We start from the raw sequence: 136,444 nt of genomic DNA, 5'->3' as shown, positions 1-136,444 counted from the left end.
TATGAATCTGCGGTCCGGGCTAAGAGAGCCATTGATGGGGGAGAAAAACATGCTTTGATAGGTTGTCTAGCGTGGGTCCTCCAGATGACTGGCTGGGTGTGGATGGCAGTGGGTCCAGTCGACTGGCACGGTGTGTGTGTGTGGTGGAGGGCAATAGCTGGAATAGCTGCCGTCTGTGTTTGTGCGTGCGTGCGGTAGCGGGGAGTCTGAGAACGTGGCCGCGTCGCAGCCGCAACCTTCAGCGCCCGGCACCGGCCGCCTGGCCCAGCTCAACAGAACAGGCACAGGAAAACCACTGCAGCAGGAATAACAACTCCGAGACGTCGGGGGGGAAATCACACAAGAGGAGAGGGGGGGGGGGAAAGAAGAAAAAAGTCACTATCCGCAAAAATCTAGAATCAACACGGAGAATGTCAATGTTTGTGCGGAGAGGAGAAAAAAAAAAGCCACGTTAAAATATTTATTCAGAGCCTATGAGATCAAACAGCAACATTGATCTGTTCTACCCTCAACCCTTCCTCTGCTCTCTTCCCTCAACCCCCCCCCCGCCCCGTCTCCACAAGTATCGACTTACTGCAGCGGGGCCATCGGCATGACGACTCCCGCCTGGCCAACACCCTGTCACCTCGCTTCAGAGTAGAACCTTGAATGTTGTGGGATGGGGGTTCGTTTGACGGCCTTGGGGCAGAGATGTGGATGGAGCAGAAGTTGGAGCCCTGTTCACATACACTCTCTCTCTCTCTCACACACACACACGCGCACACACACACACACATGTCTATAAAAGGCCCTCTCATCTTACAGTAGGGACAATGTAGGCTCCTGGGAGTGCAGTCAGACCACAGAACGAGCTCCTAATCAAGACGAGGACTAGGCTATGGATCTTAGCCAGACCGTTGCTACATTTCCCCAGCGTCTTCCTGCATTGACCCAACGGGAAATCAGATTAACTCACTCCGGCCCATCAAACATAATTAGTCTATTCCCCAATATTGCTTAATTGCAGACCCTTTTTACTGTAGAGAAATGTCAGAAACCGTCCGGAGTGATAAAATATTTACTAGGAGTATTTAAAAGTTAGGATGCAGCGCTAAATTAGAAGTGGCATCCTGTCTCACAGCAGTAGCCGATGAATGACTGATTCTATAGTAGAATGCTGGGCCTAATAATCCAACAGTCTCAATGTGAATGATCTTACCCTAGTGGCTCAGACACAGCAAGGTTGTTGTGTAAAGCTGCATGAAATATAATTCAATCTTAAAATCTTTAAATAATTGTATGGATTCATGTAACATTAGGTGAATAAGTGTGCAAACGGAATATGACTCTGATATTTTGAGTTCCGAGCCTTGACATTTAGCCTTTATCCTATTTTCATACTAGCACTCGTTTCCCTATGCTTTCTCTTTTGTTGTTGTTGTTCTTAGCTCTATTCTATTTAAATCTTTCAGAAAATTTCTTATGTACCCCATTTTTTTATTATTTGATTTGATTTGATAAGGCAAAATAATATCCTTTCATCGTATTAGAAATATAACACAGTGTTACATGTACTGTAGAATATGGATACAAATGCAAACTTCTTTTACATATTTTGAGAGGGGACTTTAAATGTGCTTTCATTTCAGTCAGTAAATTAATGAATGTTCTTATCAGAGCATGTAGCATCAGGATTGTACAGTGGCTCATTGATTTGATACAGTAAGTGGGGGGGGGGGGGTGGCATCATTGCGGCCCGGTTGGTCAAGCGATGCAGATACGGAAGCAGAGCCTCCTGTGGAGACAGGTCTCAACTGGGTCAGAGAGGAGGATCGATACGAGCAGGAACAGAGAGAGTGATGGGCATCTCGCTGAAGTAAATTACATTAGGAACTCAGGCACTGATTCATGATGGAAGGTGGGGGGGGGGGGGGGCAGCCAGGGGGAGTTGTTTTCTAGAGGTCTTAGCCAGGCGTGTAAAGTACTTGAGTAATTGTACTTCGTTACTGTACTGTTTTTGGGGGATTTGTACTTTACTCGAGTATTATTAGGTTTGTATACTTTGTACTTTTACTGAATTACATTTCAGAGAAAAAAAACATACTTTTTACTGCTTACATTTAAAATGCAGACCTACAAAGTACAAATCTCGCAGGTCCAACCATTTTAATTAGTATATTTGTTTCTCTGGCCGAACTAACGTTAACGTTATTAATCCTGCGGCCGCACTTTATTTTAAAAACAGCCAATCAAATCCCCATGAATGGAAAATGAACTCGCCCATACCCATGCTGATTGGTCCTTGTGCAAGACTAGAAAGCAGGGATCTTTGATTAAACACCTGCTATCAGAAGAATAGACAGATCCGAAAATGTGTTTTTACTTTTACTTTTTAGTACTTAAGTACATTAAAAAGTAGACACTTTTTTACTTTTAGTCAAGTGTGTTTTTAGCCAGATACTCTGACTTTTACTTGAGTACGGTTTTGAGACGGTACCATACTTTCACTTAAGCATAATTTCTGGGTACTTTTTACACCCCTGGTCTTACTGTAGCTGTGGATTCATGGGACCAGAGCTATGCTCATCCATAAATACTATTTAGCTTATCCGTTAACTTTTAGCTCCTTGGGAGTGAAGAATTTGTAAAGCGAGCTTGTTGGTTCCCCCTGTGGTTTAGAACAGTGGTTCCCAAAGTCGGGGTCGCAACCCAAAGGTGGGCCGCGAGCAGCCACGGGTGGGCCGTGAGATGATCTAAAAAAAAATTTCAAATAAATAAAAAAGTCAAATTTTTTATTTTTATTTTTTTGTCAGGCCACTGAACTTAGAAGCAGGCCAGGACAGTGTTTCTAGTTGTATTCTAAAATTATATTCTATTGTATTCTAAAATGTGACTATATGGTTTTATATTAACTTAATAAATAAACAAAAACTAAAAATCGACTTATTTTATTTCAAACTAAATAACAGATTATGCACATAAAACGCTGAAAACAACCGAAGCAACAATAGTATTTTAATGAGGCTATTATTATTATCATTATTATTTTGCAACAAGTTAGCCCTCTCATAAATAGCACATATAAATGAAAAACTAACTTGAACTAACTTAATAGGATTGAAGTGATATTTGGCTTAAAAAATCGGTCGCCTGGCAAAAAAAAGCCTGACGATGTGCATTGGGCCGCGGCTCTCTGACGCCTTATTTTCTGGGTCCTGGCCTGAAAAGTTTGGGAACCCCTGGTTTAGAAGGAGAGTGGGCTGGGCTGAACAAGTATCTCAGGAGAAGAACCATATCATTCTGTTTGACATTTTCAGAGGATTTTTCAAACTTTATTATCTATTATCTATTAGCACATCACCCCCACCCTCATCCACCTCCACTGGCTCCCTATCAAATACTGCATCACCTACAAAACCCTCCTGCTCACTTACAAATCCCTCCATGCTCTGGCACCTCAGTACCTCACTGACCTCCTCCACCCCCTCACTCAGTCACGGTCCCTGCGATCCTCGGACACTGGTCAGCTCTCCATTCCCCGAACCAGACTGCAGACCTTTGGGGACAGAGCTTTCAGCATGGCAGCTCCCACCCTCTGGAACTCCCTCCCTGCAGAACTCCGCAACACCCCAACTCTGGACTCATTAAAAAAAACTCCTCAAAACCCACCTCTTCAACTTGGCCTCTAAATTTCCCACTTTGAATGTTGTGTCTGTCCACCATGTTTGTTATTTTTGTTTGTTTTTCCCCCTATGTAAAGCGAGCTTGGGTCTATATAAAATGCGCTATATAGAATGAAGTTATTATTATTATTAAAGATGGTAAATCAGAGTGTTGTGTTCGTTCATAGTTAAAGATGCTGTAAGTGGTATTTCTTTTGTTAAAATACGTGTTGAATAGCTCTACATTCCAACAGCCATCACTGATATAGAGTGTTTCATCAGTAACATGGGTCTCCCAGTCCCTCCGCTTTGCAGTAAACAGAAATATATTTTCTGGTATCCCTTCCCACTATATCCAATCAGGAGAGAGAACCCTAGATATTTTTTCTTACTTATTTCAAGAAATCTTGCCAAGCCAAATTGGTATATAATTTGACTTGTTTAAAGGAAACATTTGCTTAAAACTAGTTTTTGTTTCTTATTTTTGACAGACCATTTGGATTGATTTTAAAACTGCAAATACACAGGCTGTCCAAAAAAAAACAGACTTATATGGTTCTTCAGTGCAAGGGTTCAATAATCAAATTTATATATGGACTAGTGCAATATCTACAGTAAATTTCAGGAGGCTGCAAAATGTGTTCAAGGCGAAATGTGTCAAAATGCCATTCAAAATTAAGTATTGTGGAGCTGCAGAGATGCCCCATGAACAAAACCCATTCTACTGACTTTGTTTGATCCTCACAGAAATCACACTATGATCATTTTAATACTTCATCATTTCAATGAAAATTTTAATAATGATGCTAAATTATGATCCTCTCTAATATTGTTAATCATATCACAAGTGCGATATCAGTCAAAATATAACCCCCCCCCCCCAAATCAGTCAGCCCTGATACCAAGTATTTACAACATAGTAGTGGGTTCAAATCTGACTTAAGAGCCTTTGTCGTATCAAACACCCTCCCCTCTCACTCTCTCACCACTCTAGTGCCACTCAATTTAAACACAATTAAACCTTTATCAAACTGGTGATCTACGATAGCTGCCCACAGTGACGTGAACGACAGGATTACTGAATATTTCAAACTCACTTCAGCATGATACTGGTCTGTATTTTGTTGCACTGCCAGCAACGACTCAAATCTCAGATGGTGAATTTTTACAAGGATAGAACAGAGAGGAGCGGAGCTACTCGACTAGCGGAGTTCCTCTGTAGACTGTCAACACAGTCTGTTGAATGAGGGCCAATTCAGGAGAGAATCTAGAGCAGTGTGTGTATGTGTGTGTGTGTGTGTGTGTGTGTGTGCGTGCGTGCGCGTGTGTGTGTGTGTGTGTGTGCGTGCGCGTGCGTGTGTGTGTGTGCGCGCGTGTGTGTGTGTGTGTGTGTGTGTGTGTGTGTGTGTGTGTGTGTGTGTGTGTGTGTGTGTGTGTGTGTTTGTGCTCCAGTTCCTTGACCCAAAGCTCCTCCTCCGGCCAGAGCTCATCAAGAAGACTGTCTGCCGTTGACCATCACCTCCTGTTCTCTCCGGTCCATCACCCGGGACAGCTCCGGCCCTGACCGGGTCCCATGACGTGACAGTGGAGATGTAGGTGACCAGTGGGTGGCCCCTGCGAGAGCCGGCTCGGAGGTCAGCCGGTCGCTGTCCCTACGAGGCAGCCCCGCCGAGGGTCACCTGCTGCCCGCTCTCCACCTCGTTATTTATCTCTCTCTGACAGTCCATTCCTCTTCCTGTCAGGGCCCCCTCCTCTCCTTCATCCCCCCGCCCCCCTTCTTCCCCCTTTCCTCCGCTGAGTTTGGCACCGGTCCTCCCGTCCTCGCGCCAGAACTAGCTACCCCTTGGCCAAGGCCTGCTGAGTCGACCTCTTTGCGTCACCCCCCCCCCCCCCCCCCCCCCCCCCCGACCGGGTCATTTGACGTCCAGTGTTGGGGGCCTCCCTAACGATGGGGGCCAGGCCATGTGCTTATAAGTGAGGTCCTGAGTGTGCGGGTTGCTCTGGCCTGGCCGACGGGGCTCCTCTCGGTGGAACACCATAGGGGTAATTACTTCCCCAGGATGGGGTTGGAACTGGACTCCTTGCCCCCTGAAGTCTCTCTGGACCGGCCAGGACGTGGCTCTCCCTTTCATTAGGAGAGCAGCTTACGGGGGCAGAGCCGCACAGTCGGACAAAGTGAAAGGCCTCCTTTGGTCGTGATAAATTGGTTCGCCTCTCAGACCGGCGGTTGGAGAATGACACTCAGAGGACACGGAGGGGATAAGGAAGTCACAAATACAGCGCAGGAGAAGAGCGAATTAAGTTGGAGGTGCGCCGGAGACCAGGCCATGAGAACTCCCATCCGTAGCAACGGAGTGTCTGGCCTCTATTCTGGGCGTATCAGCGAGGGACCACACATCAAGGACAGGGCCCAAAGTGCGAACAAGTGGTGGGCATTAACATCAACGTGGAACACAGTAATGACAGGAAAATAATTGCTATCATCTTCACTGGGTCAGTTAGGTGGAATTCTCCCAAAGCCATTTTCAGGCTTTTGTACCTTCCAATTACCTCCCAGTGCTCGTAGCCAGTTTAAAGTGACATGGTATGGGGGGGGCGGGGGGGAGAGAAAAATATACCAAACCGAGGGAACCGAACGAGTAATTAGCAAGTGGTTTCATGTGAGTGCTCTTTGATTTATAATTCAGCGATAGCGAGCACCCCTGCTACCCAAAGGCTAGTGTTCCTCTGAATTAAGCCCTGCGACTGGGAGAGGCTGGAGCGCAGGGGGGGCCAACTTGGCTCATTTGTGCTCTTTTTGAGGTGGGTTTAAAGAGAGGGGAAGACGTGAGGTCCATAGCTGGGGCCCGGGCGGTGGAGACCCTGCCAGGCATCAGATCATAACATGGCACCGTGTGGGTCAGAAGGCCTCTCTCTCTCTCTCTCTCTCTCTCTCTCTCTCTCTCTCTCTCTCTCTCTCTCTCTCTCTCTCTCTCTCTCTCTCTCTCTCTCTCTCTCTCCCTCCCTCTCATCTGAACTGATTAGATCTTGTGAGATCATGGGGTAGAGTAGTAAGTAATGTAAAAAGATGATGAAGAAGAAGCTGTTTTCCCACCAAAGGGCCTCCCAGTTGCTATGGAGCCTTATCTCAGACGTGTCACGGCAGGGTAAAACACGCAGCTAATAACAGTAATAATGAGTCCGCTCGATTCAGGTGTGCCAGTGAGCCAGCACTGATAATAATAATCAATAATATTTTTTTTGATCCACTTTTTCTCCTTATTTTTCAAAAAAAATTCTCCCATCCCAATTTCGCTGTTTCCAATTCTCCCCTCCCCTGTCTTGAATGTTGCTCGCATATGCCCCCCACAGGTCGGTCGTAGGGAGGATAGAAGCCTTGCACCACGTGTCCCCTCCGGTACACGAGGAGGCAGCCTGTCACATCTTTTCACCTGCCAGCGCGGACTCTCATTGGCGAGGTGTAACGCATGGGAGGCTCACACTACCCCCGCCATTTCCTGTCTCTGCTGTGCAGGCGTCCCCCAACCGACCTGTAGGAGTCGCTGTCCACAACGTCCAGATTACCACCCATCGACTTCCACCCGCCGGCTCTGCCAATTGAGCCAGTATGACGGCCGGCCCAAGCCGGAGGCAACGCCGACAGCGCGGATTTGAACCCGGTGTCTCTTGCGTTGGTGACGAGCGCAATGTCCGCTGCGCCACCCAGCCGCCTAATAATCAATAATATTGTAAATGTGTGCAACATCGTCATACCTTCATTGTCATACAATCAAGCAGACCCACTGCAAAATTAATTAATTACTTAATTCAATTTAAATTAATTTTATTAGAATACTGTATTTACCCTGCAATAACACATCTGTGAAAAGGGTCCATGTGACCCTATAGCCGACCAAGACTAGGAATAACTTTATACAGCGGCCGTTTTTTTGACAAGCATACAGTGACTAAATTGAATCCTATAAGTGCTCTCCAGGCCAAACTTATGTACAAAGGCCACGTTCACCGGGAATCGAGCATCACTTCCACTCTTAACTGCAACTTTGATGAAGGAGTCTTCTCTCTGCGTCAGCAGTGGCCTGGTTCTTTTCCTGCGCTCCGCTCGGCACATGGTGGATTCTCCCCGGGCCTCCCACGGGTCCAATGATCCCCTGATCATCTTATATTCTGACGCCCTTATAAAGCTAATGTGCTGATTTTACGTTTTCAACCTGCCGTGATCCCCCCACAATCCCCGCCGCTCCCTCCGGTTCCGCTTTCACACCCGCGTGAGGATCCGCCGCCGCTTTGATCACGGTCCCCCCCGTTAAAGGTTTAAAACGTCTCAATTCCTGACGATTGTTGCCGCCTCTGTGGTTTACTTTAAGCATCTCCCCATGCCCCCCTGTCCAAATTCACCGCTCCTAAATGAGGAACCTCTCCCCGCTTCCCAGCCCAGCGATGCTTTCAAGTTCCCCCGATTGGGGGCCACGGCCGTAAGCCCTAGATTTTGTCTCCTCCATCTTTGTCAAGCCCATTTGCCAAATACAAAAAAGACCCAATAAGCTAGGTCTTCATTGCTGCTCGCAAAAGTAATCCCCCCCGTTCTCCCTCTCTCAGAAATCAATGCAAAGGTTGAGAGGAGGTGAAACTCCCTCCTTAACTCATCGGGTTGGGAAGTGATAAAGTCTTAGGATGACTTTTTTATCACCGTGGCTGAATGATGAAACTAATTGTCCAGTTTCATGCAACCTCGCATCTCGCCAAGATGTCTTTTCCATCAACACCTACGCTAAACAACAGGCCAGGCTGATTTAAAATTGTGGGACGTTTTTTGGTTGCGGTGATAACAGGCCTAGTCAAAGTTTTTATTTACCAAAGCTTTGGGCGTATACGCTTGCCTCTAAAGGTTTTGTTGTGCGAAATACAATCATAAACACCGAGACCAGTCTCGTCTGCGGTGGTTCAGCTGTGTCTGCGTTACTGAGGGCTGCCGTTAGTGGATGAAAGAGCGGCCTGGTGCCGCGGCCGCCCGAGCCAGCGGTGGACCTGCCAGCCACCTTGGCTAATGTCAGCCTGCCGGAGGCTCCAACCAGTGGGGTGGGATGTTCCACTACAACCCTCTGCCCCGCGCGCTACCTCCATAATTAATATGTTGTTGTATCAAAGTTGAAGCATTTGCCTCCGAAATGTCCCGCGCCCCGCCCCCTTATTAAACACCTGACCTCCAAGCAGCTGAAGGTTGCTCCGCAAACTTGGCTCGCCCCCGAGCGAAAACATCTGCTTCCCTCGCAGGCGCGGGCCTGCCGCGGACCCCACGTCTCAGCTGGCTCCCGCAGCCCAGCGAGAGAGCCCTTCCCTTGTCCTCATGTGCTGACCCCCGCATTTATAACCCCGCCAGCAATCGCCCCCCTCCCCCCCCCCCTCCTCTCCCCTCCGCCACCCGCCCACCCCCAGACCCCTCAAGCCGTATAGGCCCGAGCCTGGTCCTCTCCATCACCTTACCCCTCCCCTGTCCGTGGTCACTCCACTGCTGAGAGGACTGCTCCTGTCTTGTTATCCCCACATCGGAGCCTGTCGAGAGGAAGGGAGGGTTGGTGGGGGTGAAGGAGAGGGGGGAGGCATGGCGGGAGAGGGGGAGGAGGCATCTGTGATGCTCCCACAAAGCGGCGACTGTTGGAACGCTGACAGAAGCATCTGTCATCCCCTGCCTTCACACACTCACCTGCTGTCCGAGGGCCTGACTCTTTCTATCTTCCACTTCTCCTCCCTCCCTCTCCCTCTCCTCCCTCCCTCCTCCCTCCTCCCTTCTCCACCGAGATGGGAAGCTCTCGTACGCCTCCTTTAGAAAGCCGACGTACATGCAAATCTCAATGCCTCTGTGCGTTAACAAACTTACAAGTCCTGTATTTTATGTAATTTCAATGAAAAACGGTTCATCGAAACTACAAACCTAAATACTGAATTTATTTTAAAAGCTGCACTTACTTATTTACTCAAATGAGGACTGTGTAGACTCAACCACTGCGTACAAATGACGTTAAATAAAAGCACAATTTAGTGGTCAAGTCTAAAATGGTCCTCGCTTCACTGGACCCGGCAAAATTCTAGGACTTTCTTATAAAATGTCATTTGTATGCAGTTGAGTCGACATGTCAAAACCAGCCAATGCAGCTTTAACTCTAAAAAGAGCTGAAGAAAACCACCACCACGAGTTTAACGCAACGTGATCAAATGTAGGTAACATCAGCCCAACATCCGTCAAGAGGGACACGAGGTCATGTGTTACACGCAGCCCAAGTCCTTGGTACATAAAGTAGTACTTCATAAACAAACATTGCTATGGTGTTAATGAATATACTGACCTGCCTAGTGACTACTTTATCATTCTCCAATGGCACCCCTGCCCACCCCCCATATCGCTGAAGGGTTGCCAGAAGCAAAGGGAAAGATGCCAATCCATCGGTACGACACACTCACACACACACACACACACACACACACACACACACACACACACACACACACACACACACACACACACACACTCAAGGACAACATCGCTCATTCGACTCCGAGAAGGTGCCCTTCAGAGTATGCTACACAGGTCTATAGTATACAAACCCGGAATCAATGATTACATCAAAAGTTGTTTTATTGAATTGTATTATTATTATTATTATTATTATTATTATTATTATTATTATTATTATTATTATTATTATTATTATTATTATTATTATTATTATTATTATTATTATTATTATTATTAAGATTGAAAGACTGACAGGCTATTTCTTAAGCCGACTCATATTGCGTATATTACCATTCCAGACTGCATTTTATTCCTGGGCCAACTACTGTAATTACCAACCATTAACTATAACTGGCGACCATCTCATGAATCCACACGCAAACACGTTGCATTCCCTTTTTTTTGCGTCTGTCAGTGGGAGTCAAGGGACCAAACCCTACGTTGAACCCACCGGCAAGACGGCTTCTTGATGTATAGGTTGTATACTAGGGATGCTCGATATTGGCTTTTTTACCGATACCGATATACCGATATTGTCCAACTCTTAATTTCCGATACCGATATCAACCGCCGATACCGATATAAGCAGGGTTTCCCCCCCAAAAAACTGAATAATTTCAGGTAATTAACATTACATATCTCTTGTAGTGTAATTAACACAACATTATGCATACTTTGACAATAAATAAAATAATAATTTGTTCTTACTTGCTTGCCTGGGTAAATAAAGGTTAAATAAATGTTGTTTTAAACCGATACCGATATTTTCCGATATCACATTTTTATGCCAATATCGGACGATAATATCGGACATCCTTAGTTGTATATGTTGGTCTGCCACATTAGGCCAAAAACACTGCACCGTGAAACTAGAACGGCTATCTGGACTATTCCCTGTTCTCTCTCTCTCTCTCTCTCTGTCTCTCTCTCTCTCTCTCTCTCTCTCTCTCTCTCTCTCTCTCTCTCTCTCTCTCTCTAGGACATCGGTAAGTGAAGAGGTGATTTTGAATGGCACTGGTCATACATTAAAGAGAGCCGCGCTGCGAGAGAGCGCTGCAGAGACAGGTAAACGGATGAGTGAGGGAGAATAGCAGGACACCGGGGTCCTCCGAGACAGAGTGGGCTGGGAAGTCCTGCCAACACCTCGTCTGCTAGGGTGAAGGGTACACCACACACACACACACACACACACACACACACACACACACACACACTCACACACTGCCATCTCTCCGCGGCTCAGTCCCTGGCCCCCACAAGCCTCGCGTCTGAACAAGAACCCCACTAAGCTGGCCGGGGTCCAACACCAAGGTCTCTCACCTCGCAGGCTGGGCAGGGGTCCTGGTATAGCTCCGGTGAGCTATTCCTGGGCACGGGCTCTCCTCTCCTCTCCTCTCGCCCCCGTCCTGCCCTCGTCTTCTCCCTAATCCCCCACTCTGGGACCCTGTGGCTGACGAGCCTGTCCTTCATATTCATCAGTAGCTCCTGCTATTGTCTTTGGCCCGTGCACACACACACACACACACATACACACACACACACACACACACTCTCTCTCTCTCTCTCTCTCTCTCTATCTCTCCCTCTGTGTGCCCAGAGACAACTTGTGCTTGGTGTGTATGTGCGTGCGTATGTGCACGTGCGGCCACATACATGGAGGTCACCTCTATACTCCTGTACTATAATATAGGCCTAAGGCTACGTTCACACTGCAAGCCTTTGTGCTCAATTATTTTAGATTCTTTTGGTTTGGCTGTTCACATCATATATATATATTATTGAACATTTTTTATTTTACTATTTTTTTTATGTGGCCTATATCAGATTGGCCTATATCAGATTCCAGTGTGCACTGGTCAAGCTCCTGAACTAACCCGCATACGCAAATAAACAATAATGATTTGTAAATATAGAGGACACTGAAGTCACAGTTTATGGCTTAATTTATGTGCAGTGTGGAGGCCAGCTAATTCGTGAGAAAATGATAATGGGGGCGAGGAGGACGTGAAAGAGAGGCATTTCTTCTTTCAAAATGCTTTCAAACACAGACCGGTTAATTGATTGATTGATTGAAAACTTTATTAACAGATTGCAGAATGGGTACAATACAGTATAGCTCAGCTCAATACACACAATTGTTAAGGGGATGCAGACCAGAGAAAGACTTTCGTCTTGTTTACATCAGGGTCCCCCATTTTCAATTCATCAGGACATACAGTATATGACATACATGACATACGGATAGACAGTACTGCTACATCTATACATTTATGACATACCAGATTTGCAAATACAGTACTGTTTGTGATACAAAAAGAGTCAAGAAAAGGGAGTATATACATTTGACGTAGAAACTGTACATTGGAGGAGGTTGGGTGGGGTTGTGTGGGGGGGGTTGGGTACATTGGGATATTGACAACCATACTGGGTAATTTACATTAGAGGTGGTTGGGGGGGGAGAAACACTGTATAAACAAGCAAAACTGTACATTGGGGGGGGGGGGGGGGACACACTGTACAAACAAGCACAATTGTACATTGGAATATTGACAAAACCATACTAGGTAAATTACTGTACATTGGAGGGGGTTGGGTTAGGACATTTACAGGGGCCAGTTTCGAATTGCAGTCTCCCGTAGGTGTCCCTTGAGAGTGGTTTTGAAAGTGGGTAGTGATTTACATTCCTTTACAGTTTTGGGTAGGGCGTTCCACATTGATGTGGCATAATTGCGAAACGTGTTTAGTCCCTTGTTTGAGCCGAATCTGGGTTTAACATGATTTGTGGAGCTCCCTCTAGTGTTGTGATCGTGGTATTCACTGACCTTTGGGAAGTATTTTGACATGTACATGGGTACCTTGGTCGTGTAGTGTATATTGTAGACCAGGCCCATTGCAAGTTGCTGTACTCTGTCGTCTACTCTAAGCCATCCTAGGTTGTCAAAGTGGGCAGGGGTGAGGTGGGTTCTGGGGTTCAGGTCAAGCAGTAGTCTGACCAGTTTGTTTTGAGATGTTTGTAATTTTGTTTTTAGCGCCTTTGAGGTGCTTTGGTACCATGAGGTGCAAGCATAGTCGTAGTACCCTTGAATGAGTGCTCCTGCCAGAGTCTTCAGGGTATTCTTGTTTACCAGAGAGGCGATCCGGTACAAGAATCGAGTTTGTTGGTTGACTTTTTTTATTACATTGGATGCCATTTTGTCACAGGAGAGATTAGCCTCTAGGATGGAACCCAGGTAGGTAATTTCATCTTTCCTTGTGACAATATTGTCACCCACTGTAACTGAGAAGCCGTCGGTCTTGCTGAGTTTGTTATTTGAACCGAAGAGAATGGATAGAGAATAAGATAATAAGATAGGTCCCCTCAGATTTAGCTTGTACAGAAGTGTCACCCCAAATACTTACAAGGTAAACACCTCCCTGTGCCTCCACTGACCACCTCCATCACAGCTGTCTTCCATGTTTGTATTCACAGAGTGACTCCCGAGTCCCGACAGCGCAGAATTGTGATGAATATGAATCTAGAGTGACATAAAAGTCGCATTAATTCGGATATATTCTGAGGTCGCATTTCAAAAGATTCAGACATGTATCTGATTTAGGACCACATATGAAAGTGGCCCAAATCAGAATTGATGTAAACAAGACGAAAGTATTTCTCTGGTCTGCATCCCCTTAACAATTGTGTGTATTGAGCTGTACTGTATTGTACCCATTCTGCAATCTGTTAATAACATTTTCAATCAACCAATCAATCAATCAATCAATCATGTGTGCTGTTCACACTGTTGTGGGGAGAAAAAACAGATCGAGTCACACAAAAAAATCTGATGTGGGCCACTTTTGCCAGCAGTCTGAAAGTAGCCATGTTACTGTTGTTTGAGTGGTCGAAAGCAGTGTCACTCCATTATAGATTGGAAGTAATTTTATGTATGGATCATTTTAGTAAAGTTACAATGTGCTAAGTAAGTACACAGACAAGAAAACATATTTAGAGGCATACCGTATTCAGCGTTCATGTCAGGAAACATAGCAGTAATTTAAGTGGATGGAAGTGAGTGTATGTTAGGTATATGACCACTAGAGGGTGCTAAATATCAACCAAACATAGTTAAAGACCAAGGATGTCTTTGAGAGGTAATCTGTAAAGTCTTTGATCGGAAAGGGTGCAAAGCTTTTCCACTAGATGTCCAACTGTTTTTAAGATACTGTAGCTTTTAACTCATCAGCATAGAAACAATAATACTTTTTTTCAATGAAAGTAAAACATTATATATAGACCATCATCAATAATCACAATGCATTCGTATTTGGGGGGTGTTGCCACACACAGCCAATGAACAATGAGCAAAGAAGACAGTTCTCCTCAAAGTAGGTGTAAAAAGAAACCGTCTTGCCATGCTCAGCGAGAATTATGATCCCTCTAACTAAATTACAAATATACGTTTTAAAAAGAAAATCTGATGAAATCTGAAATATGATTACTACATCTAAACCTGTAGTTCTGTCTGCAACATCAGCACCACCGAGGCGGAACTTCGTTACGTCCATTATCGCACAAGTGGGGTGCTTTCCTCCATAAAGTATCTCTTATTCGGGCATAGTTTCACTAGCGGTCAGTGCTCACTAGTTACTACAAAGACAAATGCATTTGTTTTAGTTATTAATAATAATAATTAATACATAATACCAGTGCGAACGCCAAAAATCTCAAGGAAAAAGTTAAAGGAAAACAGACTCCCCCCTATTTTACCAGTGCTATGGTATAGTCCATTGCTGTCCTGCGCGGGAGTGTGAAGCGTGGGGAGAGAGAGAGAGAGAGAGAGAGAGAGAGAGAGAGAGAGAGAGAGAGAGAGAGAGAGAGAGAGAGAGAGAGAGAGAGAGAGAGAGAGAGAGTACGGAAAGAGAGTGCTCCATTATTTAGGTAAACACATCTTTTTGAACCGCTTATTGATATAAGGTATAATATAGATATAGGTGGTATTATGAGTATACCGTGACCGAGGGTTAATAACTCGAATCATTGCGTTTTAGATAGTATATATATTTTGTATTATTATATTATTTTCATTATTGTAGGTAGCTAACAACGAGCTAGCATCATGTTGTCATCATGTGTGTTGATACCCTGCTCGCGTCATGAATCTTGATACAGTACATTTTCGATTATGCGGCATTTGTCACCACCATTACACTGAATGCATCGGACGAATACCAACTTTGATTCCTAGTTGGGCAGCACGATTGTCAGGTTTGAATGAACTTCACCACTTGTTTAGTAGTGTGGCAGTCAGGGGGAGGGGCTGTACACCCACACTGGCACATGGTTCCAGGAGGACCTCACAGTCAACTCCTACTACTACTACTACTACTACTACTACCACCACTACTACTACTACTACTACTGCTCCTGCTCCTACTCCTACTACTACTACTACTGCCACTATTACTACTCCTGCTCCTACTACTACTCCTGCTCCTACTACTACTACTCCTGCTCCTACTACTACTACTACCACTACTACTACTACTACTACTACTACTACTACTACTCTCAGTAGAAATCATTAACTAATGATGTGACAACTGGCTCCTAGATAGGTACAGTATGCCTGCCTGAAACGTTTAACGTTGTGATCGTGATCAATCCTATTGTTTCTGTTTCTGCAACAGTGTGCCAAAAACCTCAAGATGACTCGGGATTTCAAACCTGGTGAACTGATCTTTGCAAAGATGAAGGGTTATCCCCACTGGCCCGCCAGAGTGAGTGTTGAACACCATATTTATGATTAATTGAAAATGGGGGACCCTGATGTAAACAAGACGAAAGTCTTTCTCTGGTCTGTGTGTATTGAGCCGTACTGTATTGTACCCATTCTGCAATCTGTTAATAAAGTTGAGTTATCAATCAATCAACCAGTTACCGTTAGCCCACCACGACCGGTTCTAATCAACTCTTGTGCACCCTACCCGAGTATTTGTATTTATTTCACAGAAAAGAAAATATTATTTCTTATATATCTATTTTTTCAATGAATGAGACTAATGTGGGACTTGCACCCCCTGCATTAGGGTGTTAGAATGGGTTTCAGTTGACTTTCAGCTTTTTAGCTTGACTAAGTATATATTTGTATTTTTTTGCCATTAACAGTTATTGTTTGCTTTTACAGTTTTCAACAGCCCATCCCTGCCCCAGAAATACACCCTATATTTACATATTTTACATTACAGTTACATTTAGTAATTTAGCAAAAAAGTAGGTTTTTCTCCGCTTTTGGAAAGGGTTAAGTGGTAAATGGATGCAACTATTTATCCATTTACCACTTAACCCTTTCCAAAAGCGGAGAAAAAAACTTGGATTTACTGTATGGTATAAACCAGGTCTAAATTAATTGGTTTTGACAATGCTACAGGATGTAAAATGTACCCCACCACCTCTCTATCTCTCTCCCTCCCTCTCTCTGTCTCCACCAGATTGATGAAGTGCCTGATGGTGCTGTGAAGCCATCTAACATCAAGCTCCCCATCTTCTTCTTTGGTACCCATGAAACGTAGGTATCTGCTAACAGCAGTCACACGACCTTGAATAGAGACCCATACAGTAAAGCTCTAATGCCACCTACAGTCCAGGAGGCCACTTACACTGCTGATACGGATTTGGACATGAAGACTTGTCTACTTGTCCACATGTCCGAGACAAGTAAACAGTATTGTTGGACAACCCTAATGAAGATATTCACCTTATAAGCCCCTCCCACTTCTTCTCTCTGTTTCTTGTAGCTGAACTTGGTGACAAGGATGCTAGCTGAAGTGGATATTTCCCACACCGTATAGTTAATGTATTTATAAGCACAATACAGTTCAGCTCATTATCCTTATAACAAAGATATTTGTAGAGAAATAGAACAAGGGGTTTAGAGTTTGTAATTCAGGCTGACATACTTTTGAATGCTAATACCATAAAATGTCAATTAACACATTGCCCGCCGGGGGTATTGCCCATCTCATGCCCCTCTCTGCCAGCGCTGTAAGCCTATGGAGATGTTTACCTTCTTTGCAGGGCTATAACTTTTAAAATTGTATTGCTATATTGACATTACTATGGCCCATTCAACATCGATTATCTATCGTTCAGGATGTGGGAACGTTATACTTTTTCATTCATACATTGTTGTGTTAATACCTTCTAGAATATAAGTATGTTTTTAATCTTTTCTGCTGTAATTCCAAAAACGTTAGTTATAGGCCCAAACACATTATATAGATTATCGATTGCCGTTTCCCCCCCCCATACACGCTACACCAAAAAACTCAAATGTATATGATCGGTATACATTATGCCTCATCATGCGCGGAGGAAAAGGGGGGGGGGGGGGGGGGGGGGGGGCGTTATAATTCCCCGATCATCAGTAACTGCTTTATGTAGGTTGGGTGGATATATTGATCAGATGGTTTGCAAACAAGGAAATGCACGTTATATTCCTCTTACCGTGGGCCAATGAGACTGGCGGTGAAAGATCTCAATTATACGACGCCGATCGCCTAGGTCCATTTCCGGTTTGTATGGCGCAATAAACGCAGAAATCATATCGATTATTAAGTTTAGAAAGCGATCCATTATGTACATAGTGTCTGTCGGGAGTCCCGTAACGAGATGTGACTGCCGGATGGTTTTCATCGATGCACTGATGGCACATCCTGTCTGCGAGTGTAACTCGCCCGACCATCCACCAGGCGGCGGTATTGAGCGGTCGTTGCAGTCACATCTAAGGTCCAGCTGCAGGACCGGGGGTGGGTATATGAATTATGAATGCCATGGCGAAAAAATGTAATATTTGATCTCAAAAACGCTGGCAGACAACGCATGGCGGTTAACACATCCACCGCCGTTCACGTTGTACAGCGTTATTGCCCGCCATGCGTTGTCTGCCAAACCACGCTGTACAGCGATATTGAGATCATATTTCATTTTTTCGCCATGGCATTCATAATTCATATATACACCTCCGGCGCTGCAGCTGGACCCTACGGCTCAATACAACGACGGCTCAATACTGCCGCCTGGTGGATGGTCGGGCGAGTTACACTGGTAAACAGGATATGGCTGCTGTGCGTCGATTAAATTCATCCGGCCGTCGGATATTGTCGCAAGGCTCCCGACAGACACTATGTACATAATGGATCGCTTTATAAACGTAATAATCGATATGATTTCGGCGTTTATTGCGACATACAAACTAGGGGTGCACGATATTGATTTTTTGACACCGATAACGATAACTTTATGCTCCTCAAGGCCGATACCGATAACCGATATTTATTGTATTATAATATTTTTTTTAAATGTATATATATATATATATATTTTTTTTTATCAAATTTCACAATGCAATACAATAATAATAATACATAAAAAGATTTCCCAGGACAATAACTTAACACCAACTTAAATGTATATTCCTGTAGTTTTGACCTAACCAGACAACAGAAACAAAAGCCAAGACAACAGTTGACTGATAAAGTGACCATATTTATTTTTCCAAATGAAAATTCACAATCCGTCAACAACTTATAATACATCCAACCTAAGACGCTCAAAACTTTTTTTTCTTCTTTTTTCAAAGCTGTCCGCCTTGAAAAAAAGGCTTTGAGTGGACACATAGCCTAACAAGTCACCTGCAACATCACCACCGCCACGACGGTGTTAAAAGCCCACGACGACGGCGCGAGCACGCTTGTACCTATTGACGAGTCGTTTGCTAAATTAAAGAAGTTTGACAGAAATGACCCAAGGGCTCAAGCCGCTAGCTTTTAAGCAGTCCTTGGTGGTGCAAATTAACCTGGCTACTACGGAGCAATAAGTGACTGCGTATTCAACCAAGGGTTGCATCACAGCCATGAACGGGGCTAGATTTGCAGCAGCTTTGCTTAGCTCCTCGCGCGTCGTCGCAGGCTTTTAATTTGTGAAAAAAGGCTGTGAAAGGAGAGGAACAAGAAAAAGAGAGAGAGCTGAGAGGGGTAGAGAAAGAGTGAGCACTGGATGCGCAGAGAGGAGGACAAGAGAACAGGGAGAGTTGCACACTGCAGCAGCAGCGCCCACTGATGCTGAAAATAAGAATCAGTATGAGGATATTGAAATGCTAATATATAGAACAAGTTCCACCCTGAGAGCGCACAGAGATTCAAAGCGCATTAGAAATCTAGGCTAACGTTACACTCGCAGAGAAAGAGCAACAGAGATAATGGTTTTCAATTTCAGATTCAGAGCCTCTTGTTCAAGTATAGCTGTATTTACATTCATTCATTCATTCAACCTTTGTTTACATTCTCTGAGCTTATTGAGGGTGGAGCCTCATTTTCAATAATGCAGAGATAACGGAGTGAGAAATGAGAAATGAAAAATAACAAAAACAAGATAAATCAGGCAATAAGACACAAACATTAAAAAAAAATCACAATAACACACCATCGCAGCGGTGGTGATGCCGCAGGTGACCTGCTAGGTTGGATGTATCACAAGCCGCTGCCCTTTTCCCTCCTCGTGGAACTTCTGCATTGCATTTATTACAAATAGCAGCGAACTGCTGATATCGGCCCGATAATTATCGTGCATCCCTAATACAAACCGGAAATGGACCTAGGCGATCGACGTCCTATACCTGGGATCTTTCACCGCCAGTCTCATTGACGCACGGTAAAAGGACACTGACGCTATTTTCAGCCCAATTGTTTATTCATTTCACTGCAAACCGATCTGATCAATATATCACCCATACTACATAAAGCATTTACTGACTATCACGGAATTATAAACGACCCCCCCCCCCCCCCCCCTTTCATCCACGCATGATGACGCATAACGTATAGGATCATATACAGTTGAATTTTTTAATATAGCGTGTCTAGGGAATAAACGGCAATTGATAATCTATATATGCGTTTATGCCTATAACTCACGTTCTATGAATTACTGCAGAAAACGATAAAAACATACTTATATTCTAGAAGGTATTTTTGTATGAATCTATGAATGAAAAAGTATAACGTTCCTACATCCTGAACGATAGATAATCGATGTTGAATGGGCCATAGTAATGTCAATTTAGCAATACAATTTAAAAAGTTATAGCCCTGCAAAGAAGGGGAACATAGGCTTAGAGTGGTGGCTATATTGATGGATATAACCAGTGGCAGGGAATGTGTTAAAGGTGCTGTCAGTGGTATTTTTTATTACCCCCCCCCCCCCCAAAATTCGTACTGTCTTTTTACTAATATGTACTTTACTGCTATGCTACTATACTTGTCTTATACTACTACCTATCATGCGGATATGTCTATAGTCTATACTACTATGGACTCAGACTGTAACACTCAAGTTCGATACTATTTGACGAACAATGCCACTGACCCTTAGCTACTCTCTTGCCGACTTGTTGTTCACAATTTGTAAGTCGCTTTGGATAAAAATGAATGTATATGTAGAAGTAATGTAAAAAAGAGTAGGACTATGCAGAGCAACTTTGGGGTAAACATGGGGATAGAGTTTGTCATCTTTATACACTGCCGTGTGACCTCTTTGTCGTTTTTACTCAGCCACTTGTACACAACATGGGTAGCACAACACAACACACTACACCACAACACACTACACCACAACACACACTACAACACAACACACTACAAAACAACACAACTAGCAACACACTAGCTCTCATGCTCACAGGCAGACAGACTTGTTATTTCTGGCAGAGGAGATAATGGAAGTGAAATGGAAGCTGCTATCTCTGTATGGAGGGCGGTACATTATGGTTATGCAAGATTAACACACTGATGTTTTTAGAGCAAAGCAGAAAAATGGATTTTCTTGTCCTTTTAGACTTTTTACGAGCGGAAGCAGATACCAAGCCTGCTGTTTGTGATGCAATAGCTAGCTGCACTGCTATGTAAAACAAGTAACAAAATAACAGTATTCTACCCTTGGTGGGTGTGTGTATAGCTTAAGCAAAATATGTTTATGCCGGGCTTTCCCCAAGATTTTCCAACACAATTGGTGCTGAGTCACAACTTCGGGAGGCGCAAAAAAAAAGTGCAACAAAGAAAGCCATTTTCTGTAATTTCCCACAACTTAATTACAGCAACTTATATATACACTGCAAGTGTATAGTATCAGGAAAAGTCATGGAATGTAATATTAGATGACGGAACATGGAACATTCTTTTAATTCTAATTAATAATATTTTGATGCTGTTGAAACTTGAATAATTTAAATAATTTATTATCATCACCTATCCAGTTCGTTTTTATGGTGTAACATTTGGCTACTAGAGAGAGAGAGAGAGAGGTTGCCTCTATATCTCTGTTGGACATTGTCTGAAATAAATTATATGAAGAAATGAATACTGTCCCTATTAGTGTTGTCAAAAATATCGGAAAATCGATACATATCGATTCTGAATATTTAAAACGGTTTCAATACTCATTTCCCGAAATATCGATATTTAATTATTTATAAAAAAAATTGTATAAGGAAGTTGCATTGTTCATTTCAATACCTCTAATAGTACAGTAGTCCACACACACACATTCAGTTAAGTCGGAATATGACTGTAATACAAACAGTTCAGTTTGTCAGGTACATGCAACACAGATTACAGTGTTGACATCTGTCTGCTTGAGAAAATACCATGTTCTGCAATAAAAATGATTGAAGTGAGATGAACAGTTATTTTTAAATGTGTGATCTAAAGATAAACAAAGGGTTTTAAAAGTGTTATATTGATCTTCTCTTATAGTACCAGAGAGAAGCTGAGGAGAATCAACCAGCAACAAAAGCAAAATTTATTAAAAAAAAAAAAGTATTATTATAATTTTTTTTACATTTTAAGATTGAACCTTTTTCCCTGTGGTATCGAAAATGGTATCGAATATCGATACTTTTCAAGGTATTGTATCGAAGTTCGAAATTCCAGTATCGTGACAACACTAGTCCCTATGCAGTCTGTATTAGTGTTGCCCAACTATATAGTAAGATGACTTTCTGAAGAATGAAGTCAATTACAGACACAACACATGAGTGGAATACCGTGTAGTTATTCATATTTTTTGGTATTAAATGACAATAACTTTGACTGGATTAGTGGATTGTGATGCCAGAGGTTATTTATGAGTTCAAGTTAAGATGTAAACAGGCATTGAAGTACTCTTTGTTTTCTTAACAGTGCATTCCTCGGTCCAAAAGACATCTTCCCATACCTGCCTAACAAAGAGAAGTATGCCAAGCAGAACAAGAGGAAGGGCTTTAATGAAGGACTGTGGGAGATTGAGAACAACCCAAAGGTCGAGCTAACGGCGCCCAAGGTAGGTACTACATCCCCCTCTCTTTCCTCAAGCTAGCCCTAGCCCAGCACTAGAAGTTAGGCCTAGCCCAGCACTAGAAGTTAGGCCTAGCCCAGCACTAGAAGCCCAGGCCTAGCCCAGCACTAGAAGTTAGGCCTAGTCCAGCACTAGAAGCCCAGGCCTAGCCCAGCACTAGAAGCCCAGACCTAGCCCAGCACTAGAAGCCCAGACCTAGCCCTGCACTAGAAGTTAGCCCTAGGCCTAGCCCAGCACAAGAAGTTAGCCTTAGGCCTAGCCCAGCACAATAAGTTAGCCCAGCCAACATCTCTGTGAGAATGGGGGCTTTACTGGGAAATGGAAGAGCTCATAGATCTTCAGTTTTCAAAGACATAGGGATTTCTTGTTTTGTGGCTCGACCAACAACAAGTGATAACCAGTTTGTTGTCCCTGGTCAACACTTTGTATCCTAGTGAGTCCTGCAGCGCTGGGTCACATCAGTACAGGTATACTGTCCTATGATTTACTGAGCTTTCTGACACTCATTATGTTGTCCTTTTTGGTAGACCCCACCCTGCTGGTATTCCAAGTAGATGCAAACAAATGCTGAGAATTATTTGTAAATACTATTTTACAAGACTATAAAAGAATGACTAGTACATATATTGAAATTACCAACTTATAAGCACTACAAAGAAATTGGTTTGTCTGAGAAAATATTGAATTATATTCAAGCTGAAAAACTCCCCATAACACTTTCTGTTCTCGTTTAAACATTTTCCCAAATGCAAAATGTTAAATAATGTAGAAATATCCATGTCCACATGTATCACAGACAGTTCAAATAGATCTGCAGCATGCACACCCTGTATATTAGCTGCTCCAAACATGTTTTCTAATAGATTAAATTGATGGATTGTTGTTTTAATGCAGTGGTCACCAACCTTTTTAAGCCCAAGATCACTTTTTTTTTGGTGAAGGCAAGATCTACGGTACCTATTGAAGCGTTGAGAGAAAAAGACAGCCAAGATTGTACTTTAAACTAAATTACTTTTATTTGCCTGTATTCTAATTACATGCAATGCTTTGGTCCAACATTAAAACGTCAAAGTAGAACTGTAATGTGTACTTTCTCAGTCAGTGCTAAGTGCAGTCATCTTATGCAGCATCACTTTTCACATCAAAACAAAAGTAGAACTGTAATGTGGACTTTCTCATATTATTAACATTGACAAACATATTTACAATTAGCATTTTATAAAGTAGAACTGTAATGTGGACTTTCTCAGTCAGTGCTAAGTGCAGTCAGTGCTAAGTGCAGCATCACCTTTCACATCAAAACAAAAGTAGAACTGTAATGTGGACTTTCTCATATTATTAACATTGACAAACATATTTACAATTAGCATTTTATGAAAGTAGAACTGTAATGTGGACTTTCTCTGTCGGTGCTAAGTGCAGTCAGTGCTAAGTGCAGCATCACGTTTCACATCAAAACAAAAGTAGAACTGTAATGTGGACTCTCAGGGAAAGATAAAAGAAATAAAAAATTATTATTATTAAAAAAATAAAAAATCAGGGAAAGATCTACAGGGAAAGTCTCAAAGATTGACCAGTCGATCGCGATCGACGGGTTGGTGACCACTGTTTTAATGTATTAACTCACTCCTATCACTAATATGATAAGATATTCCTTTATTGATCCCCTTGGGGAAATTCAGGCATCATAGCAGCATGGGGGAGGGGGGAGGGGAGGTACAGGTAGTAGAAGACATACAGGTCACAGAATAGTACAGTGGAGAAATACAAATAAAAATAGAATAAAAGGCAGTGTAAACAATATAAAGTATAATACCTCTTGCGATCATCTACGGTTGTCATAAGTGCTTCATACTAGGGCTGAAGGGCCAGTGGTTTATGTCTTTGTTGCCCAGTGTAGTTTTGTCGTGTTTGTTTTGAAGCCAGTCGCCCCGGGGTCCATGGCTGAGAAGGATTCGGACAGCAGTCCAGAGGGTGGAGAGGACGCCCAAGACGAGAGGATAAAGAAAGTAAGTCAAAGCTGCGTAAACCATTCTCCTCTCAGACAGTCACATGGGACTATATTGACCAGCCGTGAATCTGACTGGCTTCCAAAAACAAGATGCTACTGCTCTGTACACGCTGTCAGCTTGTGTCTCTTCCTTTGCCATCTTTGTCTTGTGTGCCTGGTGTCTTTGTTTCTCTATGGATATGCATGTCAGTGCATACAATAGTAAAATAATAATAATAATAATAAGTAATAAGTTAATAACAGTAAGAATGTATGTCTGTCCTTGTCTGCTGCTTCTAAACAATAAAGGTTGTTAACAGGTATTTTAAGGTTCTTCAAAGGAGTCTTTAACCATTTCCTCTCTGCAAGACTCCTTTAACCCCCCACACCCTGGGTCCTATGCTATTTGTTGGGTGCATTCAGGTTCCAGGAAGTAACTCTGGACAAGAGAATGATGATGAGGAGGAGGAGGAGGAAGGGTCTATGGAGGTCCCTGAACAGGGCCCCCAGAGCCAGGATGTACGTACTTTGCATGATGGGATATCTTAGGAGACATAGTTGGTCCCACCCCCACCCCCTCATCCCCCTACCTTGGGAAGCATGCATCACTCAGTGGTTTGTGTTGGGTTCCATCTCGCTGGAAGCAGGGATCCCAGGGTTATGTTGTTGGTGCTTGATGTTATCTTGTTGTGTTGTACCTTGGTCTGGATGTTCTGTGCTTATGGTACTGGTGTTGTTACTAGTCTACAACAAATGGTTATAGGATTATTTTGTTTCGGTATGTTTATATATTTTGCATGAAGGAGAATCTGAAAGCAGTTCAGTCTGGATGTTTTTGCATGAATGAGAAAGCTGTTCAGTCTATATGTTGTTGAGCATGAATGAGAAGGCAGTTCAGTCTATATGTTGAGCATGAATGAGAAGGCAGTTCAGTCTATATGTTGAGCATGAATGAGAAGGCAGTTCAGTCTATATGTTGAGCATGAATGAGAAAGCAGTTCAGTCTGTTTTGCATGAATGAGAAAGCAGTTCAGTCTAATATGTTGTGCATGAAGGAGAAAGCAGTTCAGTCTATATGTTTTGCATGAAGGAGAAAGCAGTTCAGTCTATATGTTTTGCATGAAGGAGAAAGCAGTTCAGTCCATATGTTTTGCATGAATGAGAAAGCAATTCAGTCTATATGCTGTGCATGAATGAGAAAGCAGTTCAGTCTGTTTTGTAGGGGTGTGGACATTTCTCGATTCTAAGATGCATCGCGATGCGGACGTGGACGATTCTGCATCGATGCAGTGACGGAACATAATCGATTATTAAAAATTTTACTCTTGCTAGCTTTTATGTTCTTTTACAATGTAGCACATTGGGATTTGCTCCACAACTATAAAGCGCCCTACAAATCAAATATATTATTATTATTATTATTATTATTATTATTATTATTATTATTGTATTATTAAAGCTAGTGCTCTGGTCATGCATCCACTCAACTCATAGAAAATACAGCATCAGGCTATTCTAAAAGTATTGATACTAATACTGATACTAATAAGAGTATTGAACCGTTTTTTTTTTTTTTTATTATTATCTTTTTCCCCCTCCTTTTTCCGATTTTTCTCCCATCCCACTGTTAGTCGTTATGCCAATTCCCAACCCCCTTCCTGGTTGTTGCGCACTTTCCCCTACTGTTGGTCCAAGAGGCCGGAGACTGTCGCATGCTTTCCTCCGACGCATGTGCAGCCAGCCGGCAGCCAGCCTGGCTGTGCAGATTCTCACCGGGAGAGTGTAACGTGTGGAAGGTCGCACTACCTCTCTCCAGATCCTACCCTTGCTGAGCAGGCGCCCCGACCGAACTGTAGGGGTTGCTGTCCACAACGCCCAGGACCCACCCACGGCTCCCCTCCCCCTAACTCAGCCAAACGAGTTAGTATAGCGATCAGCCCGAGCCAAGGCGATGCTGACTCTCCGGGAGTCGAGACCGCAGCCTCTTGCATTGGTGACGAGCACAATCTCCGTTACGCCACCTGACCGCTATTGAACCGTTTTTAACAGCTGGGTATCGAGATAACCTTTCTAGTATCTGTATCATGCAACACTAGTAAAGTCATTTATTTTGACATTCTGATTTAAGAACTTTCTAAATAAAATAAAATGTATCTGACTGCTTGTATTAATTGATGAAAAAAGTAGCCATGTGCAGTAATATAGATTATAAAATTGAGGATGTAATATATTATTGAGCTGCATCGAAATGCATCGTAGAATCGAATCGTGGACAGCTGAATCGTAATCGAATCGTGAGGCCAGTGAAGATTCACAGCTCTACTGTTTTGCAGTTCAGTCCATATGTCGCCGGCCCATTATAATTTAATAGCAATAAATAATAGTTGGCGAGAAAGAGCCACCACCTTCAATTCGCTCCAACCCACAGGAAAAGGCAGTATAGCCGCACTGGTCCGTGCTTGGTGAGCGAGGCCTTCACATGGTGATGTGCAAAGTTCTGTCAATCTAGTTGCTATAGAGTGGCCCAACTATCGGGAGCATAAAGTTAATTTCATACCGTTCCATTTTGCCAGGCAGAGACTTCAGTTCAACAACATGTGTACTTTATAACTGTGCCTTCCTCTCATTACGGTCACACTGTCTCATAGGGGTGGAATCACCAGAGGCTCCACGATACCATATTACTAGATACTGGAGTCACGCTATTGTGATATATTGCGATTTGTTACCTTTTCTCAACTATACTATAATAGTATATACGTCCAAATCATGTTGTTTATCGAGTTATTGGCAACCGATCGCTATCCATTGTGTCGAGCTCGAGTCCCGGGAGCTATAGCGAGTGGTCGGACCGAATATGGATGAGCACCAGTTCCTGCTGCTCATTTCCTGTTTGGGCGATCCGCCGATCGGCCACCAGATGGCGCTCTTGAACCGTTGGAGAGTTGAGAGGAGATCAACAGGGGATCTCAAGACTCCGCCGGTGAAATATGATTGCCATCACAGATTTTTGAAATATTGATCTCAATGACGTGTTACGGCGTCATTGGCAGATTACGCATGGCGGAGATTGACGTGTTAACTCGTCCTTGGCGATTAAAGGGTTAACAGTGCTTTTCTACTGCTGACTGTATCAAACGCACTACCTGAAACACTGCAAGTCCAACTTAACTATAACGGCATATGCTATGAGTTTACTACACTTGCAATCGGTTCATGTTTTATTTTTTATTTTGCATGATTTTCTCTGTGCTCTGGAGAAAGGTACCGGTAAGTATTTTTTTTTTACATCCCTGTCTTTCCTTCTCATGTTTGAACTTAGATAATGTTTTGTAGGCAAAACTGGATGTGTATTCTCTTTTCCAGGCTGCTGGATGTTAATAAAGGGATGGTTCTGGTTTCTGGAACCCTAGCCCCGTTTCTTTCTTACCAACGATACGGTCGATCGGTCGAATCCTTTCTCAGCCTCAACCCATGCTGTTATTCACTAGCTCTGGATAGTTGGCCACAAACCAATTCAAAGTCAGTGTGGGTCAAGCTGACCGAAGCTCACCGAAATCGACTTTGTGTGCACTGTTGAGTTTCAGTGAGCTTCAAGTCAGCTTGTACAGACAGGAACTCGACCCCATTGACTTTGCATTGGTTTGTGGCTAATCACCCAGAGCTAGTATGAGGAACAGTGTGGCTTGTGCTGAGAAAGAACAGATCAACAACATCTTTGATGAGACTAAGTAGCCAATAGGGCCAGGGTTCAGAACTATCCCTTTACCAAATCAAAAGACAAAATATTGATGTAGTTTGTTGAGTGCAGTGCAATCAGTGTAATATCACAGTTGTACACTAGATGGGGCTAATGCTCTAAAGACATGGCTTGTGGTAGGTTATAACAGTGATTCGCCCAGGGATAGCGAGATGTTTTTGGAGGCTAGTGATAATACATACAATATCATATTTATAACCACTGGTGCAGATATTTTTTTCTCCTGAAATAATGAATATTTAAAGCCACACAAATTGTTCTTTGGTATCAATGTTCACCATTCTGTCAATGCTTAACCAGGGGGTTAAACGGTTGAGAATCACTGGTCTATGGCAACGGCAGAGAGTCTGACCCCTAGAAAGAACAACTCCATTTGTTCCTATTTTGTGTTGTTAATGTAACACTTTGAGCTATTCTTAACTTGTAACTTGTCATATATATATATAATGAACCGACCCAGAGAAAATGCAGGTTGTGAAAGATGAGAGTTGGAAATTGTAATGAAATTCATGAAAGGTGTCCCGTTTTAGGACTCCACACAGAAGGAACCCGCCGACATTCCCAAAGCTAAGAGAGGGAGGAAGAAGAAGGTTGGTTTTAGTGCTGTCAGGCGATTAAAAAAATTTATCTAATTAATTTACAGGATTTGTAATTAATTAATCTAATTAATCGCATAACCATTTTATGCCTGATTTTCTATATTCTATAATCATATTTCAAATTGCATGTGTCCGGATGGCAGAATTCAGTACTGTATCTACAAAACCTTCTGTTTAACACTTTGAATGCCCATCACGGCATAACTCGTGTTATCAGCCCCCCCCCCATTGAGTGCCCACGACGAGAAATATTTTTTTATTAGCGATCTGAATTCATATTTCATCAACCGAGTCTACCGTTGGTAAACCAGCCCCACCAGGCGCTCAGATGTGAAAAAAGCGCCCCCTATTGTCTCCAAGATGGTAATGCACCCTTTTGGAATGGACTCAATGAAAATGGATGAGAAAAAAAAACTCCGGAATCCACATTTTACTTCTCACGCATGTAACCGGAGCCGATCAGATTCATTGTGGACCCTCAGAACAGCGTGTAATATGTCTTTACAGTACGTAGCATTGGATCAATAAAAGGATTGATTTTTGAAATGGCGATCAGGAATTGGAATAATCTTTTTGGATACCATCTGATCTCAGGTAAGGAATCTATTTTACCAGTCTTAATCAGACCTGTTTTCACGGAGATATAAGCTTTTCCCCTATGTGTGATATGGCTGTTTGACTGTGCGAGCAATCAGGAACTAAGAGAATCGATTTTCAGCTTGCGGCACCAGCGTGCACACGTACACATATACTATCGATAATCTAGCGTTTATTTGAAAACGATTCATAAATAGGCAGAAAAATGACAACGTTCTAGAATATTCCAGTTCCAGGGCGTTTATCACAGAATCTTTTTTCCCCCTTGAAAACGAGGGCTTTTCAAAATGCTATCAAACGGAAATGAACCGATAAAAAAACAATCCGCTTCGACAATGTTGACTGGAAAATGAGTCATTGATAAGCGACGGGCAGATTAGACACATAGCCATAATTTAAAACATAGATTAGGCGATATTAACGTTAACATTGAAGTGGATGGTGGGCATTCAAGCACTAAATGTGCGCCCCCTGCTGGGCACTGAAAGTGTTAATCATCTTCCATCTATTAATTTGCTTAGATTTTTCAGGTCTGGTCAATTTGAGCATAGTGTTATTCACAGTCAAAGATAAAAAAAAACAAATTATTGATATTCTCATTTGGTTCATTACAATTTACTCAAGCCTAGTAACAGACACAGTATTTCTGACACTGGGAATACATTCCCTGAGATCCATAGATGTCCCTAGAATTAGATACCAAGAACATGCAAATGGACCATATAAAAAAAAAGTCTGTAATGTGTATTCTACGTTCTTATGGAATGAATGAGATACAAAAAAATTATTTTGAGTTCATTTTCATAACGCGATAATTTGCTCTGTAATTAATTAATCTAATTAACGCGATAAACTGACAGCCCTAAATATTCCAAATGTTCCAAAATCAATGAAGAAATGTTCTAACAATACGACATTGAAATTACCTATTTTACTGTTCCGTTGCTATGTAGACAGAATGTAGGGCTGCACGATTTTGGGAAATAATCTAATTGCGATTTTTCGGACAGATATTGCGATTGCGATTATAATTATAATTTTTTTAAGCAGCCCCACAGAAGTTTATTGTAAAATGCGGCTTGCATCTGGCCTACGCATGGGTCTTTTCGGGACACCGAGCCTGAAAATGTTTCTTTTTACCTGGGAATCGATATCGGTACCCAACAGTACCTTTTTGTCTGTACTTTACTCTCCCTCTCTGAAGACTAAACTTCACAACACACAATCTAAAACCCCTTACCTCCCTCTCCCAAACCGATCTTGTATCTCAATGGGACTTCCTGGTTAAATAAATGTAAAAAAAATAATGCGTTTTTTTTATTTTTTGCGATTTGATAATTGCATCATTCCAAATCGCGATTTCGATTTATCATGCAGCCCTATTTGCTAGTAAAAATTCATGGGAATTTTCATTTGATATTTTTAGTTATTGCAAAGACAATTTGTTGAATTAAGAAGACAAGACATAGATATTACCTTTTATCAATCAATCCTGTAATCACCACATTGTCAAAATTAATGCATTTGCTGTAATCTTGCTATTTACAAAGGTATTTCAATACAACTCTTTACGAGTAGCATTTACCCCCCTCACGTCACAGAACATTTGAAATTTGGCATTTTATTTGAAGAGTTTTTTTTTGTTCCTGTTCCTAACTCCAGAGTGACGCTGAGCAGGAGTCTGACAAAGAGGACGCCCCTCCCAGTCCTATTAGTCCTGCAGGTACGTTATATCCACACAGCCCCTCCCAGTCCTATTAGTCCTGCAGGTACGTTATATCCACACAGCCCCTCCCAGTCCTATTAGTCCTGCAGGTACGTTATATCCACACAGACCCTCCCAGTCCTATTAGTCCTGCAGGTACGTTATATCCACACAGACCCTCCCAGTCCTATTAGTCCTGCAGGTACGTTATATCCACACAGACCCTCCCAGTCCTATTAGTCTTGCAGGTACGTTATATCCACACAGCCCCCCCAGTCCTATTAGTCCTGCAGGTACGTTATATCCACACAGACCCTCCCAGTCCTATTAGTCCTGCAGGTACGTTATATCCACACAGCCCCCCCAGTCCTATTAGTCCTGCAGGTACGTTATATCCACACAGCCCCTCCCAGTCCTAATAGTCCTGCAGGTACGTTATATCGACACAGCCCCCCCCCCAGTCCTATTAGTCCTGCAGGTACGTTATATCGACACAGCCCCCCCCCCAGTCCTATTAGTCCTGCAGGTACGTTATATCCACACAGCCCCCCCCCCAGTCCTATTAGTCCTGCAGGTACGTTATATCCACACAGCCCCTCCCAGCCCTATTAGTCCTGCAGTATCAGTGTCCGTGCTGTGGGCTGAGCGAAAGCCTGACTGGAACCTTTGGAACAGGGTGTTATACTTGAGGCGGCCCTGAAGCTGGGAGGCAACTTCCTTTTCCAATATTCCAATACTTTGGACAAGAAGGCTGTTCCTTGGGAGCTCCCGTAGCTCACCGCATATCTCGGCGCTATTTCTGCGTCGGGGAAAACCGTGCTCGTCGCGGATCTGGGGGACACGAGTTCGATTCCCGGACCCGCCATCATTTCTCAGAATGTCTTCCCCTGCTCTACATCCCATTTCAACCTGTTTCTGTCAGTCATGCTTGACCAGAAAAACGATAAACGCTAAAGCTAAAAAAAAAAAAATAAAAAAAAAGGCTGTTCCTTGATGTGCTTTATGCTGCTGTGTGATCGTTAGAGACGGGAGCCTCAGGCAGGATACTGGCTGCATTTACTAACCCCACAGGGAACCCTATACCTGCTCCCCACAGGGAACCCTATACCTGCTCCCCACAGGGAACCCTATACCTGCTCCCCACATGGAACCCTATACCTGCTCCCCACAGGGAACCCTATACCTGCTCCCCACAGGGAACCCTATACCTGCTCCCCACAGGGAACCATATACCTGCTCCCCACAGGGAACTGTTGTGGCTGAGTAGTTGTTAACACAGCAGGAGACGATATTTCCAATTTCAACAGGCAATTTATTTAATGAAAGAAAGTTTAACAGCAGAGCTATGGATCAGCAGACGGTCACCACAGTTGAAGAAAAACACTCTGACTTCTCAATCCCTCTGCTTGTCCCATAAATCCCTTCTCAGCCCTGCCCCCCCATGACAGATATGATGACGTTACATATTATATCAGATATGACATGACGTACATTAAAATGACACATAGATTTAACATCGAAGAGAGATGCGATTGAGTGAGATGTGTGTGTGTATATGTATGTGTGTGAAAGAGAGAGTCAAGATTAGTGAGATGTGTGTGTGCATATGTGTGTGTATGAAAGAGAGAGTCAAGATTAGTGAGATGTGTGTGTGTATGAAAGAGAGAAAAGATTAGTGAGATGTGTGTGTATATGTGTGTGTATGAAAGAGAGAAAAGATTAGTGAGATGTGTGTGTATGAAAGAGAGAAAAGGTTAGTGAGATGTGTGTGTGTATGAAAGAGAGAAAAGGACAAGATATAATGTACAAGATTAAAGCACACGATATGATGTACAAGATTAAAAGCACACGACGTGATGTACTGAAATGTCTATCTGCCTATCTCCAAGTTGTTTTAAGAACATCAGCCAGACCGTCTTTCAGTACTGCTTAGTTGACCCATATTAAACTAGTTCACTTCATATACACATTTTCCCCAACAGAACCCTATACCTGCTCCCCACAGGGAACCCTGTACCTGCTCCCCACAGGGAACCCTATACCTGATCCCCACAGGGAACCCTATACCTGCTCCCCACAGGGAACCCTATACCTGATCCCCACAGGGAACCCTGTACCTGCTCCATCATTAATTGAGTACCTCAGACGAAGAACCATATAAGTCCGTTTTATGTTACCAGAGGAACAATGTTTTCAAACTTTATTATCTACAGATGGTAAGTTAGTGTGTTGTGTTCACGCATTGTTAAAGACAGTCGAGGTTGAGTAGTTTCTTGTGATATATCACATTCACACTCCAAGTGATTGAGATGAACTTCACAACTGCAAATACAGTCTAAAAAAATTGATTTTATCTGGTTCTCCAGTGCAAAGGTTCAATTATCAGACTGTATGACACTGTATCTTTTGAATGATGTCAATCAAAATGTAGATATGACCTTGAGAGCATTCCACCCTTCATATGTACTGTGTGTGTGTGTGTGTGTGTGTGTGTGTGTGTGTGTGTGTGTGTGTGTGTGTGTGTGTGTGTGTGTGTGTGTGTGTGTGTGTGTGTGTGTGTGTGTGTGTGTGTGTGTGTGTGTGTGTGTGTGTGTGTGTGTGTGTGTGTGTGTGTGTGTGTGTGTGTGTGTGTGTGTGTGTGTGTGTGTGTGTGTGTGTGTGTGTGTGTGTGTGTGTGTGTGTGTGCGTGCGTGCGTGCGTGCGTGCGTGCGTGCTCACGCTCTGCTTGGATGAGGCCAGGTGGAGAGGGTCCTAAGCGCAGAGGCAGGAAGCCCAAGACTGAAAAGATGCTTGTACTCCAGCAACAGGACCACCAAGGCTCTGGGAATGAAATGTAACCACTTAAGTATCTCCTCATGTACTGTATGCACACACACACACAACTGGAGACTCAGATAAGCCTCGTAATTACACGTTTAACATGGTGCTTTTCAGTGTTTTCTTTACATGTACTGTCGTGGAACATACAAAAAAGAAAATAGTACATATCATTCAACTATATGAAAAAAACCCATCTAAGTGAGTATGTCACGATTGTACACTTTAACTTGACTATGGGAAAAGTGACTTGGGGATAGAATGGGATATCGGACTAACGTCTCCTTCGAGATCTACTTGTGCATATTGTCTAGAATAACGCCTATTTAAGAAAATGCCAGGGTCCCACTAACAGCAGCAACCACAGACCACAGATCCTCTCTTTTAGTGGTATTTTCACTTTTACAAATTGACACTTTAACTTAAAAGGAACACTTTTATCATCACCTCAAAAGCCCCGATTTTCAAAAAACAACAGGGCTTTTGAGGTGATGACATCACTGCGCCCGCCGCCCCAGGCAGAAGTGGTTCGGCAAAAAATTGTTCCGAGTATATATCTGCTTAGAAAACGAAAATGTCTAATTATTAAAAAGAAATCTCCACGTGGTAAATACACAGGTCACAACATGTTTACAGGAAGGTTTTGGAGTTGTATTTGGAGTGTATTTCGTGACTGTTGGGAACTAGGCCGACTGTTGTTTTTCTGTGTCGTTATTTCATAATCATCATACTTGACTAAATTCGTTATCCTTTTATGAATATGACTATTCAACGTACTTCACAACTGCAGAAGTCAAATCTATGTTATGCCAACTATTATGGCATCAACAAACTAAAATTCAGTTGGCTGGTACTGTAGTTGTTTATATATGTGGTATTTATTCACTTTTGGGTGGTTCTTCATCTGTGCAGGTCTATCACAGTCCTTTCAACAGACACTTTGCTTTGGGTGGTTCTTCAAAGACATGTTCAGGAGACCTCAAAGACCTACAGTATATTAGGACTAAAAGGACTAAAATATGTCCCTTTTAACATCTGGGATCTCTGTACAAACCACTGCAGCTTCTCTACACAGTTATTAAACTAAAATAGGGAAGTGTACAGTATTCTCTCTACAAGCCATCTGTAACAGACCTCCATCCCACCCAGGGACACCACGGAGGCAGACAAGAAGAGGAAGAGGACAGCGGAGGACAAGGCCAAGAGTGGAGATGAGGAGAAAAGGCCAGACGCACAGAAGAAGAAGAAGGAGGAGAGTAAAGGGAAGGAGGTGGACGGGAAGGAGCCCGAGGCCAAGAGGAAGAAGCAGGACGACAGCTCCTCTGGGTCCGAGGACGAGGAGGCAAGTAGTGACCACTTCACAGTTCACACACTCACCATTAGAACGTCTCAAAAGGAAAGACTGGGTCAATATTGGCAGTGGTTACCTCTCTTAGGCTGAATCTCAATGTCCAGACTGAGGATTTGCAGACTGAGCCCTTGCAGACGTACGTGGTGGGTGCAGGGAACAGCCCTCCCACTCTCAGTCAACAGAATCAACACCAGCTGTGCACTGGATATAATTATATTATATATTATTGGATAATAATAATAATAATAATAATAATAATAATAATAATAATAATAATAATAATAATAATAATAATAATAATAATAATAATAATAATAATAATAATAATACATTTAATGGACAGAAAACAACATCCAAGTGTGAAAGTGGGTTTATAATAAATCCACAGGTTCTGTATATACACGTAAAATATAATAAATCCAATTTTTTTTTTTTTTATATATAAATAAAATCTAACCTTATTGTCATGCACTTATATACTAATATACTAACCTACACTGTAGCACTCAACACTTTGATGAACATTGTTACTCAGCTGATAGATGTGTGCCCCTCCTGATGACTTAACAGAACTTGTAAGTCGCTTTGGATAAAAGCGTCAGCTAAATGTAAATGTAAATATTCACATCAAATATAATAAGGTTCTGCATATACACATATAAAATATAACAAATCCAAAGGTTCTGCATATACACATATCAAATCGAATAAATCCAGGGCGGCCGGGTAGCGCAGCGGACTAAGCGTCTGTCTACCACCACAGAGCCAGTGGGATCGAATCCGGCTGTGGTGCCTCCGGCTTGGCCGACTGTCCATACTAACACAATTGGCAGTGTTAGCGGGTGGGAAGCCGGCGAGGGTGGGTCCTGGTAGTAAACAGAGACTCCTACAGTTCGGTCGGGGCGCCTGCACAGCAAGGGAAGGATCTGGGAGAGGTAGTGTGACCTTCCACACGTTACACTCTCCCAGTGAGAGTCCGCGCTGCCAGGTGAAAAGAAGCGGTGGGCTGGGTACACATGTGTCGGAGGAAGCATGTGATAGTCTCCGCCCTCCCAGACCGACGGTAGGGGGTAGAGTGCGCAACGACCAGGAAGGGGATTGGGAATTGGCATAACGACTAACATTGGGAGGGGAGAAAAACAGAAAAAGAAGGGGGGAAAAGATAATACAAATTTTTTTAAATAAATAGAATAAATCCAAAGGTTCTGCATATACACATATAGAATACCTATATGAATGAAATTGCAAGCTGCAGGTTAATAAAGTAAGGAATAGCCTTATAGACTCACTAGATTTATCTTGGCCACTGTAGGCCTAATTCAGCTTTATTGGTAATAATTATATAATTGTACAAAATATTGAAATGTTTGACGGCCTACTGTTACCGTTGCTGGTATTCTCTGCTGGCCTCACCTTTCTGTCCTGCTCTCGTCCACCAAAATGATATCCGGTTTGCCGTCTGCCATCTGCCTGAATCCACGTGAACGCAGCTGCACTCTGTGACTGTTGTGTTTCTGATTTCTCTCATCTTGTGTCCCGATCAGAAAAGCAAAGGCCGGAAAAAACAGCAGAACTCTATGGAAACAGAGAAAGACGCACGGCGGCGTAAAGCAGAAGAGTAAGAACATACTGACACATAGACAGACACAGTCATGACTTCATTTAGTACCCAACAGGGGCTCTATACCTCCCCAACAGGGGCTCTATACCTCCCCAACAGAAGCTCTATACCTCCCCAACAGGACCTCTATACCTCCCCAACAGAAGCTCTATATTTCCCCAACAGAAGCTCTATACATCCCCAACAGAAGCTCTATATTTCCCCAACAGGGGCTCTATACCTCCCCAACAGAAGCTCTATATTTCCCCAACAGAAGCTCTATACCTCCCCAACAGGGGCTCTATACCTCCCCAACAGAAGCTCTATACCTCCCTAACAGGGGCTCTATACCTCCTCTATACCTCCCTAACAGGGGCTCTATACCTCCCCAACAGAAGCTCTATACCTCCCTAACAGGGGCTCTATACCTCCTCTATACCTCCCTAACAGGGGCTCTATACCTCCTCCTCTATACCTCCCCAACAGAAGCTCTATACCTCCCTAACAGGGGCTCTATACCTCCTCTATACCTCCCTAACAGGGGCTCTATACCTCCCCAACAGAAGCTCTATACCTCCCTAACAGGGGCTCTATACCTCCTCTATACCTCCCTAACAGGGGCTCTATACCTCCTCCTCTATACCTCCCCAACAGGGGCTCTATACCTCCCCAACAGGGGCTCTATACCTCCCTAACAGGGGCTCTATACCTCCTCTATACCTCCCTAACAGGGGCTATATACCTCCTCTTCTATACCTCCCTAACAGGGGCTATATACCTCCTCTATACCTCCCCAACAGGGGCTCTATACCTCCTCTATACCTCCCCAACAGGGGCTCTATACCTCCCCCTCTATACCTCCCCAACAGGGGCTCTATACCTCCCCAACAGGGGCTCTATACCTCCTCTATACCTCCCCAACAGGGGCTCTATACCTCCCCAACAGGGGCTCTATACCTCCCCCTCTAATACCTCCTCCTCTATACCTCCCCAACAGGGGCTCTATACCTCCCCCTCTATACCTCCCCAACAGGGGCTCTATACCTCCCCAACAGGGGCTCTATACCTCCCCCTCTATACCTCCCCAACAGGGGCTCTATACCTCCCCCTCTAATACCTCCCCCTCTATACCTCCCCAACAGGGGCTCTATACCTCCTCTATACCTCCCCCTCTATACCTCCCCAACAGGAGCTCTATACCTCCCCAACAGGGGCTCTATACCTCCCCAACCGGAGCTCTATACCAAGCACTCATGTCAGACTTATTTTTATGGTTTAGCGCAGAAACATTCAAAACATACCATTATCATTAGCTAGCTATCATTAGCATGGGCCTACATTGGTTAATTTTACGCTGCTCATTCTAAATATGGAAATGCTTATGGGCATGGAAGACAACTGTTTTAACAGTCTAGGCTGTACTGTCCACCGATCATGTTTGTAAAAGGTCTCCCATGTCATATCCTTCATGTAAGTGCCACTCCGGTGTCCCAGGAAGTATGGAAGGTCACTTGTGAGGACAGTGGCAAAGTCACAATATCACAGCAGGCTCCAGACGGACACCTCCTAAACAAACTACAGCAAAGTGCCCTTCAGGCATTTCTACCTTTTCTCCTTGACCCTCCCCTGACCCCCTTCCCCTGAGACATTCCTCCCTCCACCCCAGCCATCCTCATGGCCCCCAGCCTCCCCCTGTGGCCCTTCACCCCAGCCCCCCTCATGGCCCCCAGCCTCCCCCTGTGGCCCTTCACCCCAGCCCCCCTCATGGCCCCCAGCCTCCCCCTGTGGCCCTTCACCCCAGCCCCCCTCATGGCCCCCAGCCTCCCCCTGTGGCCCTTCACCCCAGCCCTCCTCATGGCCCCCAGCCTCCCCTGATAAGATAAGATATTCCTTTATTGTTCCCCTTGGGGAAATTCAGGCATCGTAGCAGCATGGGCGAGGGGGGAGGGGAGGTACAGGTAGTAAAAAGCAGTGTAAACAATATAACAAATCAATCCACGTAACATAACATAATTAACTCTGGACATGTGCATAATGGTCAACAAGGTGCGAGATGAGGGTATGTATGCCCTCTCAGTTATAATTGCCCTACAATAAATAGTTACAGTATATAATCTAATATATAGTCTGAAAATGCTAAATATATGCAATATATAATCTAATAATCCAATAATCTAAATCTAATCTAATATATTATAATAAACTAAATGCTAAATATATGATCTGATGGAAGTATACAGTATTCACATAAGGTGTGGTATGCATAAGGTAGTATATTGTCCTTTTAGGTTCCTAGTAGTTGTAGTTGGATGTCTGGCAGCAGTCCCTGCCCACTGTTGTGAAGCCTGATGGCCGCTGGTATGAAGGACTGGCCGAGGCGGTTAGTTGTCTGTGACTGAACGTGCTTCTCATCTTGACAAGCTCGTCGTAGAGGGGGTGGGAGGGATTCTCCAGGATACTAGCAGCCAGCTTCCTTCTCGTCCCCCTCTCTGCCACCACCTCTAGTCTGACCAGCTCGACTCCCACCACAGAGCTAGCCTTCCTCACCAGCTTGTTCAGTTTGTTGGTGTCCCTCATGGCTTGGCCTCAGGACATTCTAATGACCTGGTCAGCCTCATACTCAGGAAATTGTCCTCACAGTAATATGGCTCTGGGCTGCACAGGCTACAGGTGTGTGTGTATGTTGGCACTCTTGAGAGTCAGAGCACTATCAGGTATCAGGTTGGTTTATTCAGAGCGTCACCCTCTCGGAGCGGTCAGGGTGCCATCCAGCCACTCTGGCTGAGCAGCAGGTGCAGTGGAGCGTTCTAATGTTCACAACAGCAGTTAACACTTTTCCATTTTTCAAAATGTGTGCATTTGTTTATAAATAAAGGTTGCAAGACAGTGGAGTGTCCCTTGGAAATATTGACTTTAGGATAAATCTAACTGTAAAATAATATTGTGGACAGAATCTGTTTTCTTTATTTCTTCTCTCTTCCTTTTATTTTGATTTGAGTTTTAGGGGGCTGCCTAACGATGATTGATACTAATAATATATCTAATGTTATGGGAATATCATGTATTGAAATTAAACATTTACAAACCTGTGATTATTACTTGCACATCGGAAGGCTGTATAAACTAACCCTTAGCTATAAAACAACATGACAACACAACACAATAGCAGTGCCTCCATCACCCAGATGAATCCCTCATTCATAAACCATTCATAAATTCACAAGTTTTTTGTTTAGTATTTAAGTTAGTACTGAATTAGTATTTAAGCCTGGAACAAAGATGATCTTAACCCTGAGAGACAAAGAAGATCATAACGTGCTGTGAATTCATATCATCGATATGAGAAGACTGAATGCCACGTGCCACCTAGTGGCCAACTCTCATAACACGCCGGACAAACACACACACACTCTGACCACTATCCAATTATATTATTTGTTTAAATGTCTGTTGCTTTCTATCCTAACGGAACAAGACATTTCTTGTATTACTTTTGTCTCTCTTGCAGACAAAGCAAAGATGATGCGAAGAAAAGTGAAGAGAGGAAAGGAGACAAGAAGAAAGGTGAGCTTAATAGTCTTACATTTTAGAATGAACAGTGTTCATACAGGAAGTGAGCTCAAGGGTCTTACATTTTAGAATGAACAGTGTTCATACAGGAAGTGAGCCCAAGGGTCTTACATTTTAGAATGAACAGTGATCATACAGGAAGTGAGCTCAAGGGTCTTACATTTTAGAATGAACAGTGTTCATACAGGAAGTGAGCTCAAGGGTCTTACATTTTAGAATGAACAGTGTTCATACAGGAAGTGAGCTTAATGGTCTTACATTTTAGAATGAACAATGTTCATACAGGAAGTAAAAATTATTGGGAACAATTACATTTAGAATTACTACTTGAGGGTTTTGCAGGCTGGAAAAGTAAATTCTATATGGATTAAAGCTGAATGGAGGGATATCCGTACACTCAGATCCATGTAGAGTTTCACTCTGTCTTGGGCTCAAAATAAAGTGAAACACTGCGTAGACCTAAGTGCGCAGAAATCCCTTCCTTCAGTTTGGACTCATTGATTTTTCTAGCACCTCAGCAAGGCTTGAGCCAGGTGAGCAGTGCTCATCCTTCAATATGAATTCACTCCATTAGCGGAAAAACAATCCTGGGTTAAGTATACTGTCAGTGATCATAAAGATAGGATTCAGAAAATCTTTAACTTAACGCTACCTCTAAAGTACATTGTGCTACTGCCCGATCTTCTTTGCCCAGCCCCTGAATAGTTGTGCATTTGTTTAAGCTAATGTGTTTATTTTAAAACAATATTTACTGTATCTATCTAACCAAGTCTCAGTAAGAATATTTAGTATAAGAGCTTTTTTGTTAATTCAAAAGTCTGTGGTACAGGAATTGGTATTTGAAAAAGGAATTCTGCACAGGCATGGAGACCAGGCTGCCTCCCGCCCCGGCGTTAAAGGAAAGCTTGGCAGCGTCTCAGTTCAACAACGTAATGAACTTGTTTTCCATCAGAATGTTGACATCTCTCTTTCTTTTGAACAGAGATCTCAACAGATTCAAAACTCCAGAGGTTGCACAGTGAGATCAGAATTGCACTTAAAATTGAGAATCCGGTAAGTTGTAGTAAAAATATAAAATCTGTTGAAAGTAGTATTTAGTTTCAAGACCATTCCTAGAGCACCAGCTGAGTGTTATAAAGTTCCTAGAGCACCAGCTGAGTGTTATAAAGTTCGATGTTGGTACTAAATGTTGGCTTTACCTCTGTCCAATGTTGTGTTGAATATCTAGGCTACACATTATTGCACCGTCTAAAAATTCAACTGTGCAGTCTGGGCAATGGTCGTTGAAGTACGCCTCTTAATGGCACTACGAATGCTTTGCATCTATGACATTTTGTGTCCTTGATTCTCTGCAGTTAAATCTCAACCTAATGTCCCACTGAAAGGGAAAATGAACCCCATCCCCATCATTAGGATCGTTCATCATTTGTAGAGTCAAATAATATCACTCATACAGTACAACTCCACTCCACAGTTGCCAGCAGGTGCTACACATTGGTGGTGGAGGAGGCCATTTCTGCTTTACATTGTAAAGTGCTTTTGAGAAAAGCACTACATGAAGACAACGATTCTTTCATTAATTTATTCATTCATCGTGGCTTTGAATAAAAAGGTTACTGAAATGCCGCCCATAGTTCTCATAGAGCACCACATGTAATGTAAAACATAAGTAGAATGTACTGTATCAAGAATAGACCTAAACCTTCAGTCTTTATTTCTTTCTTTTTCCTTCCTGCCATCCTTCCTTCCTTTCCCAGGTTAGTGTAATTGATAGGATTTATAATTTTCAAGAGAGACCTGCTGTAGTAATCATGCACCCCTCTCCACCCCTCCTCCCCTCCCCTCCCCCTGCCCCTCCCCCCTCTCCCTCACCAGGATGTGAAGAAGGGCTTGGAGGCGCTGGACGAGCTCGGGACCTTACAGGTCACTACCCAGCACCTGCAAAAACACAGTGAGCTCATCGCCACGCTCAAGAAGGTACTGTAGAGTCATTCCTCCAAGCTGCACTGCAAATACAATCATTATATTGGCTAAAATGGTCAGTTCACCCAAAATTCAAAACAACATATTTTGCCCCATTGTCTGGCTGTCGGAGAAGGGGGAGGGGAGGTACAGGCAGGGTAATATAAGTCAAACATAATAAGAATGACAAGTATAGTAGATCATTAAAGGATAAAGATAATGTTCTGATCTGCTGAGCAGGTATCTTATCTGAGCAGTATCTATCCATCCAAATATTTTTGGTGTGATTCACTTAGGGCTAAATCCACAAAGAATGGATTGCACGGAGCAAGTTGCACCCTTACTTAAAATTCATTATGAATTGAAAATGGGGGACCCTGATGTAAACAAGACGAAAGTCTTTCTATAGTCTGCATCCCCTTAACAATTGTGTGTATTGAGCCGTACTGTATTGTACCCATTCTGCAATCTGTTAATACAATTTTCATTCAATCACTCAATCTGCACAGTGATTGATTGAATGAAAGTTTTAGCCCTTAGTTTTGGAGATATCTGCCATCACTGTATTACAACGGAGCTGAATGGCACTCAGTTTGTGACGTTTAAAGCACCAAAAGAAATGCATTGGAAAAACTCAAAAGCAATGTCTCTTTCCAGAAATCATGACCCAGTTTGCTCAGACCTTGTTGTGAGCAGTTTCATGTAGGACATTTTTATATATATATATATATATTTATTTTTTATCCACTTTTTCTCCTCTTTTTCTATTTTTCTCTCATCCCAATTTCGCTGTGCCAATTCTCCCCTCCCCTGTCTTGAACGTTGCTCACATATGCCCCCCACTGGCCGGTTGTAGGGAGGATAGAAGCCTTGCATCACGTGTCCCCTCCGATACACGAGGAGGCAGCCTGTCACATATATATATATATATATATTTTTTTTATGACTTCCCACCCGCTAACTCTGCCAATTGAGTTAGTATGACGGCCGGCCCAAGCCGCAGGCGACGCCGACAGCCGGATTCGAACCCGGTGTCTCTTGCGTTGGTGACGAGCGCAATGTCCGCTGCACCACCCAGCCGCCCACATATATATATATTAGTGCTGTCAATCGATTCAAATATTTAACTCGATTAATCGCATGATTGTCCATAGTTAACTTGCGATTAATCGCAAATTACTCTCATTTAAAAAAAATCTTTATTTTTTTACCTTAAACGGATCTTTTTCAAGTTCCAAGTTTTAATACTCTTATCAACATGCGAGTCAACAAATGCTTGCTTTATGCAGCCATTTAACACAAAAGGATGACCCTCATGCATTGCAAATTTGCATCAAATTCAAAACAGAGTGATGCACAAAATAACGTAAAAGAAAATAATAATTTAAAACAATGAATAAAGTGTGCATGAAATAATAGGGGACAGAAAACGTTAGGAACTTGTTACATTCACCCACACAAGGGCTGAGTAATCACACCCCCCCCCCTCTCTCTCTCACACACACACTCTCCCAGCTATCTTTCTCTCTTGTCCCTTCCTCATCTCTCTCACCCCCCTCTCTCTCTATATCTCACACACACACACACTTCAGAAACAAACATAGTATCAATGAGAGCATCAATAATACACCTGAGTGAAGTCTAGTAAAAAAGAAAAGAAAAAAGGTCTTTCTTAAAAGTTAATCGTGAGTTAAAAGAAATAGTGGCGTTAATAGAATCGAGCGATAACGCATTAATACCACGTTAACTTTGACAGCCTTAATATATATATATTAGGGCTGACCCCTATTAGTCGATTAGTCGACTAATCGGTCGAAAGGAGCCGTAGTCGACTGCCAACCTCTTAGTCGAGACATATATATATTTTTTTAAATATATACCGGTATATATATTTTTTTTAGTGCTGTCAAACGATTAAAATATTTAACTCGATTAATCGCATGATTGTCCATAGTTAACTCGCGATTAATCGCAAATTAATCGCATTTTTATTTTTAATTTCTTTTTTTACCTTAAACAGATCTTTTTCAAGTTCCAAGTTTTAATACTCTTATCAACATGCGAGTCAACAAATGCTTGCTTTGTGCAGCCATTTAACACAAAAGGATGACCCTCATGCATTGCAAATTTGCATCAAATTCAAAACAGAGTGATGCACAAAATAACTTAAAAGAAAATAATAATTTAAAACAATGAATAAAGTGTGCATGAAATAATAGGGGAAAGAAAACGTTAGGAACTTGTTACATTCACACACACAAGGGCTGATTAATCACACACCCCCCTCTCTCCCTCACACACACACTCTCCCAGATCTTTTTCTCTTTTGCCCCTTCCTCATCTCTCTCACCCCCCTCTCTCTCTATATCTCACACACACACACACACACACACACACACACACACACACACACACACACACACACACACACACACACTTCAGAAACAAACATAGTATCAATGAGAGCATCAATAATACACCTGAGTGAAGTCTAGTAAAAAAAAAAAAAAAAATTTTTTTAGTTAATCTTGAGTTAAAAAAATTAGTGGCATTAATAGAATCGGGAGTTAACGCGATATTAACGCGATATATTTGACAGCCTTAATATTTTTTAATCATCATTCTTTCCAAAAGAAAAGAGGCCTAGAAGCGTGGCTAACGCTAATGGCACGCATACCAGAGGCTAACTGCCTACAAAAACAGGCACAGAGGCACTGAAAGAGTATTTCACCCATCTAATGAACACACTAGACTAGACAAATATCAAGATGTATCCATCAGTGGACCAATTGCATGCTTTTGCAGAGGACAAGAAGCCTTCAGTCGACTCCTTCAGACATTAAACAGCACCCCCCACAGCCCAAATGGAATGATTAAAAAAAAAATATATATATATATCATACTTTTTTTTTCTTTTTTCTTTTTGTCGACCAATAGTCAACTAACGGCAAATTTTGGCCAATCATAGTCGACCATCCAAATCCTTAGTCGGGGACAGCCCTAATATATATATAATCTCTTTTTATTAGTATCATCGCATTACAACGGGTTGCAGTATGAGGGTCAACATTGTAAAGTGTGCTCACGCTCAACAAGTTGTCCATGATTGGACTATTCCCATTTATTTTTCTCTTCCCCCCCCCCCCCCCCCCCCCCTCCTCTCAGAATAAACAAACATCTGATCAGGGTCTTCAAATATGATGTCTGGGGGCGCATACAGACAGTGAAATGAGGGTGGACTGGCCACGCCTGCTTTGTAGATAATAAATAGCGCGATCTCTCTCTCTCTCTCTCTCTCTCTCTCTCTCTCTCTCTTTCTCTCTCTCTCTCTCTCACACACACACACAACGCAGTACGCACGTTCCGAGACTCACGCAGCGTTATGACTTGTCATAAGTGAATTGTATAGAAACAACTCACCAAAATGTACTATTGCACAACTGATTTTTATGATTTTTTTTATCTACGAAAGGGGGGGGGGGGGGGGCAAATAATGCAATGAGAGGATATGGTCAAAAATATCTGAGTAAGAACTCCAGAAAGGGGCCAGTGCTGGACAATGCCAAACCATATGGATAAGCGAGCCTGGGGCTTCGTGGCACCGGTTGCATGTGGGATCCATGCCAGGGTTTATCTTCACAAGTCTGGTCTTTGACCAATACAGACGGTGGACGAGCTTGAACGGTATCAATGAATGGCGGGCACATATAGAGGATGAGTGTATTCGGGAAAGAGCCTTTTCCCATTCTTCGTCTGTAAATTGATGATTTAGATCGGTCTCCCAGTTCTGTCTAATGGCCAATACCAAAGAACTACGATAAGGATATGATATTATATACCGTAATTCCTCTAATAGTAACCCCGGCTTGTATTTGTTTCAACTGTAGCGGGTACCAGGCTTGTATTAGGAGGAGGCCTGTATAAGAGGGAGGCCTATATTTCAAATTTTCAAACGGATCATAATGAATAAATCAACATTTTGTGTCAGTTTGAACCCAGTAAAATGTACTGGGTTCATTTATTGAAACCAAGTACTGTATGAAATAGTAAACAGTGCAATTACAGGTGGTCACTGGTCATTTCAACGTTTTCAAAGTGAAATCAAGTAACTAGCTCAGTATGCAGCTCAGTATATTAGTAACCCGGCTTGTATTAGGAGGCCGGCTTATAATTGCTTAGCTCAAGAGCGCACCCGGCCATTAATAGAGACCCGGCTTGTATTTGAGACCCGGTTACTATTAGAGGAATTACGGTAGTTTAGATATTGAGCCTTTGGTTGCAGCCTTCACCTCTAAGATATGGTCAATCTCAGTTTTTGGAGGCATATGGGGGAACTGAGCAAATTTATTCTTAACGAAATCACGTATGCAAATGTTTTTGGTCAATTAAACTTTAGGGACAATTGTGTGAAGGACATAAATTAACTGTCTTGGTACACGTCGTAAATGCTCAAAATGCCATTCTTAGTAGGAACAATTTTCTGTCGAAGTACACCCACCATTCATTATTATGATCGAAACAATCTGGATATGGTAATAGATCTTTTTTGGTTGAACTGCCCCTTTAAAGAAAACACACTATCATTCAAACAGTGGAAAACGGGCCATTGTCCAAAACACAAGGCACATCTGTTTGAGATTGAAAAAACTAAAGAAAAGAGGCTTCATTGTGATGCATTCATCCGAAGAGACAAAGAGGATGTGACTGTGCTACGCTTACAATTAGTGTCCTGTTGATCGCTACACCCCTGTGTTCTCGACTGAATGTGTGTGTGTGTGTGTGTGTGTGCACGCGCTCACACGTGAGTCCTGGTGAATATGTGGATTGTTGACGGTTATATATATATACGCCGCCATGCCTCCTCTTGTCACAGATCCGCAGGTTCAAGGCCAGCCAGGACATCATGGACAAGGCTACCATGCTGTACAACAAGTTCAAGAGCATGTTCCTGGTGGGGGAGGGGGACTCTGTGCTCAGCCAGGTGCTGAACAAGTCTCTGGCGGAGCAGCGGCAGCACGAGGAGGCCAAGAAGGGCGCCCTGAAGAGAGCGGAGCAGGCCAGGGAGCACGGCTCAGGTTGGTGCTTCACACACGTTCATCTGGCACTTACCTACTTCTTACTGGCTGGGAAGTGGTCCCAAATGCACGTGAAAATCGAGCAGTCAATGAGAATGTTCCTGTGTGTTGATTTTGACACCGGAGTACGGTTCAATCGAGAGTCGGAACGCAAGAGTTATGGTTAAACGTCCGCTTTGATTTCATTGAAGAGAGAGAGAGAGAGAGAGAGAGAGAGAGAGAGAGAGAGAGAGAGAGAGAGAAAAAAAAGTGAATAGATTGAAAGAGTTGATTTGTTTTTGAATCCTTGGGTGGAATCAGGCACTCATCATTCAGTGGAATCAGGCACTCATCATTCAGTGGAATCAGGCACTCATCATTCAGTGGAATCAGGCACTCATCATTCAGTGGAATCAGGCACTCATCATTCAGTAATCTGTATTGCTCACGTCTCGCTCAGTCCCTTGATTCAAAATAAATAGATTTTTTTTAAGGAAAATAGTCAGTCTATAAAATAGTCAGTCTATAACCAATCATGTATCCTGTTACATTTATCAGAGAAAATGTGTCAGACTGCCCACTTAGTCAGATGCTTTCAGAGTATAAAAGTACACGCAAGATCAGATCTGTGTCTTTAATATTTCCAATGTGCAAATTAATTGGGAGGACAATATTCAGACTATATCGATCATAGCTGATGGTTAAATGGAAAACAGCCGCAGTTATGATAATTTGTTTAGTTTAGACGAGGATCACAGAAGAAACCTCAACTGCATTTAATATTTGAATGTTGATATGCCTTCAAATGCTCATCCCGGACCCTAATGTATCCAAGGACTTGGTCTGTAAAATCGTCTTCTTTCATTAGGCCTGATGGAATTTTGCATTGATCTCTATTTAATTTCATAATTTATTTGCACCTGGATAAGAAGCGTAGCATAATTCAGAGTAGGGGTAGAAACAATGTGCAAGCATAACGCTATGGTTATGCTTGGGACCTCACCTCAGAACAAAGACACAAGTCAAACAAAAGGGAAGACAGAAAATCTTAGCTCTGCATTTGCGTGCAACAGTAGAAGTACAACTGTAAGCGGATTGTCTTATTTGAAACAAATTAACTTCTGTTCGAAAGCAATGCATCTAATGCAGGTGGATCTGTCAGTGTGATTGTAAACGGCTCTGCTGCTGTCAGTATGGAAATACTCCTTGGTTCTGATGTGGACAAATTGCCAGGGACCATTTTCTATCATTCTGATTTCAGCTCTCATTCACACAGAAACCCCTAAACAATACGGTTGCGTAACATTTATAGAAAAGAGAAATATGAAAGGATGACAAATAGATCCTGTAACATGAGTCCTCTTTGATATTAAAGTATGTGTGTCCAATGGATTGATGAAGCGGTAATGCTATAAATGTAATCCATCATAATCAGTTAAGCCATATATAAATACATACCCTACAAACACGATACACTAAGCCGCTGCTCATCTCAACTACTTGGTGGCCCTGCGATTGGTATACATAGCAGAAATACAAGTTATCCCAATTAACCTATCTCAAGCCCCGCCCTCTTTCTTCATCATCCAGTCACTTGTTTGGATGAGACATTCCTCTGTGTCTGTCACACCTCACTCAGTGAGTGAACGAATGACTGCATGTCAGTAGTAGCGCTTCTCTGGTACTAGTGCTTTTCTAGTACAAGGATGTATGACTGCAAAGCATTTTTAGGCGTAAGGCACCTGCAGTGTCACTGAAACGCACTCATTCTGGACAATTCTGGATGAAAGTATTTGACTATGCAAACTGGTAATTCAACACACAGACAGGGCTTCAGACGTCACATGGTTTTATCCAGACTGTCCCCTGGAGAATTCAGAAGCCAAACATCATTGGGAATTAACATTAACAATAGGGATGAGAAGTCAACATATGGATTACATGCTCCATTCCTTAACGAGCACTCAAGTCGTTTTGTAGTTTGTTTCTTAAAATATACAGTGAAATGTATGCCTACAAAAGAATTTTTATGAGATATCTTTTGTTTGTTGAGTAATTGTTTACTCAAATGCACGTTTGCGCCCCCCACATTTACAAACAGTAAAAGGGTCCATTGCACATGGCTTTAAATTACTTTCAAATCCACCAATAGGGAATTTTAATAAAATGTGATGCACATGATCTTGGCGACGTTAATAATGTAATGCATTCATTAATATATATTTTGGTTGTGAGCCTATCAAATGATCACTTATAGATGTGTGTGTGTATATGTATGTGTGTGTGTGCCCCACCCAAAGATACCAAGATGACAAATGGTGATTTGAACCTTGAGGAGAAGAAACAAGACGAGGAGAAAGAGAAGCTTCCTGAGGAGGAGGAGGAAGAGGAGGAGGAGGAGGAGGTGTCTTCAGGAGATAATAGCGGGTAAGACACTAACATATTGTGCATACAAAGCGTACTACAGGGTGTGTGGAATTTTTTTATCTCAATAATCGATAGTACTCAAAGAAATAAGACGTTTGACACTGAAATGAAAATAATCTGTTCCGGTAAGGGGCAGGAGCTAATGGGGCAACAGTGTCTCAGGAGGTAGAGCGGTCATCTGCTAATCCATAGGTCCCCGGTTCCATTCTGGCTCTCCCCGGCAGCATGTCAAAGTGTCCTTGAGCAAGACACTTAACCCCTAACTGCTCCCGATGAGCAGGTTGCCACCTTGCATGGTCACCGCCGCCGTCTGTGTGTGAATATGTTAGTGAATGGGTGAATGTGAGGCATAATGTGTAAAGCGCTTTGGATAAAAGCGCTATATAAATGCAGTCTATTTACCATTTACTAAAACAAAGACATCCAATTAAACAAACAACCAAGTCAAATGATTCGAACGAGCAAGCTGTCTAGCAAACCCTGTAGTGACACGTGTGCTTGTTATGCACATACTGTAACAATTGCACGTGTACACAAAGGCCTGCCGCTAACGCATAGCTGCCTGCTAGCTACCTAGGTGTCAGGTTTATTTCACGTCACAAATGGATCAATACAGTCCGTATTAAGTGATGTTGTGTTTCTTTTTCAAATGTAGCCAAGAGTAAAGACCCTAACCCTATAAAATCAGGAGTCAAAGTGTATATTTTCAACACTACATTTGTTTACCAATTATTATTATTATTTAAGTGTTATTAGCTAAATATGAGCTTATAGAAATCTCTGTGCATTGCATCGGAATCCTGGATGATTTAGACGTGAGGAAATGATGCCGTCATGAAATCGTTCTACTCCAATGTACAGTCCCCCCCCACCCACCCAACCCCACCCCACCTACCCAACCTCCTCTAATGCACAGTTTCTACGTCAAATGTATATACTCTCTTTTCTGCACTCTTTTTGTATCACAAACGGTACTGTATTTGCAAATCTGGTATGTCATAAATGTATAGATGTAGCAGTACTGTCTATCTGTATGTCGTGTATGTCATATATGTTATGATGAATTGAAAATGGGGGACCCTGATGTAAACAAGACGAAAGTCTTTCTCTGGTCTGCATCCCCTTAACAATTGTATGTATTGAGCTGTACTGTACTGTACCCATTCTGCAATCTGTTAATAAAGTTTTCAATCAATCAATCCTAAGAAAGAGGAGACCCAGGGCTTTTGATGGACATTGAAATTTCATAAAACTACACTACCCAGCTCACATGAGCTGCAGTCAAAGCTGCAGCCGTTTGACGTGATTATTTTTTTCTTTTTTTTGTGAAAATCATGATTATATCTCACGGGTCGAACAAACCTCAACATTTTATTGCCATAAAAGGTATATTGTTTCTTTACCTTTCTGTGAACGTCTAGGAAAAAGAACATACTGTACTTACAGTAGATTTCATTCATGGTCTTTGCTGCCCTATACCGGGCGCCTGGTGGTCCAGAATTCTGATTTAACTCTGCCATTGGAAAGAGGAGATTCGGGCCGATCCATAGATGTATGACTTGGCCATAATAAGGTCATTTATAGACATGATTCTATATTCTATAATCATATTTCAAATTACGTCCAGATGGCAAAATTCAGTACTGTATCTACAGAAACCCCTGTAAATCATCTGTCCTTTTGTTCATTTGTTTAGATACTGAGTACACTTGATCTCAAGAAGGTGCTGAATGAGCTCAGTGGCAATCTTTCACTTTTGGTCAATGTTAGCATGGTGTTATTCACCGTCAAAGATGAAAAAAAGAAAATATTTCCAAGGTCTGCCCAAAATCAACGGCCGCCTATTGCTCCTTTTAAACGTGTGAACGTCTCTTTTCCTTCTCTTGTCATCTGCAGCGCTCCAAAAGCTCAGGAAGAGTCCACTTGAATCTACTGCATTCCTGAAGAGAAGAGACTTGCTGCTGTGTTTCCATGACCTCGTCCAGACTGGGCTGACCAACCTCACGTCCAACCCCTAGAGCACTGGTTCTCAACCTGGGGCTCGTGAAAGCATATACACGTAGTTTATAATCTGTGGTATAGATGCTTTGTTTCCTGTGAAATAATTAATCTCTAAAAAAAGAAAAAGAGTCTAAAAAAAACATCCTCGAAATCATTAATCCAGTCAAATGTCCTGAAATGGGGAAATAAAACAAATTGTTTAGTGTCAAAGTTCAGCATTCTATCTTGATGTCGGGAACAGGCCCGATGATGACGACCTCAGTCCACTGCTGCTGCCACCATTCCCCGTTTGCACTCTAACTGCCCTTTTCACAGAGATGGAAGTGAATACAAATTTGTATTTAGAAATGGGGCAACATTGACCATATTCACATGGTGGCCATTTTGCTCTTATGTCCGGGGTGGAAAGGATGAACAAAATGGCCACCGTGTGAATATGGTCAATCGCTGGTTCCAGACCCATACACACTGCCTTTTATTAGAGAGCCACCGAATTTACACATACAAAACGATGTGACAGTCACTGCTTTTCCATTGCTATGCAAAGCAAAATAAGCAATGTTATGAATAAAGAAGACAGCTTATTGTCTTTACTTTTCACACACAACATTTAGTACATTTTAGTGTACGCCACACCCCCTCAACATACCGAGAGTTTACCTTGTTCAGAGAGGGAGCACTAAAACAGTTATAACAAATCAAATTAAACATCTGAAGCTGAAAGAAAATGAGTCCGGACATTGACTCGCTTTTTCTGACCGAATGAACATCACTGTACCAGATCTTTTAAGTAATGGTTGCCCACTCCTCAGAATAACACCCCTCTGAGACAATGCAGTACATTCAGCTTTCATATTTGTCATATGGAGTCATGAAGCAGTTCCTGTCGCATGCCTGCAGGAACACAGTCGCTGGGTTTGCATAGTTGATGAATGATGAATTGAAAATGGGGGACCCTGATGTAAACAAGACGAAAGTCTTTCTCTGGTCTGCATCCCCTTAACAATTGTGTGTATTGAGCCGTACTGTATTGTACCCATTCTGCAATCTGTTAATAACATTTTCAATCAATGAATGAATGAATGAATGAAAACTTTATTTAACAGATTGCAGAATGGGTACAATACAGTACGGCTCAATACATACAATTGTTAAGGGGATGCAGACCTGAGAAAGACGTTTGTCTTGTTTCCATCAGGGTCCCCCAAATCAATCAATCAATCAATGGGAATAGGCTATTGATTTAATTGCACTGCGCTACATCAGATCAGTCACAGAACCACTTGGACCCAGACGGGCCTGATTTGGAGTCGATTGTATTCGATGATATAACTACTTTACCTATTTGTGTATAGAGTTTCTGACATTCCAAGAATTTGTTGAATCCAAACCCGGCAATGTTCTGTTGAGTAGACTCAAACCTGTAGTAGTTAGGAGTGCCGACGTTATTACGTGTAATAGTTGGGTACATGCATAGTTTCTGTCCAGTTTTACTCAGTAGCTGTACAGTACATAACTTTACTTTCATTTGCACAGAAAGTAAACACTACTCATATATATATTTTTTTTTGTCTATTGTGTTTTTATTTTCTTGACTTTCTAGAAAATGCCATTACTACAAACAATTACAAAGCACTGAATACAGGACAGGCAGTCCTCAAGCTCATTTACATTTGAACAGCTTCGTTATCAAAAAAATCATATTCACAGTTGTTCAAACCCATACTGTTATAAACAAGTGATTTCGGCAATTCTTCAGGAATCACTTGTTCTCCACAGGTAATGAAAGTACACCATGCACACAGAGTACTGACAGATCATTTGGCAATCAAATCAATACCTCTATGCTTGTAGTCTCTATGCCAAAATAACCAGGTAACCTTTGTGGAGGAAATGCTCATGCAGATATCTCTCTGTCTCTGTACGTTACAAACTATACAAGTTTTAAAGAGACAGTTCTGGTTTTTGGAACCCTAGCCCTATTTCTTAGTCACTAATCATGATGTTGATCGGTAGGAGTCCTTTCTCAGCACAATCCATGCTGATCCACATTAGCTCCGGCTAGTTAGCCACAAACCAATGCAAAGTCAATGCGGTCGAGCTCCTGTCTGTACAAGCGGACTAAGGCTCACTCAAACTGTAATATTCAGACTAGCACTACACTACTCATAGTTTGCCAACGTTTTATTTTGCCAAGAAAATGCTTTCTTCAACCTTGTTCAAGTTTGTTTTTAAGTGGATACTTTTTAATTTTTTGCGAACATAGATGTAAATAAGAGTATTTCTGTGCCTGTCCGAAAACCTGTTTCAGCATCCGTTAATAAAGCAATTGTTCCTAGGTTGGTTTGGTTCATTTGTTTGTGGAATTTTGTGGTAATAAGTTTGCATAGTAAAGACCCATCTCTATAGGGTAGTTCACCATTGAAGCGCCATTGACTGCTGAACTGGTGTAATTATTATAATCGGTAACATAATTCTGATAGCCTTCGATCACAGACATATTGGTGGGCAAAAGGACAGGTGTCATATGGCAGGAAATTAATAGTCCTGAATAGTCCCCAGGGGGAAATACTGTATATACATATCCAAAATGTATCCATGGCATCTGGAACTATTACACATACTCTTTTACCAACCTATTTAAAATCATCACATCAGGATATTTTTTCCATTAATGATTTACAGTTACAGATGAACTACAGTTATTCAGGGTCACTTTTACCAAAAACGTCACACAACAGAGTACTTTGCTGTTTATTTCATAACTTATGTAGTTTGAAGAACAAAACGACAAAGGTGAACTTCAGAACAAAATGCCATTATTACAGTGAAAACAAATGTAGAAAAATATAATTTGCCTTTGAAACAAAAATACATGCACCTACAACTGAGCTACAAGTGACAGAACATTTCAGAATGTAAAAACATGATCCCCCAGTGTGTAGCACTGATTCCGTCTGATCGTCTGACTTTTAAAACCATTACCGGAGGTTTCCCCCGGTCTTCCACACATTTAGTGTTTGTAGGTGTAGCCTATACGGTGTGTGTATCAGCTTACCATACTAAACGCCATTCATACTGCTGTTGATGTTGAAAAGGGGTGGAAAATACTCTCGAGGTTGCTAGGCATACGGAACTCAGCCTAACTCAACTCTGAAAACCCCTGAAACAATTACCATTCGCTAACACTACAAGCTCTGCACTTCATTCAGTTGGGTGCGCTAGTTAACTCCCAAATTGTAATAGCTTATAGTAGTAATACAGTAACATTAGCTAAATAAACTAGGGTAAATTACCTATGTCTGGTGACTTTCAACCCTTGTCAACATCATTGCTCTCAAAAATCACATAGAAGTCCTTTCAAACAGAACTATTACTCAGCCATGGACGTACTGTATATGGAGACGCTTATGAGCAACTTTGAGAGCAATACTGTCATTGACCACCTGCACTGGTATTGCTAAACAATTGTAACAGGAGATTTCTGAACACTGATTTCTGAGACACAAAAACTAGAGATGTCCGATATTATCGGCCTACCGATATTATTGGCCTACCGATATTATTGGCCGATATTGGCATTCAAATGTAATATCGGAAATGATCGGTATCGGTTTTCAAAGAATTAAAAATACATTTTATTTATTTAACCTTTATTTACCCAGGCAAGCAAGTAAGAACAAATTATTATTTTATTTTTTGTCAAAAGTATGCTTAAAGTGGAGATGAAGCAGTGAGCAATGTGATCCTAGTTTGTTTGTTGTGTACCTTGTGTAAGACAGGGTTCTATAATCAAATGTGAAATCTATCTTATTTGTCTGAAAAATATAATATAATATCCCTGTTTTCAACATGGGCGCCGCCATTTTGTTGCTGACGTCATGCTGGGGGTTGGGTGTATACACTCTGGTTAGCTGCCTATATTGAATGGGTCAGTCAGCAAATAAAATGTTGCCTACAAAACGGGACCGCGGTGGTTCTGTTTGTATTGCTCCTGGCTGTTCAAACTAATTTTACCATGTGAGAGAGAGGAAAGTTGGTTAATTTCCACAAACTACCAGTGAAAAAAACAGTGTTGTTTACATGTTGGCTCGGGCTGGCTGCACTCAGGCGGCGCGACCAGCCTGTTGGACAGGGAAGGAGGATCTGCAGCGAACACTTCATTGCCTCGGATTATGTTGTTGGGGTGGGATGTTTGTCCAGAAGACCACTAATCAGCTGAAGCCGGACGCGGTTCCCTCGGTCTTCGACAGACAGACCGGCGTTAGCTCTCGGGAGCGATCGCTAGCTAGTTGGCACCAGCCGGGGCCCGGCGTTAGCTCTCGCTAGCTAGCGTTAGCAACCGGAGCGTCGCGGAGCATTCAGCCTGCTGGCTACACAGCTTGTGTAGCCAGCTTGTGTAGCCAGCAGGCTGAATGCTCCGCGACGCTGGTTGAAGTGGGTCTAGGTAGCCAGCAGGCTGAATGCTCCGCGACGCTGGTTGAAGTGGGTCTAGGTAGCCAGCAGGCTGAATGCTCCGCGACGCTCCGGTTGCTAACGCTAGCTAGCGAGAGCTAACGCCGGGCCCCGGCTGGTGCCAACTAGCTAGCGATCGCTCCCGAGAGCTAACGCCGGTCTGTCTGTCGAAGACCGAGGGAACCGCGTCCGGCTTCAGCTGATTAGTGGTCTTCTGGACAAACATCCCACCCCAACAACATAATCCGAGGCAATGAAGTGTTCGCTGCAGATCCTCCTTCCCTGTCCAACAGGCTGGTCGCGCCGCCTGAGTGCAGCCAGCCCGAGCCAACATGTAAACAACACTGTTTTTTTCACTGGTAGTTTGTGGAAATTAACCAACTTTCCTCTCTCTCACATGGTAAAATTTGTTTGAACAGCCAGGAGCAATACAAACAGAACCACCGCGGTCCCGTTGTTTTGTAGGCAACATTTTATTTGCTGACTGACCCATTCAATATAGGCAGCTAACCAGAGTGTATACACCCAACCCCCAGCATGACGTCAGCAACAAAATGGCCGCGCCCATAATGCTAAATGCTTCAGAAATGTACACAACAAATCGTTTTTTCTTAGAAACTGCTTATTTTTATAACGTGACTTCTTCTGTGGCTTATCTAAATACTAATGTGATGCTATGAATATGTATTTATCGCACTGCTTCATTTCCACTTTAATGTTGTGTTAATTCCACGACAAGAGATATGTAATGTTAATTACCTGAAATTATTCCGTTCTTTTGGGGGGGAAACCCTGCATATATCGGTATCGGTTGATATCGGTATTGGAAATTAAGAGTTGGACAATATCGGTATATCGGATATCGGTAAAAAAGCCAATATCGAACATCCCTAACAAAAAAAAGTTTTTCTCGTTATCAATATGGTCAGCTCCAGGATTAGTGACCAATATGATCAACTCCTGGATTAGTGATCAATATGGTCAGCTCCAGGATTAGTGACCAATATGATCAACTCCTGGATTAGTGATCAATATGGTCAACTCCTGGATTAGCGATCAATATGGTCAGCTCCTGGATTAGTGATCAATATGGTCAACCCCTGGATTAGTGATCAATATGGTCAACTCCTGGATTAGTGATTAAATGTGCTCAGCTCCTGGATTAGTGATCAATGTGGTCAGCTCCTGGATTAGTGATCAATAAAGTAAACTCCTGGGTTAGTGATCAATGTGGTCAACTCCTGGATTAGTGATCAATAAAATCAACTCCTGGATTAGTGATCAATAAACTCAGCTCATGGGTTAGTGATCAATGAATTCAACTCCTATAGGGCGGCCAGGCATGCGTTGTTCATGGGACGGGGTAGCACGGTGTGTAACCTCACTCGCTATTTGCATATCAATAGCTCCGGTCGTCAGGTGTGTTAAATACGTTCTCAGACACATTCACACCTAACCTTGTTGTGAAGACGTGTTACATTCCATTCGTAGAGGCAATTAGGCACTGTCTTTAGTCTGTGCCCAAGCGAGGGGACATTAAATGCGCATTCGCGGGAGCGCGCGCACGCGCCAGGAGCGCGCGTGCACGTGGTGCGTGTCACCCCAGATGATTTCAATAACGCACCACTGAGGGCGGCTGAGTGGCGCAGTGGGCAAGGCACTCGCCACTAACGCAGGAGATGCTGGTATCGAGTCCAGCTCTCTGCGTTGCTACGGTCGTTCATACTAACGTGTTAGAGGTGGGAAAGCCGGTGGATGGGGATTGGACGTTGTGGACAGCGACCCCTACAGGTCGGTTGGTGCGCCTGTACAGCAAGTATCGGGGGCAGCGTGAGCCTCCCACGCGTTACTCCTCGCCACTGAGAGATCGCGCTGTTCAGGTGAAAAGATGCGACAGCTGCCTCCTCGTGTACCGGAGGGGACATGTGATGCAAGGCTTCGTCCACATTGCAGCCGACCAGTGGGAGGCAATAGCAACGTTTGAGACAGGGGAGGGGAGAATTGAAGGGAGAATTGGCGAGGCGAAAAAAATTATTGGGATGGGAGAAATTTTTTGAAAAATAAAGAGAAAAAGTGGATTTAAAAAAATGAATTCAACTCCTGAATTAGTGATCAATAAAGTCAGCCCCTGGGTTAGTGATTAATAAAGTCAGCTCCTAGATTAGTGATCAATAAAGTAAACTCCTGGATTAGTGATCAATAAACTCAGCTCCTACATTAGTGATCAATAGGGTCATCAATAAATTGATGTGGCATCACTGGCATGCGGTGCACTTGCGGGTGGCGATCCTGTGCTTGTGGATGAGAAGTGGATAGAGTTTGGTGTCCAGGCAGTCGTCCTTGTGGGCCAGTCTACAGACCAAGAGCAAGAGAGTGTCATCAGAAACATATCTTTGAATGGAGATCTGATCTGATTCATACAGAGTCTCACACGTTTTCTACTCAACTAAAGGCTGCTTTTATTCATGGTTACTCTGCTTAAGACAAGGAACAACCAGCCCACAGTCAATTATGTATAACTGTATTTTAACAAGATACAAATAGAGACCAGCTGATTCACCCGCTGATCTGCAGAGCCTCAAGGAAACCGCACTTAGCTCTTTTCCCCCTGTGTCTGGAAACAGTCAAATCCTGGAAAACTCCTTTGCAGTCTAACAATGATGTCTCTCTTTTAAAAAAGCCTATTTCACTAAATGGGTTATATTCACATTACATTTATGAAATAGGATCAGTGGTAAAACGTGGTGGTTTACGATGCCACCAAATATAATGTAAACAGAACTAAAAGCTCTTGTACCACAAATTCTTTTATCCTTTCAGGTTACATTTCAACCTTCTTCACATTTTGGTCAGAAGTAATTTTTTACTTGGGTTTGCAAAACGCATGGAAGTGAATGGAGAGTGAAACACATGGAAGTGAATGGAGAGTGAAACATGGAAGTGAATGGAGAGTTGGGGGGGAAAGGAGATATTTTTTTTGTATCTACTTTTTCTCCCCATTTTTTTATTTTTCTCCCTTCCCCAATTTTGTATTGTCCAATTCTACCCTCCCCTGTCTCGAACAATTAGGCCATGCCTCCCACAAGCCGGCTGCAATGTGGACGAAGCCTTGCATCACGTTGTGATTAACAATTAACAATTGTGTGTATTGAGCTGTACTGTATTGTACCCATTCTGCAATCTGTTAATAAAGTTTTCAATCAATCAATCAAATGTGTCCCATCCGCGTGAATATTAAAGGCAACCAACTTGTGTTCAGCTTTTCGTTCAGCGTTTCTCTGATTGGCCACACGGCCACGTGACCGCCCTAGCACACGCCCTTTTCCGCTGAGAGACGCGGCAGAAGCGCTGGTCGAACCAACGCGCTGCTCGAACCAGTTCAGACAGAGGTGTTTATTTATATTAATAAACATATCTACTAGAAACACTGGTGTTCTGTTGTGTGACTGTACTAAACTCTTCCACCACATGACCGACATTTGACATACAGTACACCTCCTATCTATGTTGGGATTATGTTTGGTCATGACAAAACAATAAAAATCGCTACTGTTAGTAATGCTGCCACCACCCACTTCAATGACAGAGCTCTCATATTTGCGAATGCATAAACTATATCTTAAATTATGGCGATGTGTCTAATATGGCTGTCGCGAAGTCATTGATAAGCGACAGCCATATTAGACACATAGCCATAATTTAAGATATAGTTTATGCATTCGCAAAATATGAGATCGCTGTCATTGAAGGGCTTCCTACAACAGAGCACCGCCGCTGCTGCTGCTGAAGCTGGATCAAGCCGCGGGCGGCGCACGGAAGCCGGGGAAAAACCACCGCGTCGCCCCGCTGGCGCGATGTACAGTGACGAGTGAATCTGGTAGTTGGTTGTTAAAAAACGCGAAACATAATAATCAGTCAGCAGCGCTCTGTTAAATTCTGCCTTGGTTTATACTGTACCATGAACTACAGAATTGACGATTGAAGCATTCTCCAAAGTTGCTTACACTTTATTACAATCTCACGTTGACATTCTTCATCCAGCTCTCCACATAGCTGTGTCACTCTCAACTCCGTCCGTGCGGAAACAAAACCTTAGTTTAATACAAACCTATTGTAACATCCCTTTTCTTTTACTGAACTAACAGATCCTATTGTAACATCCCTTTTCTTTTACTGAACTAAAGGGAGCTAAACGGTAATGACATAAAAATCTACTTTCAAAACCATTATTTTTTCTCTTTTTTTTTCTTTTCTTCTTGAACACACTGTGCCCCACACACTCAGCTTGCATAGTCCATGAGATATCCTGGTCTAGCAATTGCTCGACCCGATCTTGTGGTTACAGTCTGTGTGTCCCCTATGTCCCTGCCCAGAGTGGCGGTAGACTCTGGTGTGCTGTGGGTCTCAACAGATACAGTCAGGTCCGGCCCACCTGGCTCTGTGCCCCTGTCCCGTCTCAGGTGTCGTCGATTTCGTCGAAGAACAGTTCCGGTGTCCAGCTCTACTCTGTAGGATCTGTGGTCAACAGGCTGCACCACTGTCGCCTTTCTCCAGCTTGTGTGCGGTTCGAAGGGTTGAATTCTGACATGCTCTCCTACTTTTAGCGTGTCCAAATCTCTCGCTGTTCTGTCGTAGTATTTTGCTTGTCTCATTTGTCCTCGTCTCATCTGCTCTGCCGTTGTGCGTTTCACCTCCTGCTGCAGAAGACTATCCCTCGTTGGTAGCAAGGTTCTGGTCCTCCTACACATCAGTCTCTGAGCTGGGCTTGTGTCTAGCCCTTGAGATGGAGTGTTGCGGTGATCCAACATCGCCAGGTATGGGTCCTCCCCTGCCGCCTTGGCTTTCATCATGAGTCTCTTCGCCGTTTTGACCGCCGACTCTGCTTTCCCGTTGCTTTGAGGGTAGCCAGGGGATGACGTCTGGTGTTTAAATCCCCACAGCTGACTAAACCTCTCGAACTCGTGTGACGAGTATTGTGGCCCATTGTCCGAAACCACAACATCTGCGATCCCCTGACGAGCAAAGTGAGCCTTCAGCTTTCTTATCACCGTACTCGATTTTGTGTCCGGTAAATGGTCGACTTCCCAAAAATTAGAATAGTAGTCAACTGTCAGTAGGTAATCAATGTTGTTATGGGTAAACAAGTCTGTCCCCACCTTGGCCCATGGCCTGCTCGGCACCTCGTGTGAGTGCAGTGTCTCTTTCTGCTGCTTTGTGTCCATTGTTCTGCAGATGTCGCACTTGGATATGGCTGTCCTGATCTGCTCGGTCATTCCTGGCCAGTAGACATATTCTCTCGCCCGTCTTAGACACCCCTCTACTCCCAGGTGAGTAGAGTGTATGCGGCGGGTGATGTCGCTTCGGATTGTGTCTGGAATCACAACTCTCTCTCCTCTGAAGACGATTTCGTCCTGAACACTCAGCTCCTCTTGCATGGAGTGATATTGTCTGATATTTATCGGTGTGTCTTTCTTATTCTTCGGCCATCCCTTCCTTATGATATCACTTAACCTTTGTAGGGTGTCATCGTCTCGGGTCACAGAGCGTCTTGTGCTGAGTCTTGCCTCTGAGATTGGTATGTAGTCCACCATATTGACTGTCTCTATCTCAGCTTCCACTGACCCCGCGCCTGAGCTCTCAGGCAGGTACGCTCTGCTCAATGTATCCGCGAGCAACATGTCACGTCCGGGAACGTAAGTCACATCTATATCATATGACTGAAGCCGCAGCAACATCCTTTGCAGTCGCTTGGGTGCGCTCAGCAGTGGCTTCCTGACAATGTTCTCCAGAGGCTTGTGGTCGCTCTGTACAGTCACTTTCCGGCCGTACGTGTACTGATGGAATTTCTCTGTGCCGAAGACGATGGCCAGACATTCCTTTTCAATTTGGGCGTAACCCTTTTCCGTCTGAGTCAGCGCTCTGCTCGCAAACGCTACCGGCTGTCCACCTTGGGTCAGTGCTGCTCCGAGTCCCGTTTCTGATGCGTCACACTGCAGCGTAAGTTCCTGCTTGGGGTCATAGTACTTGAGTACTGGCGCTTTGGCTATCTTGTCCTTCAGCCTGCAGAATGCTTCCTCTTGCACATCTGTCCACTCCCATATGCTGTCTCTATGGGTGAGCTGTCTCAGTGTCTCACAGTCGTCTGATAGGTGTTGATAGAACTTAGCCAGGTAATTCACCATGCCGACTAGTCTCTGTATGCCTTTCACATCAGTGGGCCTCGGCATGTCTCTCACTGCTCGAACCTTCTCCGCGTCGACTTTCAGCCCCTCCGCTGTCAGTATGTGTCCGATGTACGGTACCTCTTGCTGTCTCAATCTGAGCTTATCTGCATTCAGTTTTATGTTCCTCTCCCTGCATCTGGTGAGGAACTGTCTCAGTTTCCTGTCGTGGTCTTTGTTAGCAATCTCTTGTGTGTCCCCTTCTCCCGTGATGAGGATATCATCCGCGATAATGTATATGCCTGGCAGCCCCTCCAGCGCCTGGGTCAGCTTCTGCTGGAATATCTCCGGAGCCGGACTTATCCCCATAGGCATCCTGAGCCACCTATATCTGCCAAATGGTGTGGCAAACGTTGTCAGATAGCTCGACGACTCCTCCAGTTTCACATGCCAGAATCCATGTTTGACATCACAGACTGTAAACACCTTTGCTCTCGACAGGTCTGGGAGAACATCTTCTATGGTGGGCAGGGGGAAATGGCTGCTGTTGTGAAGGATCAGATTAAACCGAATATATATATTTATTTATGGATATATATTTAATAGTATTTGTATATCGTTTGATATCCCCTGTATATTCCTTGTACAATATGCACTGAATATCCCTTTAGTCTACTAACAGCCCATAATAGTTTCATTCTACCATTGGACGAGAACCTGGCGCCAGCAGCCATGCCCCTTGGTTCAAGTTCAATCGTGCCGACCAACATGTCGTGGCAAGCCCGGTTCCGCGTAGGAATACGTCTGGCGAAATACGAATGGTACTATTTGTTCACAGCGCATATATATATGGCGCAAGTAAAGTAGAACTTTTTTTAGTCCATTAGTCCTTTACCCTCCAACCTAGTAACAGACGCGAAGCCTCACCCACGACGCACGTGTGGTGCAGTAAGGCCTACTTGGCCTCAGAATAGGCATTGAGACATCGTGTGGATTAATAGTTGAATTGTCATAGTTTGGCACTATACCGTCGAGTTGGACGTATTTCTATTAAGTTAATAATAGTCTATTATGTATGGTGCATCGTTCGGTTAGAGTTATAAAGTGAGCAGTACCCCCATCGTTCCTGACGTTATCTGGAGTCTTAACCAGGCTGGGCAGACCACGTGTGGTGCTTGCATCCGAGGAGCTCCGGGCCAGGACGAGTGGACCTGTACATTGGATTACTTTACCCGGACGACGGCGAGCCTTCCACGGCTTGGATTATCTACATGCTTTGGGTGCTTTGATTATTCCATGGATAACGGCCAACACTGCTGAGTGTTGGAACTACCCCCCGGAGATGAGTCCAGGTGAGACGGCGCTCTACCCCGAGTGAGGTCGCCTCACGTCTCTTCGTTGTGGACCGGCAGCTACCGTCCACCAGAGGGTCCAGCTGTATTCATCTGCGGACCGAGGTTCTGTGGGCATCGTGTTCAGGACTCTGAATTCTCCCAAGAAATCGTCGGCCAGATGGGATACCGCCAGCGGCTCTTCTAACCCCCCCCCCCTACTGTCTTACAACCAGCGGGACCCCCCCCCCCTTAGTGTATCCAGCTATAATCATTTAAGTACCATCGCTATAGTTCCCTAAAGAACCAGGTTGTATACTTACTCCCTGCGTAACCAGAGATTGGACATTCAATGTTGATTTACCTACGAATACTCATTTGCCTTACAAGTGCATTTCAAATCATAAATGTCATTAAGTGAACGTTGTATATACCCTTTGCTATATAAAATATTCGATTTATACATTTGTGTGGACTTCGTTTCATCAGGTGGGAAAGTGTTCATCATATCTATATCATGTACTGGATGGCCAGAAGTTAAAGTACAAGCGGTAGTGGTTTAATAATACCATACTTATCAATACAGTCAGGGAATTGTACCCCTCAGTTACAATTGGTCCTTCGAGCCGGAGGGTAACTAGTGTAATATTAATATAGTGTTATTAATATTAAAATGGCCTATGATGAACACTCCACGAAACGGTCCTCCTAACGTAGAACGCCCGCAGCGCAGACGACAGCCACCTCAGTACTTAGAGGATTACGCTGTCAGTCAACTACCTAGCCTTCGACAAACGGTAAACGCGGTAAAAGTAGAAAGTAAAATTATATCTGACCTTAACGACCAGGTTTCCCCGACCACAGAGGCCCTAGTGGGTTCTAATGTAACTGACCAAGCTCACGGTTGGGACCAGGAGGGAGCTGACATGCCTTTACCCCCCGCCAATACCGAAGAAGTAGTCCCCGACCAGCCCCGGGAGGAAGACAACCCTACAGAGAGAGAACTCTGCACGGAAGAAGAGGAGGAGAGCGCCGAGGAAATAGAGCTCCAGGACTCCCCAACGAGCGGCTCACCCAGGAGCGGCTCACCTCTACAACCGTCTTCCCCCAGCGAAGCGGAGAGGATGCTACAACAGGCGTTCCTCATCAGCCTGACAGCCTCTACCGAATGCGATCGACTTCAGGGTGAACGCGATCGGCTTCAGGGCGAACGCGATCGACTCCAAGCACAGATGCTTATCGAGCGCGAACAACTCCAAGCGCAGCAACGGAGCGAAGAAGAGCGCATACGCCTGGAGATGAGACGCCTTCAGACGGAAGAGAATATGGCAAGAGACCGGGCCGACGCCCAGCGCGCCGCTGCCGGTGCCCAAAGAGAAGCAGATCTCACCAAGCGCGAAGCCGAGCGCGACAAGTTACAAGCGCAGCTAATGGAGCAGCTGATCCTCAAGGCAACACCCTCTCCCTCCGCCAGGGGTTCAAGGAACTCGTCGAGACAACAGTCAAGGGCAGCGTCTCCTAACCGAGCAAGCGACCCTGAACTTGACCAACAGACCAAGCCTATACCCCCCGCAGACCCCCTTCCCAGACCGGTCCAAGCGAGACCCAGCTACAAGGAAGGAGCGGCATACACTGCGGAGAAGCTAAATAAACGACTACAGGATCTAGAGGACCTGATAGAAAAAGAAGAGGGAGAGGAGGAGAACCAAGCCCGACGACAGCACAGTACTCCACCGGACCAGGAGGTCCAGTACAGCCCAGGCTATACCCCCGCGGCGCTGCGCTACAGACCCCCGACTCTATTCACGGGTGAGCACGACGCACGACCAGCCCCGAGGAATAGCACCTGGACCAGCGGGCCATGGTACCCTGCCGGTACCAGCCCACAGAGAGGCGCAAGAGGAGACTCGCCTAGGAGGTCTCTCCCCCAACGCTCGCCGATGTATCAGCCATCCACGGCGTCATACATTGCCACGCCGACGTTCCCAGACTTCACCTATGAGAATCGAGCACAGTACACGGAGCTCCGGATCTGCTTAGAGACAATGATGGTGGACGTCGTTGATGAACGTCACAAGTATGCAATATTACTGAAGCACCTGAAAGTACCGCGAGCGCACAATATAGCGCTAGCCTATGCCACCTCTACGACCCCATACACCGCGGCTCTAGCAGCGCTGGACCAGAGATATGGACGTATATGGGATTACGTAATCCAAGAGATAAGGCATATTGATCGCCTACCCCCAGCAACAGACAATCGCTCATTAGACGACCTGTCAATCAAAGTGCAGTCCCTGGTAGGGATGCTGGGAGCGCAACGGGAAAAGGGCATGCATGAGCTATACGCCAACTCTAACGTCGAGAGGATTCTAGAGAAGCTGCCACCCGCAAGACAAGAGCGTTTTAGGCGGCAGAGAGACCACCGTGATCCTAACAATCCCGAACCATCCCTCCTTGATCTAGCCGACTTCCTGGCGAGAGAAGTCAGCAGCTTACGACTGGACACGTTCGTGCGGAGCACGCCAAGCTCCAGAGAGGGACCCAGGAGAATAAACGATGGAAGAAGATCGGTGACTGTCATGCACCAATCAGAGTCAGTACCGAGCAGTAAGAGCCACAGTACCCCCTCAAGAAAAGAGAAGTGGAAGATGGTGTGCCCCTACTGTGAGAAAGAACACTGGCTGTCACAATGTGACCTGTTCACAAAGATGAATGCAGAAGAAGTGAGTCAATGGATAAAGTCCAACAGGCGCTGTTACCGATGTGCGCGCAGTCACATGGCAGCCGAATGCCGCCTAAAGAAAAGGTGCAGTCGGTGTGACGGAGCCCATCTAGATATACTACACGACAGTAACAGAAGACGGCCTTCACCTGCACCATCGAGCGGCACCAAGGCAAGTGTCATGTACATTGACCCCGCCAGCAGCAGCGGCGCCCAAGTGCTCTTAAAGGTAGTCCGTGTGACATTGAGCTACCAAGATAAAGTCATGGACACTTACGCCGTCCTTGATGACGGGTCAGAGAAGACCCTTCTGCTCGCGTCCGCTGCGGCCCAGCTGGGACTGCGGGGGAGCGAGAACCAAATGACGATTCGGACAATAAGAAGAGATTTAAAGACGATAAAAGGCGAGAATGTCTCCTTCACTATCGCAGCAAGCGGGCAGCCAGAGCGACGGTATAGGATTACAAATGCTTTCACCAGCCAAGAAATAGGACTATCGCAGTACACCTACCCCATCGCCAAGCTGATGGATAAATATGTGCACCTGCGTCAACTACCTATCCCGCTCATAGACGGCGCCACCCCGACCCTGCTGATAGGCTCCGACCATGCAGAACTCATAGTCCCGATTGACCGGGTCCATACAGGACCCCGAGGCTGTCCTGCAGCAGTCGAGACCCGCCTAGGGTGGACACTACAAGGCCCCCTCGCTAAATCTCTCAACCGAACAGCAGCCACTAGCTGCCTCCACTCCAGAACGACAGAAGAAGACACCACTCTCCTGCAGCATGTCGAGAGGCTATGGACACTAGAGACAATGCCCTTTAAGAACTAAAAGAAAGATATTCGTTCTAAAGAAGACATTTACGCCATCAACCTACTCGAGCAAGGGACAAAGAGAGTCACAGTCGGCGGAGTGATGAGATACGCAACTCCACTCCTGAGGCGAGAGGGAATGCCCACCTTTCACGCAAAGAAAGACGCCACGGAGCGCTATCTATTGAACACAGAGCGGCGCCTAGCCAAAGACCCCGCTCAAGAGAGTGTGTACCGCGCTGAGATTGAGAAGCTAATCACAGCGGGACACGTGACAAAGATTGACATTAAAGAGGCCGATCAGACGACCGAATCATGGTACGTGCCGCACCACAAGGTCCACCACAACGGCAAGGATCGCATTGTGTTTAACTGCAGCTACCAGATCGGATCCCAAAATCTGAATAAAGAGCTCTTGCCCGGCCCCACACTCGGCCCCTCCCTACTGGGCGTGCTACTGCGCTTCCGCCAGGACAAGGTGGCTATCAGCGGGGATATCAAAGGGATGTTCCTGCAGGTGAGACTAGTGGAGGAGGACAAGCCCCTGCTGCGGTTCCTATGGAGAGAGAGGATCGGAGATGAGAACCCAGCCATCTACCAGTGGGAAGTACTCCCCTTCGGAACCACATGCAGCCCGTGCTGTGCTACATTTGCACTACAGAAACACGTCGCAGAGGACCCAGCAGCAGATGAAGAGGTCCGACACAGTGTGAAGAACAGTTTCTACGTGGACAACTGTTTACAAAGCGTTTCGACTCAAGAAGAAGCCGAGGCTCTCCTAATCAAGCTACGCGCCTCCCTGATCAAAGGCGGCTTTGATCTCAGGCAGTGGGCCAGCAGTGACCCGCACGTATTGCGCAGCCTCTCCCCCGCGGACAAGGCTGCCAGCAGCGAGACCTGGATGGCGACCATCCCAGGAGAAGCCCAAGAAATGACACTAGGACTAGTCTGGCGCTTCAAAACAGACTCGCTCCACTATAGACACAAACCCCTGACTCCAGAGCAGGGAAGGTCGACGGCGACACCGACCACCAGACGGAGTGTGTACAGAACACTCGCCAGACAATATGACCCGTTGGGATGTATTCTACCTTACACCACCAGGGCAAAGATGATTGTACGAGCACTATGGGACAAGGACCAGGGCTGGGACGACCCAATACCCGCACACCTTGCCTCCACATGGAGAGAGTGGGAGACGGAACTCCGCTCACTCCCAGGCGTCAATATACGCCGCAGCTACTTCCCACCCACGGTGAGGCCAGAGACATGCAAGATGGATCTACACGTCTTCAGCGACGCCTCCGAAGTAGCCTATGGATCGGTGGCCTACTTGCGTGCCCAAGAGAAGGGAGGAGAGATACACACCGCTTTCATCCTGGCTCGCTCAAGAATAGCCCCACGAAAGCAACAATCTATCCCGCGTCTAGAGCTCTGCGCAGCCCTAGCAGGAGCGCATCTAGCCACGTTAATCCAATGTGAACTCACCATTCCGGTGCACAGAACAATCTTGTGGTCAGATTCCACGACAGTACTCACATGGATCAAGTCTGATTCATGCAGATACAAAGTCTTCGTGGGAGTCAGAGTCACCGAGATTCAAGAGTTAACAGAAGCAGCGAGCTGGCGGTATGTGGACACCAAACACAACCCAGCTGACGTCATCACCCGGGGAATGTCCCTGGATGACCTCACCCGTCGCAACATCTACAGTGACGGACCGGAATTCCTCAAGCTCCCGGAAGAAGAGTGGCCTACGCCCACCCCACGGGAAGCAAGTAAAGAGGAGGCTGAGAACAAGAAACCTATGTTCTGTGGACTGAGCACAGTCGCCTCCACAGACCCCAACATAGATGATTGCATTACCCTACAGAGTGCGCAGCTAAAGACATTCCTGTGGCACCACCCAGAGATTCAGTCTACCACTGACATTTCAGCAGCTGACTACGAAGAAGCAGAACTTCTTCTACTACAACGAGCCCAGAGAGACTCGTTCCCTGATGAGCTAGACTGTCTACAGGGAGGAAAGCCCGTCCCATCAGACAGCAGACTGCTCCACCTGGCACCCGAGAGTGACGCCCATAATCTCATCAGAGTGGGTGGTCGCCTGCGGAGAGCCCCCGATCTACCGGATGACGTTAAGTACCCGATAGTCTTGAACAGCCGACACAAGGTCACAGAGCTGATCATAAAGAAATACGACGAGGATGTACACCACGCAGGAGCAGAGAGAGTCTTCGCGGAGATCAGACGTCGCTATTGGATACTTCAAGGAAGAGAAGCGGTGCGACGCTTCCAGCGAACCTGTCTAGACTGCCGAAAGTGGCGCGCGCAGCCCAGCATACCCCGGATGGCTGACTTACCTCCCTGTCGCCTCCGACTCGGCGACAAGCCATTCCACTCCACAGGCATGGACTGTTTTGGCCCGTTGTATATAAAGAGAGGAAGAGGAACCGAGAAGCGGTGGGGTATTGTATTCAAATGCATGACCACCAGAGCGATACATATCGAACTCCTTCCGACCATGAGCACAGACTCATTCCTTATGGCCTTCCGAAGATTCACATCACGGAAAGGAAAACCGTCTACATTGTTGTCTGATCACGGGACAAACTTCAAAGGCGGAGAAAGAGAGCTGAGAGAGAGCTTCCAAGCTATGGGCCCAGAACTTAAGACCCACCTCGCTCCATCCCAGATTGACTTCCAGTTTAATCCCCCGAACGCACCCCACTTCGGTGGAACCTGGGAACGAGAAGTACGTTCTATAAAGACAGCCCTGTACGCCGTGCTTGGGGCCCAGACTGTGGCGGAGGAAGTCCTAATGACAGTCCTCACGGAGATCGAGGGAGTATTGAACTCCAAGCCCCTCGGTTACGTCTCCAGTGATATAGCAGATGTCGACCCAGTCACCCCCAACACACTCTTAATGGGGCGGCTGGACCCCGCGCTACCCCAGACAATGTACAGGCCTGAAGAAGCGAACGGCCGAAGAATGTGGAGGTACAGTCAAGTACTAGCTGACAAGTTTTGGAACAGCTTCCTACTCCACTACCTACCGTCTCTACAGACCCGCCAGAAGTGGGTAAAAAAGAGAGACAATTTGACAGAAGGAACAGTCGTCATGATTGTCGACCAGTCACTACCCAGAGCTATGTGGCCGGCTGGCCGCGTAAGCAAAGTGATCACCGGTGCCGATGGCAAGGTCCGAGCAGCTGAAGTGCTCGTCCAGGGGCGAACTTACACACGACCCGTGGCGAGGCTAATAGAACTGCCCCGACTCCCAGACACTATCGATGATGACCATGACCCCATGACTTTGTGAGTTGACTGACCCTTACAGCGGACCTTGAGTGGTAGACAGTGCGGTTAATCTGTCTCTGCTTAGCTAATTAGGTGGGACTAATTAGGGGGCGGCTGTTGTGAAGGATCAGATTAAACCGAATATATATATTTATTTATGGATATATATTTAATAGTATTTGTATATCGTTTGATATCCCCTGTATATTCCTTGTACAATATGCACTGAATATCCCTTTAGTCTACTAACAGCCCATAATAGTTTCATTCTACCATTGGACGAGAACCTGGCGCCAGCAGCCATGCCCCTTGGTTCAAGTTCAATCGTGCCGACCAACATGTCGTGGCAAGCCCGGTTCCGCGTAGGAATACGTCTGGCGAAATACGAATGGTACTATTTGTTCACAGCGCATATATATATGGCGCAAGTAAAGTAGAACTTTTTTTAGTCCATTAGTCCTTTACCCTCCAACCTAGTAACAGACGCGAAGCCTCACCCACGACGCACGTGTGGTGCAGTAAGGCCTACTTGGCCTCAGAATAGGCATTGAGACATCGTGTGGATTAATAGTTGAATTGTCATAGTTTGGCACTATACCGTCGAGTTGGACGTATTTCTATTAAGTTAATAATAGTCTATTATGTATGGTGCATCGTTCGGTTAGAGTTATAAAGTGAGCAGTACCCCCATCGTTCCTGACGTTATCTGGAGTCTTAACCAGGCTGGGCAGACCACGTGTGGTGCTTGCATCCGAGGAGCTCCGGGCCAGGACGAGTGGACCTGTACATTGGATTACTTTACCCGGACGACGGCGAGCCTTCCACGGCTTGGATTATCTACATGCTTTGGGTGCTTTGATTATTCCATGGATAACGGCCAACACTGCTGAGTGTTGGAACTACCCCCCGGAGATGAGTCCAGGTGAGACGGCGCTCTACCCCGAGTGAGGTCGCCTCACGTCTCTTCGTTGTGGACCGGCAGCTACCGTCCACCAGAGGGTCCAGCTGTATTCATCTGCGGACCGAGGTTCTGTGGGCATCGTGTTCAGGACTCTGAATTCTCCCAAGAAATCGTCGGCCAGATGGGATACCGCCAGCGGCTCTTCTAACCCCCCCCCCCCTACTGTCTTACAACCAGCGGGACCCCCCCCCCTTAGTGTATCCAGCTATAATCATTTAAGTACCATCGCTATAGTTCCCTAAAGAACCAGGTTGTATACTTACTCCCTGCGTAACCAGAGATTGGACATTCAATGTTGATTTACCTACGAATACTCATTTGCCTTACAAGTGCATTTCAAATCATAAATGTCATTAAGTGAACGTTGTATATACCCTTTGCTATATAAAATATTCGATTTATACATTTGTGTGGACTTCGTTTCATCAGGTGGGAAAGTGTTCATCATATCTATATCATGTACTGGATGGCCAGAAGTTAAAGTACAAGCGGTAGTGGTTTAATAATACCATACTTATCAATACAGTCAGGGAATTGTACCCCTCAGTTACAGCTGCGCTTCAGTGCCTTGTTGAGTGGTCGCGGGTCTATGCACACTCTAGTCTTTCCATTAGGCTTCTGCAGCGTAACCAAACTTTCTTGGGTTCCTCACCTTAACCTTACATTTTCCCAGTGGGTGCAGCTTGGACTTGTTGTACATCACCAACACTTTCTTTGTACTTTCTAGCTTTGTGTCTGGATTTAGCAAGTTAATCGGGATAACATTACACGTGGCCCCACAATCTATCTGGAACCTCACCAGCTCTCTGCCTACTAACATTCCTGCAAACAGCTGGCTGTGCTTGGCCTTGTCATTTCGGTCTTCAGTAGTTTGTCGCCCTCTTGTGGTGATAGTCATGACGTCCTCATAATATTCCTCTTCACTATCCTGGTCAGTCACCTGGTGTACTCTACGTGTTCTTTTGTCCTGTTTTTTCTCTTTCCCCAGTTTGGCTTTACATTTAACTGCAAAGTGATTTTCTTTACCACATTTCTTGCAGCTCTTTCCGTAGGCTGGACACTTTGCCTTGCTCCTTTCATGGGTCATCCCACAGAACATGCATGACACTGTATCCATCTCCTGCCCTTCTGTCTGTTTGATCATGTGTACCTCCTCCACGCTGTTCCCTGAGAGGGTTTTGCTATTTTCCCGAGACAACTCTGTGGCCCTGCACATGTGTAGACATTTTTCCAGTGTTAACTTATCTTCTCTAAGCAGTCTCTCTTTCAGCCCTGCATCATTACCAGCACATACTATTCTGTCACGTATGAGCGAGTCCTTTATTTCTCCAAAGTTACATGTACTGGCTAGCACTTTGAGATCAGTAACATATGTGTCAATGCTTTCTTTCTGACCTTGATTCCTCATAAAAAAACGATATCTTTCCACAGTCTCGTTCACTTTGGGATTGCAATGTTCATCAAATGCAGTGAGCAAGTCTGGCAGTTTCTTCCCAGCCGAATTGCCGTCACCCATCAACGTTTCACATAGCTCCCTACCCGCCTCTCCAATGAGGTAGTAGAACAGCTTCACTCTCATAATTTCGGCCGCATCTGGCATAGAAAGGTCCAAGTAGAGTGTAAACTCCTCCTTCCACGATTTCCACGTCTTCGCAAGGTTTCCAGTGTCCAAGCATAGCGTCTGTGGCGGTCTCAGTCCTTCCATCCTTTCTGCTCTCGCGGGGATAACTTCTTCTTCTTCCTCAGCGTCTCCCATCCAACGTTATTGCTAACCAGCTAGCTAACGTTAGCTCCGATGCTGGACGATCTCTCACTGTAGCGTTAGGAACGTGTCCACCTCGCTGTCACCATGTTAAGTTCTGCCTTGGTTTATACTGTACCATGAACTACAGAATTGACGATTGAAGCATTCTCCAAAGTTGCTTACACTTTATTACAATCTCACGTTGACATTCTTCATCCAGCTCTCCACATAGCTGTGTCACTCTCAACTCCGTCCGTGCGGAAACAAAACCTTAGTTTAATACAAACCTATTGTAACACGCTCCACTGCTACCGCAGCTGAACACAAGTTGGTTGGTACAGCAGCTTAAGTTGGTTGGTAGTGGTACACAAGTTGGTTGCCCTGGTAGTTGGTTGTTAAAAACGCGAAACATAATAATCAGTCAGCAGCGCTCCACTGCTACCGCAGCTGAACACAAGTTGGTTGGTACAGCAGCTTAAATTGGTTGGTAGTGGTACACAAGTTGGTTGCCCGCGCTGCCGCTAGCTCCTTGGGTTTCATTTGGGACGTGGGAGGGGCTGCCGCTTGCTTGCGCGTGGGGGCGGGGGGTCGCGGCCAATCAGAGAAAAGACGAACACAAGTTGGTTGCCCTCCGGTACTCGAGGAGGCAGCCGTCGCATCTTTTCACCTGCACAGCGCGATCTCTCAGCGGCGAGGGTCTGCGTGGGAGGGACACGCCGCCCCCGTCGCTTCCTGATTCTACTGTGCAGGCGCACCAACCGACCTGTAGGAGTCGCTGTCCACAACGTCCGATCCCCACCCACCAGCTTCCCACCCCCTAATACTGCCAATTGTATTAGTATGAACGACCAGCCAAGCTGGTAGCAACGCCGAGAGCTGGGCTCGAACCCAGCATCTCCTGCGTTGGTGGCGAGCGCCCTGCCCACTGCGCCACCTAGCCGCCAAGGGGAAAGGAGATCTTGATTATCCACACAGCGACAACAGAAGCTACTACTGGTTAAAGTGAATGGCAGTATATGGACTTACATCGGAGTAGTACCAGTGGGCCAGTTGTTAAACCGGTTGGATCAAGAGGAATACATTATTAGAAGGCGTGGTTGGAGACAATATTCCAGTCAAATGGCGTGAAATGTATAGCCTCATGTCCACAAAACTGGTTTGTGAGAATTTTGGCATATCTGTTCCTAAAGCCCCAAATAGCAGCACAAAGCCCCAGCATTTGCACTTTCTACTATTGTCCTGCCCATACCTTTACCCCCCCCCCCCTTCCTCCATGCTGCTAGGATGCCCATATTTCCCCAGGGGGATCAATAAAGGAATATCTTATCTTATAAGGAATATATCTCTGAGTTTGACTATCAACTCCCCTAATGGTTTATGTATGAATGAAAATATAAGCAGGTCATATGTAATATCTAACCTCCATTTATGGTCAGCTTTTGTGTGTGATTGATCCTATTCTATATTTATATAAAAATTTAGGGGTACCTCATTAGGAGCTTGTGCTTTAATGCAAAGACCTACACATAGAACTCTCGTTAAAAAAACTCAAAATTGTCAGCAAGTAGATGATTCAGATTTGTATCTCTAATATCATAACCAGTGTTAAAAAAATAAATTAAATCAGGTTGAGTGTACTGACATTTAACACCTGTCCACCTGATCTCTGCTCAAATGTGATGGCTATATTTACTGATGCTATATTGAAAGACACCAATCCAAATACTATCAATTTGCTGTTTTTTGTAGAGAATTATACTGTAGTCCCATCTAGTGGTTAATTTCTCCATTTTGATTCAACCTTCCATTGTGCCGACTGCCCTTAAAGGAACACTCCAACATTTTGGGAAATAAGCTTATTTGCCATCTACCCTGGAGTTAGACAAGAAGATACATACCTTTTTCTTCTCTGTGCATGCAGTAGGAGTAGGAAGACGTTGGGAACTAGGCTAATGGAGGAACCTACTTCCAGTGACTGACGCTAAGCTAGGCTAACGGTGCGTGTCTTCCTACTCCTACTGCATGCACAGAGAAGAAAAAAGGTATGTATCTTCTTGTCTAACTCCAGGGTAGATGGCAAATAAGCTAATTTCCCAAAATGTTGGAGTTTTCTTTTAACAACTCAACCACAGGAGTAGTACTTTGTTTGGTGTTTGGTGCCTTGTGTAACATAGCATGGGTTAAAGGCAACAACAATACCAGTATAACAACTCACACAATCCCATACTGCCAATCACTTTTGAGAATGAGGTGCTTGCTTGGGGGGTAATGTCATAACAGACATATGCATGGAGTGGTTTATTCTTTCCTGTTTCATTGTCTACAGAGGAGTCGAGAGTGGCCAGGTTCAGCTCCAACTCCATAGTGAAGTTTGCGGACGACACGGTGGTGGTGGGGCTGATCTCTAACAATGACGAGAAGGCCTATCGGGAGGAGGTTGATGAACTGGCACGCTGGTGCCGGGATAACAGCCTACTCCTGAACATTGGTAAAACCAAAGAGCTGATTGTGGATTTTAGGAGAATACAGCAGGGGACACACGCGCCGCTGTGGATAAACAGGGCTATTGTGGACAGGGTGAGCAGTTTCAAGTACCTGGGAGTCCACATCACAGAGGACCTGACATGGTCTACACACATAGATTCTGTGGTGAAAAAGGCGAAACAGCGCCTCTATCACCTGAGACAGCTAAGGAAGTTCAGTGTATCGGGGAAGGTACTCCACTCCTTCTACTTCAAGCGCCTATGGTCACACACTGCAAGAACAGAGAGACTCCGGCTCAGCTTCTTCTCCCAGGCCATCAGAACACTGAACTCTCCACTCACAAGTACACATAAGCAGGCATGCGTTGTTCATGGCACGGGGTACCACTCAGTGGTACCTCACTGAGTATTAAAGATTTGAGCAGAAGCGCGTGCACGCACATGCACGCGCTCGCGAGAACGCGCTGCGCTCGGCTCGGATCGTTGTGTTTACCTGCGGCGCTACCTCGCATTATCATAACAATAGCCGCTATAGGCTGGTGTCTTCAACCAGTCTGGGACTCTTTGTGATGTAAATATGGAACGTCCCAAGTTGCCGCTGCCCACAGAGTGCACCGCCGTCCAAAGGTGAACGACGGCGAACGAAGGGCCAAATCAAAACAGCCGTCAATTCCGAATTGACAACTGTTTTGATTCAACCCCCCACCCACCACCACTCACCCCCGGACAACAACACACTCTGCAAACAGCAGCAACCCGGGACATTCCATATCTACATCACAAACTTCGGGACTGAGTAGATAATTAATTAATCTTCTCTTTATTTTTATTATTTATATTAAAACTGAATCAAACCATAAACAAGGTTGCCTGTTGGGATGTTAGATCCTAATGTGAAAAACTGATTTTATATGTCTGCACTTTATGTGCTCATTTTATGCCTGTCTTAATTCTGTTGTGAAGCACTTTGAGCTGCAGTTTCTGTATGAAAGGCTATACAAACAAAGTGTATTATTGTGCGCGAGGGAACATATGCGCATGCGCGCGGGGCCGCGCGTGCGTGTGCGCGCGCGCGTGGCGTCATTATCCTGCGTGGCGGCTCAGCCCATAATAACAACGCAACGCTGCACATAAGCACACACAGTCACACAAACAAGAGGCAACCGCTAAAACAATCACTTTAATTAAACAAAATGTCACTTTAAAAAATAGAAAGTCACTTTAAAGGAAGGAGGTACTGTATAGTATAGTTTAGATACATTAAGAGTTAAAATTGTAAATTTTATATTGTATAGTAGTGTATATAGGAACCAGTTTCTCAAGAACTTAGCATGTCTTTTTTTTTTCCATGCATATCTTGTGTCTTACCTATTTAATTTTTTCTATGCCTATTTTTATTATTGTATTTTGCACAATCAATGCGGGCATGACCACATTTCACTGTATGCCCTGGTATGTATGTGACAAATAAACCTCTTGATTCTTGAGAGATTGAATGTCATACAAACTTTTGGCATTTGTAAATATAAAACTAATTGGGAACATATTTACTGCGGACACTATTCACCTGCAACACATTTCACAACTCAACAAGGCTGCTTTTGCACATCTGAATGAATGAATGAAGTTTTTATGAATTAATGAAGTTTATTTTTCGGTCTTGTTTACAGACAAATCAAACAGACCCGTGTGGATTTGCAAAAAAAAATATATATATATATATATATATAGAAAATCACGAATGTACATATTCAAGGCAAGCTCACACACAAATCCAAAATCAACGACAGAAAAAAAGGAATAGGCTGAAGCACATGCTTATTTTTGCCTATCCTTTACAAATTCTTAAAAACGAAATATATTTTGATATAAGAAAGAAAAACTTAAAATATGCTGCAAGATATACCGGTAATTATTTTAAAGAAAAAAACCAAATGTTTGGTGTTTTATTCCAACACTACATTACATCTGACACTACATTTGATGAATGTATTATTTTACCATTAGTTTTACCCGAAATTTGAGGTCCGCTGCATTGTCTCAAATGTAATAGTCATAGTCACTGTGCATAGTATATAGTAGTACTCAATGTATAGTACATAGTAGTACTTGTCTTGTACATGTCTATAGTATAGACATGTTGTATTCTATCTAGCTAACATTAGCTAGGTCAACAAAATAGAAAAATATATTGATATATTGAATGAATATTCTTGTGCTTTAGATTATCCAGGGTGTTAGTATGGCTGGTCCCAGTCGTCTTAGATTTACTACTGAAATGGTCATATTTATGCTGCATGGAAAACAGGATGAGGAAGATGAAGAGGCAATTCTTGGTCCTGATGCCGAGTCTGAAACCTCTTGCTAGGTTTTAGTAAGTTTTTCCTTACCTTTGCGTGGGGTATGTCTGGGAGTGTTTTTTGGACTTTATGGTGTTTGTTTTGTTCTTGACTTATTGTGATGTTTCTTCTTGACTTGTTTAAAGAAGACGTGTCCGGCCCATGGGGACATTAACGTGTGTTGTCTGGCCTTACAAATAAATGTGATTTTGATTTGATGCTGATGACCTGGACTATGTGCCACAGGGTAAAGCTGGAGTTGTGTCTCAGAATGCAGCTCTCCTTTGATGACACAGAAGACTCGTCTGATGAGTCCTCTGAAGAGGAAACTCAGAGCCAGTCTAATAGATTGAGTAAAAATGAGTTTTACTGGAATGAGCAGAACAAGAAGCCATAACATTGTGAGGTGCCAAGGACCTGCATCCAGTTCAACAGCTGTTTAGCCAAAAGATGCCTGGGATGTTTTGTACACAAAGGAGGCAAGACCACGGTAGAAACTACGATTCGTGGAGCCATTACCAACCTCACATCATCACATCAGGATATTTTCTTCCTTAATGATTTACCGTTACAGATGAACTACAGTTATTCAGGTTCACTTTCGTCAATGATTATAAAAACAGCACAATGACAACAGAGAACTTTGCTGTTTATTTCATAACTTTTGAAGTTTGAAGACCAAAACGTCAACTTCAGAACAAAATGCCATTACAATGCAAACAAATATAGAAAAATATACTTTGCCTTTTAAACAAAATTACATGCACTTCCAAGTGCCAGCACATGAAGTCAGAATGTAAAAACAAGATCCAGTGTGCAGCACTGATACCAGTCTGATTTTGACTTGAATCCATTACCGGAGGTTTCACCCCGTCTTCCACACATTTTGTGTTTGTAGGTGTATGGTGTGTGTTTTAGCTGATGCCAAACAAACATGTCTTATGTGGCTGGAAAAACATCATCCGCATAGAAGCCTCGTTTCCATGACATCACTCTTCCCCTAGATTGTTTCGTTGACTCTATTATAACTTCCAAACGGGAGGGGAGTATGAATCTCCTGCTCCACACCATCAAAGGATATTCAGGTTTGTTGAGAACGTGAAAGTGGGGGGGGGGGGGGTCTCGGTCCCTCCCCTCTACTGGGCCTGGCTCAATTAATTCAAGGGACCCATGTCGCTGGGGGCCCGGCTCTGCACGCATCGGCCTGGGATACAGGGGAGTTCAACGGGCTTGACTCAGGGGGGGGGGGGGTATCGGGGCCATCGTTTCCACGGTTTGACCCGGGAGACTGGGGTCTTGTATGTTGTGGGGTCGTTGTGCGTGGGGTGGGGTACCTTCCCTCTCCTCTACTGAGCCTGGCCCAATTAAATTCAAGGGTCCCGTGTCGCTGAGTGCTCGGCCCCGCGTGGGACGGACCTGGGATGTGGGGGAGCCCTATTTCTGGGGGTTGATGGCGGGAGGTCCCTCTTATGGGGGTCTGGTAGGCTGAACGCAGCCATATTCAAGGGGCCCATGTTAGTGCATTGTTGTGTTATGGATGTCATTGTAAGTATTGTCCAAGTGTTGTTTGTCTATAAATGTTAATAAAAATGTAAGTTAAAAAAAAAAAAAAAAAGAGAAAGTGCACCTCTCCCTTTATGTGAATATCTCTCCTTCAAGAGCATCAATCAACAACGTGATGCTGTTCTTCCTTCTCTCATTCGTCATCCTCGGTCGGCCTCCATCTGTCTAGTTAGTATGAAAGCCCATGGTTTAATTGAACGCACCAGGGTCCACATAAGGAAAGGCTAAGAAGTTTCCCAGCTTCTTGTTGTCGTTGTCGTAGTGCAGCATCCGGAAGCACTTGTCACAGAAGAGAGACGGGTCACTTGGAGCAAACTTGTCATTTGTAGTCACCCATCTGGAGTTACAGGGGAAGAGTCAAGAGTTTGAGAAATGTTCCCATCGCAACCCCCGCCCTCTTGTCTTGATCCTCCAATCACAACCGTTGCTTCCCTAGCAACCGTTGTGATTGGAGGATCAATAAAAGAAGGCAAGGTTTGAGATAGGTCCATTGCTACCAGCCTGTTGCAATGCTAGTGTTAGTCAACAGGGTGTGAAACCATTGCTCTCAGAAATCACATAGAAGTCCCTTCGAACAGAACTATTATTCAGCCATGGACGTATATATGGAAACGGTTATGAGCAACGTTGAGAGAAATAGTGTCATTGACCTGCACTGGTATTGCAAAACAGGAGAGTGGCACTGATTCCTGAGACACAAAAAGCAAAAAACAAATAATCGTAAGAAACACAATTCGGATTAGTGATCAATATGGTCAACTCCTGGATTAGTGATCAATAAGGTAAGGACCTGGATTAGTCAATCACTAAGTTGTTCACAATTGACAGACCAAAGTTATCATATTAATATATAATTTATCATATTATCAGATCACTTGGCAGACAGATAACTTGGCAGAGAGATGACTCATCAGTCTGCTCTCGTTAGCCTATATTTGATCCACCAGGTCAACTCAGTTGTGACGATCTTGAGGCCAGTGTGGTCGAAACATCCATTAAATAAATGGTAATAGGAGCATTCTGACAAGTCGTCCAGACCCTGTTCATTCTTCTCTTCTGTCCTACACCTTAAACATTGTATCAAGGATGTACTGTAGGCGGTCTAACATTTATTCCAGTTGACACACCTGGCGATGTAGATGTGGCAAACGAAGCACTTGCGGGTGGTGATCCTGTGCTTGTGGATGAGAAGTGGATAAAGTTTGGTGTCCAGGCAGTCGTCCTTGTGGGCCAGTCTACAGACCAAGAGCAAGAGAGTGTCATCAGAAACATGTCTTTGAATGGAGATCTGATGAATCAGTCTCACACGTTTTCTACTCAACTAAAGGCTGCTTTTATTCATGGTTACTCTGCGTAAAACAAGGAACAACCAGCCCAACTGTATTTTAAGATTTTTTTTTGCGTTTTATCGCTTTATTTCTACTGGGCAGTCCAGTAGATAGAGATAGAGGAGGAATGGGAGACAGAGTGGGGGGAAGACATTCGGCAAATAACGACGGGTTCGGGAATCGAACCCGGGTCGGCCGTGTCGCGGCTGAGCGCGCTATGTGGTTCCCAACTGTATTTTAACAAGATACAAATAGAGACCAGTTGATTCACCCGCTGATCTGCAGAGCCTCAAGGAAACCGCACTTAAGCTCTTTCCCCCCGTGTCTGGAAACAGTCAAATCCTGGAAAACTCCTTTGCAGTCTAACAATGATGTCTCTCATTTAAAAAAGCCTATTACTAAATGGGTTCTATTCACATTACATTTATGAAATAGGATCAGTGGTAAAACGGTGGTTTACGACGCCACCAAATATAATGTAAACAGAACTAAAAGCTCTTGTACCACAGATTCCTTTATCCTTTCAGGTTACATTTCAACCTTCTTCACATTTTGGTCAGAAGTAATTTTTGACTTGGGTTTGCAAAACGCATGGAAGTGAATGGAGAGTGAAACATGGAAGTGAATGGAGAGTGAAACATGGAAGTGAATGGAGAGTGAAACACATGGAAGTGAATGGAGAGTGAAACATGGAAGTGAATGGAGAGTGAAACATGGAAGTGAATGGAGAGTGAAACACATGGAAGTGAATGGAGAGTGAAACACATGGAAGTGAATGGAGAGTGAAACACATGGAAGTGATGGAGAGTGAAACATGGAAGTGAATGGAGAGTGAAACACATGGAAGTGAATGGAGAGTTGGGGGGGAAAGGATATCTGAGATGGGGCGACAGTGGCTCAGGAGGTAGAGCAGTCGTCTGGCAATCCGGAGGAGCAAGACACTTAACCCCTAATTGCTCCCGATGAGCAGGTTGGCACCTTGCATGGTTGCCTCCGCCGTCGGTGTGTGAATGAATGGGTAATATGTGAGTAACAAATTGTAAAGCGCTTTGGATAAAAGCGCTATATAAAAAAAGCAGCCATTTAACAGAAGCTACTACTGGTTAAAGTGAGTGGCAGTATATGGACTTACATCGGAGCAGGGCACATATACAGTTAAACAGAGTTAGGGCTGTATTTGCATGGATCAAGGCACTACTGCACAGACACAAGTTCAGGACATGTGTGAACTTCATTTTTGGTAATTAATTTACCAGAGACGCTTGAGTACCAGTGGGCCAGTTGTTAAACCGGTTGGATCAAGAGGAATACATTATTAGAAGGCATGGTTGGAGACAATATTCCATTCAAACTGGGTTGAAATGTATAGGCTCAGGAGAATTTCAGCAGGTCAGTGTTCCTAAAGCCCCAAATAGCAGCACAAACCCCCAGCATTTGCGCTTAAGACACGGTCTGGGCAGACGGAGGCATAATCCGCCCTGCAGGTGCGCCACCCCCCCTATCTTGACGGAAGCATTTTCCTTTTGAGACACAAAATAACAACAAACAAAATCGAAAGAAGCCAATTCACCAACACAAGGAGACTATGGCGCCCTTGTACCAAAAGGAAAATAGAAACAGGCTTGGTGATGAAGAAGAATTACCAAGTGACTGAACAATCATTATCCTCCAGAAAAGACCAGCTCTCACCTGACATCTGTGACGATGATGATGTGCTCACAGTCTCCTTGGTGACAGTAGAGGTAAGGAAAGCCCACCTTCAATTTCAGATCCGCAAGACGCACATCCACCATGTTGCTCTGAGTGTAAGTGGGGAAGTTGCGACTCTTTGCCCACTCCATGGTGGTCCTGCGCAGAGGAAACACATCTGTCAAGTCACCACTAAATACTAGGGATGAAGCGGTTACCGCTTTTAACTCATTCAGCGCGTCACGATGATAGTCGTGTTAACTCGCCATCGCTTAAGCCAGCGTTTCCGTTAGAACATATTCGTGCCGGTCTGGGTGTCCTGCAAGATTTCTATCCCCGGACATATTCCTGAAATTCCGGTCAGAGTTTTAAACAGCAGTCTGTTATAATCACATTTTTATGAGCTAACGAATTCCGTTATATTGGACATTTGTATTAATTACATCAAGCGAAGAATGAGAAATTGATTTGCAGAATCAAATTAATTACTATCTCTCGCCTCCCAAGTTAGTGCGATACGCTGATCCAGCATCAAGCTCCCGCGCCGCAGGCTCGCGGCTGCAGCAGCTGTCACACGCACCCCCAAATGAATCTCGAGTCGACATCGCTTCACCTCGTTGTATCAGACACGTCACACACATCATAATGTTCAACTTCACACACAGCAAACTGTAGTTGATCATCACATTGCCTCGTTTGCTGCAGAGAGCGAGAGGACGAGCCACATGCTCGTAATGCGTTTGTTGATTTCATTATAGCCTACATTTAGTTATAATCAATTATATGCATTACTATGTGACACGGCAGTCAACCAACAGTTGCATATGATTAAAAAATGTCAACACTTACTCACCCCGTCTCGTTCTGCCTATCCGTTTTGTACCTGCGAGGCTGCGAGAACAGCGGGTCATCTGGTTGGTTCGACTTTGATAGATCCCCATTGCATTCGAACAGGTGGACTTCTGCGAGGCTCGCAACGGTAGCAGCAGACTAGGGATGCTCTTTGTGGTTCAATCAATAAAGTGTACTTTGTGTACGTTCAATCAATGTTATCTCTCGTACATCATAGACGCTAGACTACTAGACTACAATGTCGTACCTCAGCCAGGAGAATTTAACTTTCCACTCGGGCCGCCGCCTGAACGCTCGACATTTGTTTATTTTCCGCGGGAGCATCGGCGGTCTCTGTGACTTCAGAAGACTCATCTTCGTTGTCATTCAATGTCATTATTATTAGACCTGCTTGTGCTTGGTTTCATGAAATATTTGTTAAGTTTAGCTTGTTTGGCCATCTCTCTCTCTCGCTCGTATAGCTGTTTGTCGATATGGTGGCTGGCCAGACAGGCTCAAAAAAAGAAAAAAAAATATTCACATCCGAGCGGCGCCATCCGCGCTTTATTAGAGCGAAGCACAATGAAACAAATGTAATGATTGTTTCGTTCATCGCATAGGCTATTTAATTTTAGCCTATTTTAATACAATTCAAATAATAAAATTGTGCTTAGAGGAATTATTTTCACCGGACATTATGACCGGAGATATTTAAATATTCGGACTTCAACATATTTTGCCGGTCAAATACCGGTAATTACCGGCTAACGGAAACGCTGGCTTAAGCGCCAGACCAGAGTATAGTCGGGTTTTAATCGTTATTTATTTTATTAGCGATATCCATTCATTTTCATCCATCCAGCCTGATGTTATCGTTGGGAATGGGTCTGAGCTCGTAAAAGGGCAAATACCGCCCCCTACGCCTTCCAGCGGGTATTGAACTCCACTGGGACTGGTGTCGTTTCTTTTCTGGGACAATCCAAGCTGTGCGGGCGGGGTTTAAATACTCAGGCGAGGTAACCTGTTTCAACAATACATCTGCAATGACCTCCGCGCCCAGTACGACATGCGACATGGCTTTGGTTTGCCATTAACCCTTTCACTGCCGCACTACCAAACGGTTAACCCTTTCACTGCGACAATACACAGAAGATTAACCGGCGACCGTCGGTTGTGTGATAGTAAAGGGTTAACCTTCTGTCGTGTGGCAGTGAAAGGGTTAAAACATGGTGGAATGCAGACTAAGAGGACTACGTGCATATTTTGGTTTTTAAGTGTGAGGGAAAACTCCAAAAGATATATATTTTTTAAATTTTCAGCACATTTTAACAATACCGCGATAATACGGATAACCGTGATCATTTTGGTCACATAACTATGATCGATATGACATTTTCATACCGTTACATCTCTAGCTAATCTGTTGATATGTTTTTATTATTTTACTGAAATGACTGAATCCATCTCAAGTTAAGTACTTAAGTTAATCAGTAAGAGTCTGAACCTGGATTTGTTGAGAAAGAGTGCAGCCTTGTGACACAATGGAGTGCATTAATAACCCTAACACCAGAGTATGAATGAGGCTGTATGATTTTCATAATATTTATGAAAGAAGAAATTGATAACTAGTATGCCAGTATTATGCCAGTTAGAATAGAATAGACTTTTAATTGTCATTTCACAGTATACAACGACATTTCGGGGGAGCTCCCACAGACCGTAGTACAATATATACATACATGAAACACATAACACATATAACACTGTACATAACAGAATATTTTAAATAATAAAGTGCATGATGAGTGGTAACAGCGATTATCAAGTCCAGGTAAGTGCATGGTGCACATGAGGGGACAGTCAATGAGCGTTTAGGTACCTTGTGTATAACATTAACTGTTACTCATAGTAAATACCGTATATTCAGATTAAAGATTTTAGTGCCTATTATTTGTAACGTATAATATAACAGATACGGCACACAGACCCTCGTCTGCACATTTGTTTACACCGTTTATTTTTCTCGTATTTTTATATTCAGTTAATTATATTGTTTACATCTATTCTTCTCATATTTATTCAGATCCAATTGTATTGCCTATATTTATGTCTTTCTACTATTACCCTGCCCATACCTCTACCCCCATGCTGCTATATAAAATGAATATCTTATCTTATGAGGAATACATCTTAGTTTCACTACCAACCCCTAATGGTTGAGCCAAGAAGCCAAGGTTAATTAATGACATTGTAGATATGTGATGACATAAATTAAAATGTACTCTCTAATATCATTTCTAAATTTTTTAAATAAATCTCAGGTTGAGAGTATATAAATTTGACATATAACACCTGTCCACCTGATATTTACTAGCTTTTAATAGCTATATTTACTGATACTATATTGAAAGACACCAATCCTAAATAAATACTTTAAAATAAATGTGCAGTTTTTTGTAGAAAAATCATACTGTAGCCCCATCTAGTGGTTCATTTCTGCATTTTGATTAAATCTTCCATTGTGCCGACTGCGTCACCTAGGTGCCGTTTTGCACTCGCAGCAGATTGTCACCGTTCGATTGATACCCTACTCAAGGTATTAGGTGCTCGCATAAAATTTTATCTTTTCCCCCCCCTCCCTTTTCCTCCGTTTTTCTCCCATCCCAATGTTAGTCGTTATGCCAATTCCCAATCCCCTTCCTGGTCGCTGTGCACCTACCCCCTACGGTCGGTCTGGGAGAGTGGAGGCTATCATGCTTCCTCCGACACATGTGTAGCCAATCAACCGCTTCTTTTCACCTGGCAGTGCGGACTCTCACTGAGAGGGTATAACGTGTGGAAGGATCACACTACCCCCCGTAGATCCTTTCCTCGCTGAGCAGGCGCCCCGACCGAACTGTAGGAGTCACTGTTTACAACGACCAGGACCCACCCACCAGCTTTCCCACCCCTAACACTGCCAATTGTGTTAGTATGAACGACCAGCCAAGCTGGTAGCAATGCCGAGAGCTGGGCTCGAACCCAGCATCTCCTGCACTGGTGGCGAGCGCCTTGCCCACTGCGCCACTTAGCCGCCCTAAAAGAAATAATTTTAACAATATATATATATATATATTTTTTTTTATCCACTTTTTCTCCCCATTTTAAATTGTTCTCCCATCCCAATTTCGTATTTCCAATTCTTCCCTCCCGTCTTGAACGTTGCTAGACTATGCCTCCCACTGGTTGGCTCAGGCTGTAGTGAGGATAGAGGCCTTGCATCACGTGTCCCCTCCGGTACACGAGGAGGCAGCCTGTCGCATCTTTTCACCGCAGCAGCTCGAACTCTCAGTGGCGAGGAGTAACGCGTGGGAGGCTCACGCTGCCCCCGATGCTTCCTGTTTCCGGCGTCACCCAACCGACCTGTAGGAGTCGCTGTCCACAACGTCCAATCCCCACCCACCGGCTTTCCCACCCTCTAACACTGCCAATTGTGTTAGTATGACGGCCGGCCAAGCCGGTAGCAACGCCAAGAGCTGGGCTCGATACCAGCATCTCCTGCGTTGGTGGCGAGCGCCTTGCCCACTGCGCCACTCAGCCGCCCTTAACAATATATATTTTAAATGTATATAAAACTCAACCACAGGAGGACCTTGAAGCAACATAGAGGGAGTGTACTGTACAACTCCTGTATACCGACTGTATGTACACCTACTGTACAGCTACTGTACACCTACTGTATGTACACCTACTGTAGACCGTGAGATGCTGCCAGCGCAGGCATGAGGCTGAAAGCAGAGCCCCATAACAAGACAAGGTGGGAATTACCTGTGGTGCAATATTAGGTTCAGGAGAGGATGAACACTTCGAATGATCAAACTGTCAGTCATGAGTCAAAACTTACGAACTGATGTCCTGACACTCTGCATATCGCATGTCATTGTAGAAGACTCCTTCAATGAAGAAGAAAGCCGATTTGTAGTGATCCTACAACACAATAAAAAAAATTGATATATTTATTTATTTATTATCTATATTCAATTAAATCTTTATTTATACTCGATAATACACTGAGTAATTAAACTCATTTACAGTGCCGTCGAGATGTTACATACACAAGTGTCACAGTGTGTTCATAAATATAAAGACATCAGACAATCAGAATATTACAGTCACAAAATTGGCACGTGGCAAAATTATAATATTAATAATTATTCATTAAATATAAACAGTTTATTTTCTTTGGATTTCCGGATGACAGGGATATATTTGACCATATAGTGTGCCAATGCAGACCTGAGGAAGTATTAATATGTCTCTTCCAGAGTCTGTGAAGTGGCAGTGGTTTACACGAGCCCTCTGGTATGAGGTCAGATATAATACTATTGTTTTTATCTTTGGTGCCAAGCATCAAATGAAGGGGGCGAGTTTCCAAACCAGTGCCTGATGGGACACCTTGAGCAGCGTCGCTGCAGGCAACTGTAGATAGAGAAAGTAAGAAGTGCCGGGAGGTGAGAACCTCTGTAAATCTTGGAATTCACTGAGACCTTGTTGCCCTACAATGTCTTGAACACCTTTGTTGCCCCACTGTGGAAAGAACATTGGCTTCCCATCTATCAACAGAGAGTAGTCATGAAAGATTGGAGATTGACGAAAGAATTTGTTGAAAATGTTGGCACATTTCTGGAATTTATACCACACAGTGAAAATGTATGATATAATTGTTATTTAATAGAGCTATGACCATAAATCCAATACTGATCTGATCTCTCAAAAAAGATGGGTTTAATAATGTATCGTAATAGAATGAAATTAATTGTTTCTGCCAAGTCCGTACATAAGGAAATGAAACGAAGGCGTTTTCAGATCACATATAACAAACAGGCAAATGAAAACTGAAACAACATAATTAGCAATAATTAACATTTCTATGCCAAGTGTTGACACATGGTGGCAAGGTGGATTTCAAATACTGCTTTAATTCAAATGACAACTGTATTTGGGCCTGTGTGTGTGGTCACCTTGTTGATGTAATCTGGAGCCAAGTCAGGCGTGTGGCTGAACTCTCCACACACTTGCAAATCACTGAAACAGCAAATGGCATCCCTCAGGTCAGTCAGCCCATGGGAGCCCATCAACAACAATGTCATGTGGGGCTTGATGAGTCTCAGCTGTGGAGGGAAACGGACGCAAACAAGTCACTGCTTCTGATGAGCATTTCATATTTAAAAGAGACCTATTGTGAAAATGGCCTTTTCCTGTGTTTCGCGTTGTTTTTACAGAATTAAGGGTCGTCTCAACAGAGAAAATGTTAAATGATGTGCATTGTGCCTTTTCAGCAGTTCAGCTGTGACAAGTCAAGAACCCTCCCTCTTGAAACAAATTGCAACCACAATCGAAAAGTTAGTAACACTTTGTATGCGTGTGTGACATTGTGGAAACATTTGTACAAAATGGCACTCGCTCATATCCCTTTTCTAGCCAAAGTTGAACCTAAAATGCATTTGACAAGCATTTGAATGGTAAGTTTGATATGCTACCCATATAAAGTAGATCTAAAAAGTATATTTGATCTGCACCGGCGTCTAGTGTGACAGTTTGATCTGAAGGGTACAGGCTCGTTCACCACTGCGAGAAGGTGCACGAGCGGCTTACTCGTTACAGGCTAAGAAACAGCCCATTGAGAACAGGACTGAAAGAAATGGTTATAGAGGCTGCTAGAATGCATAATCAGAGTGGGCTTTGTTCAGCAAAAAAACTTCAGACATGTTTAGGGGACCTATAGACCTGTTCGCCGTATACGTCAGACTCAGTGTGCGCGTGCATTACCGGGGCAGAAAGGAACGTAATCCTGGTCAGAACAACAGGGCAGACCTACAATATATTTGCATTCGTTAGCCATGCTAGCGATCTAAACAACCAATCCATGCCAAAGCTAGATATGTAAAAGGTGAAAGACTGACACTCACAGCCATGCTGATTTGGCTAAATGACATCGAGCTGTTTTAGTTTGAAACAACTTTTAGTCAGGGGAGTGCCATGGTTTGTCCATAGAGCCCCGTTGTACTTATTTTTGGCGCAGCAGCTCGCGCAGGTCCGGGGCAACTTAGTCACGTGACTCAGTTGGTATTTCTGATTCGAACACGGTATGTTTGTAAACAGCGAACCCTGAACAGGTCCATTAACTTGTTGAGGACTCAAATATGTCCCCTTTAAACATAAAAGACTCCACTCACTCTATCAAAAAAGGCTGGATAGTAGGTGTTGATGCTGAGTATGATCTCCCCCTCAGGCACCATGTCCTCTGGGTTCTCTGGAATCTTGCCAGCAGATAAGCTCTCCTGCAAAGAACAACAACTAAGCATGACATCAGACATCCATTTATTTAGGTGCATGGAAGGTCTTGCTGCATGCGTTTGGTCGGTGCCTTGTGTAACATAGCATGGGTTAAAGGCAACAACAATACCAATGTACAGTTTCTACGTCAAATGTATATACTCTCTTTTCTGGGCTCTTTTTGTATCAAACAGTACTGTATTTGCAAATCTGGTATGTCATAAATGTATAGATGTAGCAGTACTGTTTATCTGTATGTCGTGTGTGTCATATGTTATGATGAATTGAAAATGGGGGACCCTGATGTAAACAAGACGAAAGTCTTTCTCTGGTCTGCATCCCCTTAGCAATTGTATATTGAGCTGTACTGTACCCATTCTGCAATCTGTTAATAAAGTTTTCAATCAATCAATCAATGCTGCCAATCACTTTTGAGAATGAGGTGCTTGCTTGGGGGGGTAATGTCATAACAGACATATATGCATGCCTGGTTGATTCTTTCTTCCCCGTTTCATTGTCTACTCTACAGAGGAGTCGAGAGATTACCTACCAGTTCATCCACGAAGAGGTCATGTCTATTAATCTTGGTAATTTGTAGAGACTGTTTGTAATCTTGTCTCTTCCGCCTTTGTCTATTGAAAGATAATAATTCATCGTGTTATACAATTGCTATATATCATGACTTGTTTTTCAGACGTGTGCTGTTGGTTCAATATTATACATCAATGACTGTAAAAGTTTAACAACTGCCATACATTAGTGTTTTAAGAGTAGAGTCTTGGGGCACAAGGTCTGTGTTAGGGGGCTGGTCTTCAGGGTGGCAGCGAAGTGAATCAATGCTGGAAGAAATATAAAATAAAATCTTAATTTATTTGCAACACAAAATGTAATAATATAAATGTACAACTGTGATGTATTAGGTTCCGCAGAATGTACAGTTTCTACGTCTCTTTTTGTATCAGAAACAGTACTGTATTTGCAAATCTGGTATGTCATAAATGTATAGATGTAGCAGTACTGTCTAATCTGTATGTCATGTGTGTCATGTTATGATGAATTGGAAATGGGGGACCCTGATGTAAACAAGACGAAAGTCTTTCTCTGGTCTGCATCCCCTTAACAATTGTATGTATTGAGCTGTACTGTACTGTACCCATTCTGCAATCTGTTAATAAAGTTTTCAAACTTTTCAATCAATCAATCAGAATGTAATATAAGTATATAACAACAAAATACCTGCAGACGGCTTTCAGTTCATCCATAGTCTCCGTAGCGAGACCCATTTCCTTTGCAAAGTCTGCATCGAATGTGTCCTCTTCCTGATAAGAGTAATTCGATGCACTCAGTCTGCCCAACCACACATTTCTAAATGACCCCAGGTGGAATGCGTTACTGTTAACCTCTTTATAGTCATAATCTGGGATGTGTGAGTCGCTCCGTGAGCTGCTGGATGCCATTTTTCGTTCGAATCACGTGGTGTGGAATCTGTTGAGTTTTTCTTCTTCTTTTTCTCTCCGTTTAATGGCGAGTCACACAGTCAGTTGTTGTATACCGCCACCTGCTGAGCGAGATGTACAGTTACTCATTTGCTAAAGGTGCATTTTTATGTATAACCATTATATATATTATATATATATATATATATTTTTTTACAATACATCCACATTCCACAGAGCTTTTAAAAAGGTGCAAAATAACAAAGTATTGATTTTCTCTCCCACCAAATTATTGATTATTTTATTTATCATAAAAAAGAATGTTGCATACATGATATAAACATCATCGGGAGCAGTTAGGTTAGGGGTTAAGTGTCTTGCTCAAGGACACTTCGACACGCTGCCCGGGAGGAGCAGGAATCAAACCGGGAACCTCCGGATTACCAGATGACTGCTCTACCTCTTGAGCCACTGTTGCCCCTATATTGTATAATTTACTCTCAATAGGGAGGTGTATACATGTCATTGTTGTTTCCAGGCGGTCCGCCTGTATCAGTTCCGCAACCGTTCCTATTTCCGGGGTAGGCCTGATTGGCCCCGACAGGCACGTGACCCGCCGCGGCCACGCCCCGCAGCAGCCCCAGGACGCGGCAACAAGGCTGCCGTGGTTCACCGGCGCTTTCCGCCTTCAACGCCGCAGAGTTACCATACGCTATACAATATACTATGCAATGTACTAATATACAATACGGCTCACTTTTCCCACTTCAATGACAGAGCCGCTGTTTAATAATATTGTCGCGGCGGAGCTCCGTCGCGGCAGCATTATGTAGCAGTAATCCCCCCTTTTTTACCATCGACAACTAGCTCAATTGTTAACGCTGCTTGGCTGTGGATCCTATGGTCCGTTTGTGACAAGTTCGATTCCCTTACATTTTTTTTAACGTGCATTGCACTATAGCGTATTGTATATTGTATATTGTATGGTACAGTAACGGTCTCTGGAGCGCAACAGTAAGAAGCATTTGCACTGCAACGCATACACCTTACTGTAAATTGTACCTCATCCCATTTCTGCTTTGCACTATAGCGTATTGTATATTGTATGGTAACTCAGTTACTTCTATTCTGCATCGAACGCTGTACATATGTCTCTATACTATTTTATTTCATACAACAATGTATGCCTTTCAAATGTTAAATGATAAATGATTGCATGATACACACTGAAATAATCCTGCGCTCGCGCAAATTTGCTGCTGCGGGCGGCGTTGAAGGCGGAAAGCGGCGGTGAACCACAGCAGCCTCGTTGCCGCGTCCTGGGGCTGCCGCGGGGCGTGGCCGCGGCGGGTCACGTGCTGTCGGGGCCAATCAGGCCTACCCCGGAAATAGGAACGGTTGCGGAACTGATACAGGCGGCCGGTCCACCTCGCTTGAAATCGCAATGTATTTCCCCATTACCCATTTCTAAATCGTCTCGTTTTAAAACAAATAAAGCATGAACATTTGCATGGTGTACCTTTCTGTGAGTATTCATCCACAATCTATAGCTCAACATGAAAATATTCGCAACTAATCGTAAAATAATTATGTCAAATTTTATTTCAACCAAAAATGCGTAAAACAATGTTAGTGATAGAAGGGAACTCATTTTGTGCAAAAAAGGAAAGCTTGCCAATGTTCATGAGGCATAATTATTATAATAGCTGATAATCCATTTTCCCAATGATAAATCCCTAAACAGGTGAACCGTGCGGGCGGTCCAAAGTGACGTCAGGGACCTTTAGGGGGGCTCAGCCCCTAGAGCAGTAGCATAATTTAACTAAATGCCATGGTCAGGCAAGGGAGGGTGTGGGGGGGGGGGGGGGGGGGGGGGGGGGGGTTGTGTCAAATCAGTTGTGCAATAGTCAATTTTGGTGAGTTGTTTATGACATTTAGGTAACATTAATGAACAACTACAGTATTAAGGAGACAACTACAGTATGTAAGTAGTAAACCTGTTATTATTATTTTTTATTCCAGTCGATCATAATGATCATGATCATACGGAGCGCTCACTGCATTCGAGAGAGAGAGAGAGGGAGAGAAAGAGAGGGAGAGAGAGAGAGATATAGAGGGAGAGAGAGACTCACATTTTCGTATATCCAACATTACACACACTTCTGCAGTCCCTCCCGCTGTCCCTCTCTCTCTCTCTCTCTCTCTCTCTCTCCCTCCCTCTCCTCGCTAGTTCTCTGCCTGTCAAACCCTGTTTGAGGAAGTGTCGGGTTGTTACACTATGCCTACGTCCCCGACACACACGCAGTCAAGTTTGTGTATGTGTGTGTCCCCGACGAGGGAGAGAGAGGGCGCACACACACATTACACAGACTTCTGCAGTCCCTCCCGCCGTCCCTCTCTCTCTCTCTCTCTCGCTCGCTCTCTCTCTCTCTCTCTCTCTCTCTCTCTCTCTCTCTCTCTCTCTCTCTCTCTCTCTCTCTCTCTCTCTCTCTCCCTCTCGCTCATTCTCTGCCTGTGAAAACCCGTTTGAGGAAGTGTCGGGTTACACTGCACTACAACCATAGAGGGGGCGTTACTGCAGATCAATGCTATGTCGACGTCACAGAAACCGTCAAATCAGAACAGTTTAGTTGAGCAAGGGAAGATCTCGTGAACTCGAGACTAGACTGATGAGTCAATATGGTAATTAGAGACACAGACCCATTGCTACTAACCTGTATTACTATAAAACCATGCTAAACACAGAAAAAAGGCATTTATAATGCATGTCCCCTTTAAATCACCTTTCCAGCCCCCTGTCAACTGTCAAATGATGTCAACTCTCAACCTGAATTAACATTCAGTATTCAATATGGTCTGATATTAACATTCAGTATTCAATATTGTCTGATTCAATATTAACATTCAGTATTCAAGTAGAACAGCTAGCTAGCCGTTGTGGACACTCACCTTTCCACAGCAAAACGGTAGGCAAGGCACCTTGGTTGAGAAATGCAGGTTTCAGTCTATGTGTAACTGAGGGGTACAATTCCCTGACTGTATTAATCAAGTACTGATATCATTAATCACTACCGACTTGTACATTACTGGCCAATACCGTACAAAGGTATTCTAGATGACAACACTCGCACAATAACAGGTTTCCACACAAAATACTCGGTTAGAATATTTATTACATAAAAGGGATATTAGGTTACATAATATACTTTGGTCAATTGCGCTTATAAGGCAAATAGAATGTGCATGTAAATCAATAATGGATATTAAGTAATTAGATCTATGGATCTTCTGGGAAAGGAGGGTACTACCGGTTGTAAGCCAGCAGAGGGGGCCAAAGCTCTATGCAAGTCAATGGTTCACGGGGGCAATATCACCCCTGGAGCAGTGGGGATAGGCAACCTGGTCCCAGGATGCGCGCCGTGTAGGTGAGAGCCGTGGAGTCTCTGCTCCGGCAGAGACGGGCTCGAGTGGAGGTCCTCACGGTAGATGTGTAGTTCCCACAGCAGCAGCGGGGCAGACGGTTCTGCTCCAGCCGCCACAGTCAAAGCACTGAAGAATAATCCTTGCCGGAAAAGTGGCTCTGCTGGCGGGGTAAATCCTCTGTGTTGCGCGGTAGTGCGCAGTGGTTCAGAATTGAACTTGACGTTGGTCTCTCCTATTTGCACGCGGCTATAAGTGCTCTGTATAGACGCACAATTACTCCCTTCACGTGGTCTTTGACTCGTAATGAAGGCTTTTACTAGTAAATAGCGAACGGTACCTTGAACAAAGGTATTAGGATAACACGATTCTATCTTGGGCGATACGAGCCCTACTCTGCACCACACGTTGCGTAGTGGGTGAGGCTTTACTCGGTAACTGAACCAGACTGAACTGAAGGCGAACTGAACGGGAACTGCAAGGGGGGTTCTGTATTCTTGCGCCATATTTATATCCACGGTGGACAAATAGTGCCTATCTCATTTCTGTCGCCTCTTGGTCTCGTAGCCGTGGGCGAAAGCGGGCATGTTAAGACAAGTCCCGGCGGCAGCTTTCAAGTCAGCCCGAGGGGGTAAGGCTTTACTCGGTACCTGGCGCCAGGGGATCGCTTCCAATAGAGGAATGAATATTATGGTCTGTCCTGCTAGACTAAAGGGATATTCAGTGCATATTGTACAAGGAATATACAGGGGATATCAAATGATATGCAGATATTATACATGGGATCTCAGGCAATAAATATATATATTCGGTTTAATCTGACCCTTTGTAACACTATGTGTTGTAGGATAGACAGTCTATCTATCCTGTCTCAAGAGATGCACAATGAGAGAATTGTTGAATATATATAGAACACAAAATTTTTGTTCTATATATATTCAACAATTCTAGAACATTTAATGTTCTAGAATTTTCTATTATGACATCATACTGTGACATCACAAATGTTCTAGAATGTTCTATTATGACATTCTGTGACATCACAACGGAACATGTTTGAGTTCCATTTGTATGGTAAGGCTGTCCCCGAAGCCTGTTTTTGGGATTCAAACTTCGTCAGGGTTCTTCGAACGGACATTCGAACCTTGGTTTTTAATAAAAATAAAAATAAAAATTTAAAAATTATTTTATAAATAATTTTTCTTTTCTTTTTTATATCCTCAAACTAAATCCTCAATTTGAATAAAGTGATTAATCTGATTAAATTAGTATTTTTTCTTTTATTAAATCAACTTTCCAGCCCCCTGTCAACTGTCAAATGATGTCAACTGTCTGTCTGTCAACCTGAATTAACATTCAGTATTCAATATTGTCTGATTCAATATTAACATTCAGTATTCAAATAGAACAGCTAGCTAGCCGTTGTGGACACTCACCTTTCCACAGCAAAACGGTAGGCAAGGCACCTTGGTTGAGAAATGCAGGGTTCAATCCCAATGAGATCTTCTGAGAGAATTGTTGAATAGATACACAAATGTTCTAGAATGTTCTATTATGACATCATACTGTGACATCACAAATGTTCTAGAATGTACTATTATGACATCATACTGTGACATCACAACGGAACATGTTTGAGTTACATTTGAATGTTGTTGAATGAAGCCTGTTTTTGCGATTCAAACTTCGTCAGGGTTCTTCGAACGGACGTTCGAACCTTGGTTTTTAATTAAAAAAGTAAAATAAAAATAAAAATTATAATTATATATATATTTTTTTATATATCCTCAAACTAAATCCTCAATTTGAATAAAGTGATTCAAAATTTGTCAGGGTTTTTCGAACGGACGTTCGAACCTTCGTTTTAATTAAAAAATTTAAATAAAAAAAATTATTCACATTTTTTTAATAAATTATTATTATTTATATTTTTTATTTTTTGTATCCTCAAACTAAATCCTCAATTTGAATAAAGTGATTCATCTGATTAAATTAGTATTTTTTCTTCTTTTCTTCTTTTGTTAGTGATGTAATAAAAAATAACACTTAGAACAAAAAAAAACGATAATATACGACTGGTAAACACTCTGATTAACCAAAACACTTAAAAGAAAACTGGATGAATTATTATAATAATATGTGGTTGGTTTATCGTTGCTATTGTAGATAATACATGTAAAAAAAATATGTATTCATTGATAACCCAAAAAAATACATTATCTACTTGAGGAGAGAATGTGTATATCTGTGTTTTTACTTTGTGTACACACTTACCGACCATAATGTGAGTAGGTATGCGTTACTCATAAATTGTTTCAGCTTGGGGAGAAGTCTTGGTTTTGGGGAGAGTAATACTTAGGGTTTCCAACCTGCTCTACTTCTAGAAACAAAACAGTGAACAAAATGTGTATTTTAGCAGCTTTAGGGGCTACAGGCATGTAGTTCACCAGTTTGATAAGAATCTATTATTTGGGTAACAGAAAATACTCTGTTACACTATAACCACTTGTAGGGCTGGGCGATATGGCCAAAAATGATATCGCGATTCGCGATAACGATATCGATAACAATATCATATCACGCGATATCGTAAGGTTATCCTATAACCCTAGTTATATGAATACTGGCTGAGCGTCTCGCTCTGCCTTCTGAGATATCATTATCTCCAGCACCTACTGTGCCACGGAAACCAAACACATGCACCCACTTGCACGTGACCACGCCACTCCCCTGCGTGCCCCTACAACAGGCAGGAAGTGGTCACGCCCTCACCCTTCCAATTCCACACGTGGGAAAACATCCAAGGGACCTCAGGGCGCTGAAGAGCGAGACGCTCAGCCAGTATTCATTTAACTAGGGTTATAGGATAACCTTACGTTATATCTCATTACTGGCATCGCGTCTCGCTCTGCCTTCTGAGATAAAGGGCAGAGCGGACGCATAGCCACGTCAAATGCACCCCCTGAAGGCCCGTAAGCCCCAGCCAGGGAGGAGGGGAGTCCCGTCCACCCGCAAGCGGTACCACATGTGACACAGCACTCCGCAGTCCACTCCGGCTCGGCGCGACCAGGATCAAAGTCCCATGCTCTTGACGTACCCGCCCCAACAGCTGAGCTATCAGGTGTATGGGGGGGGGGGGACGCGTACAGAATCCCAGGCGGCCACAGACCGAATCGGCCACCGCCCGGTGAAGACGGGGGGAGCGTACTCCTCCCTGTCTGATGACATACGACACCGACGTCGTGCTGTCCGTCCTGATCAGAACATGCTCGCCCATCACATGATGGCCGAGCCGTCCGAGGACTAGAAGCACTGCCTTCAATTCCAACACATTGATATGTAGTGCAGACCGGGCAGCATGGTCCTTGCCAGCTGCCCCCTACTGCGTCTGTCCGACACGTCCCCCCCCATCTTGTGAGCGAGGCGTCGGTGAAGACCGTGACATGTGACAGCCTGCTGCCCATGTGGACCCCGCTGGTGAGGGCCCCAGGCCCCCCCCCCCAGAGGGCGAGGTCCCCCAGTACTGACATGGGAACCTTCAGCAGCTTCCACTTGACTCTCACAGGGTCTATTTTCACACTGAAAAACCCACCTCTGTATCCTCCTTATTAAGAGGAGGCAGAGAGGGACCACAGCTTGAGCAGATGCCATAATACCGCGCAGGCGTATCACAGTCAGCGCCGTAACCGCCCTGCCAGGACGGAACCTCCCGAGCGTGCCGAGAATATCCTCTGAGAGGGATGCCCATATAGACCTTGAGCTTAGAAATAAGCCCAAGTACTCCACCCGTTGACTGGGAAGAGGAGCACTCTTGTTCCAGTCTACAGCAAAACCCAGGCTGGTGAGGAATTCCACCACCTGCCTGGTATGAGACCTGGCGATCTTATCTGACCGGCTGAGGACCAGAACGTCGTCCAGGGTAGAATAAAATTCGTATACCCTGACGACGCAGAGGCCCCAGCGCAGTCTCCACGCACTTGGTGAAGATGCGAGGAGCCAGAGAGTAGCCGAACGGCAGCCTCTGGTACTCGTACGCTAAGCCCTGAAAAAGGAAGCGTATGTATGTCCTAGGAGGGAAGATCGGGATGCGAATACGCATCCTTCAGGTCTATGGAGGTGAACCAGTCCCCCACCTGACAGCGCTTAACAGGTGGGTGACGGTCAACATTCTGAACTTTCCATGGGACGAATCTCCTCGGCCAGGGCTGTCACAACCGCGGACTCTGATAATAGAGTCTGTACCAAACCCAAAAACGGAGGGCGGGGGTGTGTAAACTGTAACACAAGCGCCGCCCTCAGCGTTCTCTCCATCCACACCGACATATGGCTACTACTGCAGCCATACATGGTAAAAATTCCAAAGCGCCCCCGCCGCCAACTGCCGCTGGTCCGCTAGGAATCGTAGATAGGTGGCCCGGTCCCTCCCGATGTGCGTTGTCAACCCTGGTCTCGCCAACCGCGCGAGCAGGGTGTCTCGCGGAGCCGGGATATCGCACCCTGACTCGACCAACGAGGCAATCGCACCCAAGGGGGGGACCCCGACAGAAGGTGCGGTCTGATACGGGGGGAGCGGCCATCACCCCTGGTGACATAAGCTCCCCCGCTGAGCATCTTCCCGGCTTAGCTTGCTGAGGACAGCCTGCTCTGCAGCTGGACATGCATGGTGTGTGGTCCCCACCAGGCATGCGTTCTTCATGGGACGGGGTTGCACTCCGTGCCACCCCATGATAAGTACTCGCTATTTGCATATCAATAGCGCCGGTCGTCAGGTGTGTTAAATACGCTCTCAGATACATTCACACCCAACCTGTTGTGAAGACATGTGTTACATTCCATTCGTAGAGGCAATCAGGCACTGTCTCCAGTCTGCGCTCAAGCGAGGGGACATTAAATGCACATTCGCGGGAGCGCGCGCACGCGCCGGGAGCGCGCGTGCATGTGGTGCGTGCAACCCCTGATGATTTTAATAACGCACCACTGGTCCCCACGCTGCCCGATAGGGTGAGTCCCTACACACCGTAGCCCTGTAGTGATATTACTACCACCCAAATTATGCGTGCCTGCTGACCACCGCGGGATCGGAAGTCCAGACGGGGGAGGCACTAACGTAATACCCGGCCTGGCGAGGGCGGGGCTGGGGGGAACCCACGCTGCGACCTCCTGGGCCTAGAGTTCCCCCTCTGACATTTTTTAGATACAGGGAACCCTGCTCCGTCGACAGATACAACACCAGGCTCACCAAACACAGACGCAGGATGTGTGGTGTGGGAGCCGCTTGACAGTACAGCATTCTCATAGACAGACCCAGGCCTAGCTAGCAACTGGGTGTCAGCCCCTGTCTCCATGAGAAGCGAAATGTGGGGCCGCTTGCGCTTCACTGGAAGAACGCGGCCCGCAGCCAAAGGGGACAAATCAGAGCCCTGAGTCCTGTAGTGTAGCAGGGGGGAGTAACCGGAGAGCGTGCTAGACACAGCTAGATGGCAAAGTTTTTTTAGGGCATGCCCATCTAATATAGACGATCCCTCGGGCCGCCGAGGCTGTCGGCCTTGTGATCACCTGTTTTCTTTGTGTCCAGGGTATCTCGTGCTCCCACCTCTGGCTGCGCGGTGTGGGGCGGCGTGGAGCCCAGGTCAAATACCGCCCGCGCCTCCGTGGACAGACCAAGGTCCACCCGCGGAGAGGGGAGCCCTGAGGAGGAGACCCCTCCCCTCCTCAAGGGGAGATTGTTCCAACCAAAAATGCCTGTGAACAACCGTTGACAGCATCCTAGCCCTCCCTGCGGTTATAGCTTGCGGCTGGGTCAAAAGCTGAATAACCTCAAAACCTCGCGCGATGGTTTTGACGTCGGCTGGCCCTAAGGCCTCACTGCTGACATCGACACATATCACAACCTCTTGTTAACATTCTCCAAAACCATTACGAATGCCAAAGCTTCTTTCTTTCACCATAGGATCGAGGCCTCTGCCAAGAATCTTCGCAAACTGCATGCTACCATGTCCTCCCTCCTCACCCCCCCCCCCCCCACCCCCTCCTCCCTCATCTTTTTCTGCCGAAGACTTTGCGATCTTCTTTGAGGAAAAAGTGGAGAACATCCGCAGCTCCTTCTCCCAACCCCCACCCATTCCAAACACTGAATCGAGAACCTCATCCTTCACTCTGTCATCTTTCTCTCCCATTACAGAAGCCGAGACCCTGACACTGGTAACGTCGAACCGTCCGACTACATGCCAGCTGGACCGGCTACCCTCCCCACTCCTCCAGACCATAGCACCGGACATCCTCCCATTCCTAACTGCAACAATCAACTCCTCACTCAACTCGCGGGTGCTCCCCACCTCCCTAAAACAAGCCAGAGTCACGCCCCTCATAAAAAAAACAACCCTGAACCCCACCGTCATAGGCAACTATCGTCCTGTCTCTCTTCTCTCCTTCCTTTCTAAAACACTTGAACGTGCTGTATCCAACCAACTTACTGCTTATCTCTTACAGAATGACCTCCTAGACCCTAATCAGTCTGGCTTCCGGACTGGCCACTCCACAGAAACGGCCCTCATTGCAGTCACAGAGGCACTTCACTTAGCAAAAGCGAAAGGCCTCTCCTCTGTCCTGATTCTCCTAGATCTATCTGCAGCCTTCGACACAGTCAACCATCAGGTCCTCCTCGCGGCCCTTGCAGGAATGGGAGTGGCTGGATCTGCGCTGACATGGCTGACATCATACCTCAATGACCACTCCTACCAAGTGTCATGGAGAGGGACTCTGTTGGCCACCCGCCCCCTGCGGACGGGTGTCCCCCAGGGCTCGGTCCTAGGACCCCTTCTCTTCTCCCTCTACACTAAATCACTGGGTAACATTATCACGTCTCATGGCTTCTCATATCATTGTTATGCCGATGATACTCAACTCTTCCTCTCCTTCCCTCCCTCAGATATCCACGTCTCTGAGCGGATCTCGGCCTGTCTGTCCGACAACTCCGCCTGGATGACGACCAACCACCTCAAACTGAACCTAAGCAAAACAGAATTGCTCCACCTGCCGGCCAAATCCTCCCCCCTGACCGACCTCTCCATCACAGTCGAGAATGCAGCTGTGACCGCGTCCCCGACCGCCAAGAACCTTGGTGTTGTCCTCGACCACCAGTTGAACTTCTCTGCTCACATTGCAGCGACAACCAGAACCTGCCGATTCCTCCTGAGCAACGTCAGAAGGATCCGCCCCTTCCTGACAAAAGAAGCCACCCAACTCCTCGTCTAATCAACAGTCATCTCCCGCCTCGACTACTGCAACGCACTGCTAGCTGGCCTCCCGGCCACTGCCACCAAGCCTCTTCAACTCATTCAGAACGCAGCGGCCCGCCTGATCTCAAACCTACCGAAGTCGGCCCATGTCACCCCACTTCTTAGGGACCTGCACTGGCTCCCCATTGCTGCACGTATCCGCTTCAAGGCCCTCGATCTAGCATACCGTGCGGCAAAGGGAACCGCTCCCGCCTACCTCCGGTCAATGGTCTCTAACTACACACCCTCAAGACCCCTACGCTCTGCATCTTCTGGTCGCCTTAGACCTACTCCTATCCAAGCTCCGGGAGGGTCATCAAAGAGAAGCCGCCTATTCTCAGTCCTTGCCCCACAATGGTGGAATGAACTACCCACCCCAGTTAGGACAGCCGAATCCCGTCCAATCTTTCGCAGTCGACTAAAGACGCACTTCTTCAACCATTATCTGAAATAATAAAAAAATTAAAAAAATAAAAGTTCTAACCCTAACTAGCCTTACTGTCATGCACTTGTCCTAATAAACTAACCTACACCGTAACACGCAACACTTTGATGAATATTTTTACTCAGCTGATAGAGTTGTATCCTTCCTGATGACCTGTCGTACAGAACTTGTAAGTCGCTTTGGATAAAAGCGTCAGCTAAATGACTAAATGTAAATGTAAATGTAAGGCCCCACCACCCGACACCATTTTTGACAGAAAAGCAGCCAATTGAGCAATGTTGTTAGTTGCTGCTAAATTCTGTATCGCGGCGGTATAAGCTTCATCAGTCCACCAGCCACCTGCCGGGCCGACTCATCTCTTGGCGTCGGCCGGGCGGGATACCGTTCCACCATGTCAGGGCAAAGGACCGATGCCACCTGCTTCACTAAGCACGGAACACCAGTGGCGGCTGCTGACCAAAGTCTATTACTAGTGAAGCACTGCTCCACTAGTAGTCATGCAATAACCTCCACTGCGGTGTGCACCCGTGAAGGGATAAATGAATGAATGAACGAAAACTCTATTAAAATATTGCAGAATGTCGCACAATACACACAATTGTTAAGGGAATGCAGACCAGAGAAAAACATTAGTCCTGTCTACATCAGGGTCCCCCATTTCCAATTCATAGATTCCACCCATGTAAAGGGTAAATAAGCCTCAGCTAAACCCCCAACATTAGACACCGATTGGCCGTCAGCATGAATGGTTAAGAGGAGGGAAGAGTGAAGACAGCCCCGATTTGTAGTGTTGGGAAAGTTCACTTTCTACATGAACTAGTTCAGTTCACAGTTCACAATTTTTAAAATGAACTAGTTCAGTTCATAGTTCATAATTTAAAATGTTTAACTAAAGTTCATGGTTTCAAAAATGAACTAATTTAGTTCTTTTTAGTTCTTTTTTTATATATATATAGATTTTTATATAGATTTTTCACGTACAGTTACTTACATTACAAAAACACACATTGGGACAATGGAGGGGGGGGGGGGTCCTCCAGTTCATCTCTATGCCATCATCCACACCATAAGCAAGCAAAAACAAAACAAAAAGAAAAACAAGCAAAAAAGGAAAAGCAAACCAAGACAGGCACTGTACAGTATTGCACTTGCCTCGAGCCCATTCACATGTAGACATATATTTATTTTTTCCTATCCTAGGTCTGTCCATACAATGGGGCACTGGGCCTTTAGAAGGATCCGAGAAATTTCAGCAGGAAAATAGTCTAATAGTGGGGCCCACACCTCCTGAAAGGAAGCGTTGTTGCCTCTATGCATTTGCACAGTGTCTTTCATGGGGTAGCACACCGAAGATCTCTCTATACCACATTTGTAAAAATGGAGGCTTATCCTTAATCCAGTTTATCAGAATGCATTTCCGGGCCGAAAGTAGAAGTTTATCAAATAGTTTGAATTGTAAAGGGTGTCACCCCTCCTACCCAACCCAATGTACAGTCCCCCCCCCCCCCCCCACCAATGTACAGTTTCTATGTCAAATGTATATAGGCCTACTCTCTTTTCTGGACTCTTTTTGTATCACAAACAGTACTGTATTTGCAAATCTGGTATGTCATAAATGTATAGATGTAGCAGTACTGTCTATCTGTATGTCATGTATGTCCTGATTAATTGAAAATGGGGGACCCTGATACAGTACAGCTCAATACATACAATTGTTAAGGGGATGCAGACCAGAGAAAGACTTTCGTCTTGTTTACATCAGGGTCCCCCATTTTCAATTCATGACTGAGCTGTACTATACTGTACCCATTCTGCAATATGTTAATAAAGTGTTCAATCAATCACTTGGCCCCAGAACCTGGATAAACACTAGATTCCCAAAAGTAGTGATAGACTGTAGCCTGTAGCATAGCTGTCAACATTTCGATTTGAAAAAACGTGCAGGTTTTAGCCACGCCCCTTATCCTGGCCCCGCCCCTCAGCCCGCCCCCTCCCACCCGGCCCCGCCCCCTCCCAATGGAGCTGCCTCGTCGCTGCTGGTCAAAACCGGTATTATTTTGTTTTCCTACTGTGTAGAGTGTAAATGCTATAAAAATACAGTAAATTACCTTTTATCAAAATATTAACCATTAAATAAAGGTTGTAATCTGTAAATGCATTTGATTTTACTGTAATTTGACAGTATTTGGAAACCATAGATGCCAGACATTTAGTTTTCTTGCAGCTTTTTTTCTTACAGTCTACAGTCAGTGAATCCTAAATCTCCACTAGGCAACCACTTAAAGTTATCAGTCCAACAAGGACTGGGTGAACTAGTTGCTACATTAAATTAATCAGATACCTGGTTGAAAGTGAAATGCTGTGAACATCCCTGCATTAAGTGTAAGACAAATTCAGTATAAATTCAGTTTATGTAGTAGTAGCATTAACATGTTCATATTTATTGAAATCTTACAATTCATACATAAATGTTATGATGAATTGAAAATGGGGGAAGAAGTCTTTCTCTGGTCTGCATCCCCTTAACAATTGTGTATTGCACAATACTGTATTGTACCCATCTGTTAAAGTTAGCAATCAATCAATGTATTACCAGTGTCTTTATACCTTCATCACTGTAGGCTACATATTAATACGACAACTCAAGAAGAATCAAGAGGTTTATTTGTCACATACAGTGAAATGCAGGTGGTCACGCCCGCATTGATTGTGCAAAATGCAAAAAAATATAGGTAACAGGATATGCATGATAAAAAAAGACATGCCATGTTCCTGAAAAAGCTATAAAAAATACCTATGGTCATTAATTTAGCAGTGGGAAATGGGAATATCATTTTTGGAACAGTGTGTGTGTGTCTATTATGTCTGTGTAGTATGTCTGTATGTCTGTATTGAGCCGTACTGTATTGTACCCATTCTGCAATCTGTTAAATAAAGTTTTCATTCATTCTACAGAGAAAAATGATAGAAAAAAAGCCAATGCGATTTTGTGTTTTTCCTCAATATCTCTGCAATGCCTGCGAGTTACCAGTAACTGTATTTGTCATACCATGACAATTCACGACAACTTTTAAAACGGATCAATTTATTTATATGTATAAATCGCATTCAGGAAATTGGGCGTCAGTGAAGGCATGCTATCCGTGGAGGAATGGCAGGAGGGGACAGTGGAGGCGCAGAGGCGCAAATGGCTGTTAGTGTTCACCAACCAACACATTTACACATTCCTGCATTTGTATTGTTTTATCCACAGAAGATTTGCAAACCTTTTGTTCCAGAGACAAAAGCCACAGAGTGGGCAATCAAGAGACACTGGCTAAGTTGATTTGACACCCTCGGTCCGCGGCCGCCTCGGTGCGTCAGTCTACTCTCTCCCCTGAGCTCTGAGCTTTATCCGGTCGCGTCGCTGTCTTCTTCTGGTCGCAACGGTCTGACTTCCTGTGATAACGGTCTAATCTACACTGCTGCCACCTGTCGTCACGGAGGAGAATTGCACCCATTTTGTAAAAAAAAAATAATAATAATAAGTACAAAATACGTACCAATCCGTGAGCCGTGAAGAGGCCGTGCAGAGGGTCGAAAAAACAGGAGAATCCCGGTAAAACCGTGAGAGTTGACAGCTATGGCCTGTAGGTACCCAGGTCTGTTTGACATTTCGAACATAAAGGAGATATTGAACGGCCCATTTTGTTAGTTCTTTTTTTTTCAATACGTTGCTGCAAACTATTATTTGTAAAAAATATTGAACCACACAGACAGCAATCAGAATACTGGCATTTCCATAACGCTTTGCCACCGCGCATTCAGTCTACACTGCAGCTTTCATCTCTACAGTATATTTTCAAAAACATGAGGAACAACTTTGCTTGAATTGTCTTTATTATGAAAACTAAAACAGGACGTTAGCATATTCTCAATGTTGCTGTCGACGTCGTCGCGTAGATGTGGGGACTTGCTTCTTCAAACCGGGTGGACAAAGTTTACAGACAAACGTTAGATTGTTTCCGTCTGAGTCAGTACTGACTTTAACGTTAAACTATTTTAAATCCCCAAGCGCCGACATCTAGAGGTAGAGTTCTCTGAGCGAGTGCTGCTCTCGACCTGCTGCTGCGCAGCTCTCAGCTTCTGCTCGCAGACGCAGATTCGGCTGTTGTGTGATGAGTCTGATGACGTAGCAGGGGGTGTACAGGCGCGTTGCCAGATCGGTTGGTTTTCCACATTTTAAAGCCTGTTTACGGTGTGTTTTCACTGGGTTTTCGGCTGAAATACATATGAAATCTGGCACATATTTGAACGCCGTTATAACAGAGTGCTGAGAATGAACGCACTTTTGAACTCCGTTACACAGCGCTGAGAATGAACGCGTTCTCAATTACGTTCATTTAGCGGATAATCAGTACGTTCAGTTCACGTTTGCCCAAAATACGAACGCGTTCATGAACGATCGTTCATTGAACGCGTTCAGGTACATCACTCGATTTGTAACTCAACACCTTATGTCTCATTATATTCTACACACACCTCTGTGTTAGTGCCAGGAATAATATACTTTAATGCATTTGACTCCTCGCCCACGTCTGGGTCAGTACCATGTATAATACCTCTAACAGGCTTTATTTATATGGTGAGAATAATACCTCTCTGGGCTTTACTTATGATGCCACAGGTCTGTAACCTCCCCACAGGGAAAGGGTTAATTAGATGGGAAAATAATATTAAAGAACCAAACACGTTATCACACTCAAAGGAAATAAAAAATGTGGGCCCACAAATACCTAACAAAAGTCCTATGCTAATGCCGGCATATATTGTTGATGGGGTACCCCTAGGAACTGTAGTTAGCAACGTTAGCTTCGCCCGCAGGCAGCACCACACTGTGTAACGTGCAATAGAATCCTGGGCACCGAAGCCCTAATGTACTCTACCAAAATGGCGGCCTCGCCGCGCCACCGTCGTCCGGATAGCAAGATGGCGTCGAACGCTCTCGGCGTGGGCGCTAGCAGGCGGGGCTGGAGTAGAGGGGCAGTGTTGGGCTGAGAGCGTGTGCTGGGTGATGGCGACCTCTGTTGGTCGGGACGAACTCCCGTGCTCTGAAGACAGCCTGGTGCAGATCTGGTTGTAGACAGCCGGAGCAGACTGGTTGTAGACAGCTGGTGCTGGGTCGACGCGCATACCTAAACTTGCCCTCACTAACACTGCAGCTACACTCTGGGTCCCCAAACAGCCCTCCTGCTAGCCGGGATATATGATAACGCAGGGTGCCTCTAAACACGGTCCTCTTCACGCCACGCTGGCGGGGCACCTCGCTAGAGGGAATAACTTTAACTTAAACCCCTCAGGGCGATACTGCATTTCTTCTAGGATAACTCGTTGTATCGCTAGGGTATTCAGTAGGGAAACATGCAACACGCTTCTACGTTTACTGTTATAGGATAACCCGTAATATACTCAAGTTCAATACGGGGCTCTGTCCAGACACGACCGAACCGATCCAAGTCCAATGTCGAAGAGGCTGGTTCCTCGCACTTCCATCTCAGTTGGCTTGCTTCCTTCTCCGTCTCTCTCGTACGCTCTCTGCCTGCCACTGGCGCCCTCTGCTGGTACCGCCTACTAGCCCCAAAGGGAAACACTGAGTGGAGAATATGATCCAGGGTTATTGTGTATAATCCATATTCCAGATGGGCAGGAGAAGGAGAAACCCGCGTCCTTGATCAAGGGGATATTTAGGGAAACTAGTTAATACGTCTTGGTGTACCAGGGGAGATAAAAAGGCAAGTCAGCACTTCTGAATAATAGCCATATTTTCCAGGGTGCTACATTTCCCCCCACTTTGAACTTGCTAAGTCCTCTGCAAGTTAACTCAATGAAACACCAACCAACGCATGTATGAAAATGGTCCTGAGACCAACAGTTTCACCCCTAGATCGACAATCACACATTATGCTAACAGTTTCACACACTCTTTCATGAATTGGAAACACTGTTCAACAAACACACTCTTGAGCCCGTAGTCCTGGCGATACCTGGGGCCGGGCGGGTTCCACTTCCCCCACCTCCGACTCCACGTCGGATTCTTCAGTGCCCGTTGGCGAGTCATTGACCACAGCCTCGCCCTCCGGGGCCATCGGTGGGCCGCCAGCGGCCTCCTCTTCGACTCCGTCTCCGCCGTCTTCCCCCTCCTCCCCTGAGGGAGTCGACTCCGCCTCTGACTCGGCGTCCGCTGCCTCTTCCGGGGCGTCCCGCACGGGCCTGGGGTGGTTACACGCCCTAGGATGCGGTTCCCGACGGCACTCGAAAGCATCTCCCCTGTCTGATTCAGACGAGCTCCGCAGTGCCACAGGGGTCTGTCGAGGGGCCCTCGCCCTTGCTTCCGGGTCGGAGGCCGGGAAAGGACAGGTCTTGAGCTGGTCTCGATGCACGGCCCTTTCTGGACCCCCTGCTTTGGGCCTGACTGTGAACACGGGTGTCCCTTCGTGGCTCTGCTTCACCACCACATACGACGTAGGCTCCCACTTGTCCTGTATCTTATTACGGCCCCGGGTTCGGTGGTCACGTATCAGGACCTGGTCCCCGGCCCGCAGGAGTGCACCTCTGCTCTTCCTGTCATAAATCCTCTTGCGTCGATGAGACGCCTGCTTTGCCGTGGCCTCGGCGGCCTCCGCGGCGGCCTTTAGTCGCTCGTGGTGACTCTGTACCCACTCGTCTAGGTCCTCCGCTCCCTCCTCGATGACGTCTCTGCCCCCCAGGACATCTCGGGGCATTCTGGCGTCTCTTCCGAAGAGCAGGTAGAAGGGGGAGTACCCCATGGAGGAGTGCACGTGGCAGTTGTACGTAAGTACCAACTCGGGTAGGTGCTCCTTCCAGTCTCGCTTCTTCTCTGCGGGCAGACTACGCAGCATGTCATGCATAGTCCGATTGAACCTCTCACATTGCCCATTCCCCTGAGGATGGTAAGGCGTGGTGCGGCTCTTGGAGATTCCGTACAGTCGGCAGAGCTCCTTGATGACGCTCGACTCGAAATTACGCCCTTGGTCGGCATGGAGTCGGGCAGGGCAGCCGTAATACACGAACCAGTACTTGATGATGGCGGCGGCGGTGGTCTTCGCCGTCTGGTCTTTGGTCGGTATGGCAATAGTGAATCTGGTGAACATATCAGTCAGTACCAGTACGTTCTCGTAGCCACCCACCGACCTTTCCAACACGGTAAAGTCCATGGCAAGGACCTCCATGGGTGCCGTCACGTTGGTGCAGGTCATCAGGGCCTGGGCTTTAGGAAACACGTCCCGGGCTAATGCACATCGCTTGCATTGCTGCACCCATATCTTCACCTCCTCTGCCATTCCGATCCAGTAATAACTTCGCCTCATCAGGTCCACCGTCCCTCGCCCTCCGTAGTGTCCCCCATCCTCATGTTGGGTCTCGTAGATCCTCCGTCGCAGGGCCGTGGGCACCACCAGCTGCAGAACCTCCTCCCCGTCGCGGGGGTCACTGACGCGTCGAAACAGTACTTGTTGGTGCAGACGAAACCGCTCCCACTGCCCATATAACTTGCGGAGTTTCGGGTCTTCCTCTTTCAACTGTACTTTGGTGGGAGGGACTCCATGTGTCACCGCCCGCCACACCGGGCCCAACTCGGGATCGTCCGCCTGTAGCTGCCGCATTTCCGCCCAGTCATATCCGCTGTTCCCCTTCTGTGTCGCTATCCGACGTGCACTGGCACTCGGGACCTCCCACGTCTCGGTCGGTCTCTCGGGACCCAGCAGGGACCGTACTTCTTCCGCTGGGACCAGGACGTAGCCATCGCGGGCGACTGAGGCGGGGGCACACAATGAGGCAGTCCGTTCCGGTAGATCCTGGCGGGTGTGAGTGCCGGTCGCGGGTATTGTTAGGAAGTCTTTCTCGGTGTCCTCCACTTCAGGCTCGGTCCGCATCGGCATGCGAGACAAGGCGTCGGCGTTCTGGTTGAGTCGGCCCGGCTTGTATTGTACCACGAAGTCGTACTCCGCGAGCTGAGCGTTCCAGCGCTGCTCCACTGCTCCCAGGTTGGCCGTGCCAAGGTGCTTCAGCTGGTTGTGATCGGTGATCACGGTGAACGGGGCGTACATCAAGAGGTCTCGGAACTTCTCAGTGACGGCCCACTTCAGGGCGAGGAGTTCCAGCTTGAACGCACTGTAGTTTTGGTCATTCCTTTCGGACCCACGCAGACCTCGGCTCGCAAAGGCGATGACTCGCTCCACGCCCTCTTGTTTCTGGCTTAGTACCGCTCCCAGTCCCAAGTAACTCCCGTCTGTGGTCACTATGAAGGGGAGCTGGAGGTCGCGGTAGGCCAGCACCGGAGGCGTCAAGAGGCACTCCCGCAGATGATCGAAGGCCGTCTGACACTGCGGAGTCCACTTGAAGGCCTCGGGCCGGCCTTTAGCGAACCCCTTCTTTTCTTTTCCCATCAGGGCATGCAGGGGCTGGGCCACTTGGGCGAAGCGGGGCATGAACCGCCGGTAATAGGACAGGAACCCGATCACCTGCCTTACTTCCTTCGCTGAGCGTGGCGCCGGCCAGTCCTCCAACGCCTTCACCTTGTCGGTGTCAACCTGTATGCCGGCTGCGGAGACGACGTGTCCCAGGAACTTGACCTCGATCTTCAGAAGGAAGCACTTTCGGGGCTTGAGTTTGAGCCCATGCTCCCGCAGCCGTCCAAACACCAGGTCCAACTTCTGGCAATGGCTCTCGAAGTCACGGGCGAACACTAAGACGTCGTCTAAATAGACAAGCAGGACGTCGAAGGCCAGGTCCCCCAGCACGGCGGTCATCAACCGCTGAAAGGTTGCGGGTGCGTTACACAAGCCGAAGGGCATACGGGTCCACTGGTAGAGGCCGAAGGGCGTCGTGACGGCCGTCTTCTCCTGATCCTCTTCTTTCACCGCCACTTGGAGGTAGCCGGCGGTGAGGTCGAGTGAGGAGAAGATCTTGGCCTGCCCCAAGGCGTCTAGGGACTCCTCGATACGAGGTAGGGGATACGCATCTCGGTGCGTCACGTTATTGAGATGGCGGTAGTCGCAGCAGAACCGCACGGAGCCGTCCTTCTTTATGACGATCACGGCTGGAGACGCCCACGGACTGCAGCTCTCTACCAGCACACCCTGGTCCACCAGGTCTTGTACGTGCCGCTTTACCTCCTGAAACACGTGGGGCGGTATTCGGCGGTGCCGTTGCTTGACCGGGGGTGCGTTACCGGTGGGGACGTAGTGAGTGACCGTGGTCGTGTAACCGTAGTCTCCGTCGTCTACGGAGAACACCGCCTTGTGTTTCTCCAACACTTGATTTAGTCGGCTCACTTGGGCCGGCGTGAGATCCTGCAGGTTCGCCTGTACGGGCACGGCCAGTCCTCGGTCCCTCCCGTACAGCTCTACCTCTGGCGGGCTGTCTCGAGCCTCAATCGCCGTCACTCGGACGCCTCCGTCTACTTCCTCCACGGTCACCCTCTCCTTAGGCCGCACTTGACGGGGGCAGTGGAGCTCCGCCAGCCTGGACCGGGGTCTGAGCACCATCTCGACGTCAGTCGGGTTCAACACCCGCACAGGCACTCTTCCCTGTCGGGCGTATGCCACCACGTTCGCCACCAGCAGTCCGGGGGGCAGGTTGGCACTCGGCGTGTTCTCTAGCATCACGGGACGCCGCATCCCCACCGTCGTCTCGCAGCGGCCTGAGACGATCACTTCGCTGTGCAGGGGAATGACCACCGGCTCTCTGCCGGCCACTTTGACGTACCCCATTCTTCCCGGGGCGGTACACTCTCGGGCTTCTTGGGCCATGGCGGCGACCACACGGCGAATGGCGATGCTTCTAGTGTCGACCCGTCTTCGGCTCGCCAGGCGCATCCCCTTGATCCCTCTGAACAGGCCGTCTACCCCGCCGAGCACGTTCATGCCCAGAAGTCCCTGGACGGCGTCTCCTGGGGCCACTCGGGCGGGATCGTCCTTTAGTATGAATATGCATTTACCCGTAAATGTCATATCTAGGCACTTCACCTCGGCGTAGAGACACCCCACCACTGGGATATCCAACCCGTTGGCGGCGATGAGGGTGATCCAGTTGGAGGGGGTCAACCTCGACCGCGGGAAGTGTCTTTTGAAGTGGCTCTCGTTCATGGTGGTGACTTCGGCGCCTGTGTCGAAGAGGCAGCGGGTCTCGACCTCGTCGATCTGGACGTCTAGGGTGAGGCACTCCCCGTGCATGTCTTGCGTCCCGGTGCCTTCCGCAGCCGAGTCGGCGACTCCGGTTACGACGGCGTCAACTGCCCTTCGGGGTCCGGGTCGGTACCCTGCCGGGCCCGGAGCTTCGGGGGTGGGGGTAGAGGCTGGGCATGGCCCGCTGGCTGAGCGGGGGCAATCCCTGCTGATGTGGCCCGGCTGATTGCAGGCATAGCAGATCAGCCTGCCCTCTTCGTCTCGGCGGGGTGGTTCCCGCGTGGCGGCGGTCGCGTCATCGCCGTCCGGTGGCGCCTCTCCGGGGCGCGTCGCGTTGGAATAGTTGCTCCTGGCGCGCACCTAGCCGCTCCTGTCCTGCCTTGAGCTGCTTAATAGCTTCCTGCAGTGTGTCAATGCTCAGCGGGGCCTCTCGTCCCTCCGCGGCCGCGGCGTGGACTAAACCCCGGGGGGAACTCTTGTCGGAGGGGAGGACCAGCTCGTCCTCTGACCAATCGATCGCCGCCTTCAGTACCTGGGGAAACGGCCGCGTCCCGTCCTCCCTCATGTACTTCCGCATTTCTCTCCTCAGGGCCTCGTCTCTGAGGCCCACCACAAACCGCTCCTGCAGTAGGGCGGCGGCGTCTGCGACCTGTGCAGGCGCCCGACGTCGTAGGCGACGGATCCTCTCCTGCAGGTCATAGGCGAACTGGCGCACAGTCTCCCCGGCGGCCTGTCTTCGGTCAAAGAACTCCCCCAGGCGAACGCTGACCGGGACCTTGTCCCCATAGGTTTCCTCGAGGAGCGGGAACAGGGCTTCAGTGTCGGGACGGTTCCCTCTGTCAGGAAGCGTACCGTCTGCTTCGCCTCGCCTTTGAGGTGAAGCTGTACGACCTCCGCTTGTTCCTCCGCGGGTACTCTACTGGCACGGAGATGGGTCCTCATTGCCTGGATCCAGTCTTCCACAGGCAGTTCCCCCCTCTCTTTTTCACCTCCAAATTCGCTGCACTTCCGCTCTCGTTGGACGTACACCACCGGGAGGGGCGCTGGAGGGAGCTGTTGGAGCATGGCCTGCGCCAAGGCAAGCGACCCTTGGCGCCTGGCCTGCTCCAGGTGTTCGTGCTGGTGGTCCAGGACGCCCGCCTGGTCTTGGAGTTGACCCCTTAGGGACTCCACTTCGGCGGCCAAGGTCTGCACCGTCTCGGCTTCCCCTCCTTCCTCTTTGAGAGGGGGCGGCGGCTCATCTCGTTGCTCCACCTGGGACGGCCCGGCTCTGACCTCCGGCTTCGGGGTGTCACCCTCTGACATCTTAGGTCTCTTGGTCGTCACGTACGAGGGAGTGGAGTAGGATGTGTATCCTGTTTGTGACGCCAAATGTAGCAGGGTGGATTATCCCTGCTTCGTGGGAACGGGTGGGCACAATCACTGGGTAGCGAGACACAGTAGAGCTCTGTCTGACTGCACCTCCGTCTTTGAGTCTGGAGCTTCAACTGGAGGCTGGTAGTGTGAGTGGATGAGGCCCGGGATTTACCAACCTGGTCTGGTACTCTGGTCTTCCTCCCCTGCAGCAGGGCGGTCGCAGTACTCCCCAACACGCTCCCACTTCCCCCAATTACTCCTTCAAACCCTCCCACACCTAGTGACTGAATTGTAAATAAATACCCTGGTTCCCCCCGCAAACAGTACCCTCCCTCAGTGACAATAGAAACCTTACAATAACAAGGGAAAGGTGGAATAGGAAGGGGTTAATTGTATTAACGTTACCCACACCAAAAGAGTTGTTAAATGGCTCATGAATGGACACGCACACAGAACTCCCATCTAATTCTTTAATACTAATTATACTGGTCAGTTACAAAGAGTCAAAAGCACTGGGTCGACTAGAATGGAATCTTACTATTACCCAATTTGTAACTCAACACCTTATGTCTCACTATATTCTACACACACCTCTGTGTTAGTGCCAGGAATAATATACTTTAATGCATTTGACTCCTCGCCCACGTCTGGGTCAGTACCATGTATAATACCTCTAACAGGCTTTAATTATATGGTGAGAATAATACCTCTCTGGGCTTTACTTATGATGCCCCAGGTCTGTAACCTCCCCACAGGGAAAGGGTTAATTAGATGGGAAAATATTATTAAAGAACCAAACACGTTATCACACTCAAAGGAAATAAAAAATGTGGGCCCACAAATACCTAACAAAAGTCCTATGCTAATGCCGGCATATATTGTTGATGGGTTACCCCTAGGAACTGTAGTTAGCAATGTTAGCTTCGCCCGCAGGCAGCACCACACTGTGTAACGTGCAATAGAATCCTGGGCACCGAAGCCCTAATGTACTCTACCAAAATGGCGGCCTCGCTGCGCCACCGTCGTCCGGATAGCAAGATGGCGTTGAACGCTCTCGGCGTGGGCGCTAGCAGGCGGGGCTGGAGTAGAGGGGCAGTGTTGGGCTGAGAGCGTGTGCTGGGTGATAGCGACCTCTGTTGGTCGGGACGAACTCCCGTGCTCTGAAGACAGCCTGGTGCAGATCTGGTTGTAGACAGCCGGAGCAGACTGGTTGTAGACAGCTGGTGCTGGGTCGACGCGCATACCTAAACTTGCCCTCACTAACACTGCAGCTACACTCTGGGTCCCCAAACAGCCCTCCTGCTAGCCGGGATATATGATAACGCAGGGTGCCTCTAAACACGGTCCTCTTCACGCCACGCTGGCGGGGCACCTCGCTAGAGGGAATAACTTTAACTTAAACCCCTCAGGGCGATACTGCATTTCTTCTAGGATAACTCGTTGTATCGCTAGGGTATTCAGTAGGGAAACATGCAACACGCTTCTACGTTTACTGTTATAGGATAACCCGTAATATACTCAAGTTCAATACGGGGCTCTGTCCAGACACGACCGAACCGATCCAAGTCCAATGTCGAAGAGGCTGGTTCCTCGCACTTCCGTCTCAGTTGTCTTGCTTCCTTCTCCGTCTCTCTCGTACGCTCTCTGCCTGCCACCGGCGCCCCCTGCTGGTACCGCCTACTAGCCCCAAAGGGAAACACTGAGTGGAGAATATGATCCAGGGTTATTGTGTATAATCCATATTCCAGATGGGCAGGAGAAGGAGAAACCCGCGTCCTTGATCAAGGGGATATTTAAGGGAAACTAGTTAATACGTCTTGGTGTACCAGGGGAGATAAAAGGCAAGTCAGCACTTCTGAATAATAGCCATATTTTCCAGGGTGCTACATAGTGGCGTGGTCACGTGCAAGTGAGTGCATGTGTTTGGTTTCCGTGGCACAGTAGGTGCTGGAGATAATGATATCTCAGAAGGCAGAGCGAGACGCGATGCCAGTAATGAGATATAACCATAATTATCGATATTGTTATAATATATATATTTATTTTTTTAAACAACAGATGTATGTTTTTTTTGCAGCAATTCTTTGTCGTTGCCGCCATCTTTAGTGGTACAGCCCCTCACAATCCAGTTCTCAGGCTGCAGCTGGTTTGAAAGCTAAAGTAAACAGGCTTCTCTGCTGGCTGTGGCTGCGGCACCAGGGGAGTTGAACAGTTCTGGCTCTGCTAGTTTCTTTTCTATCTTTTGGCGCTTTTTTGGTGGACAAACCACCGCACATGTGCACCGTGACTCGTGACTGGAGACTAGCTCTGCTAGCACACATAGCCTACTGTACAGACGGTTTCAAACTGTATTTTACATTAGAAAGCAAACAAAATAAATGGACAAGAGAAAAATAAATCTCAATTTGGTCAGTATTGTCATTTGGACAAGCAAAGCCATTACTTTAAAGGGGTCATGTACTATAAATGTCATTTTTCAGTCTTTAGCATTGTATTATTGTAATAGGAGTTAGTATCAATGTGTTTTAGTCTCTAAATACCATATTGGCGGATTGCTCTGATTCAGCTCAGATAATTTCCTGCTCCAGTAAATTAGTCCATCCTGATTTGAAGGCCTGAGTCACGTCATTCGGGCTCTGGGTAGAAGACAGTGATGTGATTGGCTCTGTGGTTGTAGCTAATGCCCGCCCACTTCCTCATACTGCGAGGCAGATTGAAACCTGACACCTCTGCATACTCTGGAGGGAGAGAGAGAGAGAGATAGAGAGGGAGAGAGAGAGGGAGAGAGAGGGAGAGACAGAGAGAGAGAGAGAGGGAGGGAGAACTTGGGGGGGGGGGGGGACCTGCCGCGCCACACGGGAGAGGGGAGGAAGGGAGGCCCCCCCCCCACACAAGCTGCCGCAGGGAGAGAAAAAACTAAAGGAAGAGACGGCGTGTCTTTTTTTTTTCTCTCTCTCTCTCTCTCTCTCTCTCTCTCTCTCTCTCTCTCTCTCTCTCTCTCTCTCTCTCTCTCTCACCCCCCCCCCTCTCTCTCTCTCTCTCTCTCTCTCTCTCTCTCTCTCTCTCTCTCTCTCTCTCTCTCTCTCTCTCTCTCTCACCCCCCCCTCTCTCTCTCTCTCTCTCTCTCTATGGTACGAGATGGTAGAGGACGCGACCCCGGTCAGACGCCTCGGGTACGTCATACGACCGCCAGACACTTATGGACCTAAACCCCGGGCTCAAAGAGGAGTTTGGAGACACTTTATGCCTAGAATGGCCGGCGGAAATCAGACGGGAGAATGGCGGCAAGGAAAAGAACAAAGGATACGGCAGGAAGAGGCACAGAGGGAGAAGTGGAGGTATTAGGCTGAGATTATAAAGAGCCGCTTACCGCCCAGCAATTCCATCCATCTTTCTGGCGAATTCCCGTTCGTTGGAGGGTAGGATGGATGACCTGAGAGCGAGGGTCCGCTTCCAACGGGATATGAGAGACATCAACATCATGTGTTTCACGGAAACATGGCTCACGTCGGCGACTCCGGACAAAAGCGTCTCTCCCTCGGACGCCTTCACAGTGCAGATCGAACGGCAGCCTCAGGAAAGAGTATCGGCGGCGGGGTCTGCATCCTCACGAACAATTCCTGGGTTAATCCCGAAGGGGTGCATGTTCTCTCGAGCTTGTGTTCCGCGGACATGGAACACCTTTCTATCCTGTGCCGTCCGTTCCACCTCCCCCGGGAGTTTACTGCGTTCATCATGACCGCCGTATATATTCCCCCACGGGCGAATACTGGCAAAGCGCTGGGAGAACTACATGATCACCTGAACAGACACCAGATAAAACATCCGGATGCGGCGATGATAGTGGCTGGCGATTTCAACCAGGCGAACCTGAAGAAAGTGATGCCGTCCTTTTTTCAGCACATCGCCTGCTCCACGAGAGGGAGGAACACGCTAGACCACTGTTATTCCCCGTTCAGAGCCGGCTACAAGGCAGTAGCCGCTCCGCCATTAACGGGGTCTTCAAGCGCGAGTGATCACGACTCCATCTTGTTATTCCCCGCATACCAACAAAGATCACGTGACGCCGTCGTGTCACGTGAGACAAAGAAGTGGACTGACGAATCAGAGGCCACGCTCCAGGAAGTGTTAGCAGACACGGATTGGGACATGTTCCAAGGCAGCGCCAGTGACGTCAGCGAGCTCGCAGACACAGTGGTGAGCTATATAACAACAATAGCTGATAGCATCGTCCTCACGAAAAAGGTGCAGGTTTTCCCAAACCAGAAACCGTGGGTGGACAGTACTATTAGAGCAGCTCTGAACTCTCGCACCACCGCTTACAACCTGGGTAGAGAGTCAGGAAACATGGAGGAGTATAAGGCTTCAGTTTATACTCTACGCAAGGCTGTTAAACTTGCTAAGAGGACATATGCTGACAAACTGGAGACACAAATGGCACAAAACGACACAAGAGGATTATGGCAGGGACTGAAGACAATAACTGACTACAAAGTCAGTGCCCCCTCAATGGGGAGCGACGACGCCTCCCTCGCGGACAAGCTCAACTCTTTCTACGCCCGGTTTGGTGTAGACAGTGGCGCTGCTGGCTCTCCGGCTAGTGACGTCACTGGCGCGCCGGCTGTTGTGGAGGGGGGGGGGGGGCAACCGCGGGGGGCGGGGGGGCTCTCTCGTTGTCGGAACACAGTGTGAGAAGAGCATTTATGCAGCATTTACCGCCATATTTAATCAATCCCTGGCGGAGTCAGTGGTCCCTGCCTGCTTCAAGATGTCTACCATCATCCCTGTACCGAAGAAACCCTCCCCAACATGTCCAAATGACTACAGACCGGTGGCACTCACCTCTGTGGTCATGAAATGTTTCGAGAGGCTGGTCAAGGACCACTTTGTGCCTCCCTCCCCAGTGATATGGACCCTATGCAATTTGCATACAGGACAAACAGGTCCACTGACGACGCGGTCTCCCAGGTACTGCACAGCACCCTCTCTCACCTTGACCGTCAGAAGGGGGGCTATGTGAGACTGTTGTTCATTGACTACAGCTCAGCGTTCAACACCATAGTCCCCACCAGACTGGTGGACAAGCTGATCGAGCTGTGTCTGAGCTCCGCCCTGAGCGCCTGGGTGACTTTCTGAGTGAAAGACCCCAGGCGGTCAGGGTGGGGGGTCAGACCTCCAACACCATCACCCTGAGCATCGGGTCCCCCCAGGGCTGTGTTCTGAGCCCCCTGCTGTACTCACTCTACACACACGATTGTGTGGCCAAGTTCAGCTCCAACTCCATAGTGAAGTTTGCAGACGACACGGTGGTGGTGGGGCTGATCTCGGACAACAACGAGAAGGCCTACCGGGAGGAGGTTGAGGTACTGGAACGCTGGTGCCAGGACAACAGCCTGCTCCTGAACATTGGTAAAACCAAGGAGCTGATCGTGGATTATAGGAGAGGACAGCAGGAGACACACACACCACTGATGATTAACGGGGCTACCGTGGACAGGGTGAGCAGCTTTAAGTACCTGGGGGTCCACATCTCAGAGGATCTGACATGGTCAACACACATAGACACAGTAGTTGCCCCCCCCCCCCCCCCTCCACAACAGCCGGCGCGCCAGTGACGTCACTAGCCGGAGAGCTAGCAGCGTCACTGTCTACACCAAACCGAGCGTAGAAAGAGTTGAGCTTGTCCGCGAGGGAGGCGTCGTCGCTCCCCATTGAGGGGGCGCTGACTTTGTATTCAGTTATTGTCTTCAGTCCCCGCCATAAGCCTCTTGTGTCATTTTGTGCCATTTGTGTCTCCAGTTTGTCAGCATATGTCCTCTTAGCAAGTTTCACAGCCTTGCGTAGAGTATAGACTGAAGCCTTATACTCCTCCATGTTTCCTGACTCTCTGCCCAGGTTGTAAGCTGTGGTGCGAGAGTTCAGAGCTGCTCTAATAGTACTGTCCACCCACGGTTTCTGGTTTGGGAAAACCTGCACCTTTTTCGTGAGGACAATACTATCAGCTACTGTTGTTATGTAGCTCACCACTGTGTCTGCGAGCTCGCTGACGTCACTGGCGCTGCCTTGAAACATATCCCAATCCGTGTCTGCTAACACGTCCTGGAGCGTGGCCTCTGATTCGTCAGTCCACTTCTTTGTCTCACGTGACACGACGGCGTCACGTGATCTTTGTTGGTAGGCAGGGAATAACAAGATGGAGTCGTGATCACTCGAGCTTGAAGACCCCGTTAATGGCGGAGCTGCTACTGCCTTGTAGCCGGCTCTGAACGGGGAATAACAGTGGTCTAATGTGTTCCTCCCTCTGGTGGAGCAGGCGATGTGCTGAAAAAAGGACGGCATCACTTTCTTCAGGTTCGCCTGGTTGAAATCGCCAGCCACGATCATCGCCGCGTCCGGATGTTTGATCTGGTGTTTATTGAGGTGATCATGTAGTTCCCCCAGCGCTTTGCCAGTATTCGCCTGTGGTGGGATATATACAGCGGTCATGATGACCGCGGTAAACTCCCGGGGTAGGTGGAACGGACGGCAGAGGATTGAAAGATGTTCCATGTCTGGGGAACACGAGCTCGAGAGAACATGCACCCCTTCGGGATTAACCCAGGAATTGTTCGTGAGGATGCAGACCCCGCCGCCGGCACTCTTTCCAGAGGCTGCCGTTCGGTCTGCACGTAATACGGTGAAGGCGTCCGAGGGAGAGACGCTTTTGTCCGGAGTCGCCGACTTGAGCCATGTTTCCGTAAAACACATGATGTTGATGTCTCTCATCTCCCGTTGGAAGCGGACCCTCGCCCTTAAGTCATCCATCCTACCCTCCAACGAACGTGCATTCGCCAGAAAGATGGATGGAGAGAGAGAGAGAGAGAGAGAGAGAGAGAGAGAGAGAGAGAGAGAGACAAACAGACACGATATAGACAGACAAATGATCAACCATATATCCTTTGCTATTTTAAGCTTGTTCTGGAAGAAATTACTGTGAGTGTCAACCTTTAGTAAAGTCCTGTCTTTAGTTATCCTAAATAAATCTTATACAATTGATATCTTAATTATAACTTATTAACCTTAGTTGTATAGTGCATAATGAAACGTTTGTCAATCTGTATTGTTCTAGAGAAAGAATGGGCATTCATTCAAGTTAAAGTTAATTTATCATGGATGATTCCATCATTTCTATGGATCAAAACCTCCATATTATTATGGTGTAGTTAATACTTCATGTATCCTTAATCCCTAGGCTAATGAGGCACTAAGATGTTAGTAAAAAAAAAAAAAAAACGTATTCCAATGACAGGAAGTAACAGTATATATACAGTCAGGACTCCCTGGAAGAAGAGATCATGTATCTCAATGGGACATTCCTGGATAAATAAAAAAAAAAGTGTGTGTGTGTGTGTGTGTGTGTGTGTGTGTGTGTGTGTGTGTGTGTGTGTGTGTGTGTGTGTGTGTGTGTGCGTGCGTGCGCGTGTGTGTGTGTGTGTGTGTGTGTGTGTGTGTGTGTGTGTGTGTGTGTGTGTGTGTGTGTGTGTGTGTGTGTGTGTGTGTGTGTGTGTGTGTGTGTGTGTGTGTGTGTGTGTGTGTGTGTGTGTGTGTGTGTGTGTGCCTGATGTTGACTCCTTAGCCATAGCCTTGGGTTGTTTAATACTGGACGAGGACGAGTGTTTCATAACGGCCATTGTGTGGGCCGGTTTCGGGGCCGGTGCGTGGGCCAGTGTGTGGGCTGGTGCGTCTGAATGTCCCGGGCTGAATTTGTGTCCCAGTCCGCCCCTGTATCCATCTATGGGAAAAAGACATTTCCAGTGAGTTTGTTCAAATCATGAGGGAACAAAATACTATTTTGAGGCCTCAAATTGATTAATTTGAGGGAACAAAATACTTGAGGTAACTATTTTGAGGCCACAAAATATGTTTCTATTTTGAAGCCACAAAATATTATTTTGAGGCCAAAAATTGATTAATTTGAGGTAACTAAATACATTTTGAGGTAACAAAATACTATTTTGAGGCCACGATATATCTTTTTAATTTTTTTCATTTCATGCGCATTCATTTTCCCTCGCGTTTGCACAGACTAAAGACAATGCCTAATTGCCTCTACGAATGGAATGTAACACATTTCATTCACAAGTTTTGTGTGAATGTATCTGAGAACGTATTTGAACACACTTGACGACCTGAGCTATTGTTATGCAAGGTAGCCAGGTGGGTACTTAGCGAGTTGGCGCATCAGTCGAGTGCATTCCTCAGGTTTGGTGTGAATGATGGTCTGACTCAGGCAGAGTGCGTGCACGCGCTTCTGCTCACAAAAGCTTGGTTGCCCGGCGTGCAACCCCGTCCCATGAGCAACGCACCTCGGCTCTGATTACACCAACACCATGGAACTAATGACCAATTTGACAACGTTCCCTGTCAGAATAGTCAGTAATATTATATTGCTAGTGTCGTGGAAATATATTATCATGTTCTTATATATCTGTTGTCAGTGTTCGAATTATGAGGGGGCCAATGGGGGCTCAGCCCCCATAGCTAGAGTCTGAGCCCCCATAGTCAAGACCCCCTGTGGGGGTCTCTCAAAAAAAATTATAATCTTTTTTTTATTTTATTTTTTTATTATTTGTATGTACGAATTAGTATTATTTATGTTACCTAAATAAATTGTTAAAGGGGAACTATCTTATAAATGGCCTTTTTGAGTGTTTAGCATTGTTTCCTAGCTATGTGAACTTATATTAATATGATCTATGTCTCAAAATTCTCATATTGGCGCATTCTTCCAATTCTCCTCTCACAATATTCACCCTCACTGAACTGAGTCATTTGAAAATGTGCCTATATGTGATGTCATAAAGACACCGCTACATGTTAATGTTCAGGCGAAGACGACGCTGCGCAGTGGTTTAGGAGCCCAGGCTCAAAACAGCTCGAGATCTTGAGGTAGAAAAATGCTGTTTTTGAGGACTTGATTAGAAATACAAAACAATGAATTAAAAAAATATATATATTACAGAGGTGTTCCATAGACTCACAGGAATTGTGTAAAAGTGCCCAAATAGTGAAAGAAATAGTAAAATAGTTCCCCTTTAATAGATCATATTTTTCTTTTCAGTTTTTAAAATAACCAAGTAATTAATGTTGTGGAATAGGCTGCATTTCACCTCCAAGCCGGTATGCGTCGCCCATGAGCGTCGCCCATAAGTTTAACGCTACTCCAACCTAGTGAAGAAGAAGCAGCAAGCAGCTGCTGTAAACAGAAAGCTGCCGGTCCGTGTCCTGCAACTGAAAACATAAACACTAAACAGTACGCCACATGCCGCCAAAAAAAAGGCTCAACCCGCCGCAAGGCTGTACAAAGCTGGACAGCTTTGGTTTTATAAAAAGGCCAAAGACTGACGCTGTTAGTGCAGCAGCTAGCAGCGCTACTGTCACTGAAGTTGACACTGCTAGTGCTAGTACTAGTGTTAGCTCTGCTGCTCCTGCGCGCAGTGCACCTGTTATTGTTACCGCGCCGGTTGCCACTGCGAGAGCCGAGTCTCCACCACTAGACCTGGACTGTGCTGCTACTCATCCACCACAATGCTGGGGTCCGAGTCAGTGGAACTTTTGGAAAAATAAATATAGCTGGTTATTTGCCAAGGAGGGATGCATTGGCTGCCTTCCATGTAAAAACGCCAAGACATTGTTAAATAAATCATTTGGAGCCCATTTGGCAGAGCAGTGGATGAATGGGACTGTGACTAGCTCTCAGAGCAAGAAGTTGATGAAGAAAATATACTTGCACAGTGATAGCATTGCTCATAAGCAAGCTATAGAAATAGAAAGTCAAAACCAGAAGGAAGTGCTTCCAAAAAAAGTGAGCGAAATCACATCTGCTTTGCTCAAGGAGACAGCCAGTTCATTCAGGGCAGCATATACTGTCGCTAAAGAAAGGTTGCTGTATACCAAATTTAACCCCCTTATGACACTTAATGAGTTGAACGGTGCGACAGTCGGGCCAGCTCACCGATCCGATCATTCTTGTGCACAGATCATAAAGCACATTGCCACAGAGATGAAAAAAAACATTATTTATTTAGATTTATACAAGTATTTATTTTATGTTCATTTTATTATCAGATGATAATGTTACTTACTGTATCCTGATAAATGCTGCTGTTGTGCCATACAACTATTTATTTTCCATTAGATTATTTTGTTAGTTTTTGATTTATAAGTGCAGAGACAAATAAATGTTAATTCAAGTTCATAAATTTGGTCTAATTTTTCAAATTAAATTGTTGTATTTTATCAGATGCAAAATGCAAATAAGTAAATATGGCATTATATATCAGAGGTCAGTAAGAAAATGAACAAAAATGTATGGTTAAGAATGAGACTGAATAATGACATCACACAATAGTCTAATGATTAGACTGTTGTGTGATGTCATTATTACTTAGTATTAGACTAATCCTAATGAGATATTCCTCTAAATATTCGAAAACACAATTTCAGGAAAAAAATAGTAAAAAAAAAGATTCAGGGGGCCCCCATAGCTCTCAGGTGATAATTCGAACCCTGTCTGTTGTTTTATCATGTCATACAGCTTGAGTTTCAGTCCGACCAGATTTACTGGTTAATGTGTGTATGTCTCTTTAAGATACTCTATCATCTTCTCAGTCATAACGAAGTTGCTGTTTCTACCAGCCATAGAGCCAGAACCCAAGGTCATGGGAACTGTAAGATGGAGCGCTGTTTTCCTTCCAGGCTTAGCCATAACATAGTCGTATTATTAATTTCTCTAACCAGCCATTTTGTTTTCTTCTACGTCATTTCATGTATTCAATTGTATGTCTGACCAAGGCTCTAGGTCAGTCCCTGTCAGACGCGAGTGGGAAAACATGTCTGTCTCTGGCGGGTGACTGGCCTGGCAGCGTGGCCACGCTGTCATGAACTTTCTTTATTAAATAAACCTTCTTATTATTATTAATAATGACTCAGAATGATTAATGTAAACGGCTCATCGTTTGTCCTTTAATAATTCCCATTACAGATGGCGACGCGCTTCTGCTCACAAAAGCTTGGTTGCCCGGCGTGCAACCCCGTCCCATGAGCAACGCACCTCGGCTCTGATTACACCAACACCATGGAACTAATGACCAATTTGACAACGTTCCCTGTCAGAATAGTCAGTAATATTATATTGCTAGTGTCGTGGAAATATATTATCATGTTCTTATATATCTGTTGTTTTATCATGTCATACAGCTTGAGTTTCAGTCCGACCAGATTTACTGGTTAATGTGTGTATGTCTCTTTAAGATACTCTATCATCTTCTCAGTCATAACGAAGTTGCTGTTTCTACCAGCCATAGAGCCAGAACCCAAGGTCATGGGAACTGTAAGATGGAGCGCTGTTTTCCTTCCAGGCTTAGCCATAACATAGTCGTATTATTAATTTCTCTAACCAGCCATTTTGTTTTCTTCTACGTCATTTCATGTATTCAATTGTATGTCTGACCAAGGCTCTAGGTCAGTCCCTGTCAGACGCGAGTGGGAAAACATGTCTGTCTCTGGCGGGTGACTGGCCTGGCAGCGTGGCCACGCTGTCATGAACTTTCTTTATTAAATAAACCTTCTTATTATTATTAATAATGACTCAGAATGATTAATGTAAACGGCTCATCGTTTGTCCTTTAATAATTCCCATTACAGATGGCGACGAGATGTTTTTTTTTAACCGATGGGTGTCGAGGTCGGCCGCCAAACGGACTCTGCAGAAAGGGTGAATCCTGGAATTCCGGGGGAGCGCTGTCTCGAGGCTCCTCCATGCGAGACACCGAGGGGAGAGAACCAGCTGCGCCGTCCGCTTGGCTGTCACCTCCGGCATGAACCTTGGGGACGCGTGATGAGGAACACTCGGTGAGCTGTTGACATTCTGATTTCTGTTTAAAACATTTTTTGTTTTTAAATTTATAATTAGAGGTCTAAACTAGAACATGGTGCCGGTCAGAGCTATTTTTTAAATGTATATTACTATGTGCTCTGCAGTGGTTATTTTTTTCATTGTATTGGTGTATTACTGTGCTTGGTAGACTGGCGATGGTTTTTTCTATAGTTTCTCAATCTTGGTACGTCCCGAATGTATTAGGCAGGGATTAGGCTCGTGCCTTATAGACGGGGTGCGGGGGCCTACCACGAGTATAATAAAATATGTTGACGACGAGAAGAATTATGGGGTATTTTTTTTAATTAGGTTAATATATATTTTAGAGTGATGGGGGTCGAGTTGGCCGCGAGCCGAGGCGCTATGTGGGCAGGTTGAAATCTTGGGTTTCAGGGAAATCGCTTTCTTCTTCTCAATACTCCCCCGCACATGGGAAGGGAGTGAGGAACCGCCTGCTAGCGTCCGTTTGGCTGCCAACTACGGCTAGAATCCATGGGAGCGCGTGGGGGAGATATTCGGTGAGCTGGGCATTCTGTTTAGAAGCGGTTATTTATAAAGTAGCCATTCTGTTTAAAAGCGGTTATTTATAAAGTAGCCATTCTGTTTAAAAGCGGTTATGTATAAAGTAGCCATTCTGTTTAAAAGCGTTTTTTTGTTTCTATCTATAAAGTAATTATGCGAGTGGGGTATTGAATATAGGATAATGTGTGTAACCCCCCTGTGTTTCCTTGAGTACTGGGATTTAAGGGGTATGTTCTGGCTGTACGCTGTTTACAGAGCTTTTTATCTCCGAGTGCTCAGGAGGAACCAATTTTTGGGGGCCACATAATTTGTACATAGTATTGTTTTTTTTGGGTACCTTTTTTATGGTTTTCCTCTGGACACTTTAAATTAAGAGGTATGTTCCAATAATTAGGCGTGAATTACATTTGTATCCGAAATAACAGGCGTGTGCAAAGTACTTGTTATGGTTTGTAACCGACCCCAATCGCACAACACAAGACAGGTATGAGAGTAAGCCAAGAACTGGGCATTTATTGAATAACAAAGAAAAACGGCACTGTCCCTTTAAGGGAGAACACAAATTACCGGATAACAAGAAGGGAAAGGTACAGTGCCTTTAAGAGGCGAGCTGGCTAAGGGGAAGGCTAAGGGAAGGCTAACGGAACAGGGCCGGGGCAAGGGACAAGGCAGGAAACAGGGAGGACAAGGAGGACAGGACAGGGAGGACTAGGAGGACTAGAGAGGGGAGACAGGGACAGAGGCCCGCGGAGGCGGGCTGGGGACAGGGAGGACTAGGAGGACTTGAGTGGGGAAACAGCTGTTGACATTCTGATTTCTGTTTAAAACATTTTTTGTTTTTAAATTTATAATTAGAGGTCTAAACTAGAACATGGTGCCGGTCAGAGCTATTTTTTAAATGTATATTACTATGTGCTCTGCAGTGGTTATTTTTTTCATTGTATTGGTGTATTACTGTGCTTGGTAGACTGGCGATGGTTTTTTCTATAGTTTCTCAATCTTGGTACGTCCCGAATGTATTAGGCAGGGATTAGGCTCGTGCCTTATAGACGGGGTGCGGGGGCCTACCACGAGTATAATAAAATATGTTGACGACGAGAAGAATTATGGGGTATTTTTTTTAATTAGGTTAATATATATTTTAGAGTGATGGGGGTCGAGTTGGCCGCGAGCCGAGGCGCTATGTGGGCAGGTTGAAATCTTGGGTTTCAGGGAAATCGCTTTCTTCTTCTCAATACTCCCCCGCACATGGGAAGGGAGTGAGGAACCGCCTGCTAGCGTCCGTTTGGCTGCCAACTACGGCTAGAATCCATGGGAGCGCGTGGGGGAGATATTCGGTGAGCTGGGCATTCTGTTTAGAAGCGGTTATTTATAAAGTAGCCATTCTGTTTAAAAGCGGTTATTTATAAAGTAGCCATTCTGTTTAAAAGCGGTTATGTATAAAGTAGCCATTCTGTTTAAAAGCGTTTTTTTGTTTCTATCTATAAAGTAATTATGCGAGTGGGGTATTGAATATAGGATAATGTGTGTAACCCCCCTGTGTTTCCTTGAGTACTGGGATTTAAGGGGTATGTTCTGGCTGTACGCTGTTTACAGAGCTTTTTATCTCCGAGTGCTCAGGAGGAACCAATTTTTGGGGGCCACATAATTTGTACATAGTATTGTTTTTTTTGGGTACCTTTTTTATGGTTTTCCTCTGGACACTTTAAATTAAGAGGTATGTTCCAATAATTAGGCGTGAATTACATTTGTATCCGAAATAACAGGCGTGTGCAAAGTACTTGTTATGGTTTGTAACCGACCCCAATCGCACAACACAAGACAGGTATGAGAGTAAGCCAAGAACTGGGCATTTATTGAATAACAAAGAAAAACGGCACTGTCCCTTTAAGGGAGAACACAAATTACCGGATAACAAGAAGGGAAAGGTACAGTGCCTTTAAGAGGCGAGCTGGCTAAGGGGAAGGCTAAGGGAAGGCTAACGGAACAGGGCCGGGGCAAGGGACAAGGCAGGAAACAGGGAGGACAAGGAGGACAGGACAGGGAGGACTAGGAGGACTAGAGAGGGGAGACAGGGACAGAGGCCCGCGGAGGCGGGCTGGGGACAGGGAGGACTAGGAGGACTTGAGTGGGGAAACAGGGACAGAGGCCCGCGGAGGCGGGCTGGGGAGAGGGAGGACTGGAAGGACTAGACAGGGAGGACTAGGAGGACTAGAGAAAAACAGGGTAAGACCTTGGAACAGGGCGAGGGCTGGAGCTGCATACTGGGACAGAGAAAACAGACAACGCCTGGGATAAGCATTAATGAATGTTGCTGCTCTGCAGCTTCTCCCGGGATGGTTAGTCTGGGGAAGCAGGTGGGTACATCAGAGCCGCTCTGCAGACTTCTCTCGGCAGATCTCCGAGGTGGGTAAACGGGACCGAGAGGGAGAGAGGGAGTGGGTTAGCTCAGAGTACAATGGGGAACAGAGCAGGTGACAGGAGAGGTGACTTGTCCCAAAAACAGAGTAATCCAAGTGACAGAATCTTCGGTGTATATACACACTGTGAGTAACGTCCCAAACACAATCCACGTGATAGAATCTTCGGTGCAACTAAACACTGTGAGCGAAGTCCCAAAATACAAATCCAAGTGATAATATCTTCGGTGTGTATACACACAGTGAGCGATGTTAAGGCCAAATATTATCCCAATGAACAGTCCAAAAAGCTGACGCTGGGTGAGTGACAGTCTGACAAAAAGCTGGATATCTTCAGTGTCTTTAAACACACGAAAAACGAATAGGATCAAAGACAGTCATAAAAACTCACCCAGGCGCTGTGCGTAAAGAGAGTAGGATCAAAACGGGGCGAGCGCGTCGCCACGGGGAACGGGTTGTCCAAGCGGAGGTCTGAGTGGTGCGCGACTGCTTGGAGTACGCGCCGGTACGAAGGGCGCATCTGGCGCGGAGGTCTGAGTGGTGCGCGACTGCTTGGAGTACGCGCCTGTACGGAGGGCGCATCTGGCGCGGAGGTCTGAGTGGTGCGCGTCTGCTTGGAGTACGCGCCGGTACGGAGGACGCATCTGGAGTGCGTCTGAATGCGCGTCAGGAGTGAAGAGCGCGTCTGCGCGGAAGAGCGCGCCGGCTCGGAGAGACGCATCCTCCCGTAGAGTATTAGGAAGCGATGCGCGTCTGGAGTGAAGAGCGCGTCTGCTGCGCGGAGGTCTGGATGCGCGTCTGCGCGGAAGAGCGCGCCTGGCTCGGAGAGACGCATCCTCCCGTAGAGTATTAGGAAGCGATGCGCGTCTGGAGTGAGGAGCGCGTCTGCTGCGCGGAGGTCTGGATGCGCGTCTGGGCGTCTGCTGCGCGGAGGTCTGAATGCGCGTCTGGGCGTCTGCTGCGCGGAGGTCTGGATGCGCGTCTGGACGTCTGCTGCGCGGAGGTCTGAAGTGGAACACTGGAATACCTCCCGTGGAAGTTTTAGAGAGCGCAGTCCAGTGTCTCCTTTCAGGCAAACGGAGACAGGAGGCGAAGGCTAGAGTGCATCTCACGCCGGAGATGAAAGCAGCATAAACAGACAGAGAACCTCCCGAAGGAGTCTTGGTGATAGGGATATGATACGGAATGATACGGGACGACCCGACAGGAACTGAGGGGAGAGCGAGGTACTTAAAGCCCACAGGGGAACTAATTAGAATGCACCTCAGGTGCGTGAAGGTAATTGATACTTGAAACTAGAAGTGTGTGTTCGGCACAAGACCAATCAAACACATAATGACAGGTAGTCCAAGGGTGTGGCTGCTGAGAGCAAACGAACGCGAGGGTGGGGGCTAGTGAGGTGAGGAGACAGGGAATTCAATTGATTAACAGAAAACTAAAGGAACAGAGCGAGTAGGCTTAAAGGAACAGAGCGAGTAGGCTTAAAGGAACAGAGCGAGTAGGTGAGCAGAGGACAAAACCTCACAGTACTGTGGGTATAGTGGAAAGGGAAGTTCATGCAAATAGTTTTAGGCACTGATTCTGGAAGTATATGAGAAGGTTTAGATTCTGTGGGTTTCCTAACAGAGAGGCGGGAAGTTGGACCGTGCGTGGGATGCCAAAAGATAGGGGGACAGGGGCTTATGTGTTAGTACGTGATTAGTTTTCCACTACCTTATCTGGTCATACTGCAGTTTTTCTGAAAAGAAATAGGATAAGGGCATTGTATCCGAAATAACAGGCGTGATATCCGAAATAACAGGCGTGATATCCGAAATAACAGGCGTGATACGCTACTCCACAGAGCTTTTTTCTCGAAAGTGTTCAGAGGAAACGATTTGTCTGCCACATATTTTATTGTGGGTTTTTATTTTTTGTCTTTTATTTTCTGTTTGGTTTTGTTTATTTTTTGTTTGTTTTTGTTTGTTTTGTGTTTACCTAGAAAATGGAAAATGTGGACAGTTTAGAGGGGCCAGAAAGGGGGGCATGTGGGGTCATGACGGGAGAAGCTAAGAATCTGTTTTTCTGTCTTTTCTCCCACGGTGTGCCCGGGGCTGGATTTTGGGCTCGGTGTCTTTCCGTGTGCGTCACCGCCACCGGCCGTCCCGTCTCCTATCCGCTGGTCTCGCCGGCGACCATCAACTCCGGTGCGCCGGGCATTGGTATAAAGACTGTGCCTATAAGGAGGTGTTTGAGGGGAAAAAAGCACAATGGCGTGCGGAGGTGCGGAACGGGACGGGCCCACAGCGCATTGGCTGGACGCACGGCGGGGAGACATCGACCTGAGCTCAGGCAAAGTATAGCGCACACTCACATGCACGCACACAGATCGATAGAGATACAGGTACAGCAATATATTAAGGCCATGTGAACAAATCACTGACAATAGGCCTTCTGAAATTTGTATTAGTAGCTCCAAAGTGATCATAAAGTGTATAGGGTTTAGGTATACCTTTGAGACTGGGATTTAAATACATTTCAATATATACCCTGTTTTGAATCAACATAAAAAAAAGAAGAAAAAAAAGAGAGCAGCCATAAAGGCACAAATATGGGTAATTATTTTTATTAAATGCAGGATAGAATAGAAACAAGTGCATACTGTAGCACAGGCTGTGCACGCTGTTATATTACATAGAAATATTTTCCTCTGTCTGTGTAGGCACACACACACACACACGTTTACATGCACGCATGCTGTGATAGGGGATAAACAATTCGCTATTTTATCTTCATCGTTTGTGTTTATCTGCATCGTTTGTGTGTGTTGACATTGCCATGGGTGAATTTACGTCAGTTAGTATCTTGTTATTGACAGTAGAGCTGGACTGTTTTTGCTCATCATCACATTGTATCAGCCACCAAAATACTCATCAATATTTACATAGAAATTGGGCTGCTAAATGAGGATTAGAGATCAGTAACGTTTTGGTGGTGTTCGTTCAGTGATAACAACATTGGCTAAATAGCTAACAAAATGAATACAACGTATAGCGTGGCTAACGACACAGAATAACGTTAAAACAAGTGCATGCATGATTGTTTACAATAAGCGGGTGGTCAAAGGACTGACATAACGGGTAGATTGCCTGCACACCACGGGGCACACAGGGGTTCCGCGAGATGCCTGATGGGAATGTTTCTTTAAGAACAACTATTGAACTAAACAAATAGTCTATCTAGTGCTTCATGTGTATACAATAAGTGCTTAATCTAATAACATGAACTAAAAAAAGAAGTCGATCAAAATGTCTTCACACGTTTCGTAAAGTTATTATAGGAACTTTATCAACTTGACGTCCGCGGCAGGCGTCATTGCTTTTACCAACAGGGTTCCTAACGCATTTCCACTGAGCAGTCGCATTCGTGTGACGTCACTCCGGGGTCCTATGACTATCTCCGTTACAGAGCTGGCGCGGCTCTGGTTCGTTATCGTTTACAAGGGAATACAAAGCGGCTGTTGTGATAATCACACAACAATACTTCCGGTCCGGTCGGTGGGCTTCAAAATAAAAGTCTAGAACACCGGAAAAGACGGAGCGGTGGGCTTCAAAATAAAAGTCTAAAACACCGGAAAATAAGTTTATTTTGTACAGCGTTTTCCTCCACGAGTACTCGAGTACATCATGTGATCAATCGATCTGGATTATTTTTGCCCATCCCTAGTTTATCCTGTGCTGAAGTCTCCATTCCAATAGAGATAGTGTATATTTTGGTCTTTATTTTGATTATGGTTTCACTGCTTTTTTATTTATGAGTAAGAGTAAAAAAATAAATAAAAAATCCTACTTTTGAGAGTACTTAAGTACTGAAAAGTAAAAGTACATTGGTTTTTTTAAAGGGATAGACCAGGGGTCTCAAACTCATTCAATCATGGGCCAAGGATTCATTTTTGAAGGAAGGGGCTTCGCTATGGCAGCAAGTCATATTGTTTATTGTTGAAAAGGATCCCCATTAGCTGTCGCCTAAGTGGCGAGGGGAAGCCACTATATATATATATATGTATATATATATGTTATGTGTGTATATATATATATATATTGGGGGGAGATGGTAGCATCTAAATGTGCCAGGTCAGAGAGGTTGAAATGTGCTTGGCTTGGAAGACACAAAACATAACAACATGAGATACATATGACAATCACAATTAACAATGTAGACATCATTATCAACATCAGCTCACATATTTAAGTAGTGCATTCTTAGGTGGTATTTGAAAGACACTTTACTATTCAATTTACTTATGTTCAGTGGGCAGTTATTCCAATGATTGATGGCACGATGAACAACAGTCCTCTTTAAAGATTTTGGACGTGGTAACGTAATCTGTCCATCATCAGCTGACCTAGTAAAATAAGAATGAACCTGGTTGCATCTGACAATTTGTTTGTATAAGAAAACAGGTTGAGACGAAAAGACAGTGTTCCTGAAAAACTAACCTTGCAGCTCTGTGGTGGGCAGTTTGCAATTTCTTTAGTTGACCTTTGGATACAGAGGACTATACTGCTGCACAATAATCTAGGTGACATCCTAGCCTTAATTGATAAAGTATCAGTAATCGAATTACCTATATCTGACCATCACTGTGTATTTAACAGAGACAAAAAAGGATGGAGGGAAAACCCTGCGGTAAAGTAACTAGGAAAATTTGATGGAAGGACGGATGTCATAACCTTGCCCTCTCACTTTCAAACATGCAGAGCGGCAGGGTTTTTGTTATGACGCCAGCTGTAATAGTGTGTTTTGGGACAGGCGAGTGGAAGAGGTACATGCGCGTTCACAAGTAATGTATGCTTGTGGATAATAGAGTGGATATGTATTAATACTCCCAGATGAAGGTAATAAGCTAATGTGTTGGACCTGAAAGGCTGTCCCTCCTAGTTGTGGGCTTTCAGAGGCAGGGCAGAGGGAACAGAGCGAGTGGAGAACAAGACAAACCACTCAAGTTAACGTAAAGCTGCAATACGTAGTTTTGGGATAGAAGTGGGTGTGTGATAGTATCTTTAGAACCAAATTATCAGAGTAGCAGTATATACACGGCACTCCATTTGCAACAAAATAGGAAGAACAGCAATATTCTTCACTAACAAATTACAGGACAATTTGCTTGTGTTATGTCAACTGAGCTTTACAAAACTGTCATGGGAGATGACCACAGCTAAAACGGTGCCGGGTCAGAGAGATCAAAAAGTGCATGGTTTGCCTATGAAGAGGGTGATAGATGAGGCACCACGCCCTACAAAGCAGAGCAGAGTGCAGGCTGCAGAGTCTCCCATTTTCACAAGAGATGTCGCTCACCAGAGTCTCATCTGCTCTCACTGCTACTATATATATATATATATAGGTTGTTCTATTTTGGCCTAGGTGCCTTAGTTTTGTTATTGACCTTTGGAGTCTGGAACACCCAGCTCTCACCCTTTTGTCCATTTAAATAGCTGTTCCAATAGATATTGTTATTTTTGATAAACTCCTGTCTTGTCCTGTGTCTACCACTTTGCATTCAAGGCCTACGCAAGCCATACTTTAGGCTTGAATGTAACATGGGGGCTCTAGCGGGTCTTCAAACAGGTGAGGATGCTCTTCATTTATAATTTGATTTGACCACTTATATGCTGTTTAAATATTTAGTTTAGTGGACACCACAAGTAGGTACTTTCATTGTTTTCTGGCTGTGTTTAGCTTCCCGTGTACCACGTAACCCTGGGGCAGTCATTGAAGGGATTAGTACGATATACTTGTCTTGTATTATACAATATACTTGACAGTATATGGTCGATATGATCTTTGGCTGGTAGCAGGTGTGGTTGAAGAATGCTAGGTCTACAGTGCTTTCAGTATAGGTAGGTTAGGGGGCCGGAGTTAGATGTGGTGGGCCTAGCAGTCCTTCTTTGGCTGCAGTGTAGGTTTTAGAAGCTATTTGTGAGTCGTATCAGATTGTAAGGAGCACCTGTTTGGATTGTTTGGGTTTGTTTGTTTGAGTTTGTTTATTAGATGTTGCTGGAGGGTGACACAGGAGGTTTTGCCTCACTTTGTTTGTGTTGCTGAAGAGCGTTTGTTCCATTATTTTTGGGATAAATGTCTACATATATATATGTGACTTCACAGGGTTAGTCTTGTGGGTGGTAAGATTACACAATACAATACACACATGTACAGATGCGGTTACTGTAGCCTGCTCACTCTGTGCCACCCACACCCCCATTCACCAACTCATTTTAAATAAAGAGGTCAAGTATACAGTACAATGACCTATCGCAAAATCAGAAATAGATGTCAGATGGAGCTTTATAATGGAATGACCTTCGTCCAGCTTCAGGAAAGGGAGATTACAGCCAGCCACTCATATCTCTCTTTTGTCTTTTCTTCTCCCACGTACACCTCTCCTTTGTAGTTTCTCAGGGGGGGGTCCTCCGTCTCTGTGCCAAACAAGTGACCGCCGGGCCCTACTGACCACTGCCCCAGTGAGAGGAAGCTGTTCCCGGAGAAGCATATACCTATCAGCCTACTCTGGCCTGCAGCTGGACACGACGACGCAGCTATGAGCTACATCAGACACTGCCCAACAGCTGACCACAGCTGGGACAAGCACTGGCCGAGTCATTGGCCGAAGATAAAGAACTAAGACAGTTCAATCCTAACTGCGATTCATCAACAGGCTTTTAGCGTCAGAGGATAAGACAGTTAGCCTGTTTTCAGTTGTGAAAACGAACCAAGGACAGTGCGAGAGAACAGACCATCTGCAACGACGAGGGAACCATCAGACTGGATCGGCCCGGGGGTGTTTGGTGAGGGGGGGACCTGCCTGAGATTCAACAACTGATTAAGAGGCAAGTCTGACCCACATCACATTACATTATCTCAGAAATATTAAGTAACAATGTACTGAACTTTGTTAAAGAATGGAAATGTTTTTGCAAATTGTAGTTTTGTTTTGTTTTAGCTATCTGAGGGTATAGCCTTGAGCTTTTCCTCTGCTTGAGAGATTCCAAGCACTGTGCAGTTTGCAGTCACGTGTTCTTGCTGTAATCTGTTTTCGCTCTACTGAAAGGGTTTTGTGAGAATGTTTTTGTTTTGAATAAGGGGAATTATTATTCTGCAAGATACTCTCCTGTTTTTTCTTTTGTGATTTCAATTTTTCAGCTTGGTGGTGGGAGAAGTATGGCCTTGACAAAACCAGAGGCTGGACTGTACCCTTGAGTCCTGCAACCACCGTCTGGGCATTTGCAAAGAGACGCTAATGATGGTTGCTGTTATGACAACTTCTCTTTTGCACGTGACACGGGGTCTATGCAGAGGACCTTTTGTTTTTTAGATAATAAAAATAGTTTGTGCTGAGTTTAATGATGATAATATGTTTGTTGTCTTTATGAAATGATAATGATTGTGATTAATATTATCAAAAGGAGGGAACTGTCGTGGAAATATATTATCA

At 45.3% G+C, this 136,444-nt stretch overlaps 2 protein-coding genes across 4 annotated transcripts; one reads left to right on the top strand and one right to left on the bottom strand.

Moving 5' to 3' along the window:
* Positions 1-15,018: 15,018 nt before the first annotated feature.
* psip1a (PC4 and SFRS1 interacting protein 1a) lies at positions 15,019-52,923 on the top strand. 3 transcript variants are annotated; one of them, XM_084318078.1, is made up of 17 exons: positions 15,019-15,073; positions 15,823-15,912; positions 16,624-16,700; positions 22,369-22,507; positions 24,445-24,531; positions 24,936-25,031; positions 28,803-28,862; positions 31,131-31,191; positions 33,913-34,006; positions 35,140-35,332; positions 36,886-36,959; positions 40,450-40,505; positions 41,494-41,564; positions 42,387-42,488; positions 47,347-47,548; positions 49,828-49,954; positions 51,851-52,923. In XM_084318078.1, exons 2-17 carry the CDS (start codon positions 15,841-15,843, stop codon positions 51,879-51,881), a joined length of 1,542 nt encoding a protein of 513 aa, XP_084174204.1. In that variant the 5' UTR covers positions 15,019-15,073; positions 15,823-15,840; the 3' UTR covers positions 51,882-52,923. The 3 variants fall into 3 exon arrangements, with proteins under 3 accessions (XP_084174204.1, XP_084174206.1, XP_084174205.1); XM_084318079.1 differs by lacking the exon at positions 15,019-15,073 and adding an exon at positions 15,347-15,400; XM_084318080.1 differs by lacking the exon at positions 24,936-25,031.
* Positions 52,924-78,908: 25,985 nt separating this feature from the next.
* Positions 78,909-91,388, bottom strand: LOC311232127 (snRNA-activating protein complex subunit 3-like). The gene is made up of 9 exons (XM_084318820.1): positions 91,233-91,388; positions 90,752-90,835; positions 90,547-90,628; positions 89,897-90,001; positions 88,682-88,831; positions 87,565-87,647; positions 82,851-83,009; positions 80,961-81,068; positions 78,909-80,170 (listed from the first exon to the last, which is right to left on the bottom strand). The coding sequence occupies exons 1-9, from the start codon at positions 91,277-91,279 to the stop codon at positions 80,023-80,025; spliced, it is 966 nt and encodes a 321-aa protein (XP_084174946.1). The 5' UTR covers positions 91,280-91,388; the 3' UTR covers positions 78,909-80,022.
* Between the last annotated feature and the right edge of the window lie 45,056 nt (positions 91,389-136,444).

This window comes from Notolepis coatsorum (genome assembly GCF_963971535.1).
Source record: "Notolepis coatsorum genome assembly, chromosome: 7".
In the NCBI taxonomy this organism is placed as follows: Eukaryota; Metazoa; Chordata; class Actinopteri; order Aulopiformes; family Paralepididae; genus Notolepis; species Notolepis coatsorum.
This window is presented reverse-complemented; position numbering and strand designations above follow the sequence as displayed.

What these genes read in the sequence shown, in the direction of transcription:
- psip1a (XM_084318078.1), top strand. Translation starts at nt 15,841, where the DNA reads ATGACTCGGGATTTCAAACCTGGTGAACTGATCTTTGCAAAGATGAAG. An exon ending in CAAGGCTCTGGGAATGAAAT is followed by an intron (nt 34,007 to 35,139) that starts GTAACCACTTAA and finishes CATCCCACCCAG; the next exon opens with GGACACCACGGAGGCAGACA. An exon ending in CACTTAAAATTGAGAATCCG is followed by an intron (nt 41,565 to 42,386) that starts GTAAGTTGTAGT and finishes CTCCCTCACCAG; the next exon opens with GATGTGAAGAAGGGCTTGGA.
- LOC311232127 (XM_084318820.1), bottom strand. Translation starts at nt 91,279, where the DNA reads ATGGGTCTCGCTACGGAGACTATGGATGAACTGAAAGCCGTCTGCAG. An exon ending in GAACTGAAAGCCGTCTGCAG is followed by an intron (nt 90,836 to 91,232) that starts GTATTTTGTTGT and finishes TATTTCTTCCAG; the next exon opens with CATTGATTCACTTCGCTGCC. An exon ending in TCTACTCTTAAAACACTAAT is followed by an intron (nt 90,629 to 90,751) that starts GTATGGCAGTTG and finishes ATCTTTCAATAG; the next exon opens with ACAAAGGCGGAAGAGACAAG.